We start from the raw sequence: 121896 nt of genomic DNA on the forward strand, positions 1-121896 counted from the left end.
TAAAATAAAATACTCACAAACAGTCACGTTAAAATGTCCAGCTCCACAGCAGCATAATCAGGTTTGCAAAGAACTGTTGGGTTTCCTTTGATAGTCCCACCCTTTGTAACAATTGTGATGGTGGCTTTTTTTCTCACTGTGAAAACTTTCTTAACGTTTGAATCATCATCATCACCACACCCATGCCCAATGGATTCTAAATTGGATGCCTGTTAGGCTTAGCCTCCATTAAATCAAATAATTTACCCTTTGATAGGGTTGATATACTTACACACACGTGTTTTGGTACTTTAGTTATTGTATCCCTATTATCAGCGCCTGTGTGACAGCCATAGTTTCTGAATTCACCTATCCAAGCTCCATAGTCAGCTAGTGACATGTTAATCCAGCCTTTCACCCAGTACTGTGTACCTTCAGGCTCTGCAGAGATCCAAAAACCAGTGGCTGATGTCCATCCTCTATATACAGGGTGTGGTTTTAATAGTCTCAAAACTGGAGTGCAGAATCAAAATAGCTCCAAAATGGGACTTTATAACTAATGTGACGGTAAGGAGAACGCAGAGTAGCACACACTCTCAAAATGTAATGCTTTGATATATTTTATGCATCTCTCCTGCCAAATCGCTGTCATGTTTTCATACAACTGTGTTGGAAACAATTTGTTCTATAACCTTTTTTAAACTTGTCAGTCTAATTTCATCATATTTAGCTGACAGGCACAGTTAGCTTCAAGCCAACACTACACAGACTAATAACAACAACAACAACAACAACAATAATAATAATAATAATAATAATAATAGTAATAATGTATACTTTATTGATCCCTGTGGGGAAATTAGTCTCTCTGCATTTGACCCATTCACTCAGTGAAGCAGTGGGCAGCCACTAAGCAGGCGCACGGGGGAGCAGTGTGTAGGTAGCACTCTACCTACTGAGCTATCCCTGCCCCTTACTGAGGATATTTGGAAAATTCTGCCTTCTGGGTTGTTTATCTTTTAGCCAAACACATGATTGACAGTTTTTAAAAAAGCAGAGATTATACTGATGCTGAATTTAACCTCTTCGCACCTGCAGTGCTGTTTCAACAACTAAGTAGGAAACGTAGCCTCAGACAGAGATTAGGAGCAAGTTACAGAGTTCACTTCTTTCTGACATCTTTCACAAAGCATTCTTCAAGACCTGAAAAAAGACTTTTATGTTGGAAATCAATGGAATTTATTTATAGGGAATAAATAAATACAGTGTTACAAAGTCAGGAAATCAGTTTCAGTTACCGGTATGATGTCTGGAGAATTATAATGCTTTAACTGATGTCTACCAAGTAAATTGGTTTACAGCAACACTTAAAACTGATGTCTAAATATATGCATATATGTATATAAAGTGATGAAGGATAACAGTCATAATTAGCTGTGAGACTATTTGGACACAAAGAAACAGGTAGAGCAGGTCACAAGAGGCAGCTGTTTCCACTCCGTTTGTTTTTTCCTGTTGGATGAGCAGCAAGTTGAGTACAAGGCTTCATGCATTGGTGGGAGAGTTGGAGAGGTCAGTTATCTGACGCAGATAGAAGGGAAGCAGGAAGTAAGGGGAGAAGTTTAAGAAATACCCAAATTTAATGTGCATCACACCAAATAATTTAATGAGATAAAGGGAGACATATGGAGAGGGAGAAGGGTGAAATAAATAAAGACAGAAACCATGAAGAAATGTTAATGTAATGTTGTTAAGCAAAAGATCTCATAGATGATGCCTCAGAAAATCCTCAGAGCTGTGGGGACAGGAGCCGTTATCTCGATGCACACTCAATCCCTGCCGAACCACAATGCTTGAGACCTGGACACCAACTGAAAACCAACTTTCCTCAATAGCAGCATCATCAGCCCCAACTGTGAAGAGAAGAACAATTCATATTTACCTTTGCACAGAAGCCACAAATATCTCGAGATGAACAATCAGAGGGCTGTTTTTTCAACTACAGCATTGTAGCAACGCAAGGCAGAATGTCCTGCAAAAGCTGCGAGGTGCATATAGAAACCTTAACGTGTAAACACGGGAAGTTAAAAACAAAAACAACACTCCAGTACTGAGAAATTTCTCCCATACAGTTTCCTTTTTTAGCATTTATGCTCACATTCATCTTCGCATAAAAGCTATCTGTATCTGTGGGGTTGAAAGGTTAGAGGTAAACAGGAAGAGTCTTTGAATAGCACCAGGAAGCAAGAGCGAGTGTAGAGGTGCCAGGATCCATCAGAGGCATAAACAAACAAGCCCATAAACCAACACTGGTCAAATCAGGATTTCAGGAGTGATCAAATCAACAATCTGGTACATTTTGTAAAAAGAAGGAATGACACTGGTCAGCCCCACCACATCAAAAAGCTGGAAGACCACAGAAGACAGATCCGAGAATTATTTCCAGGTCAGGAAAAACAGCTTCACAACATCTGCACCAGGTAAACAACACTCTGGAGGTCAGTGTCAAAGTCTTAAATCAAGTAACACCTTTGTGAATAGAAATACAGCAATTTTACAACAAGGTAAAAAACACTGTTTACACTCAATTATAAAAAACCCAGATTAGACGTTGCCAGAAAACATCTAAAAGAGTTTGCACTGTTCTGGAAAACAATCTTTTTGAGGCTCATAAAATGGGAGACTTTGTGCAAAAATGGTTGTAAGTCATAAACATTTAATGTAACGCACTTATGATAAACCCTTTGATTTAAAGCTGAAAGTCTGAGCTTTAATCACATGTTAGTCGTTTGATTTAAAATCCACTGTAGTGGTGCAGAGAGGAAAAACTACAAAAATGTTGTTTTATTGTCAACAAAAACATATATTATATGATGCATACTTTAATTTCTTTGTGTCTATTTGTAGTCCTATTGGATTTTCTCTCAGGCAGCTTGATTTCTGTTTAACAGATAGCTGTGAATTTGATCAACATTTGAGATATTCCTCTCGAGGAACATTTCCCTGGTAAGTTATTTTTAGAAGCAGTATCCGGCTTTCGGTCTTTTTGTCTTTTTTTAAACGTTAAATAAATAAGATAATCTGTGGAGAGCACAGTTGAAATTGCATTAACAAAGACTGTATTCAGCTCTAGTCTAATGTATTCTACGAGGGCTCCAGTCCATGACCCTAACCGAATAAGCTGTTAAGAAAACGAATGGATGATATCTAAAATTGGTTGCAATTTGTGCAGACGTTTGTGGTTCTTAAACGATGCGTCCTAAAGGATTTTGATAAAGTTTTCTTCCACAACCAGCTGAAGGTTAGCGGAACCAATGATTTATATTCCTGAATCACTGGATTAAAATTCTAATTTCTCTAACACCTGAAAGCTAATCAGCCTCAGCTTTTCTTTGTGTTCACCAGACCGGTGACCAGAACATGATGACAATGTGAGCATCTAAAACCCCCTAGGTCTCTTCAAACACAGCTTCAAGTCACATAATCCACAATCAAAGCAGGACACCTGACATAACTACGATCAGAAAACTAACAATTCTTTGACAACTCGTTAAGAATTTGAAGGTAGCACAGCAGTTCATGAAAGGACGACGTTGGTGCCTCAATGATTCTCTAGCTACCTGTAAGTGGGTGGGGATGGGTGGGGTGGGGTAGGAGGTTATCACTAATGCATTAGGCATTTAATGGCCCCAGTCAAGAGGGATAATTGCACAGATTCAGCCATTGTGTTGGAGTGCAGCTCTGAAACACCCCGTCTTTAATGACAGCTGAAGAGCAGTGGGCACTGATTAGAGCGCCACGAGAGAAAGAGTGTATGTTCTCATTCTCTAACTCCTCATTGATTTCAGAATACAATAAAAGCTTCATTATGCATTCCTAATGATGTACTTTGTACTTTGAGGCTGAAAGTTTCAAATGCAGCGTCACTGTAAAGACAGCGTTTTAACAAAACTTTGCAATATGTGAAAAAGAAATATTTTCGAGGAGCGATAAATATTCATACGCTCCGAGTGTTTACTTCTATTATCCATTTGTTTAATTATTTCCTTTCAGAAATTCAGGAAGTATTTGCATGGGAATAAATCAATCCAGCATTTCAAACACTTGACAAGGCAAATGCACATGCTAATAGCAAAGTTATTTCCCGCCTGTCTTTAGACATAATAATGGTCGAGCTCTTATAGATGACATCCATCCTCTCTGAGAGGAATCTCATCTCCAGTGACGTGAATTTACTAATTGGCAGCATAGAGCTTTAAGCTGTCCAGCAAACACTCAAACTTCTAGAAACTTCCCACTTAGTTAAGCTGACTTAGATTCACAAGAAAAAGTCTTCTTGGAAACAAACTATTGTCAAACTGTTTACAAGGACAGTCCGACAGCTGAGACGAGGGTGGGCTTCTCAGAAAAGCATTAAGAAGAAGCAGGGTGTTTTTTTTTTGTTTCTGTTTGTTTTGTTTTGTGTTTTTTTTAAACCAGCTGGCGCAAATCCAACCAAGCCATTTGTTGAAGGCACATTATTGAGACGTCATTCTTTTCCAGGGCAGGAACATGACCAGCATGTTTGACTGTCAGGAAACGTGAGGGGTGAAAGGCTGAGTACACGTAGTGTGTTGTTTTCTCATGTAACAACTACTAATGTGTGCACTCTTTTTTGTACTTTATGTAGTGATTCTTTTTTCACAAATATCTAAAAGCTAAATATGGTAAGTCTATATTTTTAATATTCTAATATTTAATATAATATCTTTTAAAGAGACATCCTGTGTTTGATAACTATGCTTATTTCCATTCTTCCTGACAGTTGACACACTGTGTGCCACTCCCATTTACGAACACACATATCTAACACCATGCATCTAGCTCCTAATGCATGTAAACTGGCACCTTCATTATTCACCATTTATTTATTTTTCCATATAATGAATATGATCCTTGATGAGCTTGTAATGAATGCCCGGGCCTTGCTCTGGCTCAATGACTCATAAGCTGCAACTTGATCACTTATTAAGATGTGAATGCACAACATCTGAGCCTCGGGGGGAAATAGAAAATAGCAATTATTTATTCATTTACCTCTTTTTGGGGGAAAAAGAAGCAACAGATTTTATAATTTTATAACTTCTGTGATATAGTGGATGTACGAGGACACATACTAAGCAACAGCGATAAAACCACACTGATCAAACCTCTTGTTTTGGTATTATTTCAGTCACATGCTGTTAGCAACTAACTTAGCTGTTAGTCGCCCTTCCTTTTGAAGCTACATCCAGTAAACTTCATCTCTGTTAGTGCTCAGTCATAACACATTACATCCACCCCCAGCTGAGGATAAGTTGAGCCTTAATCAGGCTTGAAAGCCTGCCAGCTAGAATTCAAGTACCAATTTAAATCAAATACAATGCAGTTTCTGATTACAGAGGTCCGGGGTGTTCAGAGGGTTTGCTGCTGATGGTTTGAGCCATGTTTGTTGTGGTTAGAATAAGAAAAAGACATTTAAAAAAAAGAGCCGTGGCAAGAGTGGGAGTCTGATTTATAGTCCGCCAGGGTCAGCACTGATGGAGCTGTAGATTCAAAGGCCAATATAAATGTTCTTTCATTCCTGGTTCTACTTTTTACACTAACGCACACGCACGAACGCACGTGCGCACAAACACACACACACATAGACACAGGAGAGCAGGGAATGCTGTCCATTAGTGACCTACAAGTGGCCGGCCTTCTGCCAAACATAATGCTTCTGTTGTGGGGGTGAACTCCCTTTAGGGTAGTTGACTGAGAAATAATTCTCCTGCTCTTCACAGATCATTACTTCTTCATCCCTGCTCACATGGTTGGACTGCTTTTACTTAATATTTAGCATTTTGTTCTTGTGGCTTTTCAGTTTAAGGCAATCATGATAGTAACACATATATTTGGTCTGCGAGGTTAGACTCCAACCACCTCGTGACCTGAAATATGATAAGTGGAAGAAAATAGATGGATGATTTGATGGCATCACAGCTGAAGACAGATCTGATCATCCTGATAATTGTGGTTTATTACAGTCTGCCTCATGTTTCTTATACCATCATCTCTATTCATCAACAGTCGAACACTAGTTTATCACGAGCTAGCTTTATAGCTTAAAAGTTATTTATTCCTTACTAGCCTAATTGGAGAGGATGTCTCAAAAAATACTCATTTTTAAAAGCGCTACAGAAAAATAAGGATATCTTTAAGTAACTGACATATGACACGCATCATTTCCTTTAGTATTTACTGTGCTACTATACACCCAAGACACCATTCTAAAAGCCATTTTATTCTTTCAAATATAAGATAATTTATAGGAAAAGACAGTGTGATAAGTTGTGTCTTTGTGTCCTCAGTGTCACAACCTTACTGTGACCTAAAATAAAGATGTTAGTAATTTTATTTCATTAAGATTTTAATTTCAAACCAAGTACTAAAGAAGCAGCAGATGATAATGATGATGGCGTCTCTTGGGCGGATGTGTAGCTTTACTGAGCATCTGCTCGAGCTCTGAAAGGCAATTTTGAGGTTGTTTTTAAAGTGGCATGATGCTTGAACTAAGAAAGTGAAGAGAGAAAAGTTGAAAAAAGAAAGCTGAGCCCCAAAGCGCCATCTGCATAGCAACCATAACCTCTCTACCAATCCTCTGAGTGTGGTGCAGCTGCTTTGGATTCTGATGTGTTTGATATGGCATCGTTGCAGACATTCAAAGCTGCTTCAACTGTTTTTGACAAAAGAACTGAAACAATAATTACAACATTCACTTGTGATCTTAAATTGCAGAGATAGGTAAAAGTATCTTCTGAATATCTTCTGAGCCTGGAAACATTTTGTCAATCAGAACAGAAAAGCAAACGGTGGATGTGAATAAATGCACAGACCGTCTCGTAACCTGAATAAATTCTGCAAAGGTCAGTTCAATGAATTGATCCAGTCCTAACTTTTCACATGCTTTAATCATGGTAAATGGCCTGTATTTGTATAGCGCTTTACTAGTCCCTAAGGACCCCAAAGCGCTTTACACATCCAGTCATCCACCCATTCACACACACATTCACACACCACAGAGCTTTTAGAATTGCTGGGCCACCGTATGCCAATAATGATGCACAATTTAAACATATGGCAAAAGAGCCTTCAAATAACATTAGTAGTCACCCTCTGCATTACATACACGTAAAGCCACATAAAAAAGAAGAAGTGTATTATGCCACCAGGCAAAATAAGTCAGGATGGTTTCTTTTCCACGGTGTTGCACCAGTGAATCAAACTGTGAAATGGCTCAGGCTCAGCCTCTCTCCATGGAAACTGGGCTCAATATTGTCATGACAACCTTCAACAAAGGAGGAAAAAAATCATGGAAGTAACAAGGGGAAACAATAAAAAGGCCTAATCAAGGGTGACAGGACAAGCCCAGTTTCCATCTCTGACTGGTTTTCCTCTACTGAGCTCATCTTATTTCATGAATCACATCCTGATACATGTCACTCATCTTTCTCCAAGCCCCCCTCCAAAGCTGCATCACTAACGTAGTTATTCAGGTACGGAAAAACGATCAATTACTAGCAGGTGACTGCTTTGTGTGAATATAGTCATTAAAATGCAGCATTCAGCAAATGTTCCAGCTGGGCAATAGTTACCCCAGAGCAGAGAGACATAAAACATAAATTTACAGAGGGCTGTTAAAGTGCTATTTCCCCATGGAGTAAGTGAGATCATTTGTGTTGTATGTTGTAAGCATGTGGCTTTTGCGCTGGTGCATTGACTCCAGTTGTAATATATGAACAGTACATTCTAATATGAAGCAAAAATTACCAGCTCTTACAGACAGAAACTAGAAACAAATAACATTCATGCATCAGTCACCCCATGCACCTCATTCGCCCACAATATAAAAAGCTTAACAGCATCTTAGAAATAAACTGAATTCTGGTGCTTCTTTAAATTGTGCAACTGGCAGCATGGATTTGCTTTGTTGCAAAAAGTGAAAAAAAAAATCTAAAATGTTTAAACAAGCAAAAATGCATCTAGTTGGCACAGAACCAGCCAATCTCTTCTCTTTAATATTTAAAATGTGGAGTCCATTAATAACTCCCATTTTCTCTTGGAGGCAGTGGTTTTAATAAATATAATGTAAAAGCCAGCCTCAATCCCACATAAACAGGAAATCAGGAAAATTGGTTGACTGGAATCTGCTGTATTTACTAAAACACAGTTTACAGGAAGGTATCTTCTCTAAGTGTTTTTGAACCTATTTCAGTTTCTTTTGTCTCTTCTATGTAACATATTAGCTACTGTTACCACTTCCTTACTCACCTGCACTGTATCACTGGCTTATTTGGCATTTTAACAGTCACTCCAAATCTGAGCACTGGCCAAAAGTGATTTCACCATCAGAAGGCTTACTTCAAGTTACGTTTGCAGTATAAATGTAAACAGCTCAGAAATGTTCTTTAGCTGAACTAAACTACTGGTTGGGTTTCCTGCCAGACTGGTTTGTCAGTCTGGTTACCTATTTTTTTCTGGTTGAGTGGTTGGTTGTTTTTATACTTGTTCTGCTTTAGTTATACTGTGCTTTTCTCTTCCTTTACTTGCTGAGTTGGCTGTGACTCAGGGAGTGGAGTAGGTTGTCTGCCAATCAGAACATTGGTTGTCCAACCCCCTATCCTCCAACCTGTACCTCAAAGTATCCTTGGGCAAGATTCCAAGTTGCCCCTCAATGCATCAATCCAAGTATGTGTGTGGGAACATTAAGTTTTGTTTTTTTTTTAAAGTGTTGTATGCATGGGGCTTGTAGTAAGAAACCACTTGCTCAAGTGAGCTCAAATTGAATAGAAAAGTATTTTAAAAGTAGTAGTCTATTTACTAGAGCAGGGCGATGTGACCAAAAATATTTATCACGATATACATTTGAAAATTTGCGATAACGATATAACTGACGATATAATTGACACTAGACAAAATGCTTTACAACTCCACAACTTTATTAGTGTAAAAAAAAAAATCATCAATGTATTTTCACTTAAACAAGCAGCTGTTTTTTTATGTGCATTAAAGTTATATAAAAATTTAACAGTGCAAATGCAAATTCCTTGCTGACAGTTTAACCAAAAGGCATTTCCAGTGGAAACTGGCCGACATATCCTCAGCATAACCATGTATAATATCCACAAAACTTAAAAAGAGGTTATACACACACAATAAGGTAATATTATGTTGAAGCACGGTACGTATCACTCCGCGAAGCTCCTGCCAACGATAGCCGTAATGCTCCTACAATCCATCAAGCGGTGCGGCTTCGTAGCTCAGCAAAGTCGTACTAAAACATCTGACAGATTTTTGAGCGCCGTGTACCACAGAAAATTGTTTCGAGGTCAGTAAACACAACCAGAATTCACACATAAGGCACACGGGATTATAAGGGGCACTGTCGATTTTCAGAAAAATCAAAGGATTTACCTTTACAAAGCACTACCAAAAATAGTGCTTTGTTGTGTATCTGATGGACGAAAGCTAAACCAGTTTCACACCACTGGAGTTGCAGCATTTCTACAAACCAGTTCCGGTTCATCTGTTTCATTCTACGATAGGCTTTCGCCCTTCTCATTCTCTGTCGCCGGCACGCTTTTTCTGCCATGTGCGAAAACAAAGGCACTGCTCATGCGCGTTTTACCCATGTTCTATCGCGATATTTCATTTTCTTCTCGTTGCCCGACATTATACCGGTATTACCGTGAACGGTATGATATGGCCCAGCCCTACTATTTACCTTGCACTTTTAGAGTATCTTAGTCTCTCTCTTCTCACACAAAGCAGGAACACACACACGAACAACAGGAAGCACACTTGCAAGATAAGAAACATTCAACCACACTTTGCAGCTAAACACCACTATAAACAACTTTCTAACAAACAAGCAGACTCAAAAAAAAATTTCTTTGATTTCTCTTTCGATCTCGTTATCTCAGTCTCACCGTTTCATCTCTCATTTCTATGTCAGTTTTATTCAAAATAATTGATCGTTTTCGCAATAATTTTAACAAAATCCTCCAAACCACAGCAAATTGAAAATTGTTTATATGACTGCATGTTTCTAGTCACAAATGTTCCATGTTTTAAATAACTGGAACTCATTTCAGTCACATCCAGTAGTTGTGCAAGTGCACGTAACTTCCACACTTTTTAATTTCTGTAAAACTGAGATTAGGAAACATAATAAGAGCATCATCTTCATTTTGTCATGCTTCTTATCTCAGTCTAACCAGTCTCTCTCAGTCCTCAGAGCTTTTAGTAAAAGACGGTGTGTACCTTTTTTATGAATACATGCCTTCTTGTTTTACACTTACCCATGACAACTTGCCATCCTCCCTCCCTTTGTTGCCATAGTGCTTTGCATTGTATTGCCAAGCATCAGAATGTTTCCTGTGTGCAACGACAGTAATGACGATCATGCTGGGCTGAGGTGGATGCATGTGTGTCTGTGAGGATGTGTGTGATAGAAAGAGTGGCGCTTCTTGCATGTGGCACACAGAGAGAGTTGGAGACGGAGGCAGCCGAGCAGTAATTAGCGTTGCCTGTCATACCAAATCTCCATGGAGACGTGTTCTGTAAGTCATCTACACCTTTGGTACATAATCGTGGAAGCTCAGGAGAGCAGGAAGCACAGCTGTGACTGCCGTTACACCACTCTGAACAAGCACAGCATCAACCTGTATAGTCTGGTGTTCGCTCTATAAATAGCTATACAGTAGAGGTGCTGTGATGACACAAACTTTGCAACGTGCAGTGGGAAGAATATGTGGATGCAATGCAAGCTGTGAATGAAAATAACAACGCACGACGCTCAGTTTATCTTCAACATCTGTGAAGAAATTGATTTTATTTGATTTTCTGCATATAAATGCATGCCTACATGGTTAAACATCACACCCACACACTCAAACAGGCACGCATACATACACGCATGACATCTTACCGGGTTAAAAACCATCACGGTCACCTACACAGTGCATACTGGGGAAATGTTAAACCAGCCTACTGTGCTTGACCGTCATATTTGAGTACACGGAACAGGGAAAACAGGAAATGAGGCTTAAAAGGTGAATTATTAAAATAAGCTTTCATTGGTCAACAGCAATTTTAACGTTGCATCCACATGAACAGACAAGAAAAGAGCTTAATGACCTAGAGTATTGCACTGTGCTACATACATACAGCTGTGCTTATATATTACAAACATCTGCATCAGCATAGAAAGATTCTAATGAAGGTAAAATGAGCTTTCCCTTTGTTTATTTAACATAAGGCCACTATGGTAGACCATGAGGACTAGATTATAAGTCTTGAAAAAAGAAAAAGACTCCTGCTTCTCTTTTCCAAATATGTAACAGAGTTTTTACAATACAAGTAGAAGTGTTAACTTACCAATTGAATTACACTACTGCACACATTTAAACTCCATTACTCAACATGAGGCACAAGTGGAGATGATGATATTGTACTGTATGTATCTTTACCAACATGTACTGAAAGTCTTTTACCATCTAATCTAATTGAGTCTACATTTGGTCCTCACTCAACCAGTAATGATACATCAATTGTGTATAGCTAATGTAACAGACAGACAATACTGCTCCATTGATTTTCTTTTCTTTTGTTAAACTCTTATTGTACAAGGATTTACAAACAATGTGTTTCCTGGCCGGGTTCGTATCACATCTAGTCCCTGGCAAAGTATCTGCATGTTTCCATGTGGTTGGTTCTAAAAAGCAGCAGAACAGAGACCACATAATAAAATAAAATAAAAAACGTGGGTCTAATTTGTTGACATCGATCAATGACTTCAAGTTTCCATCTTGTCCTTTTTCACAGTAGGCGTTTTGCTGTACAAACCTACATTCACAAGCAGATTTTCTCACTCCTTATACAATGTAGGGGTTTTGCTGATGTGTGTTGACTCCCAAAATAGACACATGATAATAGAAAGTAACATGGTAACGAATGTAACAACACATAAAAAAGGATGTTTACAACAGACTCACAAAAGCCCCTGAAAACTTTCTTTAAGTTTTAGGTCTGTAAAATGTAATATTCACAATTACTTTTTTTTTTTTTAATCCAAGTTGACTAAGAGTGTCTTTTTTGAAAACCCAGATTATCGAGTGTGTGGCTTCAATTTGAATTATAGTGACCGAACGCCAGATTCAGATTCAACTGGTGCACGGAGGAATGTGATATCACACTTTCTCGACTTCAAATCAGGCAGAGAAGTGACCTTAACGTCACTTTGGAATAAATCTGTGATGCTTTTTTCAGAGCCTTGGAGTCAAGCTATGACATATCCACTAAATAAAATGCATATGAATGGTAGCCATTTTTTGGAGTATCATACAATGCTTGAGCATGCAGTACATGCAAAATGCTCTCTAACATGTAAGTAAGTGTACACGTGATAAATGTGCTATGCAACTTAAAACAAAAGTTCTCATCCTGAATTCAAAGAATCTCTTCAGCAGTTCATTCAGGAAGGGAAGTGTACGCCACTGAGGAAATCACGCTCTTTCTCCTTTTCATAGCCAATCAGCATCAGGTCAGAGTGGTGACCTCCGGCTGAGCATAGTTTCCCGTGGCCGCAAGGATGTCTTTACAGCTCTCTGTCAGGAAACACAAAGGACAGAATGACAATGAAATATAGTGACTTAGCATAAAAAACACTGAAACTGACCCAAGCGAGTGTGCTATAACCTAAGAACAACGGGGTCACCACCCTTCCCTCCATTATTAATTAATCCTAGGAAAGAAGAAGCCCTAAATGTGGATGCATATAATAATAATAAAACTAAACGTATTTCTTGACTATTAAAATCTTTATTTTCAACAACCAACAAATCAGTTAATATTTTAACTCTATTTCACAGACAAAAACAATACTTTTATTTGAACTTCACATGGGAGCCAGATGTTTCACTGTGACCATCCGTGTTGTTAATGGAAACCTATTAGTGGGAATCATATCTGAGGAATCACTTGGGAATATGGCGGCTCGCTTGAGCTTGGAAAACCTTCCTCTTCTCATCTGTATAGCTTCCTGCCACTTCCTCTTGCAGCACTTGAACTGTTTGCTATACTATTATGCACACAAACGGGTGGTTATCTCATCACAAATACACAAATACAATGTGCTTTTGAATCCCTGTGATGACCTTAGTCACTGCAAAAGCACTGTCTTTTTGTCCTGTTCCTGATAACCATCCAGGCATCTTCAAGCCTGCATCCATCTATCTATTCCTCTAATTACAGCCACACTGCCCTAGTGAAATATTAGATGTACCTTTATATCCTGTAACCCTGTAACTCACCAAAACCATCTCCCTTTGCCACATAGCTCTAAAAAGCGACTTTCAAATGTTGGCTAACAACTGAGTTTTTTTTCTTTTTAATTCTGCACTGAGCACTAAACACTGAGCACTTCTTGCAGATAATGTGCACTAAAATGTGTTGTGTACGTGTGATATAATCCACTGTAACAGACTGGGATATCATTATGTACATACTCACCAGATACCAGGCTAAGAATTGAATTACCCCCCCTCCTCTCTCTCACACACAGATTTGTATTAAGGTGTTCTGGCTTTTCTCAGCTTCCTATTGTTTTTGTCTCTGTGACCAGAATAGCGCTTATATGGTGATCTCATGAGCTGACCAGACAATTTTCCATTATTAGAAAGCTCAGTATGAAACCAAGGTCGGACAGTTTCACCCCATTTGTGTCATTTTCATTGTGTTTGTGAGGCTGTACATTTATATAGTGACAGATTACTTCGTCCCCTGAGTAAACCTGTCCACAAACATCACTTCTTCTCATTTAGGACAGATTTAATTGTGCATGCTTTTTTTATTATATTTTATTTTGTTCATATGACAACATGCCATTATAACTAGCACCAATTTACATCAACATCTTCAGGCAATGACAAGTTATTCAGGAACATTTCTGTATAATGAGCTGTTAAAAAAATACATGGGTGTACTCTCCTAGGAGAAAAGCTACCATAAGTGCTCCAGTTATGATAAACCCTGGTAGTGAAATAAACCTCCGCAAAGTGCAGGGTTTCAGCAAAACACCTTCAGCAATGTTGGACTGTTTGCACACAATTGTCAGGATGTTGACTGGATAGTGCTCAGGGTGTCAGGAATCAATCCACGGCTGCCAAATATAGAGCCTCTTCTCACAAGAGGCTTTTGGGTAGTTTGGAAAGCTCAGACATGAGATGCAGCGGTCATTCAAGCAGACAGAGATGGCAGGGTCACAGCAGAATTACAGCAACTTTGTCTCACCCTCACCCCCCATCTTCTGTTTAAGAATAATAGCGTTGCATACAAACGTGTAGCTTACACGGTTATGTGTGCTGATGTGATCTAGAAGTCAATAAATAAATAAATAAACAATTCAAGTCATGATTTTCATCTTGTGTCTTTAACTGTATCATTTTTTCCTCACATGCTAGGCTTGGTACCCTGCGAACACTTGTGCACTAATCCTAACCTGAGTACTAACTGTGCACACAGAGAGATTGATGATGCAATTAGAGCTCAATTGATTTTCTATTGATCTGAGTGGTAAATAATGGTTGAAACAGGATTTACTCCCTTACAGGTGAAAGACAGGTGTTTGAATTCAATTCAATTTTATTTATATAGCGCCAAATCACAGCAAAAGTCGCCTCAAGGTGCTTCATAGATACAGAGAAAAACCCAACAATCATATGACCCCCTATGAGAAAGCACTTTGGCAACAGTGGGAAGGAAAAACTCTCTTTTAACAGGAAGAAACCTCCGGCAGAACCAGGCTCAGGGAGGGGCGGGGCGATCTGCTGCAACCTGGTTTGAAGGGTCCTGCGAAACATTCGTTGTGCTGTTCATCTCTCTGTTCTTTTTGTTAGATCAACTATAAGCACAATTTATGATGATTATTGAAACTTTGCTACAAGTAACTACTAATGTTTTACATTTCTTAAACATTTGTGTTTTTGTGTGTCATTTTTTACAGGTATTCATATCTTGCCACACAATGCACACTCCATGTACTGTAGGTATGAAGTTTAGAATAGCTTATAAGCACCACTGAAAGCATCTCTGCATACTCAGAATCAGAAAAAAGACAAAACACTGTGTTCCTTTTAGCCTTGCTAGCAGCAGGAAACTGTGATGGCATTATCTGTCAATCACTCTGTCAATCAAACTCACACTTCAGGTAAGACAAAAACATTCATCCCACAACTATACAACATCTTTCCCAAAAAATTGGTAAAGATATTCATGTTCCCCTCAGGGCTAAATATTTTATAAAAGAAAAAAGAAAACATTGCTCCTCTTCTCATTTTTTTTCTCCTCAATCTGTGAATTATTCTTGTAGTACAAAACAAAAACATTAAATTCCCTTTAACTTTGTATTCTTCATGTATGTCATGGAACCTGGGCTGTTGCCTGAGCTTTGAATTTTTGTTTTGTACAGTCTTTGTTTAGCACATGTTTCCTACATGATTTCTTCAAGATTAGTTGTTCAATCCAGTCTTTCGGTTTCTTACTATTATTTTCGCTTTATTTTGCAATCTAGTTTCTGTTTGTCGGCATGGTTATAGTTTAACTTTAATTCCTGCCCCGTGTCCCCTCATATCTTGGTGTTAAGCCTCTCTATGTCAAGCGTTTCCCATTTGTTACTTATTTTGGTAGCTGTTGTGTTCTTGTCGTTGTGTTCTTGTTGTTGTGTTGTGTTCCTGCTTGACTTCCATTGTCTCATTATCTTTAAATAGCTTCAGCTGTGTTTAGTTCCCCACCTGTTTCCCCTTCCCTCGTTGCCTCTTGCATATTTAAACTCTTTGATCTTTAGTAATTATACTTACTATCATAGCTAATTTATAATATAAGGTGTAATTTTAACATATAAGGTCATAATTTTACATAAAATCAGGAGTTACGTATTGATGCAAAAAATTGGTATTGTTAAAATTTTAGCATGACGATGTTGAAAATAGTCAATTGTCTCCATATTTTAGAATAAACTGTGTAGAAAAATCTACATGCATGTACTCCATAAGTGAAGTTAAGGCTAAAGCCAGCAAGGGGTAATGCTAGTCATTGCAAAAGAAAGTGGAATTGTTTGTGAAAATGATCCTACTTTTCTTTTGATTTTTTTTACCCCAGTTAACATTTTTCCAACAACTTTACTTTGTCAGTTGATGCTTTAACATATCTTGAATATAGCAACAGTGTCATGGTCCTGGGCCATGTTGGCCCAGTATTCTTAGTTTTCTTGTATTTTTGTATTTTGTTCCTTAGGCCATGTTTCCTGAGTTGCCCTGTTGTGTTGTTCCCTAAGTGTTTTCCCTTCGTGGCCTTTACCCCCTGTGTGCCCCTCTGTGTATCTGTGAGCCCTCGTCTCTCCTTATGTTTTATTCCATGTTTCCCCTGCCCGTTATGTCTAAGTTCTCCCCGTGCTCTCTCTCCCCCCTGTGTGCCCTCTGTGTATTTATGAGCCCTCGTCTCCCTTTGTGGTTGTTCCATGTTTCCCCAGCCCGTTATGTCTGTGTTTTCCCCGTGCTCTCTCTCCTCCTGTCTGAACCTCTGTACTTCCTGTTTGACTGCCCGTCTCCCGTCAGTGTTATGTTCACCCCGCCCTGTCTCGTTATGGTTATCTGTGTCAGCTGTGCTCCCCGTGTGTTCCCACTTTCCTCGTTAACCCTCTGTGTATTTCTGTCTGCGTCTCCCTCTGTTCAGCGTCGCGTTCTCCCTCATTGCTGTGTGGATTCCCTGTGTCTCCCTACGAGTGTTAGTTTATTGATTCCCAGTTTAGTTGAGTTCTGTATTTCCTATGTTCTGCCTGTCAGCAATAAAGCTGCTTTTGAGTTCATCCCCGTGTTTGTGAATCTTGCGATTGGGTCCTCCTCCCGCCTGCCACACAGCCGATCCATGACAAACAGTGGTCCAATTTAGAGTAAAACAGACACTAAAGCGGGCTATGCTACCATAGAACTGGAAGTTATTTCTGTGTGAGTATGCAGTATCCCTCAGCTTGTCAGTCATATCCAACCCGCACTTATTTTTTCAAATCAACAAGGTAGTGACAGCCAAAATGCTAAACTTGGAGCTTCATATCTGGCTCAAATGCAGTATGTACGTACTCACCAGTTTGAACGCTGGGGTTCTCTGAGGTTAGGAGGAAGCAGGTGCCCTCTTTCTTATTCTTGTCTCGACCTCGGGAACACCGCAATGTCCACTTTTCGCTGGGGGACAGCGGCTGGGTCAAACTACAGCCTTCCTCATCTGAAAGGGCCACATTTGCATCCCCGTTCTGTTTGGAGTCTGGACAGGAAGACAAAAATACATGCCAACATAAATGGCAAAGTTGATACAGACCCGAGGGCCCACACAAAGGCAGACAGAGGTATATTGCACAAAACTGGTATTTTTCTGTGATGAAATCCAGTTTGAGGTAATTTAATCCCGGTATGATGCTGTCATTGTGACTAAGTGCAGTTCATCTGTCAAGCAAACTCTACAAAACCTACAAAGTACAAGACTTGAAACACGATAGCTCTTTGTACTACTACTACAGTGCAACATTGATACAGTGCAACTTAAGATTAAAAGGTCAGTTTTCATGGTTCACACATGATGCATAAGTTTGTCCTCCAACCTACTGCAAGTGAATGGATGGGGTTTTTTGGTGCTGCCAAGAACAATTTCAAGTAATAAAATAATCTCCATAGACTGAAACACTTTTTTTGCCCCCACTACTCTTAGTGAGGCCACAAAGAGAACATTTGGCAGGAAGCATCTCCAGTGAAACCATGTTACTGCTTAAGGTTAAATAGTGTGTGCTTCAAAAACAAAACTGCCCCAGAAAACCTGAGCACGTGAAACACCGTCACCTGCATGGTAGCCACAACAAATGGTTTGTGAGAAAACATGCCTCTGACATTTTAGAGAGTTTAAAAATTGTACTGTAGCCTCACCTGAGCGGTTCCTACTGATGTTCTCCTCAGGAGCCAGTGGACACGTGTCACTCTGAGTACTGTCTCTGTGCGAGTTTGTTTCTGACTTCCCAAACGAGGCTGAGTCAGTTGGAGCATCAGGGTTTGGGTTGTGCTTCTTCTTCTTTTTTGGCAGCTTCTGTTTTGCCATAGCCAGCGAGTAGTACATCCCAAAGTTATTGACGATGACGGGAACCGGCATAGCAATGGTCAGCACCCCAGCCAGTGCACAAAGTGCCCCTACCATCATGCCGAGCCACGTCTGTGGATACATGTCTCCATAGCCCAGTGTGGTCATAGTGACCACTGCCCACCAAAAGCTGATGGGGATATTCTTGAAGTGCGTGTGATTGCAGCCTGTGGGGTCATTAGGCTGGATTCCAATACGCTCAGCATAGTAAATCATGGTGGCAAAGATTAGCACACCTAGCGCCAAGAAGATAATAAGCAAGAGGAATTCATTGACACTAGCCCTCAACGTGTGACCCAGGACACGCAGGCCTACAAAGTGGCGCGTCAGCTTGAAAATCCGGAGGATTCGAACAAACCGGACCACACGGAGGAAGTTTAGCACATCATTGGCAGCTTTGGATGACAGACTTTTCAGAGCCAACTCCAGGTAGAATGGTAGAATGGCCACAAAGTCAATGATGTTGAGCGTGTTTCTGATGAAGACTACTTTGTCTGGGCAGGATATTATGCGCACCAGAAATTCAAACGTGAACCAGACTACACAGATGCCCTCCACGGTAAAGAGGACTGGGTTGGTCACTATTTCGTTCCTTGTGATGTTCTTTGTCATGTTGCCCTGTACAACATGCTCCGTCCAGTTTTGCACTTCATAGAAGGCATCGTGGGTCTCCAGGCAGAATGTGGTGATCGACACCAGGATGAAGAAGAGAGAGGCAAGTGCAACTCCCTGGAGGAGAAAGATAATGACTATTAATCAATACAATGTTATGTCAACCCACAATTAGTGAACAGCCAGTATAGGGTTTCTAAAGCTCAAACCACCATCTGCATGATGCGCCCATGCTAGAAACGAGTTTTCAATTAACACGATATATAATAAGACCTCTTTTATCTTCAAACTTCAAAGTTTAAAAAAAAGGATGTGCCAATCAACTCTCGTGTGTTGAAGGATTTTATTACTGGGGGAGGTAATGAGCGTCAGTTGACTGACAATAAGCAAACACTGTATTTATGTATCACTGGAAAACTTAACTCAGGCACAACAACTTAATGATTTAAGTTTGTTGTGACTGATCATTGCCTGTGAAGCGAGTTTCACATAGGAGGATAAAAATGAGCCCTCAGTATCCCCAACTATACTGACCGAATGCAAAAAACGCAGGTAAAAAAATAACAATATGACACATACAAACAACCAAATTATATCTGGAATCATTTCCAGAGGAACATTTGTCCAGTAGCTTGACTAATGCAGCAGCAAGATAGCTGTGAATTAATAAAGTTAACATTTATACTCAAACAATTTCCCAGGTTTAACAAACGCAATTTTTTAAACATGTCTCCATGTAAAATTTTGCCAAGTAAACTAAACCCAAATCCAAAACCTTCACAATCATCCACTAATCATCTGTGTAACTGAGATGAAAGCAAAGGTCCTAATGAGTTCTCGTATGGCTTGCTGGCATGCGCTTTCATAATTACTTACAAAGTGAATGTATTTTTTGAACCAAATGCAAGAACATGTTATGAATAGTTAAGCTCAAGAAATAAAAGCTCACAGTTAGTCATCCAGTCCAAGTGAAACCCTCCCTCAGAAACATCAGACTCATTATTCTACCACTTTGCCTCCTCAGGGCATGCTATTTACCTGTCAGGAAATAATGGTTCAGATTGTCTTCAACAGCTCTACTTAGTAGGTGGCATTTTCTTTATGCTTATTTGCTCTTTGTCTGTGGGAGAGCGAGGACAATGTTCTCAGAGAAAACAGACCAATTTAACACCAATTACTTTCCATGAACGTATAGACTGAACCATGCTGACAGAAGACGTGATTCTAATAACGCTGGCTGAGACGGGCACAAACAGCAGGGGGTGCTAATACAGTAACAACACCTGCAAAAATAATATGAACAGTCTTTAACATATCATTTTATTTATTTATTTTTTACAACACAAATCACTCTATGACTCACAAAGGAAACAGAAAGGGAAAAACAAGCAGAGTGTCCTGATGCAAAACTGAGAGGAGAGAATGCTGAACGCCTTACAGCCTCCGCACGTGTTTTAGAGCATGTGTTCTGCATGCAAGCCTTCCCTTGTATGAAAAATAGGGTCAAATAGCTTTTATGGTTGCTGACAGGCAAAATGAACAATGTGGCTCCACAGCATTCACCTGGTCCAGCACAATGGCTGTGCGCGTCTATGTTTGTGTTAACGCTGTGTGCTTACTCATACATGATATGTCTTTATTGTTTACTGATACCTGGGCAAATTGTAGTGCCTCTCCAGCCTTTCTAACCTTCCAGCTGGATAAATATGTAACTGGAACTTGCATGCACTTTGCCATTTTTTCTCCCTTGAGGGAATCTCACATATGAGTCAGCTAAATCTCATGAGGAAAAGAACAAATACTGCACTGAAGGGCTCAATGGGGACATTAATTCACAGTGGAATTAGACTAAAACAATAAGAAGTGGACATCTGATGGAGTTGGAGTAAACTTGATACTGCACACTTAAAAAAAACAAACCCTAAATAGATAAATCAACACGCATAACACATATTGTGGAGCTTGTAACCACTAAAACCTTTATATTTGTCCCTGGAGAACACTGAGGTGCTCACTGCTTTGATCCCCTGAGAAGATGACGACTGAGGCACAGGACTATTGGGAAGGAGGTAAAAGCAAAACTGTGCCCCGGGAGGATCTCCTGCTCTGCAGGCACGTTTTCCCCAAACATCATCAGCACTAACAGTGCTCATTATGTGAGAGTCACAGATCGCAAGAGACAAAAATGATGTTTAACAATTATTTTCTTTTAGTGACTGAAACTAAGGGGTGTAACCATGTCAACATAGACTCTAATAATAAAAGCTTTTAATTTCTAGAGGACATTAATTAAGCGCTAATTTATCTCCATTCATTGTATCTAGCTCACAGACATGCATACTCATATAAAATATATTTTCAATGTGTCGTCTCTTCAGTGCTTTCCTATTAGAAAGCTTTTGCAGACAAGGGCCAGATATGCAGCCGGCACCAAATAATTAAGCTTCTCTGAAGACCCGGCCACTTTTACAGCACCTCATTTTCCAGGCTCAATTAATAAAACATGGTGCCAGCATTTCATCAACCCCCTCTGGACTTCCCATTGTCCCAGTCCCTCTTCACGTGCTGTATGAGGGTCTCAAATGTTAACCCTGAAAGGTGGAGCTCCGTGTAAACACCAGACAAAACCTGTTATAGGACAACAGCGCAAGAACTGATTATAGATATATATGTGTCAAGATAAAAAGGCCTAATAATTTTTTATACCAACACCATAATTATATGATAAAGCTAAAAAATACCCCAATATCTATACATTTGCCGGAGCTAAAAGTAGCTTTTCAGATGCTGCTAGTTTGTTTGAATGTCTCATAAAAGGCTCTCACTAGTCATCTCTTTCCATCTGTCAGCAGTGAATTATATCAAGAGGATGTTGGAGTGGTGGTGTTTGTGGTAGCTCAACCAAATTTACCCCCTGGCTTCCCGCCTGAATACAAAGTTAGCTTTGCATAATGGAAAGGCAACAGAGCTGACTCCAGTTTCTTTAGTGGGGGGTAGAAAACTTGCACAAGATGTATGCTTTGTAATTACACATTTACACAAGCTGCTGTACAATAACTCTACCTAAATACAGCAGAATACCAAACTGAATAATATCCAATCGCTCTAACTTTAAGTAAACGAGAGTAACAGGGCTTCCAAACCATAAGCCCAAGTTGGACATTGTTATGTTAACTACTTGTTTTAGGCGTGGCAGCAGAGCTGCACACATTAGCCACATATTCATCTAATGACCTGTCAAGTCTGCTTATGCTCTGTAAACCCATTCAGTCCAGTCTGGTTCCAATCCACTCTTTCTTCACGCCCATCCATTTACCTTATCTCATTGCTCTCTATTCCCATCCATTCATCTTTTCTTCCCTCCTCTCATCTCCTCTTATTCAATCATGGGCATCCCTCTCTTCTCTTTCTTTTTCCAGGTACTATCTGGGGGCCGTAATCAGCTCAGGTGACACAACACCTGCCCCCATATTGAGCCTCCTCCTGCCATTAACTCCAACAACTTCCTCCTCCTACGTTAATTCCCTTCCCTTCATCCATCCATCCATCCTCAACATTCAATACTTTGTCATTTCACAAAAACCTTTAATCACACATTGTTAGTATAATTGAGTGAGAAGTAGAAGACCATTATTTGTAATGAGGAAAGAGGCTGCACTCTCCCAAGCAGCTGTGGAAGTCATAATGGAACAAACTACGCAGAATTTCCACCAGGTTGTACAGCAAGTGTCTAACTGACTAGAGACAGGCGTTGTGACAGCGAAAATTTAAAGATCCTTTCGAGATCTGTTGGAAGGATCTGCTTTGAATAATAGCTGCTGTCTGATGGTTTCATAAAAGTTCAATTACCTGGTCATAAATTCTTAAAACTACATCTACGTCTCTTCCCTCACTGAAAGACCCAGAATATATAATGTGCAAAGCTCTTCTCAAAATAAGAAGCAGACAGACTTAACTACATATTCATTACTTCCATGCTAATTAATATTTTGTGATATCTATCTATAGATATATATAGATTCTAGATGCTATTCTTTATTTAATGTGAGGGTAGAAAACACACATCACACATCAGCTACTGTATCAGGTCATTCCTGAGTTCTGAAATGTGTTCCTTTATGCACATTTTCATGCCGCACAGTGTTACCAAAGACATCTTCTACCCAGCAGTAGAATTTAAAATCTGTACGTGTCAAACTGCAGGTACAAACTAATCACCACAGTGAAACTCCATCATTAACACCAATCATCACGCTTTTAAGTGTGGAGGTAGTTTCATTTTGTGTGACTCTAAATTCACATTAAAACACAGAAATATTCAGATGACACAGAAGTGTTAATACATCTTGTTGGTGCCATTCCTGAACCTGTTGAAGAGGGGAAAAATTCTTCCTCCTTACTTATCATCACTTGCAACAGTGTTTTAAAATAAAATAATGTTTCATCATTAGTCAGATCCAAATGTTGGCTGCACACATCTACTGATAATCTATTTTTTCCAAGTGCCATTAATTATTCTGGTGAGTATAAATAAAGCTCGCTCTGGAACGGTTCGCAGCCGAGTGTGAAGCAGCGGGAATGAGGATCAGCACCTCCAAATCTGAGGCCATGGTTCTCAGCCGGAAAAGGGCGGAGTGCCCACTCCGGGTCGGGGACGAGTTCCTGCCCCAAGTGGAGGAGTTCAAGTATCTCGGGGTCTTGTTCGCGAGTGATGGGAGAAGGGAGCGGGAGATCGACAGACGGATTGGTGCGGAGGCTGCAGTGATGCGGACGCTGCACCGGTCCGTCGTGGTGGAGAGGGAGCTGAGTGTAGAGCCGCCACCCTCCAAAGGGTGGCTGGCCATCCGGGAGGGGCTCAGAGTAGAGCCGCTGCTCCTCCACATCGAAAGGAGCCAGCTGAGGTGGTTCGGGCATCTGACAAGGATGCCTCCTGGGCGCCTCCTGGGGTTGGTGTTCCGGGCATGTCCCACTGGGAGGAGGCCCTGGGGCAGACCCAGGACACGCTGGAGAGATTATATCTCTCGGCTGGCCTGGGAACACCTTGGTGTTCCCCCAGATAAGCTGGAGGAGGTGGCTGGGGAGAGGGAGTTCTGGACTTCTCTGCTTAGGCTGCTGCCCCCGCGACCCGGCCCCGGATAAAGCGGATGAAGATGGATGTATGGAGTATGAATAAACATTTTTCTTACAGCTGAGGAAATGGTTGGACTTTTGGCTTTGAAAAAAAAACCTAACCAAACAGAAAGTGCTCCTGTGGTATAACAACAGATCAGCAGTCACTTTGAGTCCTGTGGTTGTTCAGGAGCTTGTGATGAGCTTAAAAGGGTCTGACAGCAGTCAGTTTATTCAAATGCCAAACAGTTTATCCCACAACTAAACAGAGCTGGGTACTGCAGCCAGAATCATCTCTACAGGGAAGAATCTCAGGGGGCCTGACACACGCAGTGACAGCTACTCTTCTCATAAAATAGTCAGTGTAAAGAGTGCAATCACATGACACAGCCTGACTTTACAGCTCTGTGCATGTGCATCATGGCCCATTCACCTGGGGTTAAAGTGAAGTCTACGATGTGATATTTCTGTTATTTCTATACATCCATGTAGGTGACTGTTTATCTCAGTCAGTAAAGCTTCCAGTATTTAAATGTATGTGTATAGTTTATTTAAGAGCTGACATAACATCACGTTTGTAGTCCAGCAACACATACTCAACGCAACACAGTCACCTTGTTGGAGTGATTGCCATAAGGACTCTTTACAGCCAAAGCACTGTGAGGCCAAGCGAGCTGTATGCCAGAGCTTTTTATTTTTCAGCTTCTATAATCTTGCTGGGGTTGAAAGCTGAGATCGAGACAATATTTAAGTAGCTTAATAGTTATTTGTAAATTTTGAATCTTTCCCAGTTATTTCTGGCCTGTCTGAAATACTTCCATTACCTGCTTCTTGTTTTGCCATAATGGGGATAAATTACATCTATTCGTGGTACTTTTGCTCAATTTTAAACATATTTGTGCTTAAGTGCTTCTGTGTGATTCTGCCTGTTTCTGCCATTTGTATGAGCAGAAATGCTGCAATTTCTGATGACTTTTGCTGACATTTCACCTCTGACACTGTCCTTATACCACTGTTCAGATCAGGGATGTAACTGGTAATGACTGTAATCTGATGACAGCTGAGCTGCTGCCGTCTGCTGATCAAGGCCATACGATCTTACTCAAAGCTCCAATGGCTAGTGACAGTTAGAGCCTCTTCAACCAACTGCAAGAATAAACGGACACTTCAGTTGTTATTGATATATTAATGTATCGATAACATCTATAGTGATATATTGTATTTGTAATAACTGGGTATACTTATATAAAGTAAACTTCTGATGCCACATATTACTATTTTCATACATGCAACTTTTACTTTATAGTCAAAACTTGTAGGAAAAAAGTAAGAATCTAAAAGTGTGACTTTATGTTGCTACATTAATTCAGTTTGAGGTTTTTTGTTTATTAATCTGCAGCCATACCCTCGTATGGTCAAGAGCTCTGGCTAACAACCGAGAGGAGACTGCAGATACAAGCTTTCTCCAAAGTTTGTCTGAGCTCAGCTTTAGAGATCAGATGAGACGTTGAGTCATTTGGGAGAGACTCAGAGCAGAGCCACTACTATTCCACATCAAAAGGAGCCAACTGAGGTGGTTCAGGCATCTTATTAGGATGTTTGCTGGACGAGGTGTTCCAGACATGTCTTACTGTGTTGAGGTCCCAAGACACACTCGAGAGATGATGTGCCTCTGTTGGCCTGGGGTTGCCTTGGTGTTTCCCCACATGAGCTACATGAGGTGGCTAGGGAAAGGAAGGTCTTGGCTTCTCTGCTTATGCTGCTGTCCAACCCAGCCATGGATGGATGGATGGGATGTTTTTTGATATCTTTGTCTCCTGCTAAGATCGCTTGACATCATTTGAGACATTTATTTTATTTTTTATTATTTTAAGGTGCTTTATTCATTTTAACTAAACAAGCCAAAAAACATTGAATACTATATCATCGCTTTGTATAGTTGATGCAGAACAGTGATTTGTAAAGACACATGCAGCAGGGACAGAGAACGTCACATTCATTAGGAGACATATTTTGAATCAAATGGAGACCTTCTGTCTTTGGCTCGTGCTTTGGGTTGCCACTTGATCAACAGTTTGTTTCTAGGCTGATATATACAATAGATATTTATTATCTCTATTTATTTTTTTTACAACAAAGTGTGGTAGATCTGAGAACTGCAGAGCTGATAATGATTTGTGGATTGACCACTCATTCATTTAATGATATGGGGAAAATATTAAGTAGTCGACAGCAACGGAGTAGAGAGACACATTTGAGGTTATTTAATACATAACCCGATATCAACAATCTAAACGTGGGGCAAAGAGGATGCGAGGATGCCCAAACCTGGATTGGATGGAGTCGACGTTTAAATGGAAGTTAATTTGTTTTGTGTTTTTTTTATGTGGTTCTCTTTTTACACCTGAGTGTAAAACAACTACCACTGACACGGGTATATATGCATGCATATCATCTTTTCAGCCACCTTTCTCATAAGTGACATTTGTTGACTTTTGTAAACTTTAGACAACCAAAATGCCAAATTATGGGAGAGGGGACAAGAGGATAAAAATGTTGTTCAGTCCAATATAAAGCGAGACACCTGGTCACCCTTTTAATACTGCAGGTGCCAAAAAGACAATCCAAGGTCACTATGCGTGAGCGTCCAGACAGAGCAGAGGTCCCCAGAGGGGACAGCAGCCAGGTCCCAGCTGGGAAAAGCAGAACAAGGAGCCATAACATGACACACAACAGGCAGCAGGCTGTGCATAAGTGCACAGCAGCTGGAGAATCCTATCACAAGCATCACCTCCAGCTGTTGAACAGTACACTCTGTTACTAATATGGACAGGCTATATGCAGAAACCAAAACAATGAGCCTTCTGAACAATCAGCAGCTCCAAAGGCAATGACAGCAGCTACTACCGAGATTTTCTTAGAATTCATGTCACACTTGTTCACGTCTGCAAGCCGGGACGTGAATGAATTAATCTCCACTCCTCTCCCGGCTATCTGGAAAGGAGTGGTTCATTACCAGATATTTATAATTTATAGATTCATGGAACCAGAAATATTTGACAAGCTGGTAGCGAGCATGCATAAAATGAGACAAAATTTTTAAGGAGATCTAAGGGGCAGTTCTAACATTTATTTCCAAATCAATTAAAAGGGGCATTACGTCACCTTCAGTTTTAACTACCATTCATTTCTGATCAGGGTGTGTTAGCAGGGACACAACATAAGATTAGTGACACGGTGCCTCCTCCACAAAACAGAATATACTTAATAAGGAGGTGGAGAGATCTGCATGGACAAAATCAACCAGTGTTGTAACATCTAGCAACAAGTCACAAACAGCCAGCACAGCACCTACTCTGTGAACACTCGAAACATGTGGATAGCATCAGTTGTCTCAATACAAATCTCAACCTCTGGAATTGCACATCTGATGCCAAATACTCCACCAAACGCCTTCCTTCTATTTACAACCACCGACACTCTCCAGCCAGCTGAAGTATATGGGATGTGGTTGAAAGCTCTGGCACTGACCTTTGAGCAAAGACAATCCTGTTGCAGTATCTTAAAATATTGACTGAAGTAATTCCTAACAGCTGAAATTAAAAAAAGAAAAAAGACTGCACATATGTTTGATGTCGGGATTTCAAAAAAATAGTGCAAAGTCAAGCCTTTCAAATGTCAGAATGCATGAAAATAATCAATCAAATCCTTTCAAGTGTCCTCTAATAGCAGCCAGTGAAAAGGAGCCTTTGGCAGATGTATGAAATGTGCAGATGCATTAAGTTAAACGTATTATATCAATGCGGCATTCAAATAGCTTAAAAAAAAAAAATCTGCATCAATAAATGAAATAAAAAATAAAGAAACATGATATTTTCAGTAATGCATATTTATTTATTTTTTTGTCTGCAAAACAAAGTCTGCAACTATGTGCAGGCATCCCAGACACTGAACTGTTTTCAGCAAACAGCTGAGAACTGAGCAGAGTAAACAACCAGTATAATCACACAGGATTATATCTCTTTCACTGAGACCGGTGGCTGTTAGAAAGTCTCCTTAACAAGGCTGTGCTGCTTTGATGATGTGCGAAAAATCAAATCCTGTGTTCAGTTCACAGAGCAGCCAGGAGAGAGGTGTTGGCATTGTGAAAGCTGATCCCAGAAAGGTTAGTGTTTCACTCAGAACACACTTTAATTATTTGTCAGCTGTGCATCGAACTCTGGATGTTTTTCATAACCAGTAATGTGCAAAGCTGTGATCATCAAGCTGTGATGTGATCGATAGTTAGTTCAATATCAATATAGTTTCAATGAATTTATATAGCATAAAAACACAAAAACAGTCTCCTCATGGGGGCTTTAAAAAAAACTGAGTCATGGTATGTAATCTAGTTTAATGTCACTCATTAAAAATATATATCTATATGTATATCTGAGACAAAATTCAATCAGTCAAACAGGAAACTCAAAATGCAGCAGACTTCAAGAATCCCACATCAGTCTGTCGCTTGGTTTACTGATATTAATTGATTTTTGCCTCTCTGTGGGAGAAAAATGCAATGCTCTTTTCTGTGGGAAAGACAGCTTTAATTGTTCACCACAGATTAAAAATGTGTAGCCCATTACCACAGCCGTAATTAATTATAGTCAACAAGCCTGGAACTAATGAAATATTGCATTATGGAAGAAAGCGCTAGTCTAAACTTAATGCTGATGTCAAGTCTAACTGTCACATGTCACAAAAAGGATTGCAAAGAGATGTTTCCTCAGAGCCTCTTTATAGATGATATAGAGACTCTCTGGATATAAAATCCTATTATGAAGCCTCCAGCTGAGCTTTTTTTTAGTTATCTTAGATTTTTTTGCAATCAGACATCACAAGCCAGCGACCGACTGACAGTTAAACTGAGGGACATGATGTCTGTGAAGGTTCTCAGTCATCCAGGTCATCGTAGTCAAAGGAGCTTGCAAAGAAAAGCGTCTGGACTTCTTTAAGTTACTTGAAGACGTTTCACCTCTCATCCGAGAAGCTTCTTCAGTTCTAAGGTCAAATGGTGGAGAGTCCCAGATATAAACCTAGTGAGAGTAACCCCCCACAGAGGGACAAAAGGACCCCCTGATGATCCTCTAATCGCCTGAGCCAAGGTGTGAAACTGGGTGTGGGTCCCAATCAGCCAGAGTTTCGGGTGAGTTCATTGTGAAACCTGGCCCCACCTGGCCCCCCACGTCTTCAAGTAACTTAAAGAAGTCCAGACGCTTTTCTTTGCAAGCTCCTTTGAGAGACATGATGCAAGTTCATAGGCAAAGAACTGTGTCAGTGACACAGGAACACAAACCCTTTCATTGTCTACCTGCACACTGATTGGGGACCACAGAAAAATAAATTCCAAAATGTAAGACTTTAAGCTATGAAGTCATCGGGATGGTTTCAATGCTAAAAGAAATGAGAAAAAAATGCAGGTTTAAGGCACTTTAATGTTGACCTCACTTTTCAAACCCAGAGGCTACATCCATATTTTATAAAGTCTATGCTTTGCCCTCTGTTGGTTGATTTATGCAGCCAAGTGGGCAGCAGCACATTTAGACCCATATTTTTTCATCAGCAGAGACAACTCACCTCCCAATGGACTGTGGAGAAGATCAGCAATCTTTAATACAGATACAGACAATGATGAAATAATATAATATCAACACGACCTATTTTCTGTACTTTCACCAAAAACAACAAAAACAACAACAGAAATGTGTTATTTATTAGAGGTTGTTGAAAGTATTTAAACCTATTTGTTTAATTCCACTTTAAACTGATAGACTGAACAATTTAGGACGAGCTTGTGGCTAAATGACGGCCCAAACATAGCCTGTATACAGTGGGTAAAATAAGTATTGAAAACATCACCAAATTTCTAAGTTAATATATTTCTAAAGGTGCCACTGACATGAAAATCTCACAAACTATCTAGTCCACACATACAAAGAAATGAATCCATAGATGCCCATAGTTTATGTGTAATAATGAGAAATGATACAGGGAAAAAGTATTGAACATGCCTACTGAAACGTATTTAATACTTTGTCACAAGCCTTTGCTGGTGATGACAGCTTCCTGTATGGAGGAACTAGTCACATGCATTTCTCAGGTACGATTTTGGTCCATTCTTAGAATCCCTTTGGTGAGAATTTCATGTCAATGGCACCTTTAGATGTATTTAATTATAAAATTGGTGATGTGTTTAATAGTTATTGTATTATAGTATGTATAAAAGATGGACATAGCCACCATGAAACCCCATAATGATTTGTGCATTCTGATTTTAGCCTCTGTTGTTGTTAGGATTTTTTGTTTGGGGCTTCTTCTTTTTTTAAAGAGAACATGACCATTTTTAGATTCAAGGATGGAACTGATCAGCTAATGCCCGTACCATAGCCAGTATAAAACATGGATGTGGCTTCAGAAAAATTAAGCCAATGCAGAAGTGCTGCAAGTTATATTCTATATGAAGACCAACAGATGATGATAGCTGTGATTACAAAAAGATTTCTGGTCCTATATAACTGTATGGGACAACAGTTTTCCATCGTAACATCTGTAAAGATTTTCCTGCTAATGTTTTTGGGCTCAGCCACTCATTTTCAGTTACACTGACTGAAATCTACTTTAAAAATCGAATTTAAAATCAAGGGGTCATCTGTGTGCCTCATCCACTAATGCCCTTTCAACCACAAGATCTTAAGGAGCATGCAGTTTCACAGTCAGACCTGCCTCTCCTCGCCGCATCCAATTATTTGCAACAAACCTAGCACATTCTGGAGTCATAGTTTGAATGGTGACCGACTTGTATCGGACTGTGAAAAGTGTGGCACAACCCATAAATGGGGACAGTTTGACCTTTGACCCTCAACACAATCAATTTTTTTTTTTTCCCCCCCCAAACAGAGAACTTTGTCCATGCTAGCCATTATAAAGAATGCATGTTTAACACACTGGCTTCACTTTTTAGGACAAGTTCATCACATACATTCGATGTAACCAACAGATCAACAGTTCAATAGTGCAGAAAAAATATATCTGCAATTTTATGTACATATGAATAAGTATTAGCTACTTTCAGCTGCTCCCTTGTTACTACTTGTTACCACAGTAGTTCCACACGTTTGATCTGGCAGTTTTACACCTTTCCTGATGCAACCGCAAAGATGATTTGTGTCTTCAGCTGGAATAGAAGCAGTGACCTTTCATTCGCCAAGCGAATGTGTAATCCACCACGCTATGGAGCCACTTTAATGTGAGTGTAAACACTCTGAAAATTAGACCTGAGAGTAAACACGTAGCAAAGCTGCTACGCTCAATGGGGCAGCCCTATAAGATCACGTGGTGTCTTTGATGGCGCTAACATAAAGAGCCAACATACAGGTGGCTACTTTTCTTCAGTAAATTGAGTTGAAAACAGAAGCTGAGAAGAACCTGAGGAGAAATTCTTTCTTGGTCTAACATAAACTGGAGATGCATAAAATGTATAGTAGCGCATTCTTCTGGGCTCTATTAAATGTTCCCAGGGGACTGCACTCTGTGAACTCGCAGTATAATGGCCTCATGTGCTCGCTTTAAAAGAGCTGCATCTCCAGTCTTGGTTGATCCCAAAGAGGATGTGGCTTACATGATGGACAGATTAACTTCCCTCCAGCTTTTAGGAATCACATTACCTGAGATGAGCTTAGAGGCTCTCTGAAATAAAAAGGCCATAAAGGTAATGTGAGTCCCTCAAAATGCAGCCCCACATCCTTTCAGAAAGCATGCTCTCAGAATGCACACAGAGTAAACATACATATATGAAGTGGCTGGAATGGAAATGGATAAAGAGGATCTTATCCATTTCCATTATCTGCCTCCCTTCTGCAATATTTCAGAAAGCTTCACATGTAGATCTTTCACAAAACTTCACAAATCCTAATTGATTAATTTACAAATATTCAGCGGTGAGAGACAGACGTGATTAACTGGCAGGCACAGCACGGGTCATCTTCAGACGACACCGACGCAGTGGCAGCTGTGACTCAGAGATGTGGGCTCCTCAACAGCGACAGCCTGCGAATGCCACCTGGACGAGAAGCTAAAATAAACACTATTTGTAGTGTCGCTGGCGTGCAGCGGGAACATTATTCTTCGGCAATGCTGTGAGAGTGTTTGAACAGACTATTCAACTGCACAAACAGACAAATAGAAATTAGAGTTAGCATGAGCCCCTCTCCTTCCTGAGCTAAATGTATTTTTCTTTCTGCCCGATGAAAGCTCCTGGCCTTTTGCCGAAAAAACTCTTGCAAATGATACTCGATACTTGCTTTCATGTTTACTTCAATAAGCATCCTGCTTTTGTTGCTGAGCCATTAGCTATAGCATGCTTTCAAAATGTTTACAGCAGGATGATACCCCCCGTGGAAAGATGGGAACCTTTTTTTTTTATAAACCAAATCTGATAAATAACTGAGATCTCTGTTTTTTGGGGTTGTTTTTTTTTATATATCATGCAGATCTTTGCATAAAACCTTACTCACATGTCACTTAGCATTGGCAAAAGCACAAGTTTCTTAAAAAAAATTTTAACAAATGATTAGCTTTTTTTTTTAGCCTTTTAGCTTTTTTTATAGCACTAGTGTAAGTACAGCAGATGTCCATCTACTGATTAATACGGTGTGATTTACGGTACACGGGTCTATGCTTCTGCAGCCTTTTAAACACTCATCTTTCTGAGCACCTTTTGAGTGCAAACCTTGAATAGGATGTGTGGGAACACTTCACCGGCTCTGTATTCCTGTCATGAAACAGCATTTTTGTTATTTTCAGTATTTTGCCACAATTTCGTAACGTATATTTAGGGGAGAAAAAAAAACGTTATTCACATGATTGAAAGAGATGTTTAGCCTCTCAGAGAAAATTCAGGTATTGAAATGCATTTTAGAAAAAAAATGAATTTCTTGTACAGATCAATACATAAATATGTAATGTTTTATAGCTATCAACAGCACAACAAATGTGTGGAGAGCACAGTAAAAGGTTTGGATCCTGAAGAGCTCAGGTCCTTAAAAAATCCACAGTACTTAGCATCGCTTTTTCAGAGTGAGGCATCATGAAGCTTTTTGTGTGTTGTTTTTTAAAACGTAAAATGTTTAACTCATGGATTTTCATATGCTCTGCAGCTTTGACTGATGTAGAGATCTTACTTTTTAACAGATCCCTGCACTTCCTAACTTCCAAATACTGCAGTCTGTTTCAATTTCTTTTTGTTTCTTCATATGATATCAAACAGAGACAGACCTCGAGGTCTAACTGACCATTATTATGTACACTTTGCTTTGACTGCCTGCACTGCCTTTTTTGCCTTCAGAATCGCTTTAATTCTTTGTGGCATAGATTTAAACAAGGTTCTGGAAACATTGCTCAGAGGTTTTGGTCCATATTGACATGACAGCTTCACACAGCTGCTCCACATTTGTCTGCTGCACATCCATGATGTGAATTTCCTGTTCTACCACAACTCAAAGGTGCACTGTTGGATTGAGATCTGGTGACTGCGGGGGTCATTTGAGTACAGTGAATTTATTGCCATGTTCAAGAAACCAGTTTGAGATGATCTGAGCTTTGCGACATGGTGTGTTATCTTTGCTCGAAGCAGCCATCAGACGATGGGTACACTGTGGACATCACGAGAAGCAGCCTAAACTCATGATACAAGGCAGGAGAGATCCGTGCTTTCATGTTGTTTATGCCAAATTTGGAACCTAGCATCTAAATGTCACAGTATAGATTAAGGCTTGCTAGATTGGGCAACATTTATTCTGTTTTATATTCACCAATGTTAGTGATCCTGTGTGAACTGTAGCCTTAGTTTCTTGTTCATAGCTAACAGGAGTAGCACCCGGTGTGGTCTTCTGCTGATGTAGCCTACCTGCCTTCAGGTTTGATGAGTCTTGCATTCAGATACGCTTTTCTGCTTACTTTGGTTGTAAGGAGTGCTTATTTGAGTTACTGTTGCCTTCCTATCAGCTTGAAGTAATCTGACTATTCTCCTTTGACTTCTGACAACAACTCAGAGAAGTGACTGGATAGACTGTCTTTTTCATGTCATTCTCTGTAAATCATAAAAATGGTTGTGTAGGAAAAGCAGGTCATCTTGACCATGTTTTCATGCTTAAATGCACTGAGTTGCTGTGAAATAGCTGAATAGTGTATATGTCTAAAATCTTAGTTGATGTCTGTCTTGGACTAAAGCAAAAACACTACAGCATTCTCATATATAACTGTCTCAAAAGACCTAAAAGGCATACCAAAGGACTCCCCCACCCTCAGTGACGTTCTGAAAGATATATTTTCATTTGCTTTTTGCAGCTTTGGATGTTTGCTTTTTTGTTAAATGTGTGATCATTTTAACTCAGTGGGGTTCAAACAGTTTCTTAAATGAACTCACGACTACACAGACTCCTGCACTGTATGGTGTAAAAACTGCAGTGTAAGATAATAAGAAATGCTTCTTAAAAGTATAAGCAGCTGTCAAATAAAGAGTGTTTGAATGATGGGCTAAAAAGATTTTTTCTTTGTGTATTGTAGTAGATGTATAGAGTAGCAAAACAGAGAAAACATGTACTGAAGAACAATGCTAGAGCAGATGTTACATGCTGAATTTGGCTGCAAGACTTTGCTCCAAGCCAGATGGGATTGGCTCCAGCTGCTCTACCAGCCTGAATTGGAGAAGTGGAAGACAACGGATGGATGTACTATAAAGCCTGACTTCATAGCACAGAAAACTCTCCAAGGTCAGACTCTTAGCACACTTTTTGAAACAAAAGAGAGCTTTCTACATACTTTTGTCAATTTATTATTTCAATCTATTCAAAACTTGTCAAACAAAAAGAATATTAATCTCTAAACTATCATTTATAATTCATTTGTAATTGTTTAAGACTAGTGGTTGCATAATGTTCCTTTTGATCCTGATGTTCAACTAAAAAACTATATTTTTAACAGTCAGTGAAACTAATGTAAAGATATAAACTTTGGCCTGAAAGCTGTCATGTCCTAAAAACAGACAGACAAGGCGCAGACTGGATAAATACAGACAGCTACAGCCACGTTACAGTTTACAGATCTGTAGCTGCATCAGTAGCTGCTGCAGCCTGACTGGCTGACATCTGTTGATTTGGACAACATGTGCGCCTTTTTTCCTAGTTGGAATGACACAGCGGGCTTTTGCGGACGCACTCTGACATGTGGCCGTTAAAGGGCCGCCTGCTGAACTCACCCTGGCTGCTCTAGATGAATACGGGTCGTCAAACAGCGCCCAGATCTTTGGCTGCCAAACTTCGCGGCAGCCTCTCGACCTGTCGGGGACGTCTTCGATGCCGAACCTCCTCGGCATCTCTCTCTCGTCGTCGGTGTCTTCTGGGTCGGGCGGTTCAAATATCTCCAGGGCCTCCTCCGCGTCCCGGTGCTGCCGGTAGGTCATCCAGCAGCATGGCTCCACGTCAGTCTCGTCTATACCCCAAAACGCCAGCTCTTCCTCGAATAGAGGCCCGCAGACGTCAGCCGGGCAGTGCAGCTTGCCTGTCCGGTAATAGTTGAGCACGTACGCAAAGATGCCGGGGTGTCTGTCGAAGAAGAACTCGGTGGCACTCGGGGACGCAATGTCTGAGTCGGAGCTGACCTGCGACTCCGAGTCTGCTAGCCATGCCAGGCGCGTCCCCGGCAGGGTCCTGAGGGTGCTCTTGTAGGTCTCGTGTCGAGTGCCGCCTACGTTAATAATAATTTTATCCGAGTCTTCCCCTCTGGCCATGTCTTCCTTCAGACATGATTTAGACGGAGGTTTGTTGCCTGACTTGCGTCCTCGGTAAGACGAAACACAAACCGAGCTTATCATTTAGAAGCAGTGGGAGCAGACCTACTGGCTGTTCGCCCCTGGTTCAAACTGTTGTCCGCTGGAAAAAAAAAATCAGAAAATTAAAGCAAAGTGAGCCTTCATTTCACACCCATGTGGCTCGTTTATTGCTGATTGTTAAGGTGCATAGTAATGGTAAAGCGCGATGAAAACCACCTGTAACCAAACTCAGTCTGGAGGCTGAAAAAAGCAAAACGCGGGTGGTGGAACTCGATCGGTGTTTGTAAACGTTTTAGTCGAATAGATTGGACAAGGTGTTTTGAGTTGTTGCCTCCAGATGTTATACTTAATTCCTGTCCACGGGCGCAAAGATGTTGGACTTATTTCCCGTCCACGAAGACATATTATTGCCAGGGAAAAAAAGAATATTGGCTTTTACGCATGGTATTTCCTATAGGAGAAAACGCTAAGTCAGAAAACATGTGACGATCATCTCCCCCTTTCTAAAAAAACCAAAAAAATATCCAAATTCTGCAGCGCCAAAATCAAATCCACAACTAATATTGGCAACTTTTCTCGCCCCTGCTCGTGATTTGGAAGTCAGAGATTGATCCACTGGTCCAGTCCATCTAATCATGCAGTGAAAAATTTGACAGATTTTTCCTCCTCAGATTTGGTCGTCCCGCGTGCCAGATGTGGGGTTGTTTTCCAGCTGAGATCTGTTGCTTCTCCACAAGTACCCTATATCTTCCCCTAGCGACACAGCCCGGTTGGATGGTGCGCTCAACTGCCTCAGCAGTTTAACCCTTTGTCTGCCGAAGCCTGGCGCACTATTGAACCACTCCCTCTAATTAGATCGAGAGGATGGACTGGTGGTGAGGTGTGCATCTTTGTGTTTGTGCGTGTGCGTGAGAATGAAACTCGGTTTAATTAAGCCCGTTTACGCTTTGCAGCCTTTATTGTACATATTCAGCTCTGAGTCACCATGGGGACTACTGACCTCTGATTTGTCACCAGCACCTGTAATTGTGTAGCGTCACATTAAGGAAGCGTGCCAAGGGTATAAAACGCAAACAGCCGTGGGGGAGAATAAATAAACTACTGTGTACTGTAACGCAGAATACCTTTATTTCATGGCATTACTGCATGCATGCTGGTAGGAGTTTATATTATAGTCACACAAGATAACCAACTTAAATTGAGTTAATAAGATTGATCACATACCCACCAATATCCAGAAGGTTTAGGTGGGATTTTTATCAGGAGTAGCCTCAAGGTGGTGATGATTCAGATTCTTTTTATTTTTCGGTTGTTATTGTTACAGTGTACAGAGTGCTCCAACAGGTAGCGCTTATGGCCAGTGGTTTTAGTAAACTAACGTCCTGATTTCGCCACCTAGAGGATCATTCAGTGAACAACATGTTTAAATGAGTTGCTTAGTTTTCAGTGAGTGTGATTTGTGTGCAGACCCTTTGACATAAAAGTACTAATATTACACAGAGCTGACAACACTTGCAGTATACAATAAAGTCTGTTTACTGTTTACAGCTAAAGGCAGTTAGCACAGCTCTATGAGGGAAATATTTGTATAAATCTCTTCAGAGAGAGCTGCAGAAATTTGTAAAAGTCTGGGGGGGAATATTAAAACTGAAAATATGAGCAAATCTGGAGGTGCTAGAAAGATGTAAACTTGCTATATCTCTGCAGTCTGCAGCTACCAAAGTGTGATAAACCGGCTGTGCTTGTTGCATTTTGGGTAATGCAGGCAAGAAAAGCATGTTTGGTATAAAACAAAATAAAAGTAGGTTTGGGTTGGTTTGTTTTAACAGAGGTGCAGCAGTAAAACTGTCTGTCATACACACTCATAGCACACCTACAGTGTGCATGTGTTCAAACTCTTGTTTGGCATCTAACATGTTTTCATATACATTTTTTATGCTTTACCTTTAAAGATGAGAACTTGCCTTTTGTCTATAAAGCTCCTCACAAGTCTGTCCTAGAATGACTATCCTGTATATTACTTTTTAAGTACAGCTTGAATAGGGAAAAAGAAATGTGAAACAATGTCTGAATAAGGTTTGTCAACCATCTTTAACAAAAATACTTATTGAGTACCTTTATGAATTCCATGTCCAAATTCATCAAAGTCTGAATTTTCTATCATAAACTCTTGGTACTCTCATTGGTACATGGTTTTAAAGAGAGGCCATTCTCAAAATTATAAACACTTTTGATCATGTGCATCAGTTAAAAAGGTTAGCACTTGTTTCTTTTTTATTATTCTTTTATTCCATGTTCAAAAAAATATTTATCACAAACAATAATGAAGAGAGATGTGCTTTTATAGAATTTATTGTAGAAAAGGAAACAACATTGAAATCATTTATTTTTACTAAACCGCAGTCATAAATTTTCCCATGAGTGTGATATGCTGAGGTGAATAGCTTTAGTCCACTTCTTCAATAGTAGGGCCCTGGGAGGTTCCTCCTGCCTGGCCGCCGCAGCTTCCTGATGGTGTTGCTCCCTGGTACAACTTTGTCACAACTGGTCTGCACACCTTCTCGAGTTCATTCTGCTGGTGCTCATACTCATCTTTCTCTGCAAGCTGGTTGTTCTCCAGCCAGGAAATCGTCTGGTTGCACTTGTCAATGACCATCTTTTTATCCTCTTCGCTAATTTTACCTTTCAGACTCTCATCCTCAACACTGCTCTTCATCTGGTAGGCATAGGACTCCAGCGTGTTCTTTGCTGCAACCTTGTCTCTCTGAATGTCATCATCATCCTTGTACTTCTCAGCATCCTGCACCATCCGCTCGATCTCTTCTTTGCTGAGGCGGCCCTTGTCATTGGTGATGGTGATTTTGTTTTCTTTGCCGGTGCTTTTGTCCACGGCGGATACATTTAGAATGCCGTTGGCATCAATGTCAAATGTTACCTCTATCTGTGGAACACCTCGGGGAGCTGGAGGGATACCTGTGAGGTCAAATTTGCCCAGAAGGTTGTTGCATTTGGTCATGGCTCTCTCGCCTTCAAATACCTGAATCAATACACCTGGCTGGTTATCTGAGTATGTGGAGAAGATCTGAGTCTGCTTTGTGGGGATTGTGGTGTTTCGCTTTATCAGAGGTGTCATAACACCGCCTGCGGTTTCAATGCCCAGAGACAGGGGAGCGACATCCAGCAGCAGCAGATCTTGGACATTCTCTGAGGTGTCGCCCATGAGGATGGCTGCTTGGACTGCTGCACCGTAGGCTACAGCTTCATCTGGGTTAATGCTCTTGTTCAGGTCTTTGCCATTAAAGAAGTCCTGTAAGAGCTTCTGGATTTTGGGAATTCTTGTGGAGCCACCAACCAGGACAATTTCATGAATCCTGGATTTATCCAGCTTGGCATCCTGCAGGGCTTTCTCAACTGGGCCAAGTGTTCCCCTGAAAAGATCTGAGTTGAGCTCCTCAAAACGTGCCCTTGTGATGGAGGTGTAAAAATCAATTCCCTCAAAGAGAGAGTCGATCTCAATGCTTGCCTGAGTGCTGGAGGATAAGGTCCTCTTTGCCCTCTCACAAGCTGTACGCAATCTCCTCACTGCTCTCTTATTCTGGCTAATGTCCTTCTTATGTTTTCTTTTAAATTCCTCTACAAAGTGCTTGACCATTTGGTTGTCAAAGTCCTCCCCACCAAGGTGTGTGTCTCCTGAAGTGGCTTTGACCTCAAAGATGCCAGCTTCAATGGTCAGAATAGACACATCAAAGGTGCCTCCGCCAAGATCAAAGATCAGCACATTGCGTTCTCCTGTTTTGCCTTTATCCAGGCCATATGCAATGGCTGCTGCTGTGGGCTCATTAATGATCCTCAGAACATTTAGTCCAGAGATCACCCCAGCATCCTTGGTAGCTTGTCTCTGGGAGTCGTTGAAATAAGCTGGCACTGTGATGACTGCGTTTGACACCCTTTGTCCCAGGTAGGCCTCAGCTATCTCCTTCATTTTAACCAGGACCATGGAGGAAATTTCCTCAGGATAGAATGCCTTGGTCTCCCCTTTGTATTCCACCTGGACTTTGGGCTTTCCATTATCGTCAATCACCTTGAAAGGCCAGAGCTTCATGTCGGACTGTACGACTGGGTCATTAAACTTTCTTCCAATCAGCCGTTTGGCATCAAAGATTGTGTTATTGGGGTTCATTGCAACTTGGTTCTTGGCAGCATCTCCAATAAGCCTTTCTGTGTCGGTAAAAGCCACATAGCTTGGAGTGGTTCTATTGCCCTGATCGTTGGCAATGATCTCAACTTTGCCATGCTGGAAAACCCCAACACAAGAATAGGTGGTGCCCAGATCAATGCCAATGGATACTCCCTTTGGTGCAGACATTTCGCCGGTTCCTAGTACCTAGACAGATTTAGAAGACATTGCATTTAAATGGATAAAGTCTTGTTTTTGATAGTTTTCAGTATTAATAATATGTTTATTCCAATGATACTAACATAAAGTTTGAGCACTTGTCACACCCAAATCAGGGAGCTGCACTTAGAATTAAGAGCACACTGTCTGTGTAGTCGTTAAAGCTAATTGCTAGGTAGTAGTTTTACAGTGGTGAGGGCTAGAATTCACAAGACCAGTGAATCTAAATGCTTCACTTAAAAAAAATAAGCGAACTATAGATCGGTATCTGGTTATTCATATGTAGCCTTATTTTAATATTTAAATAAATAAACATTCAGACTAGGACTTAGAGACTATCCTTCATAAGTAAAGACTTAATATCAAGTATAACTGTTACACTGTTGCACATAACTGTTAAAGTTCTGGGTTTTTTTAGGAAATGAGTGAATTAGAGTAAGACACCCACACAAAGAAGTCCTCACTGTCTCTACAGTTGAAACTTTATCCAATCAGTGTTGCTACTTACTTTCAGTGGTGCGCTCTCTGGTGCTCAGAAGTTCAGAAGGATATCCTGGGGATGTTTCCTTCGTGTCAGCTTTTGCCTCTGTTTCTTCTGGAGTTCATACCTAGACTGGCTGGGGCTCCTTGCTTATATAGTTACAACCAGGTTTCCAGAATGCTCCCGCCCCCTCCTCCTCAATGACTGAAGTGTTAATATTAGAAACTAATGCAGCTGGCTCGGTGCTCGAGGGCCGGTGAATATTCCAGAGTGAGACGGCAATCTGACCCTCAGCCAGCAGGGCCGACTCAGAGGGATACAATGTGGAGAATGTGGCAGTAAGGCACATTTAGGAATTGTGATGTGTTATGTTGAAGTGTGAGCACCCATGAATGTCAGTTTTATCCCCAAAATATTTACCTACTGAGCCAGGGACTCACAAAAGGCCTCTCCTTCATTTTCTGTTCTCAGTTTGTCATGGTAAAAAGACTCGCTTTATTGCTGATTTAATGCAATCGTTTACATAGATAGTATACACTTATGTCATTTTGATCACATGAAATATTAAAGTGATCTTGTTGGATCAAATTAAGACGACTACAATCATATGCCTGACATAAAGTCTAATATATATATATATATTTTGCCAACACACAGCTCATACATTATAGTTATACTTACAACCAGAAGCAGTGGAAGGAAGACAGTTAATGTACTTCTAATAAATGCAGTTTTACAAAAAGGAATGGTTCATATAATTAAGCTCAGCGCTAGTATTATGTTGTTATAAATCATTTAAAAGGCACATTCATATCATGGCCTCAAAGGTACTATCCAGTCAGAAAAACTCTTCAGTGAGGCGTCTGGAATTAAAGTGAGCAAATGGAAACTTGGGATGAAATGAGGGAAGATAAAGCAGTCAAAAAGTGTTTTACCAGCTCTCTGTAAATCTTCTCCAACTGCCTTTTTAGGAAAGACATCAGCTGCTCCACACCCAGACATAAAACAACATCTTAATCTGTCATTAGCAAAACGACATTACTTGATCACAAGACGTGAATAAACAAGACTTCATCATTTTGTTTATGTAACAGGCAACAGTTCATCATCATCACTGCTATAATAAAGGATGACTGGATGTTACCTTTTAGGGCATGTATGCAGATACCATTGAAACAGATTATTTGACGTATATATAAAAACAAACATTTCTAAAATAATCTAAGTTGTAACACAGAGTTTGTTTTGGCTCAGCCTAAACTCTGGCTCATGGAATGTACCTGGCAAATCTTAATGTCACGGTAGACAAAATCGAAAAGGTATCCTCTGTTTCATTCTTACGGCCATCATTTGGCACTGTGCGTAAATGGGGTAAACAAATCAGCAACTCTGTGATCTAGTAACATAATCTGAAGCAACTAAATACGTGCACATACATCATAGCATGCAAGTAGGCTTTTGTTTAAACACCTGACAAGACGTGTAAAATGTTAGTTGGTTATATGTTTTCTACATGCCTTAACTCGTCCTTTTTTATCATTTAACTCTACTTCTGAGGTGCTTTTAATAAGTTACATTCAGCATAAGTAAAATAATTCCTCCATTCTGTAGCTATTTAGAAAATAAAATAGATATCTCTGTTTGTTGCAGGGTAACTGTGCGTTGAGGATCGGGCATTCTCATTAATACCTGTAGAGAAAAAAACAAAACAAAAAGAGAGTTTAATTAAATACCAGTTTAAAAAGTGAAAATATGGACTGGTGCGTGATAATAGAAGCAGAAAAAGGCAGGAGCACCTACCGGTAATAATTAGGTTTGAAAGGGCCATTCTTGTTGAGGCCCATGTATTTGGCCTGCTCGTCAGTCAGCTCTGTCAGGTGGGCATCAAAGTTGGGTAGGTGCAAACTGGCCACATACTCGTCTGGGGGAAAGAGACAAAATGTGTGTGATGTGATCTTTTTAGTGAAGCCACAGGGTGGCAACAATGAGCAGCCTTTCAGAGAAACAGTAAAAACTAATTAGACTTCACAACTATTGTGATCCACACTTGCATACTGCTTTTCATTTCTATACCAAAGTAGCACAGTTTCAGTTTAAACAAGGCTGATTCTTACCCATTTTCTTTGGAAGGAGATACACATCCTGTTTGTAACGTCCTTCTGGAGCATTAAACAACTCAATCAGTGCCAGGGCCTACAAAACACAGAGCACACAGTGTTTACATGACTCACAATCTAGGAAACTATGTGCCTGCAGACTGCAGGTAGTTTAGTAAGAAGGGACACTGTTATTTACTCGCCCAAGAAGTTACTGACACTGGCTCTAAAGGAAGAGTAGAAATTACTAACCTGAGTTGTTGCAGTGATAGACAACACAAATGTCGGCACTGTGGAGCAGCTCAGATTTAAGAGGCGACCCTGGAAAAAAAAAAATACAAGATGTCTGACAAAACTGTTTAGTGCTGAACAAACTCCTGTTTCAACCTAGTTATGAGCGATACAAACACAAATTTTTGAGAATTTAAAAGACAGTTTTGTGAAGACTATTGAGGAAAGCTACCTCTGCCAGCAGGACGACCCTCTTTCCATCAGGCCAGATGATGTGGTCGACCTGAGAGCGAACCCTCTCCCAGGTCAGCTCGGGGCTGCGCAGGCTTGCCTGAGGACAAAAGACGTAAACACCATTGTGCGAACATTTCCATGTGGCTATGTTAGCATGTAAACAAAGAATAGTGGAACTCCTTGAATTAGAAACTTCTTCCAATGAATTCACAAAAATTGAGAAGTACAGCCAAGTCCATAAGCATTCATACAATCACACAATTTTTCTAGTTTTACCTCTGTGCACCTCTACACTCTGCATCACAGCAGATCTTAAAACTAAAAAGAGAGAATCAAGATGTGAACAAGGTGGAGGCTTTAAGCTTTAATTTAAGAGATTTAACAAAAGTATTACACTAACTGTTTAGGAAATTGCAGCCATTTTTATACACAGTCGCCCATTTTCAGAGGATCAAAAGGACTTGGAGTACTGGTTGACAAGCAATTTCGTGGTCATGTGAGGACTGTTCCCTTTTTATTAGTGTTGAACTTCTATTGGTTAACTTTTCATGCTCTTGACTCGAGCTCGTTGCAGAAGGTGAAAGCTGAAAAAATTAAACAAAGGCATCAGAGAAAGAGCAAATATTTCAGCAGTCACCAAATCAACAGTCTCAATGAATGCACTGGCCACCTCAGTGACAGCAAAAGGCCTGAGAGATTACAGAAAACAACTAACCAAGTGAACATCACTCTCAAGGAGGTAGCTGTGTTATTGTCAAAATCTACAATCAAGAAACACCTTTATGAATGTAAATACAGTGTTCACAACAAGGTGCAAACCACTAGTGACACTCGAGAATGAGGAAGTCCAGATTAGACTTTGCCAGAAAACATCTAAAAAAAGCCTGCACGGTTCTGGAAAAACATCTTTGGGTGTATGAAACCTAGATGAACTCGTACCGGAATGATGGGAAAAGAAAAGTCTGAAGAAGGAGAGAAAAAGTTCATAATTCCAAAACATACCATACTAACCTTCGAACATGGTGGCAACAGTGTTATGGGATGGGTATGCATGGCTGCCTGCCAGTGGAACTGGGTCACTAATGTTTGTTGTTGTGATTGATAGAAGTAGCAGGATTAATTGTATACAGGGATATACTTTCTGCTCAGATTCAGCCAAATGTTGCAAAACTGATCGAGCAAATGGATAATGTCCCAAAGAATGCTGCAAAAACCACCAAAGAGTTTCTCAATTTAAAGAAATGGGAAATTCTTCAATGGCCAAGTCACTCACCAGCAGAGCCAGTTTTGTGTTCAGTTACTGAATACAAAACCTAAGAGTGACCCACAAACAAGCAGCAACTTGAATGTGGCTGCAGTAAAGGCCTAGCAGAGCATGTCAAATGAGAAACACACACATTTGGTGATGTTAATGTGTTCTAGACTTCAGGCTGTCATTGACTCCAAAGGATTTGAATCCAAGTATTTAAAAAATCATTATATTTACATTTTTTCAGTGTGTCAGATTATTTTTGAGCCTCTGAAAATGTTGACGTATTTGAAAGAATAGTTTTTATACATTTCCTGCGTGTGATGGTGAACAGAGGCGAAACTACAAAAACTGTGTCATAGTCAAACTTGCAATCTTTACTGTATGTTTTGGATCAAAGGGGCACACAGAGATGTTACTTATGGATGTTTAAATTGAGATATTCAAGCCACAGGAAATTCAATGAGGAAAAACAAATTAAGTCACTTTTGATCATTTTCAAATTTCATTTTTGACTGAAAATTTAACAACACAGAGAACAGGATGTTTTTTTGTTTACAGACTCCTTTCTGTGTTTTACTTGTCATTTAGTGCCTGAATTTTCACACCTTAACCTTTCACTTTCACTTATTTAGGCTCCCCTACTGTTTATTCTAAGTGACCGTGCTTAAGAAGCTTTTAAAATCCATTGGGTATTTGTGGGGTTATTTGTTTGAAGTTTACCACATCAATCTCAGTATTGGAGTGTCCCATATTGCAGACGATGCAGCCATTCTTCATTCGGTCAAGCTGTTCTCTGGTGACGACATTCTTGTTGCCTGTATTTGAAGAAAAACACACGTAAGGTGTTGTTAACAGAGTCACCGAAGAGAGAATAAGCCAACGAAGATCAAATTTAAACTTGTGCTGCTGCTATAGCGGTGGAGTTACAGCTATATCTGTACTGGTGTTCATATTGCTGTCAACACACAAAACCAAAGAGCATCTGAGCATTTTGACTTTAAAAAATTTGGTTTTCACCCAAAGCCCTTAACTGTAATATTTAAAAAGACACATGCTGAAAATGTTGTGATTATCAAAGCAGAAGTAATGGATGTTACAGCATGGGGTACAGTACCAGTGCAAGTTATCACCACGTCCATCTGCCGAATGACCTCGCTCAGCTTGACCACTCGGAAACCGTCCATGCTGTGTGAACACGCATATTATAGAAGACCAGATTAGAAAAAAAAGAAAGAAAGAAAGGAAAAATCCACTGATAATATTCACTTGTTTGTAGCTTGCAATGCACAGGTGAGCAATGCTAAATAGTGAGAGTCAGTGAGTCACCATGCTTGCAGGGCACAGATGGGGTCAATCTCTGTGATGCACACAATGGCTCCGAGAGCTTTGAGAGCAGTGCAGCAGCCTTTCCCCACCTAAAGAGCACAAGACAGTGCACTAAAAAGATCTGCTGGACTTGTTAAAGTCATTCCATCTAAAGGTAAAAAAAAAATTAATAAAAGAATGATTCACCTCTCCATACCCACACACAACCACTTGTTTGCCTCCAAACATAATATCCGTAGTCCTCTTCAAGCTGGCAAAGACAACCAAAGCGACACATCATTGTGACCATATTGCTCCAAATACAACAAAACCTCATAACAGCAACTTTCTTGGTGATTAATTTTCCTCACCCATCGAGGATAGATTCACGGCAGCAGTAAAGGTTGTCGAATTTCTGCTTGGTAACCGAGTCGTTCACGTTCATGGCGGGCACACACAGCTTGCCAGCCTTAGACAGCTGGTACAGTCTGAAAGGACACATGGGGAAAACATGTTCAGGCATATATGCTGGCCGAACACACGTGAATCTTTCCACACAAACGTGGATGCAATTCTGTGTGACCTTACACTTGGCAGAATATCTGGCTAATGAAGTCCACTGAGAGCTTTGCATATACCGTAGAGTTGCTGTGCCCAGCATTTGAGCTTTGCCATGCTTTTCAAATATTCTCCCATCATCTAATCACAGCTGATCAGTAAAACTAACAGAAATGTATGCATTCTCCTGTCATTTTAAACCATTTGCTACACAAAAACTAACATTATATTTGAGCACATAAAACTCCAATAAGCAAAACTAAACAGAAAATAATTTTAAAGCAGTGCTGGTGATTTTTATTTGTCCTTACCTATGACCAAAAAATTAGTCTGTGCATAAAAAAACCTGAATATGACTTATATAATGGCCTTTGATACAGGTCCAATTTCTGTTGACAAAGCCATTCATTCAAAGTCATTCATCATGAAATGTATTCACTGAGAGCTTAAATTGCTTCTAGTGCATCTCTATCTCCAAAAAAATAAAATAAGGAAATACCAATAAAAAAAAAAAGGATTAAAAGCAGCTTAGTTAAAAAAAAGTAAAACGCAGAGGGCATGACTATGTTGTATAGTTTCTAGATTTATTTTAAACTCTAAAGTAGAGTCGTGTTCAAGACATAGGTACCAAACACACTCCACTAAAAGTCAAATCCGTGTGTGAAAAGCACTGCTGCAAATTATTTGTATTTGTTGGCTGCTACGTGCTGAACAGTACATCCCAGTTATGTTCAGGTAATTAGATCCTGTAGCTGCCACTGTAGTGCTAATAGCAGTATAGTTAGTTTGTTTAGCATATATTTTGATCATTTTAAAAATGTTTTACACAACTGATATAAAATTCTAATTAGAAAAAATTTTAAATTTTAAAAAAATATCCATTAATGATAATTTAAGTTCTAACCAGTGCACTTGTCACAGCACAATGATTTGTCCTTTATCTTTTAATTTATTAAGTATTTACATTAGTTTGACTTTTATATTTTGTTGTCAGTATATACAGTACTGAATCTGCAAAGAGCTGATGAGTATTAAATGGCTCAAAAACACTGCGACAAGCTTAATTATTTATAATTCATAATAAGCTGCCATACGCACATGTCTATGCTGTAAAGAATATACAGCCTGGGTCTTACTGACATATTTTATAATGAAACCAATGTGAACCAAAAAGAATTACCAGACAGAAATTGCAGTTCAAAATACAAAAAGGCACGTGCTGCAGATAAAATGTAAACTCCACTAAAGCTCTAGATTTGCGACCTCATCTGACCTGTGAACACCAGTGACACTCTCCTCCACAATGCCCCTGGCTTTTTTAAAGACGCTGGGATACTTCTTGTAAACCCAGTGGGTTAAGTCTCCACCATCATCCAGGATCTATGGGGGGGAAAAAGTCAACATGGAAGATGTGCACACAGAAAAGAGCGAGAGATTAAGACAGGCATTACATTCATCACATGACTATCCAGGTAATACCATATTGGCCTGCCAGCCTTCAGTGTTGACACAGCGATCAATACACCACCAGAAGTCGTCCTCTGATTCACCCTTCCATGCAAACACAGGTACCCCTGCAGGAAACAAAGCACACATAATTACAGGCAAAGACAGCATGAGCCACAGCTACATTAGTGCACATTACACAGTGAAAGGAGAGGTGCAAAGTGCTCTTAAGTTTTAAGCTTTCTTTGGGTTCATCTAACCTTATGAGCAATAAAGCAAAGAAAAATACTTTATTTTATGTTAGATAGTACATAGTTATTTGGAATTACATATTTTTTGTTCCACCCTATTGTTAATAGGCCTCTTCTTGCTTCTTTATTATACTTACCCGTCTCTGCAAGAGCAGCAGCCACCTCATTTTGAGTGGAGTAAATGTTACAAGCAGTCCAGCGACACTGGGCCCCAAGTGCTACCAGAGTTTCAATCAGGACCTGAGAAGGACCAATGAAATATGAAGATAAAGAAAAAAGTAACAGACATAAGAAGAGAAAAAGATGTCACATTAAAGGGACCGCTGATGAGTAGGATGAGCGGACGTACTGCTGTCTGAGCAGTGATATGGGTACAGCCTACTATCTTCGCCCCAGCCAGTGGCTTCTCCCCCTGGGCTCTCTTCCTCAAGGAGATCAGGGCAGACATGTCTGTGGACGAACAGATCAAGCAGCAGTTAATGGTACCTGAGAGGACACAAAGGCCAGGTTTTGTTTTGGGCGAGATAAGAAGGAAAGACCTTTTCGAATTCAAAAACAAACGATACCTAGAAGGCGGATGTGCAGTACATGGCTGTAAAATGGGTACTAACTGAACAACAACGTTAGCAACAGCTGTTGCAACCCAGGTTTTAAGGCTGAACAACACTTGCCAGGCGCTTACGCCTACTTATCTCTCACATGGATAATGTAAACAGGCAGAAAGGCAGACAAGAACAGAGAAACAGCAAAAGAAACCACACCATTGTGTTTTGAATTGTGAAGAAAAGATCAAATGAAATATCATCATGTTCCAAATAACACCAGCTTTGGGTCATAAACCACAGACACCAGGTAATCTATATTTTAAATTAATAAAAGATGACGAACAATGAAGGAATACATATAGTGTGTAACAGTGTAGTTACATAACTACCCTATTACACACCTGCATCACGATAAAAATCAATATGTGGCCATCTTTTAAATTTAAACTACATCATCCTGTTTGAAAAAAGGATTTCATAAGAAAACTTTAACCTGTTATGATCAAAGTACAGACAATCATAGGTAAAAATCTTTCATCTTTGAAATGTCCACAATGCGCCAGTGAGGTCTGATGCATACATACCTTGTTCTGCAATTTCAATTTCTCGGCGCCCAAATTCAGCTTGTTTGATGTTCTTCACACAGAAGTCGCTGCTGCCGTGGGTGTTGACCTGGGCTTTGTCCCGGGGAGAAGTTTCATCATCGGAGCTGTCAGTGTAGGATGCAGCTTACAAATAGAGAACACAATAGGTCACTTTTGTGGTAAAGCACACAAAAGAGCCAGTTGTGAAATTTATGCTTTCAATGCATTGTGTAAAAGCTGGAGCTACAGTGTGTATTTTTGTGATGTATATGAATAGCTTTTCCAGGTGGACATGCAAACATAACTCACTCAAAGAACTGTTAAGTGAACTTCAAAAACATACAAAAAATGTTTTGTTTTGTTTTATGTATGACTGAAGTAATTGCTCAGTTTTCAGCAATGAAAGTGAAAGTACCTGAGCTGTAGCTGTCTGTGGAGGACTGCGAGATGGACCGTGACAGCGAGCGGCGCCCTGCCTTGGTCGGATACTTGCTGAATTCCTGTTTGTCCTCTGCATTCGCAAACTGAATCTACAGAGAGCCAAGGAAAATGCCACACAGTGTAAACATCAAAAAACAAAACAATCCATTTATTTAGCGATTTGATATTTGAAATCTTCTATCTCTATGGATTTATCGGACGTCAATGGGACAAGTGGAGGTCAATAGGACAAGGTATCATCGTGTTTCACATCTTAAAAGTGATGACACTATACCTTACACCGTACCTTCACACTTCATTAGTTTATGTTTGCATTCATTGTCCTGTTTCTGTTATTATCCCTTCTAAAGATAAATCAGCTTGTTACAGGAAATCACAGGTGGATCAAGAACAAGGGTGCTGATGCTTATTTTTAGATGGTCCCTTGTGATTTATGTTTTGTTCAAATGCATGCGCTTCAGTTATTGTTGGTTGTGATTCATCGTGTCAATCCAAGCCTTCAAAGGGCCCAAGATGAAAGATCTGGAAAAAGATAAATTGGATCACCAAACAGCTAGTGTGGCTATTTTCTAGCCAGGCATTTGATTAAAGTCTAAACTGTTGAATCTCTAAACCAAAGCACTGGAGAACTGATTTTAACTGGTCATAGAACGGTAAATAGAGGACTGTATGAAAGACACAGTTTAGGCCAACATCACAGGCAGCTCAGTTACTCAGTGCTTATATTATAGGTAATATTTCTGGTACCTTTTTGTTTTGTTGAATTTTGTAACCTAATGATGACAGAAAAACAACTACTGCAAGTTTAGCAAGCTTGGTAAGTATGACCATTATCTTCCATGGAAGGACCAACAAAAGCAATGTTACCTAAACATTACTATGTACTATCACTGTCTGCCTTTCCAATAATTTCTACCCGTGTCTTTGTGTAAAGTCTGTGACCTCATCCATGATATTGTGCCACGTGTCTTCCTCACAACACTGTTTAACATCACAACATTGTATAATGTCATAAAAGCATGCCTAGTGTCCACGCACAAAATACTTTTTTCCATGAAAAATGTTACAAGAAAATTGTTCACTTGACCATGTCCAAAGTTCATGACACCTATTCAAAGGTATTCTTATTTCTTGAGCTTTTTAATTCTTCGTAGTCTTCATGGTCATGCAGTCGAGGAGTGAGGATTTCAGAAGGATAGATCTTTACACAACTCTACCATAAACATTTACTATGAGTCAGTGATAAATTGTGGCAATGCACAGAATTCCCTCTGTCTCCTATTTAAATCTTCGTATCATGTGTTTGGACTGCAAACTCAAGTGCAGACTGACAGAGTTGACACAACACACAGATGAAGAATCCGGGAACACATGTATCCCAGATTAACAAGAGTGAGTCGGATCACACTCGAGTATGTGTGTGTACACTGCACATACATCAACCTGTAGCTATGTCCTTCAGGTAGAGCGTACTCTTAACAATTATGAAGAGTAATAACGCATTACTGGAACAAAATCAAATTAACAGATTTTCTTTATACATACAAATTTAGTTCTGATAGAACGTTTTACGGGTGGATGCAACAGCTACACATGACTTCACATCAACAAAATCCCCCAAAAAGCTGAGGCTGATTGAATGGGCTAGCATCAGCATAATGCACAATCACTAGGGAAAACACCCCAACATAACCATAACTTTAATTCTCTGCTTTTATCCTAATTACAATGATCTTCATTAACTTAAAATGTGTGGTCAAAACTAACCTTATTTACTCAGCATTTTAACCCACAACGCCTCTTTCCATGAGCAGTGACACCTGGGCTTCAGAAACCTACCGTGTCGGTATAAAGAAACTCAAGAAGCCTGTGAGACAGGCTAAGCTCAGGAGAGCTCTGCATGTCTCTGTTTTCACAACTGTGAGTGTGCTCCATCTCATATGTTCGCAAAATATGTCAACATGAGTACTTTTATGTTTACTTTGCATCACTTTGCAGCCTTGAGGATTCAACAGACATTTCACACAGTCTCTTGAGCTTTACTGAATTGTTCTTTCTCAATATTCAGACCAAAATCAAGAGGCTAATCGAATTAATGATGAATTACTCAGCGTTGGTGAAGACAGCATTATGTTTCCACTACGCCTACACGGGGAACCTGTGTGAATAACCTTGGTGTTTACTAGGAAAAATTGCGCTACTCCCTGCAGGTAAACTGAAATTTATGTTTCAAGGGGAAAAAAAAGTTTCTGTTAACTGCAGGAAGAAGACAAAAACCTGCGACTGCCAAAAAATACTAAGGCTCCTGTGTGTTTGAGCTATCTAGTATCTAGAAGAAGTTCTCAGTGATACATTAGCAGCAACTCACCCTTTCTCTCCCATGCCCATGCCCATGCTTGTGTGCCATTGTTTCTTCCGTTTTCCAGCCTATCTGCCTGTTGCTGTGTGTCCTCTGTGCAGTAGTACTAGGTGTCCCTGATGCTATTATCCCAGAACACTCCCAGGCAGAGCCAGGGGGAGGTTCCCACCTATTATCATGATTTCTAATGGCCAACCTGGAGAGAGAATGAGAGAGAGAGAAAGACCTAAAGAGAAAGGGAGGGTTTATTCCAACCAAGCTTCTCTTTCTCTTTAGTCTCTCCAGTTATGCCCTTGAAAACTTAACGCTAAAATCTGCAGGTTGTATGTTATGGTGAGTTTTTAATTGCTGAGGCAGCACATGCAAAAAGATTCAGGTATATATGTAGGTTGCGCACGAACGAGAACCGTTTCAAAATCACGTGCACACAAAGTAATAAACAAATTTGCCTCAGCTCTTATTTTACACCTATGCGCCTGATTTGCACAACTAAGGTAAACAGAGATTGACAGAAGGAATTAAACTCTGTTTCCATTAGCCTTCTGCTGCATCAATACGTGTCCCATGCAGTCCCTAAAGCTAAAAATACCCTTTCTCTCCTAGATAGCAGGCCAGGTCAAAGACTTAAGCTGTGGAGTGTGACTTTCAGTCAGTGTTGTAAGGGCTCAATGTAGGCCTGACATAAGGCGACGCTAGCTACTTAGTCAGACACAGCTAGTGCTCTAAATCACTGCCCTGCGGAAAAGGCATACAGTCTTATCCACATCACCTGATCTTTGTATACAGACTACTCACAGTGATTAAAACAGGTTCAAAGACATGTGGCCTGCAATATTTATATAAGTAAAAATGGTGCAGTGACACACTCAAAGGAGTGAAGTCCAGTTGCAGTTTTCAAATCAGGGTACTTCGTTTGGTGCGCAAAGGCACCTGTTTAGATCAACACATGCATGACCGATTACAGTGTTGTGAAAAAAATACAACTCTACTAATCCTTTCTCCAAGACTATCCAACCTTTACATAAGTAAAGAGCATAAGTCCTAAAGCAGTTCAGAATCCTAATCTTACTGTCAAGTTGTTTTTCCCCTGGATTATCTTACTGCACTGTTTATTAAGAAATCCAAACTCCTGATAACAAATACTGTAATTAAACTGTACCTGTACTGTACTTAGTGAATGCCAAGGGCAAAACCTAGAACATAGAAAATGGTAAAACTACTGAATGTGCTTTATTTTTAACCTCATGATGACTTTTCCTTCACTGGAAATGACTGTAAGTTTACACATGTAACACAGAATGTACCTGGTACATTTTATCTTTACATTTTTTCAAAGCACACTCATGTCTGTGTCTTTAGAGATGAATGTGAATGTCTCTGTATCCGATTCTGGCAGCAGGGCAACCCAAATCATCCCTGCTTGAGCCCCTGCTTCACCTTTAACTTTACCCATTTTCTTTGCTGTGCTGTTTTACCACACTACATTTTCCAGTCTTCGTTACCACTTACCAGGAGCGGAAAAGTTATGTTTGACCTTCATGAATCTCTTCCATAATGTTGGCAGACACGCAGGATGAGATAGTGAAGCTAAGGTATCATCACATTTCAGATCCTACAAAGCAGCCCACAGGAATCAGATAAATATGATGATGCATGAACAGATTCACGGTGAGCAAGTCCCATTCCCAGGGGGCGTATTACATAACCATTAGATGGATTCAGAGAGAGAGGAGGCAGAGGATTGGTGTTCTCTGACTCATCTGCCCTCACGCTAACTCACTCGTTTTTAATTTGTAGCATTGACTTTGTTTACTCACGTCACCTTTCAATGTAGTAGTTCTGCTGAGTTCTAAGTCTTCTTTTCAATATGTCATTTATCGTGATTTCAATCAGTTTGACACTCTTTCCAGTCATTTACAGTAGTTTCTTTAATCATTCTTCTTTTTTTTTTAAGCAAACAGACTGCTCAGTTTGACACCGGGCTCTCACATTTATTCATAACACAGTGCTTTGTTTTCATAAGCACAGTTCACATTCCTACAATCCAATATGTTCTCATCAGGCACCCTGAGGCGGCTCACAGTCCACACATTATTGCATTCTGTGAGCTAGCAGCTTGAAATCTACGATGTTGAGAAAACAGGTGTTTTTATTATTCAGTTATTTATCAATTATTATAAACACACTTTGGTTAAACTTACTCAATTCACAAATCCAGCCACAAAGACAAGATGACAGGAATAACAAACATGCCTAGTGCAATTTTTCCACACTGCGTAATGATACATTGCTTGTAGCTTACTTATGAGTGAGTTTAAGGGCGAGAAAAACCTACTGTTCCTTTAACAAGGTAAGTCAGATGTTTCAGTCTGAACACTGTTTTTTGATGAGCCTTATAGAATTCTAATAAGTGGATCTTTAAGGCATCATACAAAAAAAGTAAGCTCAACCCTGATTACGTAATAAGACAGAACTCGAGACCACTTGTGGATTTGTGTTTTTGAGGTGGCATGAAGTAAGTTTACTCCTGAGTGCTGAAATACTCTTTGTTAAAACACATATGAGCCGATATTTTCATTTCATGCACCTGTTATGCACAAATATCTAATCAGCCAATCACATGGCAGCAAGTTAGTGAATTTAGGCAAATACATGTGGCTAATAATACATGCTAAAGTTCAAAACAATTCACATCGGTGATGTGGGGAGATTTCTTAGCACACTTTGAACACATCGTCTAAATGTCACAGACTGCCTGAGTAATGCTGCTGCTGCTGATGTCCATCCCATTTATAATACAGTGTAATCATCTTCTAATGGGTTCATCCATCAGTACAACACACCATTTCACAAAGCTCAAATCATCTCAAACTGGCTTCACAGTGAGTTCAGTGCACTCAAATGGGCTCCACAGTCACCAAATCTCAATCCAATAGAGCTCCTTTGGAATGTGGAACGGGGGAGATTCACATTATAGGTGTGCATTCAACAAATCTGCAGTAACTGTGTGATGCTATACATGATAAATATGAACTAGCACCTTGCTGAATCTATGCCAGACTTAAGATAGGTCTGAAGGCAAAGGGGTATCCAACCTGGTAGTAGCAAGGTATATCTAAATCTAATCAGGCTTAATATTAGGACCACTGACAGGTGAAGTAAATAACACTGATTATCTCTTCATCATGGCACCTGTTAGTGGGTGGAATATATCAGAGAGCTATTGAACATTTTGTCCTCAAAGTTTAGAAGCAGAAAAAAATGGAAAAGTGTAAGGATTTGAGTTTGACAAGGAACATTATGAAGGGTAAACAACCGTTTCAGAGCATCTCCAAAACTGCAGCTGTTGTGGGGTGTTCCCTGTCTGCAGTGTTCAGTATCTATCAAAACTGGTCCAAGGAAAGAAAAGTGGCAAAGCAGCGACAAGGTCATTGGAGGGCAAGGCTCAATGAGGCATGTGGGGGGTGAAGGCTGGCCTGTGTGTCCAATCCAACAGATGAACTACTGTAGCTCAAACTGATGAAGATTTTTCTGACAGAAAGGTGTCAGAGTACACAGAGCATTGCAGGTTGTTGTTTATAGGGCTGCATAGCTGCAGACCAGTCAGGGTGTCCATGCTGAACCCCTGTACCCCCAAATGCACCAACAATGGGCACATGAGCATCAGATGAATAATTTTCTATGTGGTATAATTTTCTTTCATACCACATGGATGGCAGGGTGCACTTATCTGGGGAACACCTGGCACCAGGATGCACTAGGGGAGGAGAGCAAACCAGCCCTACGCTGGCAATGTTCTGCTGGGAAACCTTGGGTCCTGCCATCCACATGGATGTTACCTTGAGATATACCACCGAAGCATTGTTGCAGATAATGTACACCCTTTCATGGAAACAGTATTCCCTGAAGGCCTCTTTCAGCAGGATAATGCACCCTGCCACAAATAGTTTGAGGACCACAACAATTTTGACATCTTGACTTGGCCTCCAAATTCCTCAGATCTCAATCCAATTGAGCATCTGTGGAATGTGCTGGACAAAAAAGGCTGATCCATGGAGGCCCCAACTCACATCTTACAGGACTTAAAGGATCTGCTGCTAATATCTTAGTGCCAGAGATCACAGCACACCTTCTAGGGGTCTAGTGGAGTCCATGTCTCAGTGGGTCAGCAGCAAAAGGGGGACCAATACAATATTCGGCAAGTGGCCGTAATGTTATGACTGATAAGTGTATATGCGAGTATTTAAAAGTGCAAAGCAGCTAACATTAGGTCATAACACAGATGTGTGAATCATAAAAATAGGTGTCAAACACAGGCAAAGTCACCCCCAAAGAACCATGGGTATTAGAAGTCAGAGGTCACCTTGAGGAACTGAAATATATCTGATATTACTAACACAGTTGCCAGACATTATAACTAAAAAGTTCCAGAGGGCTTAATCACCACTCTGTGACACAGTCTCATATGATCAGAAAAACTTCCCTGGTAGAAGAGTCTGCAGAGATTTGAGCAGGTTTGTTCTGAGAAACAGACAAAGAAGCCTCTAATCAGGAGTTCCATGATTATCCACTAGCCGGTACCAGATGCTGTGAAGAGCCACCTCATGTGGATTTTTGCTGTTTTCTCAGATTATATAACACGCAAGAAACTTAACATTCACAGGTTCTTCTCACAGGTGCACCCTGTGCTGCTTTTGCATGTTCATGATGCCTTTCCTCCAACTAACACTGATGATGTCCTCATTACCTGCACATGAGAACTAATTAAAGACAGATATAGAGCTCACTACACATTAATGTGATAAAAGTTTAGGTTCAGTTCCCATGTTATTACACATTTGCAAATCTCAAGGTTCTGTAACTGTAAACTACAGTTTATGGTGGATTTATTTTTTTTCCCCACAACACAAGGGTACACCTGATTAAATACCCCCTACTCAACTGGGGGACCCCACAGACTCAGTTGCGTTAGCCCTCACACAGTAGTTCTGCACTTTGCTGAGGTCTTAAATCAGAGGTTTAAGAGCTCAGCTTGGCTTTTAGTTGTTTCCTGCCTGCTGGCATAATGTTGACATTGTGCTTTAAACAGACGGGAAGGCAACTTGAAGACAGATTTTAACAATCATCTTGTCTTTAAAATTATATGTTCTTACCCCAGTAATAACACAGTAGAAGGTATTATTAGAGTAACACTACATATGAGACAGTTAGCAAAGCTTTCCTTAATAGCTGGCTTCTAAGATACATGAATATGGGTACTTTAAATGTTTAAGATTATTTTTGCACTTCCCACCTCACATTGGGATGGAGTGTCCATCATTCAAGAATGCATTAAAGCTCCAACAAAATTCCCAATGACAACTTTGGAGCAGACATTCACACTGCACCTTATTAACAATACATCAACACAGTACATTACATTGCCTACACTTGGACTTCACTGCAGCACGATGCGTACCAACGTGAAATCCCCTCCTTACTGTGTCTGTGCCCAATGGCAGTGACTGCTGGGAGCATCACGTTTCTTACCTTCTTGACGGATTTCAGTGTGGGGACTGCGGTGAACGCTGCGGAAGTCATTTCTCCAACGTTCATATTCACATCACTGCTGTTTTTGCTGACAGTCAACACGGAATATTTTTCCGCAACGTTTTCGGTCTCCTTGACATATTTCGTGCCCTGTTTAACCTCCGTCTTGCTGTCCACAACTGTGTCTGTCATTGCATCCGAGTGATATCGATACTGTTACTGGAGAGGAGAGGGGGGGGGGAACAAAAGCCGGTTCTGGATTGAGTTGAAACTAATACCCTTAGCTTCGCCTTCTTGCTCTCTTGGCTAAAGCTTCGTGGCTTAAAAATGACCGAACCGACGCTGAAGCACTACACCACGGAGCAAAGCTAACAAAGTAGCCCACTTCACTAGATATGACGCTTTTTTTCTCCCTTATCTACTTTCTAAAAGACTCGCACGGCCACTTGCTTCGGTCCTGCAGGTCTGCTGTCATCCACAGACGGCAACATCTCCCAAGGTGAGGGAGGGAGGGGGCGTTTTGTTGAGGCTGTCAGACAAACCAGTGGGCAGTGTGTAGGCGGTGATAAGCCAGTTAGCTCCAGTGGACAGGAAAGTGACTGCTGAATGTGTAACGGCTGAGGCCTCGCTACCCATAAGGAAATAAATTACATAATTTATTCGTCATTTGTGAGACTAAAATGTCAGATGTTCAGCACTGCAGTTTTTTTCTTTTGCTCTGTTTTTTATGCTTAGTGCTACACTTGACTGTTATACAGCCCCCTGTTAATCAGCGTAGCGCTCTTAACACAAGTCCCGCCCACTTTTTAATGATTGGCTGATCGGGGACCAGCGTCCGCAAGCTACAGCCCCTGATTGGCAGAGTTTGCTAATCGCGATGCTTTACCTGGGAGGTCCTGTTCAGGGAAAAGGGGAACTAAAGTCAACCTCCGGCTAAATGTACACGACTACGCATGACTACTTTGTTTCAGCTGCCTTACTGAATAAGATAATTAACTGAATTTAAAATTCTTTAAGACTGCAGCAGGACCAGAATTCTGTATTTGCAATTTCAAAGGTAATAAGATAATAAAGGCCTTATATATCCTATATTTCTGAAATTCTTTATATGGGTCAAGAGTTATTTTCACCAGCCTTCTCAGGTGGGATGAGTCTAGTCTCCCCAGCACATTCATCATATTAATGTGAAATGAGGGCAGCCAACCAGACAGGATGTTTTCTTTACCATCTCCTGTTTCGTATTATAAATGTTACGCAGGATCACAGACAGATGGCTAGCTCTGATGCCTTGCCCTGTTGCAGTTTCTCCAGCTGTCTCCTTACCTGGCCAGATGTCACAGTCAAGCAGAGGGTGTTAATCAAATATGGTGGAATCTGATCCATGGAGTTCAATTGGGGAAAAGAAGGGCAAATCACTAAGACAGAGCAGGTGTGGACTCCAGGATTTGTAGGTAGCAGCAGCTTAGTGTGAACTAAACCTGTTGAAAAAAAACGTTAAACTCGTTTGCTCTCTCCATTTGGCCCAGTTTGTCTTTCTGTCACCTTAAACCTAGTTATTTCCCCCATTCCACTCTACACATCACTGGTATTGTTCTGCTGGAGTGGGTTTCCAGTTTCTTTCTGTAGGTGTCCTTTCGTTCTTCCTTGACCCCAAGACCCAAAGGCTCTCTTTTGATTGCATTTCTATACAAGGTCTATATCAGCAGGTCTCTGTTGTCTCTAGTGGGCCAGTGTGCATCAATCAATCATAAAACCACTAGAATGTTGGCAGGTAGGTATTTGTAATACTGATCAAATGTGACCTTTAATTTAGTTATTTGGAGGCTACTGTTCACAGAGTAAGACTTACATAGACGTACAAAATGTACTCTCATCAACTTGTACAAACCCTACTTTGCTAGTCAGCATCAAACATCACTGTTACTCTGCATATTAATTAATTCCCCACTTTTTCCCCTCTTCCCTGATATTTTTATACTGTTCAAGGTGAAAAACCTGAACTTCATCCCCGTTTCAGAATATGTCACAATATAGTTTAAGTTCAACAAATGATTATCCACCACCACTTCTGACCCCCAATTACTAATATTATGACCTAAGTAGTAGTCACTCAATCAACAGTTAGAAACATCTTGAAAATCTGGTAGTTTTATTTTTGTTTTTTAATCAAAGAATCATATAATGAGATAACTCCTTACTCCTCCTCTTCCTGTGATAGCAAACTGAATATATTTTGTTTTGGAACTTTTGGCTACATAAAATATATTCACAAACAGCTTTTGCTTTGGGAAGCTGTGGGCTATTTTTTGATTGTTTCAAAACATGTTGGTTTTGAAACAAGCTTTACACCTATTCCCCATTTTTCTAGCAAAATATGAAAATGAGGGCTGGTTCAAGACTTTTGCACAATGCTGGACATCTCATTATGAACAAATTAAATACATGAGAGTAAAAAAAAAAAAAATGAAATAAGTGCACAAAGGTTTCACAGACTATACACAGAATTTTAATCATCCTTATCAAAAATTGAAATGTATGTTACTTTGTCCAAAATATCTGACAATTATACTCATGCAACAAGAGAAAAACAGTTTCTAATGAACATAGTTGTGAAAAAAAAAATTCCAGCAAATGTCATCCAAGGCATTATAATGCAAACAAAACTACATGGCATTGGCTAAGACTCAGGGGACATTTTAAATAAATAGATGACAGTCTGAACTCTACACAATCAGGGAGTAAAAAAAAAACAAAAAAAACAGAAGAATCCACCTATAACCTTGAGTCACTTAATAAAATTTAATTGACAAAGGTTACATGAATACAATGTCAGAGTACTATTTAAAAAAAAATAACATTGCAGGACTGCATCTGACAGGTAAAAAACAATTCAAACAAAGAAGAAAAAAAACCACCTAGACGGACTGAACGATGAAGATGTAACTACGTGGATAAGAGTGCGTAAGGTGATGCAACACTGAACTACTTTTTTCCCAACAAACACCAACTACTAACTGTATAAAATGCATCCACACAACTGGGCAAATCAGTAGGTATTCCAAACACATTGGGGAAGTAATGGCTGTACAAAATCTTCACATTAGTATTACATTTCTGTTTTTACTCAGTGAACACAGGGCATGCTGAGACCACCCCTGCGCTATGTGGGTTTAAAAAGATGAAATTCCAAAATAAGGGCGCTTACATAAAGAACAGCAGTGTAGCATCAATGCATAAAGAATATCTCTTTTTAAAAAAAGAAAAAGGAAAAAAAAACACAACAGGTACCATTTACAAAAAATATTTAAACCAAAAAGCATCCACTGGTGACAAAAATCTCATTTTCAAACAGACCAGGATCTGACATGATGGCTTCATGGCTGTCATTTCCTGTCACTAGCTTCGTTATTTTCAAAACTAATGCTTACGAAAATAAAAAGCTGGTCCTTAGTGCTCAACCAGATAAGCTGAGCATGACAGCATCCATTTTTTTGGATGAACAAGGCCAGAAAAGTTCATAGTCTCAGCAGCCATACAGCCAGCTCCCTGGAAGACCAGTGCAGGAGTAGAGACAACAGAAAAAGCCCAGTGGTAGCACTGTGGTTTGGTGTATGGCGGTGAGGCAGGAGGAAGTACAGATGAAAGGAAAAAGTGGTGGCAGGAGGTCAGCTGCGATGAAGAATCTCAGGCAGGGTAGAGTTCAGAAAGAAGTGATGATGTCAGTGACAGTGCTATGAAACTCGGATCATCTGAGCCACTGTCTCATCTGCTGCTGCCTGGGCGACATCCTGCATCAGAAGGGCAGAAATGGGAGGTAACAAAAGCAAATTGAGCTCATACACTTAAAATCTCACAGTTTTAAGTGTATGACAATTTGCAACAAGCATTATAGGCTTGAGTTGCTATGTTCTTTCTACACACAGCTGCCTACCTGTGATAATCCCAGACCCATTTCCTTGTCCTTAGGGGAAAAGAAACGACCACCATCTCCCCGCTTACGCTGCATTGCATGACGATGGCGAGACTCATGTAGATATTTCTGCTAGACAGGAAGAAGGTGGATTACTCACATTAAAATTTGGTTCACAACAAGCCCATCACTAAAAATCACACACAGAGTACAACACAGAAGAATTTAAATATATAGGGTTTCCCCCCTCTCAAGTCTATACGTTTGACAGAAATGGCCTACCCTCCTTTCCTTGGGAATCTTGCCCTCTGCTTCCAGCTTAGCCCGAGCCTGTCTTCTCTTTAGGATGCGATGGTACTGTTTGGCATTGACATACAGTGGCTCCTCTTCAAGCATTTCAGCCCCTGGCAATGGGATTCGCTGCATTGTGGGAACGCCGCCACCTCCAGGTACCATCTGATTGAAGGAAAAGACAAAGACACAGTGCTTAATATGTCACGCATTTTACAACAGATCCTACTCACAAAAAGACAAATATCAATCCATTCAAATAAAAGAGAAAATTCACACTGCTCTTCCACACCCATACAGATGTTTTAAGTCATTCTTATTTAGACTCCCCAACAGTTGCATACTGGGTCTCCACTGCCAGGAAATTTCACAATGTCAGTTTATTCTACTAACTACTAGCTTAAGGATGCAAGCTGCCCAACCTGAAAAGTCCAGAGCAAAATGACACAATGAAACTGACCATCAACTACTGTTTGTACAAAATGGGTAGCATTCAAAGACAAGCCGGATTTGGATGACCATTCACGTCATTAAGATTAAATGTGGACTTAAATTCAAGGAACCCTATTTATGCTTTGTTGTTTTCAGGCAATATAAGCACCAATAATGAAACTTCCAAAACATTATTAGTTTTACTTATGAACAAAATGCTAATGTGAATTGTATTTAACATGGATACAGCCCGGGAAGAGCATGTATCCAAAAATCACCTGTTTAGAAGGACCACAGGTTTACAGGGGGGGTTAAACAAACCTAGACGTGTTCATTTTAGGGTTTGATAAGGTGAGCTATAATTATAACTGACCTATGAAAACACCAGTGATCATTCATAAAAAATATATGTTTAAGCCCATGACCTTTACCATATACCCATGTGAGAGTCTAGATTAGGAAAAACAAAGGTAATAAGGTGCTGGGTACCTCTGCACAGGGCCTTACCATGACCATTCCACCTGCATTGACCATGTTGCCAGAGACGGGCAGGGTGACGGTCACAGTGCCTTGGCCGCTGTTGGTGGTGTTGGTGTTGGCACTCCCTGCTTGTACAATCTGGGCACCTGCCAAGCTGGCAGCTGGAATTGTGATCATTCCTGAAAACAGATAATCATCCCAAAACTTTTTGAACATGACAACTCACCCATGCTCCTATTTAGAAAGTCTAAATAGCAGAAGTCAAACACAAATTTTGGAGGACAGCCTAGTTTACCCTGCTGCAAGACAGTACCATCTGCATTGACAGGCTGGTAGACGATGGTCTGTCCATCAGCTGTCTGTGCCACCTGTTGGCCCTGCACGCTGATCTGCTGTCCCTTGATAGAGAGGGGGGAAATTACTTTACATCATTTTATGGGGATTTATTTATTCAATAGATTTTTAAATAAGAAGCTTGGGTTTTTGCTTTTTTAATTTTTTCAAAATTTAGTACTTGGTTCTGTCCAGCTGTCATGCCGGTCTGGGGCTGCTGGATGATGATCTGCTGAGGCTGACCCTGCTGGCCCTGCAGCTGCAGAGTCTGACCACCTTGCAACTGGATTTGACCTGGCTGCACCAGCTGGATCTACAGACAGGTACAAAAACATCAACAGTGGTTAACTGGATTATAGATCAACACCACAGCAAACAGAATAACAAGGATAAACATGGAAAAAAAGTACACTTTGCTACCTCGCTATCAACTTAATCTTACATAAACACTAAAAATAACAACAAGGGGAAAAAAACCTACTCAGTGTACAACGTGCTTCTCAAACTTCAGCGTTTACTTCCAAATCTATACTAGTTAGTTTACTATTAATATTATTCCAGAGTAAACAGTGTTGCTTTAGAGAACAATGTATAATTTAATTTAGATACTTTACCTGCTGTAGTCCCTGAGCACCAGATACAGGGACCTGCATTATGGTTTGACCCTGACTCCCTGACATGGCCTGCACCATAATGGGTTGCCCTGACGATGTGATGAGCTGTCCACCGCTCACCTGAACCATCAGAGGCTGTCCCTGGACCTACAGGGAGATTCAGACAGCTATTATAGCAGCACTGACAGTGTTCGTCTCGGTGTCTCTTGTGACTTGCAGAGCTGCATGCAAGTGGTATGACATGAGAAACATCCAGGATACTACACTGTGGATAAAAGCACTTGTTGATCTCACGTTTATGGTTTCCTAAAATACAAACATGAAAGCATCCTGTTATATAGCATAGATTATTTCTGGACCCAATGTATCTAGTGTATGTTTAATCATTTTTCTCATGAGCTTAGGCTACAGAAAAATACAAAACTTCTGCATGTAGAATTTAGGTCTTGTATTTACAGCCATACTGCTATTGAAACAAGAGCTTACAAGAACGGAATTTGCTTCCTGTACCTTTGTGGTCAAGATGTTGGTAAAATTAATTTGCATTCACATGTTCAACTTGGTACTGATATTTCATCTTATACCATAAAGTGACCACAGCGTACAACTTATGGTCTGTGGCAGCAGCAGCAGCATGACAGGAAGTAAAATTGTAAGGGCAAAGGTACCTGCTGACATTATTCAGCACAACAGTAAGAAAAATATCAGACTATGATGAACAGTGGCAGCCAGTAATGGATGTGGATCCATGCAGACCTCAGAAGGTTGTTCTGTTGTATATTCTGCATATTTTTCTCCACAGCCATCGCACTTGAGAACAAGAACATCTGACTTTCTAAACTTGCTTTTAATAGCAAGAGACAAGCACAACTCAGTTTAGACAGCCATGAGAGCAAAAGCAAAAACCGGAGGCTGACACAGAAAACACTGTGCTGAGGAACGTGCAGTTGCAAGACATGCTTGGGAGGGAAATGATGAACCAAACAGCACAGATGGGTCCTGGAAAAATAAAAATACAAACAGCCCTGGCTATGGCATGCAAACCGGTAGGCTGTGAAACAGTCATGACACTGACACAGGGCGGCGGTGACACCACTACCTGGAGTGTCTGCACCTGCTGGCCTGAGGCCGTCACCACTGGCGCCTCTGTTTGCAGCTGCACAGCCGTCACTGTGCCCTGTGTCTGCAGGCAGGGCAGGATACAGACTCATATATACAGACTCAACAACAAAGTACCAAGAAAATATATTGGAACTGGATTATTGCATCTCAAATCATCATTTTTTTTTAAAAAACAATGTATACTCAACCATTTCCGATTTGCCTAAAAATTATATGGTTTGAGGCTTGGACATATCTATAATGCCTGCTTTGAAGTGTTAGCTTCATGTTTGAAATATATCTAGATTTATTTATTTTAAAAGGCCAGTAAACCCAGTTTTCTGCCTTTTAGGCAGAAAGAATCTGCACAATGAAAACTCAAACAAAGTTTGAACATGATTACCTTAAAAATTTGACCTGAAAAGATAAAAAAGTTTGCATATTTTTAAACAATTATGTTCTTGGTTATAAGTAGAGTAATTAGAAAAGATCTGTTCTATTTAGATTATTAATATTTTTGTGGTATAAATGTGTGTCATGTCTCAATCTAGCATGAAACTTGAATGAAAATAGCATCTTCTTCATGTTTGTGACTGAGGATTTCATGTTAAAAATTATTATACATGTTATTTTGCATTATTGTGAAATACAGCTATATATCGTTGAGAAATTGTCACTAGTTGTCTTTTACAATGTGACTTTTTTATTAGTCTTTACTAGAGATACCACATTTTTATGTCCGATACCGATATCATAAATTTGGATATCTGCCGATACCGATATGAATCCGATATAGTGTTTTTTAATCAATAAAACTGTTTGTTTAATATATTGCTGCATTTTGTATAAGTTCATACTCAAGTTTAAATAAACAACAACACTAAAGCTATTCTGTTATACCTGTATATAAAAAATACACTGCACCCAAAATATTTCATAGTTCAGCAATACTGATCAATCTAATAAACTTAAACCTACTCCATCCTCCCTATTCTGGTATTTTAAAGAGTACTTAGCAGAAATATTAAGCAACCTAACTAATAGGGTTCCAACTCCCAGCAAAAAAAAAAAAAAAAAAAAAAAAAAAGAAAATAGGGAACCACCCCCCACCTCATGACGTTTAATCAACGTAATCAACTTTAATTTGATGCAGCGTGGAAAATAAAATGCACAGAAATAAATTATTTTTCAAGAATAATTAAATAGATTCAACGTCTTTCTTCAACAGAACTGCAGACTGCACAGATCGTACCTTCCCAAAGGAAAAAGTACTATAGCTTAGTAGGGTATATTAGACTTAATGGTTACTATATACAGTAATGGACTTCTATACATTTTACATCAGATTAAAATTTTGGGTGTGAGAATCAAATATTATTTATTAAAAGCTAGACAATAAAATTGTCAACCCTAAGCTCACCTGCTGCTGGATCTGTCCATTGGCTGTCTGAACAACAATCTGCTCTCCAGTAGTAGTGGTGGCAGTGGTGTACTGCTCCATGGCTTTTTACCGTGAAAAACCTGATGAGGCAAAGACAAAACATACAAATGAACCAATATTGGATTTCTATGGTTTACAGTGCATTTTATACGTAAACAAATGATAATTTTTTTCGACGGCAAAAAACCCCGTCTTTTTAACCGATATCTACGTGTTTTCAATTTGTTGTTCTCAATATTTAAATAGGACCTACTGCTTCCTCACACCGACTTGTGCCGCACTGTGTCAAATGTGAAGTCTACGAATTTCATCTGAAACATAATCCCCCCAGGAGGACACAGCTGTGTCAGCTGCTGGATTCCTTTAAAGGGGAATTTTATTTAGCGGGTATTTTAGTGGGGAAGCTAACACGGCTAGCGCCAGTCCGCTAGCTAAAAGCGTGGTAAATTCTAGAAAGCGCATAAGGATGCCATTTGTGTCGTAAACTCCGAACGTGTATATTTTCTTGTGGGCAGCTTGTTTATTACAGCTCATTATAATGTACCTGGCAGCGTTTGCTGACGGTCGAACGGTGGCTTTATACCCGCTCTTTGTTCGAGAAACGATATTTTAGCGAAGGAGCTAACGCTAGCTAAGGCTTGTGGACCAAGCGAGGATCATGTTTCCTCGCGGTGGCCAACGCTAGAAACATGAAGCTATTTGTAGGTCTTGGGACGCAGCGGTCGAAATCAAACTGCAATTTGAGTTTTTTGCATTAAGCAGGGTTAGTAATTTGGTTGGTCCATGACAAACCAATCCGTGCTGACAACTACCAATGCCTTCAATCGGGGCTTCCTTACCGTATCTTCGCTGTCCGGTTTCCCTCTGATTGGCTCCAGTACAGCTTGCTAAAGCCCAATCAACAAAGTGAGCGGACAAAATGGCGCAAATGAAACAACGGCGACTGGGAGAGAGGTGCGCAGCTGCGTGACACTTGAACAGGGGGGCGAGGCAGCGTGCAGTGTCCCTGTCCCCTCGGCAGATGTCGCCATTTAGTTTGAGTTTTTATATTTCAGCAGACTTCTCCTGACTTGTATTATTTATGTTAACTGGTATTCGATCATGTTAAAAGTGGAAATTAATCCAGCATCAGTACCGTCAAACCTGCAACGCGTCCAATTTAAGTAGTGTTATGGTTCAGGTAATCACCTTTGTTCAGTACAGGGACACGTAATAATGTTACCTCCGTAGCGCTAGTTGGCAGTAGAGCGCCGATTTTATGCTATGAGCCCAGTGTTTGCGGAAGTACTTCTATGAGTGGTGCCATGAGTGCGTGAGCAGCAAGGTTAATTTTAATTTATAGTAAAATAAGTTTTTGTTTTCATGACACCTAAGTGACTCCCTAAAAACAAGAAAAGAAAAACGAAAGGAATAAAAGGACGACACATCGTTTATTGGCATGGCCAGGTCTGTGCAGATACTCTCCCTCCTCTCCAAGTTTGGTGCTCCATCTCTGATTTCCTCAGTGAGCGCTACCAACTGCCGATTTGCAAGCAGAGGGGCCAGCAAGGCACGGATGGGACAGGGCCCTGCGCAGGCAGACAGAGGATCGAGCAGACCAGGATACAGCGATCAGACATCTAATGGAGAACTCGAACTGGAGGACGTGGAGGACAAACTGCAAGCCTTAATTCAGTAAGATTCAATAGGACTTTTCACACATTTCTCCAGTGTAAAACTATGTTAAATAATAAATATATGGTGTCTTTATGACAAGATATATGAAGTATTCTGGGGATTTGTTTCAGGGAAGAAAGAAAAAGACAGAAGACTGTGAAGTATCACATATTGAGGAGGCAGATGACACCATCAGGAGCTCCAGAGAGGAGGTTAACCTGGGATGCCATTGAGCAGATCAGGTGAGAATGAGTGTTAAGTTTGTCCAGACAGTAAACTAAGAAGTGTTTCAAATTAAGCCTCATATGAAATCTCAATCAACTTTCAGACATCTGAAGCAAAATCAGCCAAATGAGTGGACAGTAGAGCGTCTGGCTGAAGGCTTCTCTGTCAGTCATGATGTGATCCTGAGAGTCCTGAGAAGCAAATTCGTCCCCTCTCCTGAAAGAAAAGCCAAGCAGAATGCAAAAGTAATGGCTAAAATGAGCCAGCAGGTGCTGCCTTCAGGTGCTAGGACACAGCAGGACAGGTTGAAACTTCCCGAAAGGAACTCACAAGCCATACTCCCACCTGGAAGCACAGAAGGTGCTTTGATCCCTGTGGCTAATCAGACTCCGGTGATTCAAGGTCATGGCTCACGTTCCCTAGCTAAGAGTCCTGTCCCTGTTACTGTTCAGCCCACACACATTGCAGCTGGTATTAGTGAAGATGCCACAGTGACAGAAACAACAGAACGCAGCACTAATGACAGTGACCTTACAGAGGAGGATGAAGAGAGTTGGGATGGACAGGTGTTGACACAGGAAGAACTTGAAGAGCTTGTGAAAATGGAAAAGCCCTCTCCAGCAGTCCAAGTTGGGAATGATTTCTTTGATGCAGATGGAAACTTTTTGTATAGAATCTGAGAACATGTTGTGTTGTTAGCTCAGCATGTACAATGTTGGGGTCGTGCAAATTACCAAATAAAAGTTATTTTGAATCTTTGTGCAAAAGATATTTGCACTTATATTTTTTTTTCGTCCAGATATTTCATGCCCATTTCACCCATGTATTGACTTCCCAGTTTATCCCTATGTCAATTTTTATTGACATAGACAAATACACTCACAAGCCACTTTATTAGGTGCACCTTGCTAGTACTGGGTTGGATCCCCTTCTGCCTTCAGAGCTGCTTTAAGTATTAGTGGCACAGATTCAACAAGGTGCTGGAAATATTCCTCTAAGATTTTGGTCCCTATTGACATGATAGGAATTATGACATCATAAAGTCATACAATTGCTGAAAATATGATACATACGTGATGAAAACTTCCTGTTCCACAACATCCCAGAGGTACTCTATTGGTTTGACATATGGTGACTGAGTGCAGTGAACTCTGTCATGTTCAAGGAATGAGTCTGAGATCATTTGAGCTTTGGTATCCTACTGGTGGGTTTAACTTGTGCATACATGGATGGATGCAGTCAGCAACAGTACTCAGGTTAGATGTAATCTGACACTCTAGGGATCCCAAGTCTGACAAGAAATTATCTCCCACACCCTTTCACCACAATCAGCAGCCCAAACTGTTGTGCCTTCAGAGATACTCTCCTGCATACCTTTGTTGTAATGAGTGATTATTGGGTTTTTGTTGCCTTCCTATCAGCTCAAAGCAGTCTGGCCATCAACAATTCAATGCCAGAGGAATGATTACTTCAGTTGTTGTTACACAACCACAGTTCTGAACTTATCCCTTTACAATCTTAAAACTGGGACGCTTTGTAAAATGTAAACAAAAACGGTCTGCAGTGATCTGCAAATCTCATAAAGCCACTTTTCATCCACAGTCAAAGACACAAAACATCACATTTAAACTGAACCACAGGGTACCATCACAAGAAAAATATTTTGAATTTGATGGTAGCAACAAATGTCCAAAAAGTTAGGAGAGTGCCATCGTGTAACATCCCCTCGTCTTCTAACAAATGCATTTTCTTTGTTCTACTGTGAATAAAATCTGGGTTTATGCGACGTACAAATCACTGCACTGTTTTTTTTTGGAACTGGGTTTTTATAAATCATGTGAAAATATCCCCAGTTGACAGTTACCCATTATTATTGTAAGTCTCACATTCTTGCATTACTGCCGTTAGTGACAAACCACCACGCAGCACAAATAGAGGAACATATGAATTTATTGGCAAACCCAAAGAAAATTGTCTCAAATATACAGAAAAGAGAAACATATCAGATAAAAAGGTGTAACCTTGTATATGTACAGAACCATCACAATGACTTCATTTATACAGCAGTTTTAAATTTTAAGAAAAAGTGTGTTACCTTCACCTAAAGCAATAAATGGTCGTAATAAGAACTCGCCAGGTCTCTTCCAGTGTAAAGCGGCTACATGATAACCCTGTGTCCACTCTGCTTTTATTCAAGATCACTTTCTTGTCAAAGTAGCCAGTATTAAATCTCATACCAACATAGGAAAAAAAAAAAAAAAAAAAAAAATGAATAACCAAGTTATTACAGGTCATTTTCTTTTCACAGCTGTAGATATAAGTATTATTGAGAGTTAACATGCAGTTCGGTGGGAGCTCATATAAAACAGACATTTACTGCTGAAAAATTATTCTTAGGCAACAAGTGCAACTTAGAGATGTCACTGACATACAGGATGAAACTGATTACATATCAGATGATATAAATAAAAACAAAAATCAAAAATAAAATCAGTAAATAGATGCTGGCCACACATTAGGTCCTCACACCAGGCACTTGTATAACCACATCCAATTTACTGCACTCTGAACCAGCTTTTCACCAATAAATTAAACTTTAAAACAAGACAGACAAATAATTGTGCAAAACAACAAACAAGAGTCGTTAAGACTGATTAAAAACAAAACAGTAGTTCACTACAGCTTCAAATGCAGAGATCCACCCACCAAACAAAACAGTCTTGGCATGGCTTTGGCTCTTATCCAGCCATGGTTACAGCAGGAGTTATGCTATACAACATAGATTTGTTGGTTTTCATATTGCTATATTTCCAGAACCAAATAATGTTGATTAACTTGGTTATATGTTTGTGTGGTTTAAAAAACTCTTTAATTCTGTAATTTTTACTCTAAAACTATATTTGTTTCTGAACATCTTTGAACTGCAATCTGTCAGTTGTTATATAATTTGCAAAAGTTGATTAGTACCAAAACTGCTGAAATTGTTACAAACATGACAATTATATGACTACAGTGATCATTTGTCTCATCACAACAGGTCAGGTTTAAGAAAAATGTTATACTACAAACTCTTAGCATTACAGGAGGCCTTGTGCTTGAGGCAATTCGAACTGCAGACAACATTTTAAACAATTTCTGTCCTGAAACAGACATACTTCACTACCCTTGCAGTTAATGCACAACGACAACGATTCATCCAACAAACCTAAAAATAACATGTTACTACAGAATTTTTTTTGATGTGCACGGAGAATTTTATTGCTATAAAATGCTATGGACATGGAAATTTCCACATTCCTTATTACTTTAAAGAAGACGTGTGCCAAACATTTGGACGCTGGTATTCCAAATACAAGATTTTACATTTTGGTCAGGCTTAAGACCCCAAATTTATAAAGCCCTCAATATTGAAGGACAGTTTTTGACAAACAAATAGTTTGTTAAAACTAGGTTAAGAGTCAAGTGTTCCAAAAGAATTACCAACCATTCAACAACCTTTTTTTTGTTTTGCTTTTTTAAACACTTACCAAACTGATACCACATCAAAAAATGGCAAAGAAAAACAGGTTTATGTACAAGTGCATGAGAAAAGAAGTGTGAAATATTTCCAGGTGCACTCCAAGGTGATAGAGAGGGAGAACCCGTAATGCGGTGGCGATGGATTTATACAACCAGCTTTAGATTACGGCATAATTTCTTTATCTCCTAAAAATAAATAACTTTGGGATTCAAACTCACTCAACAGAATCAATAACTGAAGCAAAACACAGTAAGACCTTCGTTGTAATGCTCCTCAACTGTGGCATTAGTCTCAGAGAGCCTCTGTACATTCATCAGACTGAACCAATGACAGCAGAAGGACAGATTCTTCATCTGTAGCCAAGGCCAAAGTTTATACTAAAAGGTGAAAAGAAAAGTATCTGGAGACAAAAAGAGCGGCAGGAACAGCGGCAGGTCACGGGGCCCTGTAAGAAACCTGTTGCTCAGTTGCTTGACAGGTTGTGCCTGCTATTCAAGCAGATCCTGTGCAAAGAGAAGACAAGAGCGTAACAGGGAAGTCAGAGAGAACACGTAAGCAAACAAAGGCACATATGCAAACATTTACCTTTCCCTTTAAACACCAACCAGTTATCTATACTCCCCTACAAAACTTGCATACTATTTGAAAATTTTCTGAAAAGCTGAAACATTTAAAATTATTATTTTTCTATTATGTTGACGCTGAAAAACGGGTAATGAACAACTCGTTTCTACGACCATGAAGCTGCCCAAAAGCACCATTAACAGTAGCTAATATTCTTAATGACCACTACTCGTTCTTATTACCCATGTTCCAAAAAGGGAAGAAAAGTTAGCCACTGTACCTCATCTGAGTCATCATGAAACTCTATTTTGCCATTTTGAGTGTGGTTGGTCTCCAGCGGTTCGTCTATCCCATCAGCAGCATTGGCCTCAACATGCTGCTGTAGCACAGAGTACCTGTGAACCAAGAACCTGCAGGGCACATTCACACATTGCTCAGGTTAATCACAACCATTTGAAAACTATGCAAAGCAAACATGAAGAGCATTTTTTCAAAACTAGATTATAAAGTTTGTTATGCTCGACATATTTTCCTGTAGACAGCTTAAGGTTATCTGCTGGAGTAAAATCCTGTGTGCCAAGGTATACTAACCTGCCACCGCAGACATATTTCTTGACAAAGACTACTCCTACTGCAATACTCAGAATCAGGACTATGACAACTGTTATCACAACGGGCACAGACTTGGAGGCCTTATTGTCCACCTGTGAAAGTAAGAGCAAACAAAAAAGAAAATGGCAGTATAAGAAGACATACACTTGAACATGAATGGGGGAGGGGGGTGCAGGGGGCTCTTTCAGCTGCTCCCTTTGCGTCATAAAGAGTCACTACAACAGACTGGTCTGCATATCTATCTAAGGAAAAAAAAAAAAAAAAAAAAATGAATTTCCCGCAGGGGCGATTCTAGGATTAGAGCTTTGGGGGTGCTGAGAGAGAGAGCTGCCCAGCCAGGCAAGATAAATCATATGATTCTTAAATTCATCAAGTCTCTCTGTCCCTGGGTCCTCGTCTCAAAACATGACATCACTGTTTTGTACATTTTAACACAATTTAATCCCCACATTTGTGAAAGAAAAGCAAAACACTTTTTTGAAAAGTCTGTAACAAAACCATCAAATCTGATCAAGGTTATTTAAATTCTGCAAAAGAAGAATGGATTGGAATAAAACAAATACATATCCTAACCTTAATTACTGCGGGAGAATAATGAATGATGCTCATAGTGAGTAAAAAGTAAACTGAGTGCATTTTTTGGACAGAGATTCACTTTTAATGTGTATGTATAATATAATACAGATCCATATTAAAAAATAAATAAATAAATTTTTACAAATAAAAATCTTTACTGCAGATACTAATTTTACTAATTTAATAATACTAATTTTGTGTTGTAAGATTTATGGGTTTCATGCTTTCATAGTGGTCCTTGGGAGAGCTTGACATTTTTATCAGGTGGTCCACACTGTAAAAAGTTTGAGAAACACTGGTAAGTGTCTGTGTGCTTTTGGAAAACATTTAAAGCTGCTGTACAGAATCTTTGAAACACGCTTAAAAGATTTTTAGAAACAGAGCACTCTGCTTCTCTTTACAGCTCCTCACTCCACCAGGGCTGTTTGGCACTTTCTGATAGTGTGCAAATGTGTACGTACTGCGGCAGTCATACAGACAACTGGACGGTCCAAAAGTTGGCCTACCTATTACTGGCTGAGGTTTCAGTAGAGTTGTGGCTGAACCACATAAAAATATATCATTAATTTTAATCTCCCCAATCAATGATAATTTTTGGGGGTGCTGAAGCACCCCCAAAAATGGGCTAAAATTGCCCCTGATTTCCCACAGGAACCTACCCGAGGGATTAATAAAGTTCCATCTATATTTGATTTGGCATTTTTACACCAGATTCTTTTCCTGGTGAAACCCCATAGAGGGATTTGTGTCTCCTCCCAGTCTTGAATTGAGGAAATTTGTGTAAACCACTACACTACGGAACCACTAGCCTTGGGAGCTTTTGGGGGGGGGAGAGAGAGAGAATGGCAATTGGAGTTCTTTAGGCTTGTGACATTTCACAAACTCTTCCCTTTTTGGAGGTGGTGCTCAAGGTACTTGACCCACTACTGATCATGTGGGTCGTGATGTCATTAGCCAAAATGCGGAAAAAGGGGGGCGATCATCACTGGGGGTTCAATATGTGGGACTCTCCACCATTTGTTTGTAGGACTGAAGAAATGGCCTGTATTTATATAGCGCTTTACTAGTCCCTAAGGACCCCAAAGCGCTTTACATATCCAGTCATCCACCCATTCACACACTGGTGATGGCAAGCTACATTGTAGCCACAGCCAACCTGGGGCGCACTGACAGAGGTGAGGCTGCCGGACACTGGCGCCACCGGGCCCTCTGACCACCACCAGTAGGCAACGGGTGAAGTGTCTTGGATGACAGTTGAAACGTCTTCCTTTGTTCAAGCTCTCGAGACTACCTTTAAATCGATGACTGAGAACCTAAACAGTCATTTGAAACAACTAATATGCTTACATGGATAAATATGAACAATAAGTCTTAGGATGCAGAGATACTGACCAGAAGTTCCGGGCCGACTAGGTCACTCACACATCTCTTGCTGAGGTCGATCTCTTTACGCATATGCACCTCTCCTCCTTCACATTTATCCCCAGGGATTTTCCTGTAGCTGTGGACCGAGAGCACAGTGATGACTGCATGATCCGCCTATCAAACGTGCATGATTGCTGTGGTTTTGGCTGTGGACTGCATAATAACCCAGTTTTAAAAGTTATTCCCAGCAGGCTGTATTTACACTCATTCTACACGATAAGAAGTTATGTTACATAAGCAGAATCCTGAAACTAAACAATTGACATTCAGAGGTTCTTAGAGCATCGTTTCTTCTTCTAATTTGGTTCACTTAGATTCTTTTTATACTCCGATTATTCGATAAGCAACACCAGGAGGATGCATTACAAGGGTATCCTTTTAAAAGCATCTCTATATTTTAATACATCTATTAATATTTCACATTAATTTTTTGATAAAGTTTTAAAATAAGACGAGATATGATATATTGCCTCACTCTCAGTCCATAAGGGTTGAATTCAACAATTACTCACTTTTATAGATTGGTAGGTATGCAGTGAGACAACCAAGCCTAAATAAAAATGTACTTTTTCATGCACTCTTACTTTATGGCGTTAGTCTAAACTGTCACCCTTATCTGCTTCCTCTAACTACTCTGTGTGACAATTACTTCCTCATTCTAAAAACTTTCTCTTTTAGAAAAGAAAAACAAACAAACACATATTACACTTGTGTAATCATATCCGTTTAAATATTGTAAAACAAGAAGAATATCTCTGATCAAAGCTCAGTGGCAGCATGCTGCTTTGAATAAAATGATGGTGAAAGACGCTGTTTATAGGATAATATTGCTGCCAGTACCGCCGTTTAACATTAAACTAACAATAGTGGGGAGCAGAGATCTCTTGGATACGAAGGTTGAAGCTGGAACCTTACCCACTAGTCTGCAACTGCTCCTCTTTGCCCTGCAGACAGAACTCCAACACTTTGTCTCTCAGGTCCGGCTGCTCCACACACTCCGAGCTGTTCTCTTTACGGTAGTACCCAAAGTCACTGCAAGCAGTCACACAATGCCACATTTGATAAGTCCTTGAAGCCCCAGTTCGTTAATGTGGAAATAGCCATTCCAATTTGTTTTTACGCTGCAATTTGATCTCATTTCCTCATGCTAAAATTCAAATCATTTCTGTTTTTAAAGTCCATTCATTACAAAGACAACATCTTGAATGAGCTCCAGCAAAATATCTACAACAGTCTGATCATCAATAACAACACTCAGTTGCAGTTAGTTAGCGGTGCTTATACTTCAGCATATTACCGTCTCCAAGTCTTACCACATGAAGTCATCCAGGGTGCATAAACACGGGGTTGGCTGGGTGTTGACTATGTAATCGCGCCCGTTCCAGCAAACAGAGTCCTTCCTTAGACGCAAGAACTTCTCTTTGTAGCCCAGCAAGCAACCATCATTGGGATCACTGATATCATCAGAGTGGGCCAACCACTGCACATAGTCATAGTCTCCACCTTTATAAAAAAAAAAAAATAATAATAATAATTTGTTAGTATTACACCATGTTTAATTTAAAATAAAAACCTACTGACAATATGTTTAAATCGCATCACTCACATGTTCTAGTAAGAAGTTCTTTGAAGTCAATGGTAAACGAGGTCCAATACTGGCTGAGGTAAGAGTCTCTGTAGCCCCAGATACTAACATTCATAGAACGTGCTCCTGGCTCTGATGCAAGTCCAGTAAAGAAGATGGGATCTTTGGTGAAGTTGTACTCATTCCAGCACTGTCCTTCATCAGTAGAGAATCTGGCAGAAAAATATTCCAACATCAGCATAATCAGCATAAGCAAAAAGGCTAAAACCAACAGCATTTTATGGATTACACATAAGACTTTTTTACATTCATGTTCCTCAAGGCTTGGTTCAAACAATGTCCATGACAGTGATGACAAAGACCAAGAGTTTGCATACATATTCCTCATCCCCAACCAGTCATGGCAGATGGCCGCTCCTACCTGAGCCTGGATTTGTCAAAGGTTTCTTCCTGTTAAAAGGGAGTTTTTCCTTCCCACTGTCACCTAAGCGCTTGCTCATAGGGAGTTACATGATTGTTGGGCTTTTCTCTGTTCTTTTGTATTGTAGTGTCTCTGTGAAGGTTCTGTCATCCAGGTCATCGTAGTCAAAGGAGCTTGCAAAGAAAAGCGTCTGGACTTCTTTAAGTTGCTTGAAGACGTTTCACCTCTCATCCGAGAAGCTTCTTCAGTTCTAAGGTCAAATGGTGGGGAGTCCCAGATTTAAACCTAGTGGGAGTATCCCCCCACAGAGGGACAAAAGGACCCCCTGATGATCCTCTAATCGCCTGAACCAAGGTGTGAAACTGGGTGTGGGTCCCAATCAGCCAGAGTTTCGGGTGAGCTCATTTGAAACCTGACCCCACCTTATCATTCGCAAGCTCCTTTGACGTATTGTAGTGTCATTACCTTACAATATCAAGCACCTTGTGGCAGCTGTTGTTGTGATTTGATGCTATTTAATAAAACTGAATTGAATTGAATATTTACTAGCCTCTATGCAAGAGTTTGCATAGATATTTACTACAAGCAAAAGGCTACATGTCACTACACCGTAGTTTTGTGCATGCATATTGATCATTTGTGGCAGTTGAGACCTGTGCTAAGTGAAAGTAATACATAAAAGGTCAAACTTAGTAAGAATACCATTGTAACATTAGTGGAAAAGTGCCCAGAGTTATGATTATGGCATGAAAGAAAACATGTTCGTATTTCATCAAATTAGTGGAAAGGTGTGAATTTCTGCACACAGTCAGCTAAATCAGTAAATACCAGTTAAACAAGTCTGGCGTTCCCTTTAACTGCAACTCACTTAATCTTGTTGACAGGGTTTGTCACGCTGTGCTCCACGGCCACCAGCAGACCTCCCGAGTCCAGAATAGCATAGTGATGGGGTCCATCAAGAGCCTTTATCCAGGTATAGCCACCATCATCAGACACATACACATCTGGTCTCATCACTGAGATAGCATCACCAACACTTCCTGATAAAGCAAATACAGATAAAGAAATGTTAGAAGGGGGGAAAAAAACCCTCTTATTTATTAAAAGATAAATTATGCTCAAGTTTATTTTAAAAAGAAAGTTTAAAAAATATTTTTATGAAAGCTCTGAGTTTACCGTGAGCTATGATGAGACCCACAGCATTTGGTTCAGTCAGAGGGAGCATGGGGATGTTGAGCTTCTGAGAAGTACTGTAGGCAGCATGGATGTGAAGACTGCACTGCAGATAATAAACCAAACACAGCTATTTATAGTATTAAGTAGTAGATGTGCTGGTCCTAGTTTCCTAGTTTTCAAATAGCACTATAAGGTACCTGTGAACACAAACACTGAGGTTTTTCAAGTGGCTTTAATGTTTTATATTATTAGCTACTAATAAGAATATATGTGAAGGGCCCTTTAAATCACATTGCTCACACACATACACAATAATAATATAAAAGACAGCAACTAATAATATACAAATAACTCCTTTAATATATTATAAGAGACTGAGGTGAATGCTGAGTAAGTAGCATAACAGTGTTCACAGATGGGAGGAGCTCTGCTGCTACACTAGTAAAGAACGATGGCACGGTTGGGGTAAATTTCTAAGGAAGCTTGGTGAATCAATAACCTTAAACCACTGGGTTATATTTCACACAAATCCTCTATCATACAGGCACACGGCCTTGTTATCCAACCAGCGCTCATATTTACTGACACAGAGTGTACACTCCCTCTTTGTGCAATAAAAAACAAAAAAACAAACAAACCCAGAAGCATCCCTTACTAACACATTCAGGGCAATCAGTTTCATATCCACGATTGAGCTCCTGTACTTACATGAACTAAACACAAGTTACACAAGTTTTCTTTGCTTGATATACCAACACACTGTCAATGCTTCCTTAACAATTAAAACTACATCAAATGTTCACTGCCCAACATGACCGACAGTTTCCAGTCTGTAGAGTTTATAAACAACAATCTGAATCCATTTTTGTTTCCTTTCCTCTTCATATGAAGAGAGGAAGGTCTGGGTTGGAGTTTTTGTTATCAACATAAATCGGACTAAAGGAAGAGCTGCATCTGCTTTTTAGAATTTGTTTAGGTTTAAAAACCACACTCGTTTTACTTTATTTCTCATTACACTGCTTCTGGGCTGAACCTTTACTATGGGCAGGGCTTCAATAGTTAACACATGCCAGAGTGACAGAACCAGGTAAGGCAAAGGTAACACATTACTCAAGGCTAACAAGTGTTTTTCCAGATGACAGAATTCCATGAAGTGTGAAGGAATATCTCCAGGAAAAATAGCTAGTTTTTAAAGCTACACTTCCCAGGCCTGCTGCAGAAACACTGTTTAAAAACATCAGCAATAAAAAGACATTACAACAAGCAGCGTTTTAAGGCCTGACACCACAGTCCTGGGCTAAACATTTAATGTTTGGTAATAAAGCTTTAAAGTAGATTATTTATTGATTAGTGTGGTTTTATTTTATTTATGCTTTAATGTCATTATAAAAAAGAAAAACCGTTTATTTTATAAAAAAAATATGTCACTGTAAACATCAAGGCTCAACTGAAAAAGTAGAAGAAGAACTGAGCCCTAGTCTCAATAACATAAGTTTTGATCTGTACTTAAAAAGTGATTTCTCATAGCAGTTTGACCCTGTACTTTATAGACATGTACAACAGTTTTCACAAGGACACATCAATTTTGTTTTTTCTCTAAACAAAGCAACTTCTTCCATTTTCCCCTTTTATTTTATTTATTTTTCTAATATTTTATTTACCTTGTCTGGGTCCTTGGCTGTAGCATCACACTTGCTGTTGGCAGGTTTCTGGAGGGGTACCCACTCCCCTCCCTGGTCAAAGGACACCACAGACTGCACAGAGTTATCTGGAACGACAAGACAAAACTTCTACAGTTGCAGAAACTTTGTGGGAACTCCTGTCTGGAAATAGCATGCTGGGGAAAAAACTTCAATATGTTTTTGTCCCCAGCAATATTTAGTCAGATTTATACTGTCTGCAAGGTTTAGGTGGTGCTCAGTTACTTCAGACAGGTAACACATCTAACACTGAGCAGCTATTTAAATATTTATACAACACCATCTCTCTGGTGTAAAATAGAGCAGTCACAGGTGTGTGTGTGTATATGTGTGTCTTTGTGCATGCATGTCTGTGTATTGCGTCCATGCATGTGTGTGTTTCAGGGGGAATCTGATTACATGTATATGTTGTTACTTCTTTATCTAAGAACATTCGAATAGAATAGAGCTACCTTCAGCCAGGACGCTGGTGATAAAAACTCCTCGTAGAGAAGTAACATTAGTGAAGTCTGTATCTCCCCCCGTAGTGGTGTAAAGGTGGCGCTCCAGTGACTTGGAATACACAGTACCTCGGTCGTCTGACACATAGATTGTACCAAATCCAGTATCTGTAGAAAAAAAAAGTATTAAAATGTAATGTGAGGTAATAATACCCATTTCAAGATACTGTTTCAGGGCTGGTTCTGTAATAAGATCTGCCAAGACACACTCTCTGACGCATAGGTGGGGTGAAACAAGCTCTAGGGCCTTTTTAACAAAAGCCATTTGCAGGCACTGTTCAAACTACCACATAAAACTTTGGCTCACTCAGAAAAGTCCCTGCATCTAAAAGAAAAATCACATTTGGCTTTGTGTGCTAAACATGAAAGTCATCACAAGTGCTGTGAATGACAATTAATGATTGATGTATGACTTTTGAATGTAACTTATTACTCAGTACAAGGTTAATATGTTGAAGGTCTAGTTGCTCACGTGAGGACGAGTAAAAACCTTCACACTGTAATATAGTAATAAATACCATGCTTTCAGTTCACTCAGTTCTCTACATTCACTACAAGCAAAAGTACAGAGTTTCTTTATCTGCTGACCTCCTGGCTCGTCGACATGCATGAAGACCATTTCATCGTTCGCTGCCAGGATAGAGTAGAACTGCTCATGACCAACAGGAGGCAGCTGGGCAATGTTCCAACTATCACCCTGATCCACTGACACGTGGATTGTCCGCAGAGTGCCCTGTGGAAAAGGTGGGGAAGGAAAGAAAACAGATGAAAGGAGGCGAGGACAGGAACAGCTCACATACTTTTATTACTATTACTGTTTACCTGTACTGGGGCAAATTAGAAGAACACTTAGCAAGCTATTCTCATATCTAGGCTCTGATAAATTGAGTAAAAATGACCTCTCCTGAGGGAGAAATATGAATATGCTTATGATTGTATTGCTTTCTGCTAATTTCTCCATCAGTCGCAATGTCACTTTTAAACTTCCTCATAAGTGTGTAGTTACATGAACCACGTGATATCTCTTTAAAAAACAAACCAACAGAAGGAACAGCTATTTTGAATACGCTTGTACTACAACATAATGATGATAATAATAATAATAATAATAATAATAATAATAATAATAATAATAATAATAATAATGTCATGAACAGAGAAAAGCAAACAAACAATATTTCGCCTGATCTAGTTTGCATATTATTATCTAGATTACAACCCGCTGTACACTGACCTTTCCCGTCATTACAGATGCAAAGAGGAAGCGTCCGCCAAGGCCAAAAGAGTAGATCTTACTGGCAACAGTCTTGATGGTTTTGCCGTAGTTGGTCGTCCTCCTCAGTTCCAGCATTCCTCGATCACCTGAAAAATTGAAGGAAAAAAAAAAAAACCAAAAAAAAAAAAAAAACCCACAACTTAGACGTGCAAGAGCAAGAAATACATGCAAAAATATAAGTGCAGCTAATAGTTACGTGTAATTTTTAAGAGAAATGACAGCCTAAATCGTGAAAATATGGAGGAAGTTAGAGCTGGCTGGGAGTATACATCAGTGTGAAGCATGTTTCCACTTAAATCTTTTATGTGAAAAATTCTACACTGCCCTAAATAAATTCAAGAGACATTTCATGCACTGCTCCCCAGTCATCTACAACACAAAAATAAATGAGATTAAAGTACATGTCGATTTACTCCAGCGTTGGTTAGATGGGGGAATTACTTACTGCAGGAGCCGTTGAGGCTGGCTGTAAAGTAGATTGTATTTTTTCTTCCCCTAGAAGGAGAATGGAGATCATAGAGTGATTACACAGTCAGTGACATATTTAGTAAAACAAATGCACACTGCTTTATTATGAGTATGTAATGGTATGCTTGCATCTTAATAAACAACAGTGCATGCAGAAGCATTCTCGCAACAAGGAAGAAATCTGGTCTAATACAGGACTCTGCTGTTGTAAGACTACTGTGAAGTCTTGCTTCACAGTGCAAGTCACATGATACTGCTTATCGTATACAACCAGCCCTTTATAAATATGTACTTTCTGTTTCTGTTGAGTGTTGTGTTCAGAAAATTCCTGACCCAGATAAAAGTGACCCATTTTCCTGCAGCCTTTTAAGCCTAACTTCTTTATGGACAATAATCAAAGGTTATGTTTCAGGAAGACTTTTTTGAACGCGCAGTTCCTCTGGACACCTGGACAACACAGCCTTAAAGCTGAAACTTAAAAGACAGATGCCAAGATAAGACTGTGACAAATACCAGGAAGGGCCATGAAAAACAGCATTTGTGCTGCAAGGGCTTGGCCACAAAATGGGTAGTTAAACAGCCGATGACTGCAATGTAGTTTTAGTGCCCATTTGGGGGGGAAGAAAAAAGGTGCAGCAACAATAAACCCTGATAGAAAACCACTGAACATGTATGTCCCATAATGACAAAAATTGTATATCTTCCTTTGCTTATCTTAAATCATCAAAGGGGCATGTTTGAATAACTTTAAACACATTAAGAAGAGAGTAAGTTTAAGCATATTTTATTTTGATAAACAATGAAGCACTATATTAGAGACAGGTGGAACTTCACCGTCTTCCTCTGTCTGTAACAATGAGGTTGTTGGAAAAACTAAAAGTCATGCTGCCTTGCAGGTTGTACAATCACTTCCTGAAATATCGCAGCATGTCATACCAGTAAAAAAAAAAAAAAAAAAAAAAAAAAGCTCTACTTCCCCCTTAAAGTGACTCAAAACAATTCCATGAAACTTTTTGCTATTGTGGTTATAAAGTAGGTACTTGTTCACTGCACACCTGAAGAAGATTCTGGAGCTATCAGTTTGTCTTTTCTTACCATTTTACCAGACACACCATTCTGTGAATGTTTTTCCAATTTACGCCAAAGTCTTCAGACAGCCACAGCTCATACTGAGAAAGGAAACAAAGAATAAGTCAGTACGTATCTGCAACAGCCCCACATAAACATGGGGCAGAACAGAATTCTATAAACCAGTTCACTGACTCAAAAGCCATGCTTATAAATGCACTGTGTGCAAACGTACAAAACAATGAAGACTGCTTGACCTTCATTGAATTATTTGATGTAATATATGCATGCAGAGGCACTACTTGAGCTTTCAACTTGACAGAAACAGTCCACTTTGAATCCTAACTGGTTCCTTTTCACACAAAATACAGGTCTTTAGTATTCACTCCTTACGTCGTTGCTGAGGACAACCAGCACACTGGAATTCTCAGGGTTGTACGTGATCTGCGTCAAGGGGTTGAAAGGCAAGTTCCGGTCGGTGAAGCTCTTTCCAAAGTCCTCAGAGACAAAAATGCGGGTCTTGAGGTCTCCAGACACTTCAGCTGTCAGAATCACCTAAAAGCCAGAGTTCAACAGGTTCTTAACTGCAGGAACAGTGGTTAGTTCACGTCTAAAAATACTCTTGATGAGTACATGAAGTACATGTGGTGAGGACTTGATCAAGATAAGGCTTACTTTGCCTGAGTTATTGGGGCTGATTGCAATGCCGAACTCTGATCTTATGAAGGTGTTGTTGATGAGGCCGGTTACATCCTGAAATGACTTGCCGTAGTCCTCACTGGCAGAAAAATTGTTTCAGTCAAATTAAATGCAAATAAAATGTAAGCCATGTGCATTTTTCCAGATTAAAAGGTAAATTCCATTACCTTCGATAGAGTTTCGACTGTCCAAGTTTTACCATGAAGAACGGGACCTGAAATGTCGTCAAGGCCAGAATAACCTGCCAAGAAGGAAGGTTAGCTTAAGGAAAGTGGACCATGCACCATTTATTAAAGTGCACAAGACCCTTAAGTGTGTCATCTGCATTCAGTGTACAAAGCCAAGTTTGCAAAAACCACACCACATAACTAATGGAAAACAGGTTAGGTGCAAATGGTGATAAGTACACTCACCCCTGTGCCATCTCCAACCCAAGCCAGCGACACTGAGCCACTCAGGTCATGGAATTCAAACTGAGACAAACAGCCAAAACATGTTCATAAATATATAAAACATAGAAAAGGCAACAATAGCAGTGTGAACTGTGTGAAACAGCACAACTATTTCAGCTGAGCTCACAAAAAGGGACAAACTGACATTGCAATTATAAACTGCAGCCACAGCCTATTTGAGTTTTTGCTTCAAATGTATTTTTGCTTTGACAGGCAGCATGTTTCACCTCACCATGTGTTCTGGCATAGACAGTTTAGTGTACAAAGTGTCTGTTCTGTTAGCAGAACAGGCGAGCAGACCTAAAGCTTCAAGCAGTTACTTGAAAGACTTCCGAACGCAGCTACAAAATACCACAAGACAAGTAATTTAATTTTGGGGGAAATTAAACCTTAGCTGTATTTAGCTGAATTTAGCTGTAGGGCTAGGGCAAAAGTTCAACAAAGAAAACTTGCTTTAATTGTCAGTCATGAAAGCTTTAAATCTTAAGTTCTATCAAGTGTCCCATTATTCATCAACTGCATGGATGGTCACAATGGGTCTTTTTCAGCATAAGTAGCTTCAGTACTGGTTGAACCTGCAGCACTATCCTCAGGGCAAGGAGGCGGCTGAGCCACTGGGAATTCTATCAACTCCAGATTACTGGGGACAAGTATACAAAGACTGCAATGCAAAGTTGGTCACATGGCAGTGAGGAGCTAGGGAAATAAGCAGCACAGGACTCTCGTTTGCTTTGTGGAAAGAATTGCATAGTTGTGTAGATCAGATGTTTTATCTTCCTGGATAGAGTATATGCTATAAACAAAGAAGAAGAAGAAGAAGAAACAATCTCTGAAGCTTAAACTTTGCTTTTGATACCACACAAACACAGCTTTAATTACAAAATAACTGCTGCACAGCAAGTCACATGGATTCCCACTGGGCCAATTTTCCTGGAAACATTAAGGCATATTCACTGAGTGAAGGCAGAGGAAAGATTGGATAGTTTAATACCAGAATACAGTTCCATGCTTAAAATGACAAATAACATACAGGTCACAGCCTTTAGTGCAACGCTTGAAAAAGCATTGATGTCATTCTGTGCAACCAATGCAAGTCTAAAGCATGAGGAAGACTAAGTACCTCACTGCTCCAAATATTAAAGAAAAGAAATCATTGCAGCCTAGAGGTGTTAAGCAACAAGGCAATGGGATACCTGGCAAGACTGCCTGAGCCCGGGAAAAGTACTAGGTACATTGCAACACCCCTTATGGTAACACGTAAGGTGTTTTGTTTTGAATCTATGTTTATTGACACAAAAATACTGGTTTATGTATTTTAGGCTACCGGACATACAGGTAATAAGAGGACATGGGAGTCCACTGATGAGTATGAGTGCAATGAATAGCTTATTAGGCCTAGTCCCTGCACTTGCTTAGCACCTGCGTATCATCTTCTCGTTGTCAGACGTGTGAAGTGTAACAGGACCTCAGAGGGTAACTTACATCGTGGGTGTTGGCGTCCAACTTGGTGACATATCCTTGAAGAGCTTTACACGAGTCGTCCTCTTCGGTGCTTCTTCTTTTTATCTTGTGGTTTGGTGATGGAGCCAGCCATGCGGGAAGAGACCTCTTTACGATTTTCGCAGCTTTCCCTTCAGTGTTTGAACGCCTCACAAAACCTGACTGCCCGAGGGGCTTGGAGCCCAGCTGAAAATCTACACCTGCTGTGAAAGTGCAAGCCGATAACAGCAGGATGCCGCGGAGCAATAGTCCCATCTTCGTTCCTATTGCCACTGACAAAACAAAGGAGAGGGGTTTAAAAAAAACAAAAACACGTCTTTGTTTTCTTGTCTAGAAACTGAAGGTCGCTACAGCTCTGCCACGGATGACATCAACAAAACAGTAGTCCTCCTGACAGCGACTATTTCTATTTTGGGCTTTGGAAACACGGAGCGCCCTCGAAGCTCCAACTGTCTCACTCCGCGGTAGCGCAAATTAAATCAATTTAAAAAAAAAAAAAAATCGTAATCTTGCAAATCAGCCGGCGTGCTACCGCCAATTATCCACAGAGTAACTCCTCACCAACATGATACACTGTGACAAACATAGGAATTGTGTCTGCAGGTCGTAATGCTCTATGCAGAGTGACGCTGCGATTGGCTGGTCTTTAACTGTGGCCCACCTATCAGGCCTTCCAATTGGTTCAATTGTGAAAAGGCAGTGCCAAAAGAATGGAATGGAGTGGAGGAATGGTCTGGCATTTATACACGAGCCACATTTAACCATACATTTATTTACTCTACTCCAGGGATGTCATGCTCATTTTCAAGTGGGCCAGACCAGTGAAATTGCTCTTTCTGTCTGTGTAAAGAAGCTTAACCATTTCCTCAGTTATCTTTACATACAATCATACAGTATGATACAATTTTCTTTAAATGAATCAAAGTCGTTTTTTTGTATGGCCTGGTACCCTCTCAAAGTACATTTAGCAATTCTGTTTCAATTCTGACTAATTTAGAATTCATTAGACTTGTGCATGTGATGCATAATAATCCCATGACTACTGGTCATGTGTTCAAAATAACTTAAAATAACCCTTAACCCAAATTCAAAACAATCCTTAGCTGTCTGGATATGCAAAACCCCAACCCAATACCTGTGATCACATTTGAACTCTGGGTTTTAGTTTTTTCAGCAAATCTGTTGTGAAGGAGTAAAATAATATCTTGTCATATAAATGAAGGTGGGTAGACTAGATCAGAAGTCATGCTACTTGAGTGTTGTGGCTCAAGCCAGTCCAGCAACTCTGCCAGCAGCAAAAACATTGACATAGCATGGCAGCCCAAAATAAAAAACCTGTTGAACAAGTTTCAGTGGCATAAAACTCCCTGAAAACTTGAGTTTGAATCTAGAATTTAGCTATTCCCAAATGTTTCTTGGGTCATCAAGGATACCCCATTAGTTTTGTTTATTGAAAGTATGTTTCTTTATTCAGATACATTCAGGAAACCCGACAATCACAACTGTGAAGCAGGATTCCTTCACAAAGAGGACTTACAATGGACCTGAACTCCCTCCCACTGCATAGTCAGCTAATAAAAGGTAGGGAACAAAGGCAGTTTTATTCATTCGAGATGTGACTTGCAAAAACGAGACCAGAGCTTTTCTAAAAGAACCAGAATCTTCCAGTCCTGCTGTACAGTGTGCTGAGGAAAATTAGTCATATTAATAGATGGCACAGTGTACCTTAATTTGCCTGAGCACCCAGCCCATAAACAGGCGTTGCCATTCACTGAGACTGTGGGAAAGGAGAGCCTCTGTGTAAATAAGTTTGACCCACATTGACGAGAGTCATGTTAATCACATGACATGAGTTTAATAATGCTCATTTAACATCTGCAGAAATCTCAATATCTATCAATCACTCTTACTGTGCAGTCACTTAACGTTTAGCTGTTTGCTATGATATCAGGCATCGTTAAAAAAAATCCTCCTCACCTTGTACTGTCATTAAAACAAATTAAATTGTTTAGTGGAGCCTATCAGCCATAATTAGTGCCTGAACAATTGTTTGAAAGAAAAGTTCCACTTTTAAGAAGCTCTGACATATAAGCATGAAAAAGCATAAAATACCACACCCAGATTAATTTTGGCTCTGCAATTCATTAATATATAAAAGAAGGTAGGATCTAATAGGGGATCACACCTGATCCCCATGCATGCCTATTTACAGTGCTTGATACAATGTTTAGACCAGGTCACGGCTCACGGGCCACATCCAATTATATCTGGCCTGCGAGATAATTTCATATGTAAGTTATTTGGTATGTGGGAGCTGAATCTTTTGACCTGCTGACAATCCATGCACACAAGGGTGGAACTTCATTTTGAAAGGTTTCAGTAGTAGTAAATGCATAAAAATAAGGCTTTTATGAAAACACTGAATAAAAATTGCTTCCTTGAAAAAAAGCCAAAATTTACAGTTCACTATTAAATATTACATCAAATAAACTATATACAAAGTGTCTTTAAAAAGCAGAGATGCAGAAATGTCTGCATGTAGCATATGTATTGTCATGGTCCGCGGCCCGGTGTCCGAGGAGCTGATGGGATGCCCACGCCCACGGGTGTGGCTGTCGACTCTACACCTGCATCCCATTCCAGGCGATCATCAGGTGGACTATTTAACCCCGCTCAGCCAGCTGCTCCACGCCAGTCTGTTAGTCACCTTTCAGCGGTAACTTGGCCCCCAGGTGAAGGTGGTTGTGAAATTCTGAACAACGCTAATCCTTTCATTGTGTGCTCAGGTAACCGTTCGGCATGTTTTGAGCCTCCTCTTGTCTGTCCTCCTGCCCGCCTGGAGTTCGGATCACCACCGGTCATCATCTCCTCTGTTTCCCTGCAGCTCTCCCGCGGACCCTCACCCCTCCCTCCGGTTCCCACGGCCCAGCCCTGATCGTGAGATTAATAACTCTGCCCCGCGTATGCTGTTATTCCCCCGCTCCCCAGTAACTCTCTTCCTCTTTCTGTTGCAGCCTCCCACGGTCCTGATTACGGCGTTCCCGAGTTGCTTATCTCCCGGTCCCTTTGTTTCCCATTTACTCGGCGTGTTTTCCTTTGACCCTTTCGGGACACCCGTAATTAGAAATAAAGTTTATTTTGCGTGCACCTTGGCGTATTGTCTCTGCTTCTGGGTCCAGCTTGTGTGCTGAACTACGGCTCTTGACATGTATGGTTTATCCACAGCTGCCCTAAATTACCAGTATTGGTAATAACCTTCTTGAATCGCTACCTTATTGTGGTGGACAGGTTTGTGTGTCCCAGGAGCTATGTTGTCGGGGGGGTGCCCCCTGGTAGGGTCTCCCATGGCAAATTGGTCCTGGGTGAGAAACCAGACAAAGAGCCATTCAAAAACCCTTATGAGTAGAAGATCAAGAGAACAGTTCACTGTGCCTTTGGTTTGGGGAACAAGTTGGTGGACTCTGTCATCTTACTGGGAGACTTCAATGTTCATGTGGGCAACGACAGTTTGACCTGGAGGGGTGTGATTGGGAGGAACGGCCCGCCAGATCTGAACCAGATGAGTGTTCCATTACTGGACTTGTGTGCAAACCACAGTTTATCAATAGCGAACACCACGTTTGAACATAAGTGTGGTGAGGCGTGGCCCGTGGTGCCATGCGGACATACCTGCGCGGCATCTGCAGATCACGCAGATGCTGTTAAAACACGGGGACTTTGTTTTTTGCCCTTCTCCCCCGTCCCTCTTCTCAGCAGTTTCTCTTTCCCTCTTTCTTTCTCCCCTTCTTTCCCCCAGTCAAGTCTGTCCCGTATTCAGCAAGTGAAAATAAAATAAACAATAAAAGGTGAATCAAATGGACCATTATGGCAAGGCTGGGATGGTCAATTTGGTAAAGTAAATCTTTTGGGCATCTTTCTTTGCCTTTAGACAATAATTCTGATGGCAAAAGAGCCAAATGAGACAGGCAAAAAAACCCAACAAAAAACAAACAAACACGGGGACTCAGGGGTTGGTGTTGTTGTGGTGTGACGCATGTCAATAAAGATGGCTCAAAACTATGATCCTTGGACCCGTCGTGTCTCATTCACACCACAATAAGTTTTTCCATAAGTGCACGTAACACCAGGACACCCTAGGTTGCAGGTCGATGATTTATTTTGTATTCATATCATCAGATCTGTGTCTGTATGTTCTGGACACTCAAGTGAAGAGAGCAAGTAGTTGCTGAAGCAAATACTATGGGAGTGTGGGAGTTCAGAGAGGCCTTGGAAAAAGACTTTTGGACTGCCTCACAGACATTCTGGCAAACCATCAGGCCGTTCAGGAGGGCAAAGGGGTGCTGTACCTGCACTGTGTAAAGTACTGGTGGAGCACTGCTGACTTCAACTGAGGATATTGCACTGATAGGTCTTCCATAGATGAAGCAGAGTCTGGACACAAGGGGAACAACTCGTCCATTACCAGGGGTGAGGTCACCGAGGCAATTAAACAACTCCTTGGTGACAGAGCTCCTGGGATGGATGAGGTCCGCCCTGAGTTCCTGAAGGCTCTGGATCTTGTAGGGCTGTCTTCGGACACACCTCTACACTGTTGCATGTAGATCAGGGGCAGTACCTCTGGATTGGCAGATGAGGGTGGCGGTTCACATCTTCAAGAAGGGGGGACTGGAGGGTCTGCTCCAACTACAGGGGGATCACACTGCTAAGCCTCCCCAGCAAAGTCTATCCCAGGGTGCTGGAAAAGAGAGTCCATCTGTTAGTCGAACCTTGGATACAGGAGGAACAAGGAGTGTTCTAGGTCACGGGACACTGGACCAGCTCTTTACCCTATCAAGGATATTTGAGGGTGGATGGGAGTTTGCCAGTCTACATGTGTTCTGTGGGTTTGGAGAAGGCATTTGGGAATACTGGGAGTCTGGCCCATTGCTATGAGCCATTTGATCCTTATACACTCTGCCAGGGTACCTGAGATACCCTGAGTGTATGTCCACATCCCACCTATGGTCACGAGCTTTGGGTAATTACTGAAAGAACAAGATCGTGGATACAAGAGTCAAAAGTGAGCTTTCTCCAAATTATGGCTATCCTTAGGCTAGTGTTCTGGGCATGTTCCCCTATTTCGAGGCCCCAGGGCAGACCCAGGACATGCTGGAGAGATTATATTTCTCAGCTGGACTGGGAATGCCTTACTGTTTCCCTGACCCCCGGACAAGCAAAAGGAGGTGGCCAGGGAGAGGGAGGTCTGGGCTTCTCTGCTTAGGCTGCTGCCACCATGACCCCTGGTTAAGCAGAAGAAGATGGATGAATGGTAATAACCCAAATCATTTGTTATGTTTCATGGCTAATGGCCAGTCAGCCAATATGCATAAGCTCTTGAAATGTTGGTTTTAATGTTAAAATATAGTTATTGTCAATATCCACAAGTTTTACAAACAAAGCTGGAAAAATTGGACAGCACATTGTTATCTTTTGATTAAGATGCCAGATTGCATTTGCTTACTTTCACCTGTAAAGACAGAAATAAAATCTGTTTTTTAGTGTTTGAATGTTCTCTTGATTAATTTCTGTCCAGTGTGCCAGCTAAAATGGGTGTGTAAAAATATGAATTCAGTTTAGTGCATTCAGTCATTTTAAACATGTTTTTGACAGATTTCTAAAATATTTATATTTTCTTATTTTTGTGGTAGATGGTCTCACAAATTTGTTAAGCACTGGAGGCCTAACCTGCCACGAGATCAATTAACTAACAATATAATTGATAATATGCCAAGAAACACAAAGAAACAAAAAGCAGTTTGTTAAGTTTGTTAAGCGCTAGATTATTTGATTTTCGAATATGTCAAATTTTATTGTGGGATATGCACTTTATATCCACAATATGAAGTAAAATAAAACTGGTTCCCACTAAATAAAGAGAAGCATGATTAGGGCAGTAAGGAAGAATATTCAATTATACCTAACCCCTAGTCACATTCTGTATCTTGATGTCACAAATTCCTTAAAAAAAACAATCAAATTACTCATCTATATGTGAATCTTTGGTTTTGGAGCTGTTGAGAGTCACAGCTGTCTTTTTTAATCCAGTTGGTAATTCATTGTGATATAATACACATCAACATCCATCCATCCATCCAGATGCGCAGACCTCCCTCTCCCCAGCCATTTCCTCCAGCTTGTCGGGGGGAACACCAAGCCATTCCCAGGCCAGCCGAGAGATATAATCTCTCCACCATGTACTGGGTCTTCCCCTGGGGCCTCCTCCTGGTGGGGCATGCCCAGAACACCTCACCCAGGATGCACCCAGGAGACATCCTTATCAGATGGTAAATGTATTTGTACCTGTCTTTGTATAGCGCTTTACTTGGTCCCTAAGGATCCCAAAGTGCTTTACACATTCAGTCATCCACCCATTCACACACTGGCAATGGCAAGCTACATTGTAGCCACAGCCACCCTGGGGAGCACTGACAGAGGCGGGCCCTCTGACCACCACCAGCAGGCAACGGGTGAAGTGTCTTGCCCAAGGACACAACGACCGAGACTGTCCGAGCCTGGGCTCGAACCGGCAACCTTCCAATTACAAGACAAACTGCCAACTCTTGAGCCACGATCGGTCCCAGATGTCCCAAATGCAAGTGTTGGTAGCCGGGGATTGGTCCGCAAGGGCCTCCGCTCCTGGCCACTGCACGGCACACATTGACCTGACCCCCACTGTGCCTCCAGCTGGTCGCCTGCAGGAGGATGGGCCCATGTCCCCTTTTCAGGCTGTGCCCGGCCACCAGATGCTCACCCTTGGGCACCCTCCCCGGGCCTGGGGTGGGGGGCGCCCCAGTAACCCTATCCCGGACAGGGTGAACTGTTCCCTTGATCTTGCACACATCAAAATCTTGGATTTTATTGACTTTTCTTCCATGGGCAAACAAACAAATACAGGCTCAATACTGACTCTGAGTCACAGCAGTGTCAATGCCATCACTAATGCACCAGTTTAACCAATAAGATTTTGTAGCAAAATAGTTAAATTTAAAGAATTATTTGAAAATGTGACAAGTAGATTATAGACACCGAAATAAATAAATCGCTACTTTTTCAAAAGGTCAAATGGTCATCACTTTGGTAAGCGAAGCAAGAGTTTCTCAACAGGCTTAATAAAAAAAAAAGCCAAATTTACTTAAGTGTTAAAAGGCTCCTCCTTAAGTCAACACATCCTGGTTGGGTTTTTTTTTTTTTTCATTATATGCAATAAACTCTGCACAGCACCATCAGATGATTCACAGGAATCATAGTAGGAATCGAATTTGCTTCCACAGCATGTCAACAAATTTAACAGAACCTGACTGCAATTTTCAGAAACATTAAATACACTTGGACACAGTGCAGCTGTGGACACATATACAGGCCTACAGCTCATACTATATACACACTAAAGACATCCATGCATGAGGGATGTGAAGCAAACGTGAGCAAACTTTAAGACATATACGGGCAAGTCTTAGACAAGAAACACTATCAGGACGATTAAAATTAATGGTACATCTCACTTAAAGCTCATGTAAGTCCACATGAAAACTATAAAGAATAACTTGTGTGATCTCAAATGTTCTGCAAATACCACGTTTACTTCTGGCACTTACACTTCTGTGTCTTTAGGGCAACTAGTAAAATTTAATTTCACATGTTTTTTGCATTTGTAAGCTCTGAAAAACTCTTTCTTGTGTAGTGTAACCTACAAAGATGAACGCCTAGTGGCGAAAAACAAACAGGAGCTACCGGATGGCATTTCCTCCACTTTGAGCCCTGCTGTTAAGCAGCGCCCCCCTTCGTCGGTGATCACGTGTTGTCAGCTCCAAGTCAGCAAAGTTGTTGGAAAAGTTTTGACAAGACCAAGGATCTTCGACGCAGCTGCAAAGAGACCAGGATCGGCGATTCATAACCGCTCCTAAACTCTGATTTTGAGTCTGGGGAAACAATGGAATCCGTTGCGCAGGTAAACGCGCTACAGGAAGAGTTTAGCAGTTAATGACGTATATCTGATGAATGGACACTTTTGAGCAAACACTCCTATTTACGCCCGACCCTCCTCGGCAGTGCAACTCCGTCTTTCTCACGCTGTGTCTTTATTTTCGATTAGAAAGTGATGACTTCGGGATTCAGTCTTGACTTTGGACCTCTTAAAGAGCCTTTGGCATTCATCCGTTTGCTAGAATGGGTAAGTTTTTTCTTCACTTTTCTTTTTTTTGCTTTCTTTCCTTTTACTTTTTACCATATGGCCTGTATGGCGGGGTGTGCTTTGCGTAGGAAGCCTCCTTGGCTGCAAAACTACTTCATAACTTGATTGTGTTATTTGTCTTGTGACCCACTGCTACGCCCAGATAAGCCATCCAATTCATCATTTGAGCTGTAGCACTGTTATAAATACGGCATGCAGTTGCACTCGAGTCAAGATGCCTTCCTATAATAGGCCTTTATGCGGCTCAAACCAAAAACCAACGTGTAGCAGGCAGGATGTTCAGTGTTCTGCACGCCAGAGGGTTTACAGTATAGGGTCCGATTAACATGCGTAGCCGCATAAAACCAAATTTTATTTCATATGTGCAGGTTGATATTCATTTCTGCGCTTCCAGCTACTGGATAAAGCATTCTGGCAGCATTGCATGACTTTAAGACCGGATTTTGCTACTCTGTACAGCTGTCACCCTGATAGTTTTGTGTAAGACTTCCTGTCTTACACAAAACCAAACCAAAAAAAAAGTTAATTGCATAAAATCTGGAAGGAAGTGTGGGTACATTTGTGTGACAGTTATGTTCAGCACTCTATCCTGAGCACCTAATTTGTATCCCTTTATCTTATATATTCGTGTGTGTGTGTGTGTGTGTGTGTGTGTGTGTGGGTGCAGGTCTTCTCCATATTTGCCTTTGCTACAACCGGAGGTTACAGTGGCTCATCCAGCATCAATGTCAAATGCAACGGAACAGAAAATAAAGAAATAACAGCAAACTTTAACTACCCATTCAGGTGCCAAAACAAACAGTGCCACACCTCAGATTCCAGTTTACCGGAAAGTGTGTTTTCTTTAACGATTGTCATAATTTCTAATGCGTTCTTTGTGTGTACACAGGTTGATGGATCATCCCTACGCTGTCCCTAACTGTAATGGAACATCCACTAATTACTTTCTGACTGGAGACCACTCATCCTCTGCGCAGTTTTATGTCTGTATTGGTGTGTTTGCGTTCCTCTACAGCACCGCCACGCTAATCATCTATTTGTGTTACAACCACTTGTACAGGGAACCTAGTCGGGGCCCAATCCTGGTAGGTTTGACTGGATTCACTCTATTTCTCTGTTGTTTTGGCTTAGCTAGGTCGTCCTCCAAACAGCTCACAGGTCAAGATGACATTACAGAACGACCAATTTAAAGCAAATTTGAAGTAAGGACATATTTTATGATTTGTAATTATTCACTTTAGTGATGCAGGAGAGCAGAGATAACGAGATGTCCACTCTCAAGTTTGAGGATTTAACAGAGATATGAAAATGAAAAACTGGGGAGGGCGTGGTTTCCAAGCAGCTGGACACTGCTCTGTTCTCTGCTGAAAACATTTCAGTTGGGTCTCCTTGTGGGTTTTGTAGTGACATGTATTTTTTGCTGCTCAATAAGGACCTGGGGTTGACTGCAGTGTTCGCCTTCCTGTGGTTGGTATCATCTTCTGCTTGGGGTAAAGGTTTGTCTGATGTCAAGAGGGCTACCGATCCTACATTCTTGCGGACTCTTATTGACGTTTGCAAAGGTGGCGTGAACACGTGCGCAACGGGGGCTCTGCCTTCCATGGGTCGATTGAATGCCTCTGTGGTAAGCTTTATGCAATTTATTTTAAGTAATAAGCCTTAAATGGATAATTACCCTTGCTTTTTTTAAAATTACCCATGTACAGTTTTGACTTCTTCTGTTTTATTTTTCGGCAGGTATTTGGTTTTCTTAACCTCATCTTGTGGGGAGGCAACTGCTGGTTTATTTACAAGGAAACGCCTTTCCACAAATCGGCCAACCCACCTGCAAATGTGGAGGGGTGACCGAAGCCATTCTAACTACACAGCCACGTCATTTTAAAATAGTCTAACATGTAGTGCTCCTACACAAATGCTTTTGGTTAGGACTGCAAAAGGAAAAATACTATTCTACGTATAACAAATGTATTTCAAACTGACTGCTCTTTTTTTTTTTGCAGTATTAATTTCAGATCTGGATTTTCTCTCAAGCACATTTTACAAAGAACATTTTTATATCTATGCATCAAATATGAAGGGCCCCTTATTTCTAATGAGACTATGGATGTGCAGTATTTTGTAACCATACATTCTGCATTCAGAAATTTTTTTTTAAAGGCTCAGGGCTGTTGAGTGTATGAAGTGCAAGAAACCTAACAAATAAAATATAGTTTAAGTGCATTGATTCTTAACACAACTGTAGACTGTGGATACGAATTTCAGCACAATCTTTATTATAAAAGCCTGAAAATATAGAGTTTCGAAAAATTCATTAAAAAAGTAGCCAGTGTGAGATTGTTTAAAGTGGGTCAGAGTCCCGTTTAATCTTTTTTGTTATTACGCCTCATCATCTCTTCACGTCAGGCTGATTTCACTTGTTTAGACTAACGGCTAAATATTTTGTTGTATGTGATGCCTCTGTTCATTAGGAACATGCCAACTCTTTAGGAATTTCACATTTCTCACGATTGCTTGGAATTATAAGATATTTATTGGGCGCTTCTCCCAATAGGACTTGCATTTTTCTGTTTCTAGATCTTTCTAAATCAAGGAGTGTGTTTAAATTGAGGAGTTTGTATTAAAATTACATTGTTCAATACACTATTTCAGTAATGTTGTCAACCCTCTTGTGTGAGCTTAGCTACTCATTGGTTCTTTTATTGTTTTGTTTTTTTCTTAAATGGTTGACTAATCTCTTGCCTGTTTTCAGTAATTGTATATTTCTTATCTCTCTTTTGCGAGGCTTCTACCTCCTCTTTGTTATAAGGGAATGCAAGCCATCTGCCTTAATTTCCACCACTCTTATGATTTCCTACTTTTTGTGAGCGGGCTTGATTCCCAGTTTCCAGCTTTATCAATCAAATTGTTGTTAAAATGCTACAGAAGAGAATGGAGTCTGTGGTCGAATACAGAAAGAAATTGTGTGGACATGAAATGTCTTGCTTGATTAAAAGAAAGAACCATATTTGTTGTCAGATCAGTTTTTTATGCCTGTTATTTCAGTGGCAGCACATATTGCATAACATGTTTGTAAGGCGGGTACACTGGAGTTCAGGTCTTACACACATTAAGGGTTACGTGTGTAATGGTTGTGCCCCACTTAAAAATTTTACAACCTGTGTAGACCTGATACCTGACCTTTGCTGAGCTTCATCACTGCATAAAGTGCAGAATATTTTTGAACTCAAAAACACAGCGTGTATATGTTTAATTTGTTTTACTGGAACATTTTTATGGTTTGCACAGTTGTTCAGACACAAAAAAAGCATATGACCAGCTTTGTGAAATTGCTGTGGAGCCATTTTTCGTCGAACTACAGCGCTGCAGAATAAGTTAAACTTTTACTACTAAACTAATATATATATATATTTATATATATATATATATATATATATATATATATATATATATATACAGTATTTATTTAAAATAGGTAATATAAAGCGATGCAAAATCTCAAATTTTGTACTTTTATAATAAAAACTGGCAATATATGAGTAAACATGGATCAGCACGGTCACGAGCTTCGTGAACTGCGCGTGAACTGGCGAATCGTGAGCGCGCAAGAGCTGCAATGGCCGCTTTGGATCGGCGAAATCCTAATCTCGACGACTTTGTCGGATTAAACTGGAGCTGTTGGGTAGACAGAGTGAATGTTTTATCATCTGACGGTGAGTCGTGCACCCCAGCTCCAGACCTGATTCCCAGCACGTCATAACGTCAGCATCCGACGATTTGTTTCGTTTTTTGGTACTTAAACACACACAGCGACACAAGGCACGACCCAAACAAAAGACGCGCTGGGTCCTAGTGCAGCGAGCTTTCGTCGTTTGTTGACAACCTATGAGCACAAATGGAAAGAATTTCCTCCTTATTCTGTTATGTGGTGAAAACAGAATGTTAAAGTCTTACTGAAAGACGCGGTTTGTTTTGGATCAGAGACAAGAGCATAAATTTAGTTGAAAATTTGCTCAACTTAAAGCTTTTACAGCAAAAGTGACTGTAATCAGTTGGCAATAGCTGTGGATGAATAATTCAAACTGACGCGTGAAACCCTCTCATGTGTGATATGCATCTGTTACTGTATAACCAAATAAACCCGTTTGTGGCAAGAAGATACTAGAATTTAGTATTTCATGCTCACGGGTTTGCTTTGCCTGCAGCTGGGTCTAAGGTTGAAGATGACGAGTATGGGATGAACTGCTCAGAGACCATGACGCTCGGAAAAGAAGGTGAGGACTGTGACTGGGCGCATTCAGTTAGAAATTTGCTTACAATCGTCACGGACATGAACGTCGTGGTTATTTGTGGATTTTAATAATTTCTTTGAACTTTTGCTTTTCCGGGGTGTAATGATTGTACAGCATACATCTTAAATGACTTTAAAAAAAACAAGAATTGGATGTACATGTTTGAATTTATTTTGGATTTTTTTTCTCATCCACACAGGGTTGAAATAATAGGCTCAAATGTAGACATACAGTAACTTACATTTTTAATAAGTGTTGCTGAAGTTTTTACGGTATCTTTTAACTTGACAAGGCCAAGGCTTATTAACTTCTTGTTAGTGATCATGATTAATTACAACTGGTAGATTTGCTTGACATCACTCATTGGCTTAAGCGATACTGACTGCAATAGGAGTGTTTAAAGAACTCAGTGAAGATCTAAGAAGGAGAAACCACCAAGGCTCAAGCTTGTCATGCATTGGAAACTCCTGGAGCACCAATGTCACTATGTTTACATTGCATTGGTACGAGAAGGTGCCTGGTCCAAAGCTGACGGCTTCAAACTCGACTGAAATTTGCAGCCGCCTGCATGGACAACCCATATGCCTTCTGCACAAAGGTTTCATGGTCACGTGAGACAAAGATTGAGTTATTTGGCCACAATGAAAATTGGTATGTTTGGAGAAGTAAAGGTAAGACTTTAAAACATAAGAACATTGTACCTATTGTTAAGCATGGTGGTGGTAGCATCATGTGGCACTGGTACAATTCACAGAAAGAGGACTAGCTTCAAATTCTTCAACTCCACGTCAATTCAGCAGCTAGCTGGTTGAAACTTGGATGGGTGTTCCAGCAGGAAAATGATCCCAGGTGCACATCAGAGCTGGTTTTAAAATGGATAAACCAAGTTCACTTTAAGCTTCTGGATTGGCCTTCCTGAAACTCAGACCATGGCTGTGTTGAGCCCGTATTTATACTTCTGACCCTGTGTGCTTTAGAACATTTCCAAAATAAATTCAAACTTGTGCACCTAATTCTTGTTTTTTAAAGCCAGTAAAGATGTTTGCTGTACAATCATCCACCCTGGAAAAAAGAACAGTTCAAAGAAATAATCGAAAGCCGCAAATGACATTCACATCATGTTGTCATGAGTGTATGTAAACATCTGACCATAAATGTACCTAATTTTGTCTCTCCTTCTTTTTCTTCTCTATAGATATGCACATATATGGCCACTGCCCAGCACACGATGATTTTTATTTGGTGGTGTGCAGCCAGTGTGGTCAGGTGGTGAAACCTCAAGCCTTTGAGAGGCACTGTGAAAGGTTGCATGGTTCTGTTACAAAGATATGTAACCCGCCATCCGCTGTGGCGCCTCAGCAGCTAAATTGCTCCAGCCTCAGTCTTTCTAATAATTCTTCCTCTATGGAAAGGAAGAAGGAAGGCAGATGTCAAAAGGGCGGCACCTCATCTGCAACCTCACCTGCCCAACAGCACAAGTCTACAAAGACCCACAAATATATAGTGAGGTACTGTTTACGAGTGCCCGTTCAAGAATTAGTAGTCAATGCTAAAATTAACAGATTAATTGTTATTGGAGAACTCTTCCCTGCTCTTCCTGGAGATGTAGGCAAAAACACATTTACATCTTCTAGTTTATATCTTGCATAAATATCAGTGTTGTCTCTCGTGTAAGTCTGAATATCATGAATCTAATAAGTTAATTCTAAGCTCATTTTAAACTTCTTTCTGTAGTTTATCTTCTGTGAAGTTCCCTGAAGAAAACCCTCACTCGTCCTCCATGCCTTGCCTTCCTCCATTCCATTCAGCACCCCTGCCCCCTGACGACTGTTCCACCTCCACTCTGTTAGAGAAATCCTCTGTGCAGAAGTTGACAGCTGGACAGTCCACTGAGTCTCACTGTCCTCAGCGGGGCATAAGAACCTACAGCCGGATTTACAAAAACATCCACAGTAAGTCAGCTTTTTCCCCCCAACTTTTGTCTATTACTTCCCCTGCTGCTTTCTAGGAAGTCTGCCCACTTAGTGTGTTAACTTGGGCTTAATGTGTTGTACATCAGTATTTGCATTTTTAAGTAACAGCCTGCATGGATCCTCCTGACAAGTCCTGCTGTTGCTGACTGACCTTTGTGTTTGTGCTTTTCTCCACATAGAAAAAGAATGTGATCTGAATAAACACGGCAGAGTTTTGGACCCCGAAAGGAAGACGCTGTGCAACAGGGAGCTAATGTGCAATGTAAACTCTCAGTACATTGTCATGGCACATTGCCCAGAGTTGTTATCATTTACTTATTGTAGTTAACTGTATAAAAGTTTGGAAATTGCATCTTTTATTATTTCATACAAAACCAAACTATGTCACTTTTTCCTTTTCTCTTTTGCACTGCTCTCTCACGGTTCTTTCTTTCATAGGCTGATTCAGTCAAGCATCAGCAGAAAGTGTTGGGAGAGACTAAGACCACTGATCAGAGAACTACCTCAGCTACAGATCAAGATATGGAGAAGCTTCGTGATGAATCAAAATACAAAAAGAAACATGTGGAAGCTGACGGGGAAAAAATAACAAATAAAGACAGCAACAACTGCCACATTCAAGGGTATGAGTCTTAGTGTATACCTTAGCAGATTATTGCAGTAAATTAAGTATTTCTTTCAGTTATATAAGAAAGCAACATACTACTGCATACTCAGCGTCGTACGGTGATGCAGGATAATTGCAAATTGTTGAGCTGCAGTTCTCCCATTGTAGTTCAGTCTGTGTTAGTCCACGCTATAATGAGCTTTCCTCCATTACGAGTAAAAAAAACCCCAAAAACACTTTGAATGGAAATCTTGAGGATTACCAGACAGATGTTACAGTCCTGATAAGTATGCATCGTCTTTTGCATATCTGCATATTTATTTTATCACATGAAACTGATGTAGGTTTTTTATTTTAATGTTTTTTTGTGGGCCATGCACTAGCTGTCACAACAGTCTCACGTTTGCATTACTTTGCCTTCACACAGGTCCAGGAATCCATCAGGAAGCTCTCCCGAGGAGGAGGGTAACGGCACTGTGGAAGCGGAAGTGCAACCTCCGTACCCGTTCACTTTGTCAAGTGACGACAGTGAAGAAGATGAGCAGGATGAAGCCACAGACCTACCTGCTACACCCTGGCACCCCAAACCTCTTGGGGTGAGGGCGAGATATACAAAATGCACAGCAGCTGGTTGATGGGAAGGTTGTTACGTTAAAAAAAATCTTTAATGACTGTCTTCAGAGGGGCTGTGTGATAATCTTTCTAATATAGCATAAAATCCATGTTATATTTCTCAAAACAAAAAAGGGTGGTGTGGATGTTTATGTACTTTCAATTCTTTTTAAAGATGTTAACGGTGGAAATTTACACATTGCTTTCATGCAGCTATGCACTTTTGGATGTCGCACGCTCGGTTGCAGCATCTTCACATTTGATCGGCGTTTGCACCACCTGCGCTTTGCACTCAGTGCCATGTTGGAGCGCCATGTCAGCACACACTTGTGGAAGTGAGTATTACTGTTTTTTAAATGGCACCCATTTGCCCAAAACAAGTTGAAGAAAAGACCTGCTGACTGAGCTTAAAAGACAACTATCCACAATATGCAAGAGCCTCCACTGAACTAGACACTGAAATCGCTACAGGGAGGAGGTCTACTGTGGATGGCCTCAGCTACTCCCTGGTAATTGTCTAAATAACAGAAACATCAGCTTTTTTTTTTCTTTTCTATTTCCTACCTTTGCTGACGGGTTGAAAAACATCTGTTTGCACTGCATGTCTTCACTTATATTACAAAGAAAAGCCTTGATGCCTGCCGTGAGGCTCATTTGCAGCTTCATAGCTTTGGATGCTTTAATGCTCAAAGAACACACTGTTTCAAATCCTTCATCTTGATGCAAACCCCCACCAACCGCATCCTCTGCTTTTTAACCACAACCATGTTGGTTACATTTATAAATAACACCCCTGACAAAACTCAGAAGACTGAAACACAAAACCATACCTGGAACAACAATGCCATGGTATCCGTCAGCATTACAATTTTGCCATTGGTCTGGCATAAGGGCATAAGCTAACACCAATGTTTTCCACAATATAAAGAAACATCTCTTTTTGTGTGTGATGTGATTTTGCCCGATTGTGCCATATTTACAGTACAAAATTTTAATTTTAGCATTGCAGCGCAGTGAGGTGAAAATAACTCGTGACAGCTGGTTTCCATGAGTATTATTGGACTGTGTTTCTTTTTGAAGTCTAGTACTAGAAACAGTTCAGACCTTAAGCCTGCAGATGTCAAAGCAATCACAGCTAACATCTTGAGGCCGCTGTTTAATTTATCTAATAACAAAATGAGGCTTCAGCTAATAGTGCAGAAAACTCATGGTAAGTGAATCTGCCTTTGAGTTTTATTTTATTGGAATTACCTTCACTTTTTTTTTTTCTTTTACTTGCAGGAAAATGCCTAAAGTATCATCAGGTCTCAGGTCACACTCCCACAGCCTTGAGTCTACCTCACTGGTACAGTTTGAAAACAATCCTTGTCAGCCAAACTCTTACAGTATTAAACCGCCTTATCCTACCACGTCTGCAAGTGTCGGGTCAGGGAGAGTGTGTAGTCCCAGCAAAGCTCAGCTTATAGAGGTGGAACTTATGCAAGATGCAAGCGCAGCACAGAAAGCTGTCAAGAAGTTACAAAGCAGTGAGATCAAAGCCTCCAGATACATCAGGGATCCCTTATTTCATCAGAAGGGCCAGCCTCAGCGACCAGACAGTGCTACCTTCTCAAATGGAAAAAAGCCACGAGAGTCTACGAAGAGACAGTCAGATGTGAAGAAGTGTCGCCCTTTGCCTGTACCAAATCACCGCTCTCCCCGCAGCAAAGGGAAGCTCCCAGGCGATCAGCAGAAAGTGGTGGCCTATGACCACATGAGTGTTGCTCAGAAACGCAAAAGCAGCAGCGAGTTACTAACCTGAACTTCTTCACTTTCAACGATCTCTAAGTTGAAATGTTTGTCCCATTCTTCCTGCTCCAGCTTTGCCTTCTGGAAGGGAGAAAATATCCAACATGTACTTACATAAAGGTTTGACAAAAAGCTCGACCCCTAAACACAGTATTGCTTTTATCTTATATTCTGAATCCATTCCTCTTTTTTTATTTTAAAGTCATGAATGGACAGTACGTCTTCTTCATTTTAATTTGAATGTGATGTAACAACAGTAAACGTGTTTGGTAAGTGACAGTTGCTGTTTACATCTCAGCTTTTCAGCCAAACAAGAGGCCAGTCTTAAAACGACCACTTGGAGATGAAGCGGTGCAGGACAGCTGGTACCAGCATAGTATGAGTGTGTGAATGTGTGTGTGGTTTTTGTCTTTTGTGTATATTTGTCTTCAGGTTTTTATGCAAAGATTTCAGGAACAAGTGTTTGTATTGACATATTTGTAATTGTTCTTGCTAAATTTATAAAAACTGTTTAAGAACATAAGTATACCTCAGTCTGTTCATAATGCTGCTAAAGTTACTAAGTTTTTTTGTTGCAGAACAATTAAAGTCTTGCATTACTCTTGCTCTCTGATTTTCATTATTTCACAGCGGTTCTGTACAGATGAGTCATTAAAGACTAATGACTAAAACTTATTTTGATAAATTGAAATCCACTCAATTCATAAAAGCGATTGCATCTACTCGTCCGATAATTTTTCATCTTTAAACACCAGATGGTGCTATATATGCATCTGGAAAATGCACTGCTTTTTCTCTAACGATATAAACGACATTGATCTCAAGCCACCTCTCATTTCTTTATATTTTGTTTCCAAGGAGCCAGACTCTTATAATTTGTTGTTCATCAGTGGTTCTCCAGGCTTTCTGAAGGTCTTTCAAAGAGGACTTTTTTGTTTGTGAAGCCATTTAAAATATTCAAGTGTTAAAAGACAGCTAACTCAAGGGATAGAGCTGTGTTGAGTCTACATGTAATGGATAACTTGGCAAAGAACCAATTTTAGATTATATCTTTGGACACTTTGTTACTAGCAGACTGTTGCAAAAACACTTTCATTCCCATTTATCAGCTAGTAGCTGAAGACTTGGCACATCTCAGCAGGATGTGCAGTGTGTCCTTAAAAAAACTGAGTCTAGACAAGTGGAGGAAAAAAAGAAAATGTGCTGGGCCTAAAAACGATTTTCAACAAATGAACAGTACCTGAAAGTCATGTTTTCAAGAAAATGGAAAAAATAGGACTTGGGTGATGGCCCTTAAGTTGATCCTTCAACCAAGTTCCCGGAAGTCTCGTCAGATATGATCTCAGTGGAAGAGTGGCTGTCAAGCATCCATTCTTAAGGAAAACAAATGTGGAGAAAAGGCTGAGGTTGCCAAATTATACAAGAACTGGACTGAAAATCAGTTACAACAGGTGATGGAGAGAGAGTGGAGGCTGCATTTCAGCCGAGATCTTTGTCAAAATTGATAGAAAGTTGAACACAGAAAAGTACCATCATGTTTTGATTCACCATACAATATCATCTGGAAAGATTGGTAACGGCTTCATGTTCAGCAATGACAATGATCCCAAACAGACTGCTAGTGCAGTAAAAGAGAAAAACGCAATGAAACACTATCAGTCATTGATTGGCCTCCCGGAAGCCTGAACCTGAACATTATTGCAGCAGTGTGGGATGATCTAAAGACAGTCAACATCCAAAGAAGAGCTTTGAATGTCCTTGTAGAAGCCCAGGGAACTATTTCTGAAGACTAGTTAAAGAAATTAGAAAAAAGCTGCCCAAGAGAGTTCAGACTGTGTCGCATAATAAAGGTGGTCACAACACATATTGACTTTTAAGCTTTTAGAATTGTACAAACTCTGATTGTGACTTAAATACTGTATTTCCATGTATGTTTGCAGACCTCAATAGAATCGCTGCAGCTGAGAAAATGTGAAGAAATCATGGCTGACTCGAGATTTTTACACAGACCTGTAGATCTACTTATTTATATCAATAAATTAAATCCTGCTTCCTGTTTTAGAACATTGTGATTGTGGTGCACAGTCAAAGGTTTCTGAGAAAGTTTCCAATCATTTATGAATTCATTTGTAATACACAAGGGTGCCACTGATTCATTTTGGTGTTCTCTGCATAGATAAAATACCCGCTATCATCTAAGTGATCCCAGTTTTTCCAGCACCAAATATAGATTCAGTGGAACCATTATAAAAAGACATAATGCTCCTATGAAACTACTTACCTTACTTTCCTAGTGAACAGCAAATGTCAATATTTACAGACTGTAGTGTTTTACATAATGTTACCACTAGATGGTGTCAAGGCATCGATGATGTATTTCATATGTAACCAACAGGATCTCTTCTATTCCCTCCACACGATACAAGCAAAATGTAACTTTGGAAACTTCGATGTATTAGTTTCATATCCAAACTGGTACTAAATCTGAGAACATTGCTCCATACTCTTTATTTAATGCAACACCTGCTAAGATGTGTATGCGAAGAACAAGTTTCATGAAACAACAATTTCTGATAAAAGTGAAATCAGAGGCAACAAAGAGTGTAAATTTGAATCTTTTATTAAGTCAAAAGATATATCAGTATTTTTTGTCTTTAACGCCTACTGGTTTATTCTTATGAAGTCAGAGAAGCTCCTAAGCATACCATGCAAAGCCATTCAACTTTAGCTGCGAGACCTTTCATTTCTTAGGGCAGTGACCAATCGTATCATCTTTGAAGCAGTGGTAAATAAACTTAGTGCTTTGTATGCTGTTAAAAGCTTCCTTCATGTCCTTTGGAGACTAGCAGCACTCTTTTAAAGCACCAAGCTTTTAGCCTCAGCAAATCATGAATGTTCCCTTAACTGCTACTTCATAGCTAGATGAGTGGAGATGTGTGCTGGGCAGCGAGAGATCACTCTCCTCCCTAATTGGTGAGTCTAATGTACCATTAGGGTAAATAGCAAAGGGCCTGTAACATGCACAGATCTCGAGACCCAAACTTTGTCTCATTGATAGTACAAATATGAACTCTTTAAAATGTGATCCCTATTGTGTGACATAGTCCTGAGATTTACTCACCCGCTATGTTTAAAGCCATTGAGAACCCATTACATTTCAGGAATTTGTTGGTGTGCTTGGAGATCATTCCTGATTTTTATTTTAAAAAACAGGAAAAGATTTGTACGTACAGAAAAGCTCTCGCTTTGTTACAACACTGCTGCTGCAAAATGCACCTACTTGCACCTCCCTTCATCATCTGACATGTCACCAATGTGATAAAGCACTGCGCTGCTTATGGCTTTATTAGCAAAGTCAAATACTGGCTGAATATGACTGGAGGCTACATACTCACTGCCCATTAGGATGTCTCATATGCAATTATGCAGTTATTTCAAAAGTGTCCCCTTTTTCCCATGCAGAGTTTGTTCAGATATATTCTCCGTTTAGCCATATTCATCACCAGATGACGGTAAAATACATCCTCTTTCAATAAAAAAACAAAAAAAACAACCCCCCCCCCCCCAAAAAAAAACCCAACTGAACTCCACCTGGCTTAAAAAATAAACACACATATCCAGACTTGAATGTTAAAACAACTAACAAGATCACAGTGACAGACATAATGCAAAATGAACATCATCAGATTATACAAGGATACAGTCATTACACTGATAGAACATAGCAGTACACAACTAAGCAATACTGAACACACAAAGTGAGTCTCACTACGTATATATACTGTATATATAGTTATTAATATATATAGGAAGGCAGGTTTGCTTTGAAGAGAACAAAGACACTCTTTCTTTCTATTTTAGGTCCCTTGCAATAGCACTAATTTATACAGAATTGCAACCTGTATTTTAAATGACAACACAGAGGAGTAGACCACCCATTACCCACAGCAGATTTAACTGGCCTGACATCGGGTTCATGCAGGGAAAACACAACCATTTCCCAGTGATCTGGTAATTTAGCGTGCTCAATAGCGGTAATATCTGTGTATTGTTTCCATTTTTAGCTTCTCAGCTTTTGTCTGGGGCTCAAAAAGGTGAGTAGTCTGAGTGGGGAACAGGTTAAAAGCTCAAAACGGGATTCTGTGAAATGTGAGCATCCTGGCCAAATGGAACCAGTCTGCGGTAATGCTAAATGCGGCTCTATTTAAGTAGGATTTTAGGTTTTTTTGGTCCTCTTCGTTTCTCCACCTGGTATTCCAATGTGTGAGAGAGTGGAATGATTCACACACACACCACCTCTCAGATAAATGTGACTTCCTTTTCTCGCCCACGCAGGAGACGTTTAGTGGTGCACACAGTGTCTGTGACTATTCCACCTATTTTGCGTACAAGCCTACTGCACCCACAAATGTGTACGTCTTTGTGTGTTTAGCTGCAAGATATATTAATAACTATCATTTCTAATAGAAGGTATTCTTTGAAGCTGAATTCAAAAGCGTAATGAATTATCATATCTTACAGTACTTTTCACCCGTGTGACTAAGTTGGAGTGTAAATGTGTAAAGAAAGGTGCAGGCATTTCCCTCATTAACAAGCTGCAGACTACCTAAAGGGCGTTGCATTCATTGCCTAGTTGAACGATTGCTTTTGAACTAAGTAAGGGCAGCTTCAATGACAGCGGTACACAAACAAAGCAAACACATCTGGGCTGAATTGTGGCTGTCGGTATACAGAGAGCCAGGGAGAATGGTTTTGTGTTGCTGTGACTCATGATAACACACCAATCCCCTTCAGCTCAAAGAGACAAAGACACAGAAAGAAGAGGGACGCTACATCCCATCAAAGGAAGCAATTAGCATTTACTCCAGGCTGGCCTTGTCGTATTATGTCACGAACACCGCGCACGTTAATGAAATCTTTCTTGTTTTTGCTAAGAGACAGTCTCCTGTTTAAAAGTTGTTAATGAAATATGCGCCGCACACCAGGTGTCTTGCACATGAAATTACTTTTACAGTTAATTCAGTAATATGTGTTGGCAAAGGGATCTTTTCAAAAGATCCCGGGTCCCCTGTGTTAACTGAAAATTTCCTGTCAGCAGCCACAAGCACTAAAATGAGCCTTTTCTTGTCAAATTATGCACAGCCTCATGTTACGCATGAGCTTAATTTTCTGGTGGAGTCAGGAGACTTTTTATTGTTATTTTGCCTTCAGTGTTTACCTGTTAATACAACCTAGATCCTTTTCTAACCACCATAACAAACAGCTACATTTTCTGTGATATGAGGATCTGCCCATCTGAGCAAAATGCAAGATGAAATACTTTATGACAAAGTTTAAGATGTATGGGTAGAAATTTGTGCTATTCGGGGATTTTGTGCAATGTGCAAAAATGCAATAAAATAAACTCTGCAGCTTTTTTTTTTTTTTTAATGTTGCGGCTGACAGAAACTAATGCTGTAACTTGACCGGGAGAAGGAGTTAAACTTGACGGCAAGTGGCACCTCGGTGGACGACAAACAGAAGCCTTGTCATCCTTGTAAGGAGTGTGGCACCTTTCTGTATACAGAATTCAGACGATCTGTTGATAATCAGTCATAACAAAATACTTCCCTGCACCTAATGTGTATCTGTTGGAGGTGCTCACTGCTTTTAATTGTGTAAGACTGCAAATGTTTCTTTGGGGTTATACTGTGCAGCAACTAAGAGGCAACTTTTTTGATGAACAATTCATTTGTGAAAAATAATTAGCGTGGAGTTAGTTAGCAGTTAAACTGATTCCCTTAACATATAGCTGCTGGAGTATGATGTAGGATGAATATGACCTGTGGTGGTTTGTGCTACGTCAGTGAATGACTAAACATCTGAAAAATCTGTATCTTTCTTTATCTTACTCATCCAGTTCAGGCTGGGATCTCGGATAACATTGTTTTATGGCGTGCTGTTTTACTATAGAGGACTCAAGGTTAAGGTCAAATGTATTCATAGCCTAGTGACGTCAGTCAGTCTAAATCTCTTTCTCCTTGATAGAGGAGAGGTACATGAATCTGTGCTCTAATGTTTACTTACAATACAAGCTACTCTAATCCTTAATAATAAATATAATTATGAGTTACCCATGGATTCAGTATGTATATTATTTGTGAACTAAAATTCTTCTTACATCTAATTTCCGTCTATGCCTTTTATTTTCCCAACTTTTTCAGTTTTATTGATCACTTCCTGAGTGCTGACGTCAACGACAGGACATCTACGTTTCGCTCTCGTAAGACTCTTAGTTTTCCCTTTCCGTCTACACTGATATTCCTTCACAGTATGAATATTAAGTGCTACAGATCAAAATGCTGGAAAAGTTCTGCCTATTGTCCTTTTTGACAATGAGACAGTTTGATTTTTACTCCCTTTGAAATCCTACTTTCACTCGCCAGCGACCGCAGGTGAACATTTCTCGGCAGTTTTCTCCCACAAGGTCACAGTTCACATGAACTAAAACATGGCTCACGTTGTATCACCTACATCCAGTCATGTGGCATCCACTGTCTTTGCCAGTCTCATCTCAGACCACCATGGGAGTGTCTGAAAACACGGAGCTGATGGACTCTGCCACTGACTTCTTCCTTTTGCCCTTCATTAGAGAACCAGCCTCTGCATCCAGATCATCATCATCATCATCCTCATCCCCATTGGGGTTCAGCTTACCATTTTGTCCCTGCAAGTCCTTGGAGTCTATGAAAGCCACATGCCTGTTCAGTTCGGCCTTGAGTGCCGGGTCCTCGTGTGTCGGTGTCACACTCAGCATTGAGGAGTGGATGCTGTCCTCACCCCGAGTTTTACCCTTGTTAGGGCAGCAGAAGCAGCGACATGGCGTCAGGTAAAGATACATAAGCACCAGCACCACACTGGCCAGGCAACCTACCAAGGTGGTGTATGCTGTGTTCAGGGTCTCCCCAGCCCCCTGCATGGTGAAATTGTGAACCTTGAGCACTACGTAGATAGTCTCATTAAAGCTCTCACTCGTGGCAAAGCAAGTGTAGGTCCCAGAGTCCTCAGACCTCACTGAACTAATCTGCAGACTCCCATCTGACAGGACTTTAGCTGTCTGGTTGCTCCCAGGTGTCACCAGAACATTACCGGGCAATGTCCAGGTCTTTAACATATTTCTGTGTTTGGTGTCGCAGCTAAGAATCAGTGTTTGCTCCAGAAAAGCCTCTTCGTCTGCCTCCTTGAATGTGCTGCAGTTCATAGTATCACCGCTGAGGTCAAAAACGCGTGCTTGGGTTTTTTGTGGGCCAGGTAAAACACAAGTGTAGTCGTCTTTAAAGTCCACAGCAGAATTGAGCTTTCGCATGTACCAGTGTACCAGGAGGGTGTAAAGGTCACAGTGGCACAGCAGAGGGTTACTGTGGAAGTAGAGGCCATTTTTAATCCAGGCGGGCAACACCTGGAGCTCGTCAATGGGCAAAATCTTGATCCTGTTGGTGGATACGTCCAGGAGGCTGAGTTTCTCTAGGCGGGTCTTTTCTTTGACCAGCTCCACAGGGAAGCGGGAGATTTGGTTCTGGCTAAGGTACAGCTTCTGAAGGTTAATCATGCTCACAAAGGCTGTGCGGTCAATCTGTGAAATCTTGTTATTGTACAGCAGGAGGACTTCTAGGTTGACCAAAGGCTCAAAGATGAACTCATCCAGCTGCTTTAACTCATTAGAGGACAGGTCCAAGTAGCGCAGGTGCTTCACATTTGTGAACGCCTCTGAAGACAGGAACTGGAGACCATTGTGACTGAGCAGGAGGTTATGCAGATTCGGGAGCTTGGCTGGGGTCCACTCAGATTGCAGTCGGATTATCTCATTATAGCTGACATCCAGCACAGAAGTGTAGAGAGGTAGACCAGTCGGGACGATGGTCAGATTCATTTTGGAGCAGCTGACGATGTTCGCGGCGCAGATGCACATCTTATGGCAATTTAGTGTAGAACCCGCTGCCTCTGGGAGCCAGAGGAGAGTCGCGCAGAGGGCGAGAAATAAGGCCCATCTCTGGGACTTACTCCAGTGAGGTAATGTTTCCAACAGGCTGTCACCTGTTCTGGTGGAAGGCTGCAACATGCTTGCAGTTGTTCTAAATCCCAGAGAGTTTCACTACAATCCCATTCTCAAAAGAAAAAGCACAGAAGAGCAGCTGGAGGATTCTCAGGCACATTGCTAACTGAAGGCTGAAAGAAGCAGAAAGATAACGCTTTTAGACAGAGTGTTTGTAAACACAAAAACATCCATTCACAAAGCGGAGGGAAATGATTCAAGTCATAAAAATAGGACAATGGAAAATCCTGCATTTAAAAAAAAGGGGCGACCACATCACAATTTCAAACACTCTCTCTCTTATTGAATGGTCTTCTAACTGGCGACCTGATTCATGTTTTATTGAAATTTTAGCTATCGTTGTTTTATCTGTTATACATTAACTGCATTATTATAATCATACCTACCTACTGCAGACCACCAGAGTAAATAACCACATATATTTCCCCCCTCCGAACCAGTTTGAACCTACAATACCACATCCGCGGTAACCACTGTCTCCCAAGCTCACATCTCCCAAGCGCACGAATAAAGACAACAAACTTTCCTCTGCAGCTTTGCACCGTGCGCGTCTTTCTTTAAAACAAGTACACAAGCACGCCGCAGACGGTTACTCACGCTAACCCATGTGCATTCACACTTTCTGGAAGACAAGAATTGACCCCCCCCCCCCCTCCCCCCTTCCCCATTTCCCTGGCTCACATTATTTTTCTGGCGCACATAAAAAGACATAAATGGCACTACGTTAAAAAACACAACTAAAATATATAATTGTTTACATCATCACCATTTTCTGAAATACCCTTGCCCATTTGTGGATGAGCAGTTCAGTCGTTGCATTGCACCATTCTGCTGGAAAACAAACAGACATCACACGCCGTGAGGCGAGAGATGGGGAGGGAAACCGAGAAGGACACGTACCTTCAACCGGGATGCAGCGGCGCTTAATTTCATTAAAACGGCCCCTTGTTTGTTTACAGCGTTGCTGCATTCAGATATCCGCCGTCTGAGTCTCCGTGTCTGCCGTTGAGGACGGCAACGGATGCAGGGAGGAGGGAGAGCACTAGAGATCTCCTCGCCAAAATAATAATCCCCGTCCACGAGGCATCCAACTCTTGGTACAAAAAAAAAAGATTATATAAAGAGAAGACAACTACACGTTCTTCTAACTAACGATCATCAACAGATAAGCGACCGCGTTCTAAAACCTATGATTTCATTCAAATGTATTGCTCGGAACACGCACGACCGCACATCCGTCTCTTGAGGATAATTGGCGCATTTTGCGTTCGGATCTCGTCGGGTCTCTGCAGCTGCCACTGAGATAATCAAGAGTGAGCAGTCTGTATCTGACAAGCTTCCCGTGGATCCTCATAGGCCTGCTGCTTTCGCCGTGCAGTGCTGGTCTGCAGAGGTTGACGTGTGTTTTTCGGCTGAGGCAGCGCGCTAAAACCCAGAAGGCGCTGTTTACAGAAATTAGCTTCGCCAAAGATACCCAGGAGAGGAAACCAACCAACTGAGAAAATTAGGCCAAGTTTTGGGGGGGTTGCTTTTTTTTTTTTTTTTTTTTTTAAAAGCTGAAGTATTTTTGCAGGTCTATATCTGCGTGGTTGTGATTATGTAGTATATATGGTAGTTTTACATCACCAAGATTACCACTAATTTCAAGATTTTGTGCACATCTATGTTTTGCTAAAAACAAAAAAGACCCAAAACAAAACATTACATTAAATATAAAAAATATATATACAGAGGCCTTATTGACTGCTTGGCATTTCATATCCTGACCCATCACGCCAGGCAGACACTTGGACATGCTTTTAACAGGGCCTGCATGCAGATGTTGATCAGGTATGTTGTTAACCAGAAGCGATACAGTTATTTGGGATTAAAACAGTATCTGGTACAGAGAATCATCTGGTGGCTGAATGTCCCGATCTGGTAAATAAGAGGCAGATTTCACACACATGTGTGTCCCACATTTTTCTCTGCTTGTTCTGGTCCGTCATCACTTCCCATCTGACAGATGAGCGCGTTAACAGTGACTACATGTCCTGAATAGGGCTTCTATTTTTATTTTGGCCTCATGGAGGTACCAATAAACAACCCCAACCCACCCAAAAAAGTTTGGATGCTGTGTAACATGTTATAAAAACAGAATGCAGTGAATGGAAAGTGGAGCATATCAAATGTTTTAAACTAGGACATTTTACTACGTCATGAAACATATTAGTTATGGCAGAAGCACACCTTTAAAAAACTGTGACAGCTGCAACAGAAGGCTGGAAAAGTGGTACTAAAAATAATAAATAAATAAAATAATTTTGCAGTTAATTAGGTTAACTGGCTACAAGTCAATAACATGATTAGGCATAAAAAGAGCATCTTATTTTGCCAGAGTTTCTCAGAAGTGAAGATGGGCAGAAGTTAACCAATCTGCAAAAAAATAAAATGCTTTTTCAAAATGCAGGACAATTTCAGAATAGTGTTTCTCAGCACAGAAAGATGTTCAATATCTTATCATCTACAGATTCTAATATCATCAAAAGTTTCTAAGAATCTGGAGAAATTTCTGTGCGCAAAGACCAAGGCCGGAAAACAGTACAGTACTAGATGCCTGTGACGTTCTGACCCCTGGGAAGTATGCATTAAAACGAGGCATGATTCTGTCATGTAAGTAACTGCGTGCGATCAGGAACATTTCGAGAAATCTCCAAAAATCATTGTATGTGATTTCACTGTGCCATCTACAAATACAGGTTAAAGCTCTATCGGGGGAAAAATAATCCAGAGCATGGTGCTGTCGTCTTTTCTTTGTGAAAAAGAAGATTGTTCTGTAATTTGGAAAATAAAAATTTTAAATTCTTTTTGGAAAATCCACTTGACAGCAAAGGTGAGGGAACATCCAGGTTGTTATCAGTACTAAGATCAAAAGCCTGCATGTCTGACAGTACAGAGGTGTTTTGGTGCCTATGGTATTTGCAGCATGCAGATCTGGAAAGGCACCATTGTCGCTGAATAAGATGCAGGTTCTGGAGCAACATCTGTTCCCATCCTGTCCTTTTTAAAGATGGCCTCGCATATTTCAGAAAGAGAATGCTAAACCACCTACTGCAGCTAATACAACAGCCAAGGCTGTTGTCCACAAACTGAAAACATCGTGCAAACATAGAGCATCGTGGAAAAAAAATACAACAAAATAACTGGTAGTTTATCTGACTGATAAATTCATGAGTCAACCTTGATTAAAAGGAGCTTCTCAGCAAAATCATCTTTACATGTTTTTCCTCTGCCCTTTATTACTCTTCAATAGTTTGTTCTGGCATGATTTGCCAGTTCTGAAGATTCCCATTGCAGACATGTGTGCTTTGATTTTGAATGTAATTCTGTTCCTGAAATCCCAAACAAACACATTTGAAAAAGCTCAGCTTCGAAGCCTCTTTCCAGAAATCATGACCCACTTACTCAAAAAATGCACAAACCTCGCTGTGAGCACCTTTATGTAGGAAGTATTTTCCCCAGTGTTGGGACTAATGCGTTATTAAGTAACGCGTTACAGTAACTACGTTATTAGATAGGGTCGTTACTCGTTACTTCGTGTGGTGGCTATCGCAGAGCTTCCACAGATTCAGTAACATTAGCAAGTGGTGGAGGCCAGCAGGTGGATGAGGGAAAGATAAGATAAGATAACCTTTATTAGTCCCACACGTGGGAAATTTGTTTTGTCACAGCAGGAAGTGGACAGTGCAAAAGTTATGAGGCAAAAATTAGAATACAATAAGCATAAATACAGTACACAACTGTACAGAATAGAATAAAATAAAATACTATATACAGTAGAATAAAATAAAATAAATATACAATAAGATAAAAATAGAATACAAATACAAATACTATATACAACTGAGGGGAGGCAGGAGGAGAGACCCGAGGCGGCCGCCGGTCCGAGTGTGAACTGGACTTCAGCTAAGAAGTTATGACCTGCAGTCTATCTGGGTCAGATATAAACCAAGTTTAGGTGCAGTTTATTTTCGTTATTCTGACTTTTTCCGTACTGCTACTAGCTAGCATGACGGAGTTTCTATACAGCTGGGTGGGTGCTATGATGATGTTGAACTTTATTTTGTTCACAAGGTTAATTATTAGAGTTGCCAACAGTCCCGTAAAAAACAGAATCGTCTCGTATTTAGAGAAAATATTACGTTTCGTGTTGAGGTGAAAAGGAACAGTTTGTCCCGTAATTCTCCTTCAATGAAAAAGACACAAAGCTGGATTTATTCTGTCTTTGCTGCACAGCTGCCTCTTCTTCTCTCATTCTCTCCCCCTCCCTCTCCTGTTTCTACTTCAATCATGAAAACTGATCAATGATCAGCTGATCGGCTTTTCTCTCTTGTTTGTTTATCGCCCACTTTGCACCAGAAAGAAACCGCCGGATGTCGCGCTAAACAACAGCAGCACGTTTAAGCTTGATCAGCTGTTGTTAGAATGTATTTAATATTACTTTCTAGTATCAGCTGATGTTTGCTGGAGCCACAGCTGTAAAGCTGCTGGTCATGATATCGGTTTGGTTATCTGGTGAGAGGGAAACATGAAGATGAAACCAGGAGATGTCCTTACTGAATCATCAGAGCTGAACAGGTGATGGAGAAACAGGTTTACCTTTTAGGTGACATAAATGAGTTGAAGGGAAGTTATGAACAGTTTCTGAGAGACAAATAACACCAGGATCCTTTTCTAAGTAGCTGACAGCTGGTAACTGTGCAGGGGCGGGTCTAGCAAAGTTTTGCCAGGGGTGCAGGTAGGGCATTAACAGGGAGAGGGGGACACAAGGAAATACTTTTCTTTCTTATTCTCATTTAAAATGTCTAGCTTTTAAAAAATAATTATCTGAATCTTACAACAAACGATTGATAGATTGATGCATATATACCATCAAAACAGTGTACATCACTGTCACAACAGTGTTTTTTTTCATTCAAAGGCTTTATGATTTTTCCTATAATGGTGGGCCGGTCTCTAGTCACAATGCCCAGGCCGATTTTTTGTCCCAGTCCAGCCCTGTATGCAACTCATCTGCAGTCTGGTGTTACCTACATCTTCCTATTCAGAAGGCAGAATTTCAGAGTTCTGAGTACAATCGAAAGCACCACGACTGCAGTTTTTGTGTTGGATGTAAAAAGCGCACATGATGCTGTGACGTAGGCTAGAATCATGGCGGCGGTCAACGACGGTCCAGGCGTGGGATTTCTCTCGTGGAAATGTGCACATTATTATTATTTTTTCTATTGGTAGGTGGCACAGTGCACTTGTGGCAAGTAAGCAAGCTAGAAGACTGGCAAAGTTATGGAAGCAACACATTAACAAGAGAATTCTGAGTAAAACCAAAGTTACTTTCCCTAGTAACTAGTTACTTTGAAAGTAACGAGTAACTTGAAGTAACTGAGTTACTTTTGATAGAAGTAACCAGTAATGTAACTAAGTTACTAATTTAAAGTAACTTACCCAACACTGATTTTCCCTCTACTGAACTACACCCACCAATGTATCACTGCACTGCAGAAGAAACTGCAGAAAAATGTAAGAAGAGGCTCGTACTACTGACATTGGGACAGTTTCTAGGACCCGGAGGAAAATAGATATATTTGATTACATTTGAGTGGCATCTATGAACCCCACAGACTCTATGTCTCTAGACAGCTCGCCATGTCTACTCTTTGAGCCCTTATAACATTGAAAGCACATAACCTACTCCTTAAATAAAATTTTTATATATTTAGTTGGTGATTAGGTTGCCATTTTAAATCTGCACCTTAGTGCGTTATTACATGTTTGAGGAGGGCAGGTGGCCACCAAGCTTTACAATGCTTCCCTGACGTAGCCCATCATAGTCTTCTTCACTGTCCACACTCTGTTTATATATTTGATTAGGTCTGTTTCTGTGTGCTGACTGAGCGGGAAAAACCTTGTCATTTTTTACTCAAGCGAATCCACCCACATGCTGCTTTTTGAGATGCTTTATTTCGGGTTTTCCTCAATTCACAGATCTGCTGCAGCGATTCCTAGCTTTGGCAAAGCTGTGAGAGCCTGTGCATTGCCAATAAGCTGCTACACCAGTGTAGCCTCCTACTCAGAATGCCACCAGAAATCATTTAATAAATGAAAGTCACAGCAACAAGAGACATTTTATTGTCAGATTTAAAAAATTTTTATAGCAACAGATTTAAAAAAATAATAATTTTTTTTAAAAAGCACACACGGTAACCGACGCTTGTGATGGACCCTCAGTTTTGTGGCACCCTGAATTTCATCCCTGTTATTTAAGTATCCCCTTGTCTTTAGTGCGTCCTCATGTTATTAGTGTCCCGTACATAAATGACATCAAGCACTCGTCTCTCAAAAAAAGCAGAGAGGCTTTCTGTTGCTTCAGCGTCACCTGGATTTCGTGCTTTAGCAAGACACATTTCTGTGTTGGTGCAAGGCTGGATCCCACCTGTCTGAGACATCAAACCATAGCAGAATAAAAAGGCAGAAGCTTTGCTGGAAGCTGGAGTTGCCTTAAAAAGATGTGCTTTGGCAGGTGTAACAAACAGATCTAAAGCAGAGCATTGTAGATGGACACCACTCATTATTTGCTTTAATGATATTCAGTGCCAAATAATTTCTCTAAGCACAAGCTAAATCCTCTGAAGAAGCTTTCAGCAGGTTTCCAAGTAAAAGCAGACAGTGTTTAGACTACACACGCTCACACAGACAGACTATAATACACTAGTGTGAACCCCATTAATTCTCTAAACATACACCAAACATGACCAAACTCTTTCTCACTGCACCTTAAGTAAAATTCTAGGAAACACAGGTACGACTCTGCGTGGCTAAACATTGTGCGAAACCGCTGTCTGACCGAAGCTTTGGAGCTCTGTGACTCTGGTGAGATGGAGCTGAAAGTGATTAATGTTCTGTTCGACTCCACTTCCTGCTGTGATAGGGATAGTGTTGCCAGGCAACTGCCGGCGGCCTTTCGTTGACTGTTTTGGCTCTGTGTTAAATCTGAGGTGGCCTTGCCTTCTCTTGTTCTTGCACGTACCTGCTCAGATGGGATTTCTCGTACAGATCGATGTTTTGATAAATGCAAAAAAAGAACGAAAAAAGAGCTCCAGGTAAATCAGTGTTCCTCCACGAGCTCAGAGACTGTTCGACAAACGAAGGTACAAAGTGTTCTCTCCTTTATAATAATTCATCAGCATGTATTAAAATATTTAAGGGATGAAAGTGTGGCGGAGCATCTGTCTTTGTCTGCAGGGCAGTCAAAGCAAGCAGAAACCTCTTAACTCCATTAATCATTAAGTAGTGGCATAACTATTAAGTGACTCTTGCGGCAGCCAGGAAGTCATTTTTTCCACCTCAGACGCTGAAATGAAGTCACTAGAACAGAAACAACTAGAACCTGTTTCTGCACCTGATAGCGTGTGTGTGGGGGGGGATCTTCTTTTTTTTTTAGATTGCACCAATGCAAACGTGTAAATGTTTACATAAAGCTGTGTCTCTATGTGCTCCACCTGGCTCCTCTGCTGACATGGTAAACACATGCTCTTGTCACCAAGCTGTCTGGTTTACACAACAGAGAACTACATGTCATCCGCAGTCATCACAGCTACCTCTACACAATGGCACAGAATATGACTTATTATTATTTTTTCCCCATACTTGTGGTTGTCCTCATTAACGCTTTGCATTTGTTATGAAAGTCTGAATTTGCAGCAAAAGATGTTTTCTAGAAAACAAGTGAACCGTAGAACTAAAAATAGCAAATTTATTCTACAAACATGGCACACCATGGTTTATTTACACATCCAGTATAATTATAGATCAAGCTGATCATTCAATTGGAGTTATTTTTGTGTTCATATAGGTTTCATTCAGTGGTTATTTTTGGTGTCTGTCAGCTCCTTTTAGCTGCTAAATGGCCCGGTATTTTTACTAACCAATCACTAACTATCGCTTTTTTGTTGAAAAAAGCAGCCTGCTATAGGCTGAGTAAACCTAGATACTAGTAGATTCAGCTAGATGATGTTTGATCTGTTCCAATGGATGACTTTGCAAAGCGTAAATATGACAGAAAAGGAGGGCAATACTTTTGGACTTTTAGCCATATTTTGCAATAAGATGTGTTGCATTGTACGCCACTAGGAGCCTTGAGAGTGACTGCGTAAACCCCTGCTTTCATCTAAGGAAGAATTCACAATCGTTGTGGGTTTACCAGCCTTCTGACTGACAGCAGCGTTGCCTATGGCCTTTGTAAGATAATGAAACCCAGGGGCCAAGCTAACGTGTTTTTTTTTTATATAGGACAGAAACATTTCTGTGTAATAACAGCAGACTGACCAAAGACATTTCTTTCCATCTTAGGAAAAAAAGCCTGTCAACAGATATTAAAAAAACACATATTGTCGCACTCACGATGTCCCAGGCTCAGGTTTATGAAGTGTAAACATTTTCAGAGCTCTTGAAATCAAATTGTGGTCCATGAAGTCAAATGAGTTTGACACACCTGAACTAAACACACTATAAATGCCAATAAAACTGGCATTTCACCACGTCAAATTGATTTTACATCACCATTTAATATCATCTCATGATAAGTAATAGTGGATATTAAATACACGTTTGCTTCACATTGCAAAGATGCTTCCCAGTGAACTAATGGTTCATTAATTTCTCACTTCAAGGGCTAAAGTGTCATTTTTTAAACATCTGGTCTAGCTTCTGGAGGTAAACCTCAGGGCAGCTTGCACCACAGACATCAACTGGTCATTATCAGTGTTTTTGATACAGGTAAATGGATGTAAGTGAGGTGTTAAGCTGTTTTGGCTTCTAGTTGTCCTTGCAGTAACACTTCCTTCGAGACAAGCAGATGTAGAAAAGGTCTCGTGAGAGAGGAAGAGAAATAAAATGTAGCACTGATCTTTGTTTAGCCCGAGTCTGGCCTGCTCTCGGTTTCCATAGCAACACTTTCAGTTTTGTGTTTGAGTAGACGAGTAGGGATGAGACGAGGTCACTCGACAATCACGTCTTAGAGAAAAAGCCCACATGGACGGCACATGCTTCAGTAAAAGCCAAGCTGTTTGTAATACTGGCACATCTTATTTTCCCATCACTTAGCAACAGGCCGTCCTTTAGCCATGTGCAGATGGATAGCAGAAAGCAGTTACTCTAAATCACGGAGAAAGGGCTTCAGGTGTCAGCCTACATGAGGCACTGTGAGCACTAACAATGGATACAATCGGGAGGCATTGTTTTCACTAACCAGTTAATGTCGTCACAACTGCAGTTACATGCTTTGTTATTAGAACTGTGCATAATAACATCTGTCAGGCAAAACTGACGTGACTGATGGCAGATCTATTCAGTGCAAAAGGCAACCTCTGGGGCGAAAAAACCAAGCAGTACAACGTAAGCGCCAAAACCTGCAGTTCCTCATATAGCCACTTGAGGCTGGCTCCAAAAGTGAGTCAATTCCCATAGATTCCCATGTTAAAATGACCAACTTTACAGCAGTAAATTTTCATATAACACAACCATTTAAACTCTTTAAATGTTTAAAGTTGTCATTATTAGGGATTCGTTGACAGGTGGATGCTGTCACAGGCTGCTGTAGCCTTGACCTATTCACTGGACTTAACCTTAGCGAATTCGACTCACTGAAGTTAACAGAAAAGCCCTCGACTATGTTTATGGTGTAGCGCCTTTTGGAGCATTTTCGCTGAAATTATATAACAAACAATATCGCCTGCTCTCACTTCAAGGAGCCTGTGCTCCAGTTTTGCCATTTGAAATTCTAGTACTTTATTTGTATGTTACTTAGTTCCAGCGTGTCTATATAATGCACCTATAAAGTGTATGGATGTACTATGCTAACCAAGATTGCTAGCTTTATAGTGGGTGATGTGACAGTGGTGTAGTCCATCTTTTATATACAGTCAGTTAGAGAAGTGACAAATAATTTTTGTGTGAATCTGAAACAAGCTCTTTCATCTCCTATCACTTTAAGCCAGCTTTCTTTCTTTGCACCATATGATCTTTTACATACAGATTATGATTTAAAGTTGCATCAGTAAAACAAAGGATATAATTATTTGTCGATACTGATATATTCCGAATAAAGAGAGCATGAGTAAGAGACAGCGCATTTCCCAGGTTGTATCTTTAATACCTGTTAATCCACTCCTCAGGGCAAAAGCAAGGAGGTGATGCATGTCAGCTGTTCCCAAATGAGTCGCATGATTCTCAGTTAATTAACTATGTGGGAAAACAATGATAATCCTCTGTCTTTGTAATAAGTGCTGTTCCCCTGCACTCAGTCAAAATTATGTCATCCCCTGAAGATGCCAAGAAAGACCAATGGCCCGTTCAAAAAAAAAAAAACAAATTCAAATAAAACCTTTGATTTTTAGAAATCACAGTAGAAGTTTCAGATTATCTGCATGTCTCATTCATTATATTCATTACATTCATTATGACTGAGCATCTCTTGTGACTCCCTGCTCTGGTGCCATTATTGGTGTAAGAGAGAATCAGCATGTGAAGCAGCAGCAAAGAGAGTCATTACTCGGCTAAGAAAATATCTGGTCCTGCACAAGACTAGAACTGAGTAAAACCCAGAGTTCTGCATGTTATCTGCGCTAAGAGCCCATTATACCAGGGTGGACAGGTTAAAACACTGACCCGGAGGGTTTGTTTTATGAACACTTTGCTTATTTCTGTCACTTTTCAATTCTCAGTGTCTGTGTCTG

At 40.4% G+C, this 121896-nt stretch overlaps 9 protein-coding genes across 22 annotated transcripts; 3 read left to right on the top strand and 6 right to left on the bottom strand.

Moving 5' to 3' along the window:
* Positions 1 to 10836: 10836 nt before the first annotated feature.
* Positions 10837 to 36613, bottom strand: kcnc4 (potassium voltage-gated channel, Shaw-related subfamily, member 4). The gene is made up of 4 exons (XM_085260045.1): positions 35231 to 36613; positions 18009 to 18945; positions 17179 to 17355; positions 10837 to 12647 (listed from the first exon to the last, which is right to left on the bottom strand). The coding sequence occupies exons 1-4, from the start codon at positions 35843 to 35845 to the stop codon at positions 12580 to 12582; spliced, it is 1797 nt and encodes a 598-aa protein (XP_085116171.1). The 5' UTR covers positions 35846 to 36613; the 3' UTR covers positions 10837 to 12579.
* A 1531-nt stretch (positions 36614 to 38144) lies between these two features.
* On the bottom strand, positions 38145 to 40842 carry hspa1b (heat shock protein family A (Hsp70) member 1B). Its single transcript, XM_085259696.1, has 2 exons — positions 40708 to 40842; positions 38145 to 40187 (listed from the first exon to the last, which is right to left on the bottom strand). Exon 2 carries the CDS (start codon positions 40167 to 40169, stop codon positions 38250 to 38252), a length of 1920 nt encoding a protein of 639 aa, XP_085115822.1. The 5' UTR covers positions 40170 to 40187; positions 40708 to 40842; the 3' UTR covers positions 38145 to 38249.
* A 295-nt stretch (positions 40843 to 41137) lies between these two features.
* On the bottom strand, positions 41138 to 58101 carry ahcyl1 (adenosylhomocysteinase-like 1). Of its 3 annotated transcripts, none has more exons than XM_085259305.1 (17): positions 57512 to 58098; positions 49598 to 49712; positions 49183 to 49326; positions 48403 to 48503; positions 48191 to 48293; positions 47836 to 47930; positions 47630 to 47736; positions 46170 to 46286; positions 46006 to 46069; positions 45820 to 45908; positions 45608 to 45678; positions 45214 to 45308; positions 43240 to 43338; positions 43029 to 43097; positions 42795 to 42873; positions 42481 to 42601; positions 41138 to 42369 (listed from the first exon to the last, which is right to left on the bottom strand). In XM_085259305.1, the coding sequence occupies exons 1-17, from the start codon at positions 57701 to 57703 to the stop codon at positions 42363 to 42365; spliced, it is 1668 nt and encodes a 555-aa protein (XP_085115431.1). In that variant the 5' UTR covers positions 57704 to 58098; the 3' UTR covers positions 41138 to 42362. The 3 variants fall into 3 exon arrangements, with proteins under 3 accessions (XP_085115431.1, XP_085115433.1, XP_085115432.1); XM_085259307.1 differs by lacking the exon at positions 57512 to 58098 and adding an exon at positions 51992 to 52108; XM_085259306.1 differs by lacking the exon at positions 41138 to 42369 and having other exon boundaries at positions 42477 to 42601; positions 57512 to 58101.
* A 1893-nt stretch (positions 58102 to 59994) lies between these two features.
* Positions 59995 to 67109, bottom strand: nfyal (nuclear transcription factor Y, alpha, like). 12 transcript variants are annotated; one of them, XM_085258589.1, is made up of 10 exons: positions 66953 to 67109; positions 66093 to 66193; positions 64671 to 64754; positions 63572 to 63718; positions 63139 to 63270; positions 62920 to 63022; positions 62634 to 62803; positions 61704 to 61877; positions 61443 to 61553; positions 59995 to 61299 (listed from the first exon to the last, which is right to left on the bottom strand). In XM_085258589.1, exons 2-10 carry the CDS (start codon positions 66171 to 66173, stop codon positions 61243 to 61245), a joined length of 1059 nt encoding a protein of 352 aa, XP_085114715.1. In that variant the 5' UTR covers positions 66174 to 66193; positions 66953 to 67109; the 3' UTR covers positions 59995 to 61242. The 12 variants fall into 12 exon arrangements, with proteins under 12 accessions (XP_085114715.1, XP_085114717.1, XP_085114718.1 ...); XM_085258591.1 differs by having other exon boundaries at positions 62938 to 63022; positions 64668 to 64754; XM_085258592.1 differs by having other exon boundaries at positions 61443 to 61550; positions 62652 to 62803; positions 64668 to 64754.
* ngrn (neugrin, neurite outgrowth associated) lies at positions 66798 to 68761 on the top strand. Its single transcript, XM_085258599.1, has 3 exons — positions 66798 to 67787; positions 67901 to 68011; positions 68098 to 68761. The coding sequence occupies exons 1-3, from the start codon at positions 67552 to 67554 to the stop codon at positions 68672 to 68674; spliced, it is 924 nt and encodes a 307-aa protein (XP_085114725.1). The 5' UTR covers positions 66798 to 67551; the 3' UTR covers positions 68675 to 68761.
* Positions 68762 to 69926: 1165 nt separating this feature from the next.
* On the bottom strand, positions 69927 to 86220 carry sort1b (sortilin 1b). The gene is made up of 20 exons (XM_085258584.1): positions 85519 to 86220; positions 83998 to 84057; positions 83752 to 83825; positions 83561 to 83663; positions 83279 to 83440; positions 82913 to 82986; positions 81795 to 81844; positions 81308 to 81435; positions 80662 to 80806; positions 80026 to 80181; positions 79535 to 79641; positions 77874 to 77976; positions 77566 to 77737; positions 76298 to 76488; positions 76005 to 76194; positions 75607 to 75723; positions 74659 to 74767; positions 72670 to 72782; positions 72359 to 72488; positions 69927 to 72017 (listed from the first exon to the last, which is right to left on the bottom strand). Exons 1-20 carry the CDS (start codon positions 85789 to 85791, stop codon positions 72003 to 72005), a joined length of 2472 nt encoding a protein of 823 aa, XP_085114710.1. The 5' UTR covers positions 85792 to 86220; the 3' UTR covers positions 69927 to 72002.
* A 7132-nt stretch (positions 86221 to 93352) lies between these two features.
* On the top strand, positions 93353 to 96770 carry sypl2b (synaptophysin-like 2b). Its single transcript, XM_085260279.1, has 6 exons — positions 93353 to 93523; positions 93668 to 93745; positions 94434 to 94552; positions 94656 to 94851; positions 95199 to 95390; positions 95504 to 96770. Exons 1-6 carry the CDS (start codon positions 93506 to 93508, stop codon positions 95609 to 95611), a joined length of 711 nt encoding a protein of 236 aa, XP_085116405.1. The 5' UTR covers positions 93353 to 93505; the 3' UTR covers positions 95612 to 96770.
* A 546-nt stretch (positions 96771 to 97316) lies between these two features.
* Positions 97317 to 103636, top strand: atxn7l2b (ataxin 7-like 2b). The gene is made up of 9 exons (XM_085260761.1): positions 97317 to 97476; positions 97969 to 98037; positions 99251 to 99563; positions 99790 to 100007; positions 100208 to 100290; positions 100467 to 100651; positions 101063 to 101231; positions 101461 to 101582; positions 102529 to 103636. Exons 1-9 carry the CDS (start codon positions 97380 to 97382, stop codon positions 103046 to 103048), a joined length of 1776 nt encoding a protein of 591 aa, XP_085116887.1. The 5' UTR covers positions 97317 to 97379; the 3' UTR covers positions 103049 to 103636.
* A 2003-nt stretch (positions 103637 to 105639) lies between these two features.
* On the bottom strand, positions 105640 to 112539 carry amigo1 (adhesion molecule with Ig-like domain 1). Its single transcript, XM_085260046.1, has 2 exons — positions 112028 to 112539; positions 105640 to 111240 (listed from the first exon to the last, which is right to left on the bottom strand). Exon 2 carries the CDS (start codon positions 111131 to 111133, stop codon positions 109589 to 109591), a length of 1545 nt encoding a protein of 514 aa, XP_085116172.1. The 5' UTR covers positions 111134 to 111240; positions 112028 to 112539; the 3' UTR covers positions 105640 to 109588.
* Between the last annotated feature and the right edge of the window lie 9357 nt (positions 112540 to 121896).

Source organism: Mchenga conophoros, linkage group LG20, assembly GCF_057382185.1.
Source record: "Mchenga conophoros isolate Kocher_MC1m ecotype Shallow Benthic linkage group LG20, M_conophoros_male_GT1.1, whole genome shotgun sequence".
Lineage (NCBI taxonomy): Eukaryota > Metazoa > Chordata > Actinopteri > Cichliformes > Cichlidae > Mchenga > Mchenga conophoros.

What these genes read in the sequence shown, in the direction of transcription:
- kcnc4 (XM_085260045.1), bottom strand. Translation starts at nt 35,845, where the DNA reads ATGATAAGCTCGGTTTGTGTTTCGTCTTACCGAGGACGCAAGTCAGGC. An exon ending in CATCAGTAGGAACCGCTCAG is followed by an intron (nt 17,356 to 18,008) that starts GTGAGGCTACAG and finishes CTTCCTGTCCAG; the next exon opens with ACTCCAAACAGAACGGGGAT. An exon ending in GAACCCCAGCGTTCAAACTG is followed by an intron (nt 12,648 to 17,178) that starts GTGAGTACGTAC and finishes GTTTCCTGACAG; the next exon opens with AGAGCTGTAAAGACATCCTT.
- nfyal (XM_085258585.1), bottom strand. Translation starts at nt 66,173, where the DNA reads ATGGAGCAGTACACCACTGCCACCACTACTACTGGAGAGCAGATTGTT. An exon ending in TGGTACTGTCTTGCAGCAGG is followed by an intron (nt 62,804 to 62,919) that starts GTAAACTAGGCT and finishes ATCTGTTTTCAG; the next exon opens with GAATGATCACAATTCCAGCT. An exon ending in TGGGTCTGGGATTATCACAG is followed by an intron (nt 61,300 to 61,442) that starts GTAGGCAGCTGT and finishes CTTCTGATGCAG; the next exon opens with GATGTCGCCCAGGCAGCAGC.
- sypl2b (XM_085260279.1), top strand. An exon ending in TCATCCGTTTGCTAGAATGG is followed by an intron (nt 93,746 to 94,433) that starts GTAAGTTTTTTC and finishes GTGTGGGTGCAG; the next exon opens with GTCTTCTCCATATTTGCCTT. An exon ending in GTCGATTGAATGCCTCTGTG is followed by an intron (nt 95,391 to 95,503) that starts GTAAGCTTTATG and finishes ATTTTTCGGCAG; the next exon opens with GTATTTGGTTTTCTTAACCT.
- ngrn (XM_085258599.1), top strand. Translation starts at nt 67,552, where the DNA reads ATGGCCAGGTCTGTGCAGATACTCTCCCTCCTCTCCAAGTTTGGTGCT. An exon ending in AAACTGCAAGCCTTAATTCA is followed by an intron (nt 67,788 to 67,900) that starts GTAAGATTCAAT and finishes GATTTGTTTCAG; the next exon opens with GGAAGAAAGAAAAAGACAGA. An exon ending in GATGCCATTGAGCAGATCAG is followed by an intron (nt 68,012 to 68,097) that starts GTGAGAATGAGT and finishes ATCAACTTTCAG; the next exon opens with ACATCTGAAGCAAAATCAGC.
- ahcyl1 (XM_085259305.1), bottom strand. Translation starts at nt 57,703, where the DNA reads ATGACAGACACAGTTGTGGACAGCAAGACGGAGGTTAAACAGGGCACG. An exon ending in CACAGACAGCTACAGCTCAG is followed by an intron (nt 49,327 to 49,597) that starts GTACTTTCACTT and finishes TCTATTTGTAAG; the next exon opens with CTGCATCCTACACTGACAGC. An exon ending in CGTGGTGATAACTTGCACTG is followed by an intron (nt 45,309 to 45,607) that starts GTACTGTACCCC and finishes CTTCAAATACAG; the next exon opens with GCAACAAGAATGTCGTCACC.
- hspa1b (XM_085259696.1), bottom strand. Translation starts at nt 40,169, where the DNA reads ATGTCTGCACCAAAGGGAGTATCCATTGGCATTGATCTGGGCACCACC.
- atxn7l2b (XM_085260761.1), top strand. Translation starts at nt 97,380, where the DNA reads ATGGCCGCTTTGGATCGGCGAAATCCTAATCTCGACGACTTTGTCGGA. An exon ending in ACCCACAAATATATAGTGAG is followed by an intron (nt 99,564 to 99,789) that starts GTACTGTTTACG and finishes TTCTTTCTGTAG; the next exon opens with TTTATCTTCTGTGAAGTTCC. An exon ending in GTCAGCACACACTTGTGGAA is followed by an intron (nt 101,583 to 102,528) that starts GTGAGTATTACT and finishes TTTTACTTGCAG; the next exon opens with GAAAATGCCTAAAGTATCAT.
- amigo1 (XM_085260046.1), bottom strand. Translation starts at nt 111,133, where the DNA reads ATGTTGCAGCCTTCCACCAGAACAGGTGACAGCCTGTTGGAAACATTA.
- sort1b (XM_085258584.1), bottom strand. Translation starts at nt 85,791, where the DNA reads ATGGGACTATTGCTCCGCGGCATCCTGCTGTTATCGGCTTGCACTTTC. An exon ending in GCATGTCGACGAGCCAGGAG is followed by an intron (nt 80,182 to 80,661) that starts GTCAGCAGATAA and finishes TTTTTTCTACAG; the next exon opens with ATACTGGATTTGGTACAATC. An exon ending in GGGTCTCATCATAGCTCACG is followed by an intron (nt 77,738 to 77,873) that starts GTAAACTCAGAG and finishes TTGCTTTATCAG; the next exon opens with GAAGTGTTGGTGATGCTATC.